Source organism: Ptiloglossa arizonensis, chromosome 3 (genome assembly GCF_051014685.1).
Source record: "Ptiloglossa arizonensis isolate GNS036 chromosome 3, iyPtiAriz1_principal, whole genome shotgun sequence".
In the NCBI taxonomy this organism is placed as follows: Eukaryota; Metazoa; Arthropoda; class Insecta; order Hymenoptera; family Colletidae; genus Ptiloglossa; species Ptiloglossa arizonensis.
The window spans coordinates 1,451,939-1,596,117 of NC_135050.1; the positions used below are offsets into that span (position 1 = coordinate 1,451,939).

The 144,179-nt window shown below is 37.2% G+C and overlaps 5 protein-coding genes across 8 annotated transcripts; 3 read left to right on the forward strand and 2 right to left on the reverse strand.

Annotated features, from left to right (window-relative positions):
* Positions 1 to 329: 329 nt before the first annotated feature.
* On the forward strand, positions 330 to 5,029 carry LOC143144761 (uncharacterized). The gene is made up of 2 exons (XM_076307513.1): positions 330 to 1,606; positions 1,728 to 5,029. Exon 2 carries the CDS (start codon positions 4,328 to 4,330, stop codon positions 4,721 to 4,723), a length of 396 nt encoding a protein of 131 aa, XP_076163628.1. The 5' UTR covers positions 330 to 1,606; positions 1,728 to 4,327; the 3' UTR covers positions 4,724 to 5,029.
* Positions 5,030 to 13,390: 8,361 nt separating this feature from the next.
* LOC143144666 (pre-piRNA 3'-exonuclease trimmer) lies at positions 13,391 to 23,796 on the reverse strand. 2 transcript variants are annotated; one of them, XM_076307308.1, is made up of 12 exons: positions 23,626 to 23,796; positions 23,312 to 23,546; positions 22,896 to 23,174; positions 22,619 to 22,823; positions 22,430 to 22,531; positions 22,251 to 22,358; positions 22,067 to 22,163; positions 21,904 to 22,003; positions 21,747 to 21,830; positions 21,598 to 21,686; positions 18,454 to 18,552; positions 13,391 to 13,621 (listed from the first exon to the last, which is right to left on the reverse strand). In XM_076307308.1, exons 1-12 carry the CDS (start codon positions 23,754 to 23,756, stop codon positions 13,540 to 13,542), a joined length of 1,611 nt encoding a protein of 536 aa, XP_076163423.1. In that variant the 5' UTR covers positions 23,757 to 23,796; the 3' UTR covers positions 13,391 to 13,539. The 2 variants fall into 2 exon arrangements, with proteins under 2 accessions (XP_076163423.1, XP_076163424.1); XM_076307309.1 differs by lacking the exons at positions 13,391 to 13,621; positions 18,454 to 18,552 and having other exon boundaries at positions 21,598 to 21,702.
* A 1,019-nt stretch (positions 23,797 to 24,815) lies between these two features.
* LOC143144386 (uncharacterized) lies at positions 24,816 to 59,429 on the forward strand. Of its 2 annotated transcripts, none has more exons than XM_076306734.1 (9): positions 24,816 to 24,936; positions 41,672 to 41,771; positions 42,782 to 42,902; positions 47,518 to 47,728; positions 50,000 to 50,395; positions 52,586 to 52,954; positions 56,367 to 56,642; positions 58,634 to 58,849; positions 59,010 to 59,429. In XM_076306734.1, the coding sequence occupies exons 1-9, from the start codon at positions 24,861 to 24,863 to the stop codon at positions 59,159 to 59,161; spliced, it is 1,917 nt and encodes a 638-aa protein (XP_076162849.1). In that variant the 5' UTR covers positions 24,816 to 24,860; the 3' UTR covers positions 59,162 to 59,429. The 2 variants fall into 2 exon arrangements, with proteins under 2 accessions (XP_076162849.1, XP_076162848.1); XM_076306733.1 differs by lacking the exon at positions 24,816 to 24,936 and adding an exon at positions 40,655 to 40,781.
* LOC143144387 (histone-lysine N-methyltransferase SETMAR-like) lies at positions 53,550 to 54,059 on the reverse strand. Its single transcript, XM_076306735.1, is given in 3 exon segments — positions 53,550 to 53,586; positions 53,588 to 53,883; positions 53,967 to 54,059. Coding segments are annotated over 3 exon segments (426 nt in total).
* A 6,829-nt stretch (positions 59,430 to 66,258) lies between the features above and the next one.
* LOC143144480 (sodium- and chloride-dependent GABA transporter 1) lies at positions 66,259 to 91,757 on the forward strand. 2 transcript variants are annotated; one of them, XM_076306924.1, is made up of 11 exons: positions 66,259 to 66,623; positions 74,442 to 74,747; positions 76,845 to 76,979; positions 77,484 to 77,633; positions 77,728 to 77,848; positions 79,807 to 80,178; positions 83,349 to 83,565; positions 84,651 to 84,803; positions 85,342 to 85,545; positions 86,335 to 86,505; positions 87,428 to 91,757. In XM_076306924.1, the coding sequence occupies exons 2-11, from the start codon at positions 74,447 to 74,449 to the stop codon at positions 87,563 to 87,565; spliced, it is 1,962 nt and encodes a 653-aa protein (XP_076163039.1). In that variant the 5' UTR covers positions 66,259 to 66,623; positions 74,442 to 74,446; the 3' UTR covers positions 87,566 to 91,757. The 2 variants fall into 2 exon arrangements, with proteins under 2 accessions (XP_076163039.1, XP_076163040.1); XM_076306925.1 differs by lacking the exon at positions 66,259 to 66,623 and adding an exon at positions 66,897 to 67,125.
* The last annotated feature ends 52,422 nt before the right edge of the window (positions 91,758 to 144,179 follow it).

Below are 144,179 nucleotides of genomic sequence, written 5' to 3' on the forward strand. Positions count from 1 at the left end.
ATTCGTCGCCTCGCGTGGCATTTAATTCGAGCATCGAACGCGTTGAAAATAGTCGAAATCGATTTAGATACCGCGGCAGGTTATCGAGTCGTGGAATCAATTCTCGGGGATCTTTTTTTTTTGGAAAAGGATCCGTGCCAGAAACTTAATTTTGCGATACCACGATTTTCGCTGCGATCACCAGCGGGGAACTTCGCGAACGATCGGTGCCAAGTGGCTTACACCGCCGTACGGTTGTTTTAATTCGATCCCCGACAACACGTGGAAGGGTTATAAATAAAAGGCACCCGCGATTGTTTATACGTCGCTATCGACCGACGACGACGAGATCGAGAAAGTGGTCGTGGACGTTTCGATTCGACTCGGTCCAGAAACGTCGATAGTTGGACAGAACCATTGGTTCATCGGGGTAGCATCGATGGGATCGCACGAGGGTTGCAACGAGGGAGGAAGTGCGGTCGACTTTCAAGGAAAATCCAATATAAATAACACTCAAATTTTTTATATATATATATACATATCCTTTTTCAAAGCGGGATACTTTGAAGGACATCGGTTTCCGCGCTGAAGAGATCGAACGCGAATTCAGTATTCCGTGACTGGAAATGAGAAAAGGGTTTTGTAAAAATAAGGAATAAAGAGAGAGAGACGTGTATATTATTTGAGAATTTGAGGCGATAATTCTTCCGATGCTCAAAAGCTCGAAACGAAAGAACGAAAAAGAAAGAAACGACATAAAACGCGAATTCAATATTCCCGATAATGGGAAACGAGTTTTGTAAAAATAAGGAATAAGTACCAAAAAAGAGATACAAGTATAGTATTTGAGAATTTGAAACGATAATTCTTCCGATGATTGCATACTGAAGATTCATCGATTCTTAATTCTTGACAATTCGATCAGTTTCAAGATCACAGACGTAAAAGCTCGAAACGAAAGAACGAAAAAGAAAGAAACGACATAAAACGCGAATTCAATATTCCCGATAATGGGAAACGAGTTTTGTAAAAATAAGGAATAAGTACCAAAAAAGAGATACAAGTATAGTATTTGAGAATTTGAAACGATAATTCTTCCGATGATTGCATACTGAAGATTCATCGATTCTTAATTCTTGACAGTTCGATCAGTTTCAAGATCACAGACGTAAAAGCTCGAAACGAAAGAGCGAAAAAGAAGAAAACGAGTGGAATTTTTCCTCGAGTTTGGTGGATTCCATGTGGCTCCTGTTACACGCGACATAGAAAAAGTAAAACGGAAAAAGGAAGGAAGAAACAGACGAAGCCAACGTAACCGCAGTTGGCGAGAATTCAGCAATTACGTTTATAGAAATGCATAATGCAAGCACCCAGAGACGTTGAACAAGATAATTGAAGGAAAATCACCGCCTTTCTGTATCTTATAATATGAAAAAAAAAAAACAAAAAAAACAAAGGAAACAAGAACGAATATTCGCAGCTTCTTCTTCTACGTTGTCTTCTGCTACGAAGACGAAGTCTAATCTATCCAAGATGGTTGCCAAGAAACTTCTCCAGAGTGTACGACAGATCGTTCCGAACCAAAAATGTTACACACGCGAAGGGTTTATTTCGATCTGTTACCCAGGTATGCCAAAAATAGAATACCTTGCGTACCGACAATAAAACAACAGTTTCTCGTTTCAATTTTTTATTGCGCCATTTGCTTTCAAAATTTAACGCTATCGTTCGAATCGGTGTTCTTCCAGGAAATGTAATCCGCGCGGGAGAAATTATGAAACGTCGAAACATTCGGTCGAGTAATACCGAGAAACTGAAATTATTCTCCGTAGTATAACAGAAGAAATTGTCAGAAGGAAACGTAACAGGATGATCGACCGATCGAGAGCGACTTGTAACGAAAGAAAGGCAAACGAGAAGAAAAATGTACAGTTGCTGCGACGAGTTTCAATTTAGGAGGAGTTCTGAGAACCGAAACAATATAAAACGCGTACACCCGAGAAACTAACATAAATCGAGGTTATTTCTTGGCCGAGAGGCCGAAGCGAATTATTACATATAAAATTGGTAATTTTCCATCTACGAGCGTAATTCCGTTTCTTGTTACGACGAACGTTACGTTTCGTAGCGGATCGGCTAGAAATTTTATACTTCTGGTATCACCGCTGATACGTAATCGCGGTTGGCTGTGTTGGTCTCACTTGAAAACTGATAGAGAGTAAAATAAAAGTAGATCGATGCGTAAAGCTAGATCGAACCAGCTCGTAAGAAATTTACGTTTTCGTCGATATCTATACGCGAATGAAATGTAATCGACCGTTCAATGTCACCGAAGGGTTCACCATCGTCGTTCTTGATTATTTCAACGATCCATTTTTCGCTTCATTGCACAAATCTGTCACATTTTGTCTCTCTCGCGGCAAGAGAAGGCATCTTGCCGCGTAAGAGTGGGGGATCTCGCGTGATTCATAGCCGAGAGAGTGACCTTGAGCGGCTAATTGATTTTCTGTCCGACTATAGCACGTCCACTCGCACTCGACATCGAGACTAATCGACGTTTATCTCGATAGCGGATGGAAATAGACCCGTAATGTACTCGATCCTTTCGATTCGGAATAACCAGCCGAACACGCTGGAAAAAATTTCTTTTCCGTACAGAGATACTCTACATATATGTGTATATAAAAAAGGAAAAGGGTCACGGCGAGGCCTACGGTTGCCCATCATTACACGTGTTTACAGCTCGATGAAAGCACCGAGGAAGTTTATTTTTACAACGCGGAGTACGTCTGTAATCAAACACGTGGCAAATTGAAAAAGGTCCGTCGGCCCTTATCGGATTTATCCGAGTGTAGTCGAGGCAAATATACGATCTTGCAAAAACTGCAGAATTTGAACTCGACAACTCGCAGAGACGATCATTCGGGGACAAAATTAAAATTATACAGAGAAGACGTCGCGTAAGAAATAAAAATATGATTATTCGAATTATTGATTTACGTGGACGATAATGGTATTCTATGTTTGCGTAATTTTATTTACGATGTTTCGTTTATTTGATGTTAATTTTACGATCAATTTTGAAATATTCCTTCGTAGAATATCTCACGAAGACAAAACGCGTGTAAATGTCGTCCGATGAGGTCGAAATGCAGGGTAATCGAGAGTTTACCTTATTTCACACGCTCAATTTTTGTTAAACATTTTTATATCATTCCTCGTAGAACTATTCGCGAGGAGAAATTCACAATCTTTCGAAGCGCAATATTTCGTCTTTCAGTTATGATAATAAAAACATCACCGTCAAAGAAGAAGTCACCAAAATCTATTTATATGAATTTACGTTCGCGCAAGTAATATCGATAAATCGAATTTTCACCAGTTTTGGGAATTCAAAATGACTTTCGATAATAACCCAAAAAGATCACCCTCGAAAAAGAATCCGCTAAAATCAATTTATACGAGTTACAATTCGCACATGTAACACCGATAGATCGAATTTTGACTAGTTTTGGAAACTCGAACAAATTTTCGATAATAACCCAAGAAAAGTCGCAGTCAAGAAAGAATCCGCAGAAATCGATTTACACGAGATTGCATTGGCACATGTAATATCGTTAAATTAAATTTTCATCGGTTTTAGAAAATCGACAAGACTTTCGATAATAACCCAAGAAAAGTCGCAGTCAAGAAAGAATCCGCAGAAATCGATTTACACGAGATTGCATTGGCACATGTAATATCGTTAAATTAAATTTTGCCCAGTTTTAGAAAATCGACAAAACTTTCGATAATAACCTAAAAAGATCACCCTCAAAAAAGAATCCGCTAAAATCAATTTACACGAGTTTACGTTCGCACATGTAACATCGATAGATCGAATTTTGACTAGTTTTGGAAACTCGAACAAATTTTCGATAATAACCCAAGAAAAGTCGCAGTCAAGAAAGAATCCGCAGAAATCGATTTACAACGAGACTGCATTGGCACATGTAATATCGTTAAATTAAATTTTGCCCAGTTTTAGAAAATCGACAAGACTTTCGATAATACCCCAAAAAGATCACCCTCAAAAAAGAATCCGTTAAAATCAATTTATACGAGTTTACGTTCGCACATGTAACATCGATAGATCGAATTTTGACTAGTTTTGGAAACTCGAACAAATTTTCGTTAATAACCCAAAAAGATCACACTTTCGATAATAACCCTCGAAAAAGAATTCACTAAAATCAATTTATACGAATATACGTTTTGTTTTCGGAAGATCGATGAAATCGATCGGTCGAATTTTGAGCAGATTTCGGGAACTCTGTTCCACTGTGGAAACGGGAACGATCGCGGCGAGATGTGGAGCAAAATTCGTTGGCAAGTGTTCACGATAGGCCGTAAGCTCGCGGTGACGGTCCGTGCTTGCGCGACGCGCGAGCAAACGACAGGTATTGTCCGCGGTCCTAAATTATTCAACGTTCCCTGCTACCGGGGAGAAACTTTGGCAGGTTTCGAGCAACGCGACGTCGAGGAAACGCAGAAAACTCTCATCTATCATGTCGAAACGCGTAACGCGAAAATAGTCGCAAGGATACACCGAGGTCGGACTTGGCGAGTGTGGACGTGGACGACGTCAAGGGTGCGCGGATTATCGGGACGCGTGCGGGCTATGAAAGCTCGCCACCATAATCGACGATATACACTCCGTGCCATCAAACGCGGCCATAACTCGAATAGGAGCGTTATCGACTAGCTGGATTCCGCGTCTCGTAATCAATTTAAATAACATCGCCAATTTTACGAATACGTAACTTTATTTTTCTCGAAATCAAGGATTTCGGAATTTCTTTAGCCGAACGATTCATTCTGAACATTAGATACGATCGATTTCTTCGATCGTGGAATGTTTTCGATCTCAATTTTTCTTCTTATATTTAACAATAATTGTAAACCGATAATGGAACAAATAATTGGAAAGAGATACAAACAATTGGAAACAAATAGTTTTCTCCTACGTAAAAGAAAAAGATAGGTTGTTAATTTAATTTTCCTCCGCTCTTCGTACCTAAAAATGATCGAAAACCGATAATAGAATAATACATAAACGGATAGAATATATGAAACTGTTCTTAATAATTTTTCAAACTTTTGAAAACCTTCCGAATGCATTTGAATACGAGAATACAAATTAGTGATTACTATAATTTGTAGGGTGTGGACTGTTGGTTCTTATCGAATAGGCGAAGATAGCAATGTTACGGTTGATAGGTTTGTTACGCCAAGTTTTTCTATCTGCACGCGTACTTCAAAGTCGTCATTCTCGAAGACGAGGCTTTATTTCGGAACAAACTGTTACAGTCCTTTCGACTTATTTCGAGCCGTAGAACCACTCCCTTTCCGGTTGTACCGTGTTCCAGACCCACTCTGTATACCAGATTGTAACGTACAAAGTGTCCATTCGAAGATACCAGGTTATACTGTACAGTACAGTACTGTTCGGTAAGTTTCAACGAATGTCAAAACTTATCGAACAACCTATTAGTATCGTTCGGAGTTGGGCGTCGTTCGAGTAAGTTTTCGTTACGTATTCAAAAAATTTCTCATCGCGCGAAAAATCGAATCGCTTCTATCTTTCGAGAACTATGTAAACGATCGATGTTTTCGCTACACGTCTTCGACTCGCTCGAAGCGTCGTAAGAGCCCACTTATACGATCGTAAGAACGTACTGGTTACATTTATAAAAAGATTTTCATCGTTTCCGAGTCTCCGAAGTCACGGCCGGTAGAAAATTGAAAAACTTGGATATTTTTCGGCGCGTTACTTTCATTGGACGAATATCTCGCCCCGATCGAACTCGGTCGCAATTCGAGGTACTACGGTCGTGTAAAAATACATCCGCGCTTAACGGTTATTTATGCGGAATTATTATTCTTAAGAAACCAAAAAGAAAAAAAAAAAAAAAAAAGAAACCGAAATTCCTCAAAGCGAAACGTGGCCCGTTTGAGCAAGACGAATGTGCTCGGAAGTATTTATAATTTCGTGTTGTAAAACTTTGGATTATTTCTGTATGCTTTCCCGATCGTACAATACGTAATATCCACCATTTTGAGGCGCACGGTACACCCCGTGGTACAGATATTCCCAATATCTTGGACGAGCTTGCACGTGATACGTATAAAACGTATACATAAACACGGGCACATTTGTATAAAATGTGTACATAAACACGGCGCGTTCGTACGTCACGCGCACGCAATACACGTTTAATCTATACACGTACACACGTATGCGTTCACGACCGACAGACTTACCTACAATATCTCGATTCGATAGGAAAATCGAATTTCCGTGATCTCCGATTCGTTGGTATTTAGAGGTGGCTGTGACGACCGTAACGTCACATCGGCAGTCACTGACGTCGCGTTTTTCTTTCCGAAGAAATTGTGACGTCACGATACATCCTTGAAACAGACTCTATTATGGCCGGTCAAGCCTACGCTCTAGGCCAGGGGCTAGGCTAGGCTATTTCCGCGATTCAGCTTATGGACAAAAATAGTCCTAGAGAGCTTTCGAATGAGAAGTCGCTGGGACCTCTTGTGCCCCGCTACCAGAGAAAGATGATTCCCATACTTCCGCTGTTAGTGGCAGCTCTTTAAATTTATTGCGCTGTCCTTATTCTTTTACGTAACTCCTAGGACAGGGGTGTACAAAATTCGGTTTAGTGGACCGATCGGGCCCTTTCGTTCCAATTATCATCGTATCGGGCCCACGAGGCAAACTTGCAAACAAGTTGGATAATCTTCGCGAAGAATCTTGTTAACCGAACGTTGGTACGAACGTTGTTAATTGAATGGTGCAATATCTTTTAAAAATGACACTCAGCTTTGGTACAGATAATTTTGTTCTTTGTTTTCACTCGTGGAAGACGAAGGAAGAATGTATATCTTTTGGTCGTACTTGTAGTTAATCGAGGTTTGTGTGATCCATTTGGACAAATCGAACACTGAAATAATAATAATTAAATAAAGTGAGAGAATATCGCCTAGTCTTGAAAGATTCTTATCGTCGAAACTGAAACATTCTACGATGATCCGATACTTGTTTAAACTTCACGGATGAAACGTGACAATTCTTTCGTAACTGGAACGTTGTTACACAGCGGCTTCTGTTTCAAATATTTCGGACAATGCGTTTTATTTTTCACTCGCGAATACGAATAATTGACAAAACTAGAAAAGAGACGTGAGATGAAATTCCGAAAACTATTACGCAACTTGCTACAACTTCATCGAGGCTAAATATATAAACAGTTTGCGTTTAAAATCCAAAGTCGATCTTTCTGTACTTCTTGACCTTTGAATATAAGTATAATTTTTTGTTTTTAAATAAATTCTATAGTTCGAAAGATATTACTTTATTCCCGTTTAAATTGCACGAAAGGGAAAGAAAAAATAATATATTTCGAATTATGAACGAACACAGTATCTTTGCAAGTTATTAGTTTACCTTAACGTTCGAAATATATTACTTTATTTTTGTCTTTGTCCTAAAATTGGCAAAAACGTATTTGTTAATATTCTTCCTCGACAGAAATTTAACCGAACGTAACTATATAAATCGCGTAATTAAGAATGTTAATATTTATTGCCATTTTTTCATCTTTTAATAACTTCAAGCATCAGTTGATCCATGCTTCGTCCACTTATGATTGAATTTTGTAAATTTTGTACACAAAGCGTTTTCTCGTTTATTGAATAAAAACAAAATGTTCAGTTTCTTCGGACCAACGATAAGTTGTGCACCACTGCTCTATAGACAGTTCTTCGCGATACTCTACCAATCTCTATCTGTGGTTTCCCGAAACAACGTAAAAGTACTGGGAGCGATTACAAAGAATGCTTCCAAGTGAAATCCTCCCCTTTTCGTATCGTTATCGCAATGACTTGGTCGCTGACAATTTTTTCAACATCTTTGAGCAGCGAAACGACCTCTCTGAAACATTTCAAACGGTCCAAAAAATCAGAAATACTAATTTTACGTGCAGAAGCATTTTCACCAACCGTGCACAATATACATCTTCGTTACAAGAACACTCGGTATGTGAACCATCTAGATATTATGCGAGTATTCCATTATGTGAAAATTCTATTATACGAACAGTATATTTGGTATTAAAATATTGTATAAAAAACATACAAAGTCTTTATTTTTGTTGTAATCTATTTACAATGATTCGGTACAAAGATGAGATTGTATGTCTAAATCGTAATCGATAAATATTAACAATGTAACCATTTAAAATATTACCAATATTTTAAATAATAACCAACAAGTGTTTTCTATGTGTTTTACACGAAGTTATTTACAAACAAATTGTATCCATTTTATAGTAGTCTCTCGATTATCGGATCGAATGGGAGGAAAAATCAGATTGGGTAATCGAGATCGAAAAATCGGTGATCACGAATATTTATCGAGTTGAATTATGTGTCTCAACGTGAATAGAAAAATGACGACGATATAATTCATCAAAGCGTTCGGACGTATGAAATTATCTACAAAGAAATTCTATTAATTTCATTTCACTTCGTCTCAAGCATTGATCAAACTCGACACCACCGACCATTCTGTAACCTCCTACGTAAAAATTCTCTAATACGTTGTAACGATAAAATTTCCACCGTTACTTTCCAATGATTAAACTACCCCCGCAACTATTTACACACCCTCGAGAACTATAATTCCTCGACTTTCCTGCTGCTCGTTTCGCGCCGGTAATACCGAGTACTTCCACCGCAAAAAGAATTCGAAGAGGCAATGTCGAAACGCTGGTTTAATTATCCTTGCGTGGCAAGGCGGGGACGCGGGCCGTTTACTATTATTTCAGTAATTGGTACAAGCAATTAATCTCGGTGCACCCACGTAGTCGCGTTACTCTCTGTCAGTGGGTAGCAAGCGCAGGTTTCTCCTCGTTGAAAACAGCTATTTCCACTGTCGGCGACGCGCGACAGGTGCTGGCCCATGCCAGCGGGCTAGACCCCGCCGCGGGATACTACAATTCTCGGGCACGGATTTCGAAACTCACGCGAAAACCCCGAGGTATTTTCAATCGTCTTGTTTGCTGGCAGTCGGCATCGGTTGCCCCTCGTGCGATTCTTCGTCCTGGCCGGACCGATAGGTGAAGGCGACCGAATAGTTGTTTCTCGGCATATTTTTGGCGGGGCACGCGAGACACGAGTCTTGAGGCATGCGCGAGGTGCTCGATGAGCGATCGATTCGCTCGCGGGTTGATCGATTCGGTCATTGTTCGGTTTCGCGCTACGCGAAATATTATTAGAAACAACGATCTCGAGAATCCTGACCATCCTCGATGGATCGAAAATTCTGACGAGCACCTCGAGCTGCCTAGACTCTAACCGATCTTCCGCCTCGAACACGGCTACCGATATACTCGGTGTTTTGCCTACGGAATGCAACGTATGCAACGACACAATAATGCACGGTACCGTTCGGTGCGTTCTTAATATACGTAGAAAATAGTTTCCGATCACCGCGTTGCCAAGAACCATCTACAGTGGCTCGGTTATAAAGATACAAAGTTAACAATAAACCGCCAATTGCGCTATCCGTTGGTGAGAGTGCTCCGCGATCGATTCATTCTGTGTATTCTGTGACTCGTCCATAACCGATGCATGTCGGTTCGCTGATACCAAATTTATGGCTGCCTGGATATTTTTAGCGGATAAATGAAATTAAAATTTTTTAGACGATCGAGGAATGCTCGACAATTCTTAAATCGTTCGAACAGCGATGGATCTCGACTCGTGGGGGATTCAGACTGATCAATTAGAGAAGTTCTCTTTTGTTTAAACGATTTACCAAAGACGAATGTTATCGGTAGGGAAACTTGTGTGTTCGTCCTTCTGTTATTCGATTCTCTGCGCATTAGAGAAAAGTAGCAAATAGAATTAAGTTTTACGTAAAATTAAGGAAGAAATAAATTGTTACTTAGACGACTCTCGTCATTTTTGCAAAACGAGCTTGATTTTTTGTCCGTAATTCTAAATACATCGTATACGTTAGGGAACTCTACGATTCGAGTTATCAGTGTTCCGGATAATATCGCGCGTTTGAAAATTTTGACTCATCGAGTCGTAAGAAATAATACAAATTTCTGCAATACCATGTTGGGTTATTTGGATCCCGAAAACTCTACGGAGCCAGGTTTTGACGTACTTTCTACGACTGAATCATTTCCCTCTTAAAAAGCGCGCCAATTGCTCGATTCAAATTATACTCCAACGAAGCCAGGTCTAGACTATACACTGGCCAAATTATAGATTTAATTGTACAGATAGTTTTTTCTTGCAATTTTTACATTTCGTTTTAAAAACGAATAGAACCAACGATGATAATGCGAAATATATTTTCGTGATCGACGCGAAGAGAAAAATTTCGTCGAACGATTTGAAAAACAAGACGATTGAAGTTGGTGTATATTTTGGGGGGGTACGTTAATAAATCGGATCATTTTGCTTTTCGTAGCCTCGAAGTAAAAATTGAACGATTCTCGATGGCCCGATTCTTAAGGAAATTCCACCCGCGTCCGTGTTGCTTCAATTTCTCGCAAAATCCGTTTAAGCTTACCGGATTCCAACGATCGGCCAGCCATTTGCTACAAAGGGCGACCGCTTAAATGAAACGAACTTGAAACCGACTCGTAATCCTATCGTATCTCATCCAATTTCTCTACCTCGTGCATCCTTGCTTCCGACGCGACCGAAAACAAATTGGACATGTAGTAACGAGCCAATTATTATTTAGCGCGTAACGTTTTCATCCGACAGTCTCTGATCATCTTCGAACGTACCAAAAAGAAACAATTTAAAAATGACAAACGCGAAAACGCACGAACGTACGAAGAAGTATTCGTTCCAAGATAAAAACAAAACGAGGAACGCTTACAAAATAAAATAACTCCTCGCGTGTTCTTTATGGGAAGACCCTCCGGAACATAAATGAGTCACAATTCTCTGACCTTATTTTTTAACTATCTATTTTGCTTGTTCTCTTTCGCGCGAGTCGTGAGCTACGATGATCGTAGAAAGAAGTTTAATTTAAAATAAAAATGTTCTCGATATTGCATTTTGGGTCGTTATCGGTACAATTAAAAAATTCGATCGACAAAATAGGAAAGGATGCTTTATTTAACACACGGGGACAATGAAACGTGTTAAAACATTCAAAATTAAGAACTTTTTTTCGTTTACTTAACACGGGACAATGGAACGTGTTGAAAAAAAAAAACAAAATTATGAACCTTTCAAGTATTTAACACAGGGCCAATGGAACGTGTTAAAAAATTCCAAATTAAGAACCTTTTTTCATTTATTTAACACGAGGACAACGGAACGTGTTAAAAGATTCAAAATTAAGAATCTTTTTTCATTTATTTAACACGAGGACAACGGAACGTGTTAAAAGATTCAAAATTAAGAATCTTTTTTCATTTATTTCACACGAGGACAACGGAACGTGTTAAAAGATTCAAAATTAAGAATCTTTTTTCATTTATTTAACACGAGGACAACGGAACGTGTTAAAAGATTGCAAATGAAGAATCTTTTTTCATTTATTTTCATAAATCAAACGTTTAGTTCTTCTCTTCCGATTTAGATTATCCATTTTTGGTAGAGGTGATAGAAGACCGTCGGTGGTCGAACAGAAATAATAAACGACTCGTCGCCGACTATAACCGACGATATACGTTCGTACAGGCGTATTTCCCGATAAATTCGACGAATCGTCGCCGACATGTAACCGTTGATAGCCGATGGCCGTTATAAAGTTATCCGTGGCTTCGGGAACCGTGCGATATAGACGGCGAGTGGTAAATCAGAAAATAGTCAATTTGGTTAACCCAGTTCCATAGACCTCGTTCTCGGCGCTCGCGACCTTTACATCTGTTGGTTGGACTAACCGAGATAGAGAGGGATCCACCTCAAAAGCTCCTCCACCTGCCATCGGACACCAGTGTGACCAGGCTGACCGTCCGGCAGAACGCCCACACGAATTGCTACTGCGTTATTTCGAGTGTTTTAGCCTTGGGTGGCGGCCAGAGAAAACTTTTGAAATATCGGGGAACGCCTGGGCTCTTTCTCGGCCATCGGGACTTCACGATGAGTACAGAGTAGCACCAAGTGTCCACGAGTAGGGTGCAGTTCGCGACGGAAACAAATTCTCGCGAGCTATATACCGTCCTGTCTATCGAGAAGACGTTCCAAATAATCTCACGCCTTGTTCGTCGATCGTCGTCGTAGAATTTCTTCCTGTTATTCGGTTCCGTGATTTCCGAGTGCTTCGGTCGCGTTAAGCGAACAACCAGGCTTTCTTTCCCCCCTTAGTACGAGATGAAAATTGTTTCCAGATGTATATCACCAGCGATGTATTCGGTGTCTCTGGCACAGATTTTGCAACTCCGGGCTCTATACTTAAATCCTTTATTTCAGTTCCATCGCCCGTGGACATTGTTACGGGTGTGCCTCTAACTTATCGTAAATCAGCAGTCATTGAATTAACGTTCGCGCGGAGGGTATATACCGCGGATCGTCGGTAACGGTGGCTGCCAAGACCGTCGCAAAAGTTATGTGTACCGTCACGTGTCACCAGCACGTTCCCGTTTACAAAGATGACTAGCGTACTAGTCGGTATACGTCCCTCCCTCTCGTGAAAATCGCGTTCTACGGTTCGCCGAGGACGCACGGAACGCAGCGACACGGTCCGGTGGAACCTGCGGGTTCATTCGCGAGACAATGTATCTATCCTCTCGGGCGACGTTCCGACGATACGACGAGAAAGTGTCCGAGGAATTCTCGACGCCGGTGACGTCACGGACGTCTCGTGTTATTTGGCACGGACCAACCGTGACGCGACCGACGAAAGGCGGAACCTCGTCGTCGTCGTCGAGGAAAAACGAAAAAGAAAAAAAAAAAAAAAAGAAAAGAAAACAGAAAAAAGAAGAAAAAGAAAACTATGATCGATGGACGTGCGCGACGATCGACGTGTCTTGCGGCCAGGCAGGGATAATTGGATTTTTCAAAGAGTACGGGACTTTGGCAACGCGAAACACTTCCTCGACGAAACGAGCTCTCTGGCTCCCGACTTCATCGACAACGCTCGGGCCTCGGACCAGTGAAATAATAATAACAGCTCGCGCGAAGAGATCCCACTCGTGAATTTCTCGATCGAAAATTTAAATAGATCTCGCGCGGCCGGCATTCGAGAAAGAACGCGCGCAAACACTGCCCGCGAGAGGTGTGCCCCGCGGCGCGCGTGGAAATTGACACAAAGCTTGTTTTCCTTAGTCAACTTTTTCATTCGTTTTTATAATCCCACCGCTCGTTCTTATCAATACTTTATAACAATTCGCTAGGGGGTGTCTAGGCGTCGATACGTTAAACATCGCTTCCAACAGTGGCCATTTCCTCGCTCTCTGTCTTTCGGGCACGTATAATCGATATTAGAAACATCCGACACGACGTGTGATAGGGAATCCAACGGCGAATCCTTCAGAGGGTCGATGTGGACCGACTTTTCGAATATGCTTGCACCATCCAGACGAACATCCCACCGGACAAGGCGAAACCGACCCTAGAATTAGAAACAGTTAGTCCAGAGAGACACCGTCATTTTGCGAATTTAAAGAAGTTTGGAATATCTTTGAACCGTTCACGAACCGTACGAACCAGTTCGACCGACTTAAGGGGTTGTTCTGATAATTCGATTTTGAAGGAATTGATTCTTTTTTGAAATATTTTCTCAAAGTATTTTCTACGTAAGAAAAATTTTAAACGCGTTTCTCTCGAAAATTGATTTCTTTTTTTAATATTTTCTCAAAGTATTTTCTGCGTAAGAAAAACTTTAAACGCGTTTCTCTCGAAAATTGATTTTTTAGACCGGTTTACAATATACCTCGCGTTCTAATCGATCGATTTATTTCGAATTTGAAGAGAATCTTCAGTAGATGTTTTTTCAGCTTACGAAACACGGATTTGAAAATTTGAAATTTTCTATTTTTTTTTCTGGCACGCTAAAGGTGGAAAGGACACGAAAAAAATCGATATTCGAACATCAAGAGTACCCGTTTCTTTTTTTAATTTTTGACATTTGTTTTTTTCTCCACGACAGTAGCCACTTTCGTACCGATCGAGATGCTGTTTGGTTTGTTCGTTTCGCTTAAACAAACCGGTAGAAATCACGTCAGTCGTTCCGATCAGTTTTTCGATACACGTTTCACCTAAAATTATACAACTCCTGCAACTTTTATTATTCACGTTTATAAGAAATCCTGAATCTAGCGCAAACATGGACAAACGTGTTGCAAAAACTCCGTACGGAAAAGTTTCACGATTTCTTTGGAAAAATATCAAGAAGAAATCCATGTTTTTCGGCTAGATTACCAAAGTGCCCCCCCTTAATTGCTACGCGATCTTGTGCAAGTTACTTGGAACGATTGTTGCTGTTGCAATTCGGGATGACCCCAGTTGGTAAACTAGCGACGTTTAAACGATTAGCTATGGATACCTTCGTACAAACGTGTGTGTAGGAATTTGGCTGCAGATATAAGAGAATACATTATTCGATACATTATTTCTCGTTACATTTTATATATATATATATATATATATATATATATATATATATATATATATATATATATATATAATTATAGACGCAAAAAATATTTACGACTATTAGCAACCTTGTTTTGTCGGAGGTTATTTGACAATTTCGTATTCTTGAAGAATACAATAACTTTCTTACTGTTTTTTGGTACGATTTCACGTTTCGAATACCCAAACAATAAACGTTGCATAGAAACTAACTCAACTGTTCGAAAATCAGTTCCAATATTTATCTAAATTCTACAGCTTTATCTCTCTCGCTTCTTCTCGCAAATGTTCGAACACGCGTTCTCTGTCAGAGAGAGTTGATACGATATAAGAATTGGCGTCATATCCACCATGATTTACGATTAGGAATGTGGCCTTGACCGGCTAAAGTTTAATGCGACTATAGCGAAGCGAAGCCTTCTCGACATAGTAAGTGGATTTTCTTGAAATACTTGTCAATAAATGTTCACCTAAACGGTATCACCCGGATAATCGAATGAATATGATCACCGATAAGTGAATTGGAGTCACCTCTACTGCTGTTATCTGTCTCACTCGCTTTTGGTGTACTCTCAATTTTCAGGTCATTATAAGATAAAATTAAGCGTTATTGCCGTCACTATTATTTTGCATTTTATATCGTATATAGATACTTCGTCTGTTTTTAAAACAATATTTTGTCCCAAGTTAATAAATATGTATCTATTTCAATCCAAGATAAACGAAGAAGATTCCTGATGGAAAAAATCATTCATTATCACTGTATCACTGTGGTATTATGATATTTCTACTAAACATACATAAAAGTAAAAGTTTTACATTTCCTCGTGCTGGCTTTAAATTGATTAAATTTTAAGATGGAAATTTTGTACTTATTTACGCAAATATATTCAAATTTCTTTCAATATACGAAATATAGAAATTTCTTTTTTTTTTTAAACAAAATATCTTCTATCAATTATTATTTAGTACTAAGAGAAAACATGATGCAGCGCAAAAAGGTCGTTTGTTGAAGTTTCAAAGACTGTTAGGTCCTCTTGGACTTAAATATTACATTTTTAGGACGAATAACAAAAATTTGAAACATAATAAGGTATATTCAAACAAGGAACGAAACTTGCGTTACAATTTCAAACACGCGAAGAAGTGTAAATCTGCCTAAATTTGACAGAAGATTATTTACACCCTGTACAAGAAGAAAAATAATTGTTTAAGTACCTTTTTCATCATTTTTGTACCTTTTGAAAAGACTTCATAAAATAGATTTTTGCGTTTCCTTGTATTTTCACAAAGCATGTAACTTTGGGAATATTTGTGTGTAAAAACGATTTCCTGAACATTGTAAAATTAACAAAGTTACAAACGTTTAAAAAGAGTTATATTTAAAGTACCAATTGACCGATTTACTTCAAATTTAGAGAATCATCAGCAGATGTCCCTGTATCGAAAAAACCACGGCTTTAAAATTTTAATACCTTTCCCTATTTTTTTTTCACCACACTGAAGGCAAAAAGACGCGAAAAAGTCGATATTTAAACTTCAGAAACTCCCATTTTTTAATTATTCATTACCATAACCACTTTCGTACTAATCAAGATTAGTTGTTTCATTTCATTTCGTCTAAGATTATACAACTTGTATAATTTTTATTATTTTCATTTACAAAGAATCGTGAATGTAACGCAAACAATAAGTAACAATAAAGACGTGTCTTATAGTTTCTTTGGAAAAAAAACCCAGAAAGCAGTTGATGTTTTTCGGTCAGATTACCAAAATATACCCCCTTAAGTGTTGTTTTCCACAGGACGAAAGGATAATAGGGATAATTTACGTAATAAGGGTTTCCTAAGGTATATCTCTTTCGCGAGACGTACGAGTTTGAAGCGAAGGGAAAGTTGAGAACGCAACAAATTTTTCCCACTTCTGATGCTCTAACCGAGTAACTATAATGGCCTCGACATCGAAGAGAAGCGATCGAAATCGGAGCATATTTAACGTATTACCTTAGTATTGGGTAACGCGATAGGTGCAACGTATTACGCTGCCTTCGCAACAATTGGCACTGCAATCGGTACTTACGCATCTACGGCAATCTTAGTGCTAATTAGAGATTTTGCGGGCACAGCTTTCCGACCCGTTAAGAAGGACCATTAATTTGTTTGACGTAACGCGGATAGCCTCGTTCACAAACACGGATCGAATTGGACCTTGCGTATCGGGCAGCCCGTTAAAATCACGATTACGTCACAACGGGTACACAATGTTACCGAATTAGTGCATACGAGCAGGCTCTGAAAATGGCCCACAATGGTGGCCCAGTTATAGCGAACGTCGCAGCTCTGATCGTGAAATATTTCATCTTCTTTCGTTTCATTCTCCATAGCGGAGTAATTATTATTGCAGCGGAATAATTTTAGGATTTTGTGATAATACAGTGAATTATGCGACGATAAATGTCGCGAGCTGTTGAATCACATCGAGGGCCATTTATATTCACGCGCGGGGCGCGCTCTGATTTGCAAGTATTTGTTATTTCAAAAGAGAACACGGAACTACATTTACGGAAGTTTTCATTCTTGTATCGTGTTTTTATTACTCGCGATGTTCGTTTGTTTGGAAAAATCTACATATTTTTTTAGTGCTGGGATACTGTAATTATCGATATCACGGAACTCGGATTTCTGCTGGAAAGGACAGCCACGGAAAGGACTTTGGAAGATGTTCATCTGGTAGGAAAATATGGCACGCTGCACATACGTAGGTATAGTGGAACAAAAGTTTAATGAAACGACATAGCTAAGACACTTATAACGATCAATGTCGCAAAGTGTCAGAAACGGAGCACACGTTTGTGCTGGAAAAGACAGCCACGGAGAGAACTGGAGGATGTTCACTTGTTTGGAAAAAATGGCACGCCTACTTACGTAGGTGTAGCGGAACAAAAGTCAACCTTTTCGTTGGATGAAACGACATAGCTATGACACTTATGTCACAAAGTGTCAGAAACTGAACACATACTTCTGCTGGAAAAGAATTTTGGTAAAGTACTACCGGTATAAAGAAGAAGTCGAGTATGTGTTTGCATTAATGATCTCGTGGGACCTTGAACAACTCGTACATCATTAAACTTTCTTTTTTGCACGAGATAATTTAACAAGATATAGAAAGTTAACGAGATACAGTATATCATTTGAAGAAGTTAACTTGACCTTGAAATAATTGCGAGAAGTAAAAATAATAAAAAAATTTGTATTCCATCGGATCCTACGCGAAGAATAAAACTATCTCGTTAGCATTATCTCATAAAATCAGTAGTTGAGGCGTTACTTCAAATGGCACTCATTTTGCGATATTCTGTGAAAATACAGTAGCGTTTCTTTAACAATTAAATAAACTCAACAGTTACTCGGTTAGTCCGCTTTATCCTTTCGCTGCTAGCAGAATTTATCCTGTTCGATGTTCAATATTTTATTCAATTGAAGTTCGGTATAAAACATTAATGGTACGTGTTTATTTTTTTCGAAATCGAAACTAGGACAAAATGACAAGTTTGGAAATTAACTTTACGAGTTATTTTGGATCAATTGCGCTAGAAAAATAATATTAATAGCGGAAAGATTAACAAGATCTCAGTCACTTAGCTTTGATTCAAAAAACGCACTTTAAACACACACACACACACACACACATTTAGCTGCCACTGTGAAAATTACAATCGTCCAAAGAATGAAAAATATTTATTACGAGTTGCGTGTCTCGGTGTTTCTATAATATCTAAATAACTAAAAGTGTAAATTTTCGTGTACGTACCATAAAGCGATCCTGGAAGGAGTAGCATGCTTTATAACGTTGTACCGTACCACATTCATTTCTTCGTTGTTCTTGAAATGTTCTAATATGTCCAGCGCACTGTAACAGAATTTTTCATACGGCTACAATTATAACACGTGGGTAAAAATAATTTCGTATCGATCACGCGAAGCAACGCGATGGCTTGCACCGTTGTTCGAGATGAATCGCGACGCAGGACACAGGATTAATAAAACGAATAAACATAATCAACAAAGTCGTATCCGTTTCTTCGTCGTCTCTTCTGATCAATGAGTCGTGGAATTCGATTAAAGGGTGAACCAACCGTTAAAGATACCCGATAAGTCGATCGTTCAAATGCATCCCGATTGGTGAATTCAATTTGCAATAATTCGATGTCGGTAGGCGCGTGCTAATACAAAAGTTCGTTGGTTAGAAACGATACAGGCTTTGGAACAATGCCAGTGCCGAAGAAAATCTGACGCTTATAATATATGAACGTCGGTAGGCCGCGTGAGTGAATTGTGCAGGATGGTGAACGTAAAAGAAAATGCACCGGGCTCGTGAAAATGCATACTTGATAGCGGAGCATCGGATAATTCATTTTGATCTAATTCGGGAATGATGAAGTCACCTGATTTGCGTACCCCCGATACGCGCGACGAGCTTTATGGACTGAATGTTTCCCTTTGTGTTCCTAACAGAAATTATTCTTGCAATTTGGAACAGCATTCTCGTGCATTCCGAAAGGTTCTACGGAACATAGCCGATCGTCCTACTCTCAACAGGAGGAAGAGAAATAACTTTAAAGTTTCGAGCAGATCTCTCGATTATTTCTCGATTATCGACATCGAAATTTTTACTATCGTTAAATATTTAATCTTGTACGTCGAGAAGTAATTTCGAAGGCTACAAATGTTCAAAATGATAATATTGGATAGATCAAAATTGTGACGTAAATGAAATATTCGATTGACAATTACCACGAAGTGGTGAAAATTGGGCTCGATGAACAAATAATACATCGTTGGAGATATTCCGTTTGTTTGTACGATACGTCGAATTTTTGTTACGGACTGTAGCAATACCAAGTATACTCAAATTGATGTATCGACAATTTCTTAGGTGGGATATCGTTGTTAAGTAGTTAATGGAATAATAAACGCCGAGACAATGAAATTTACGATGAAATGTAAACAGTGGGATGTAACAATTTTCTAGTTCCGATAGTTGTTACGTAAGTGGTCATTGTTTCGACAGTTCGTTGAATGAAAAGTAAACCGATTTTAATGGATTCGCTTGAATTCGATATGTAACTGACAGTGGTTTGTGATTCCAAGCTGTCGAAATTAAGAAAACGCGACTGATTGTTCATGCGAGTTGCTCAAAGAAATAAACTGCATGTGAGAGTTGTTGCGACTCGACACAATGATTCGAGGAGACGATTGTAAAACAGATTTATTATTCTTGTAACGGTAACTTTATATCACGAACCACGTCCTGCGTATTTTCAGGATCCTAAGGACATTATCAACCCACCAATATTTTTATTCGTGTATAAATAATTACTTCTTCCGTACTGGTTCGTTCAGTAGTTGATTTAACAATTCAAAGATAGGATTTATCTGTAAAAGAATCATTTCTTACACGCCCGCTGAAATAGTTCACCTTCATAGGGTTAACAAAAAGCAATTTTGTTTATACGAGTAGTATAGATTGTATACTTTGACTCGTTATCTACCAACTAGGGAAACAGATATAAAATGAATCAATTGTTTTCTTCTATGAAATAGTAAACGCGATTTTGAATTTAATAACTCGAGGAAATAACATTTTTAATGAATATAGTAGATAAGAAGGACAGCACATATTGATATAATTATATTATTATTGTGATATATTTAAATGCATACAAAAGAATATAACATTCGGTTTTGCAGGTATTTATATTTCACTTTCTTTCCTGTCCACTTTATTCTTTAAGAATTGTATTCGATTCAGTATTTATAATGTATATAAATATACAAATACGTGTTTATTCGTAAATTTTGTGTATAAAGTGTTCAATAAATGCTAAATGTTTATGTAAGAACTTCAATGGTCTAAATAACCTTCAAGGGATCTTAGGTTGTTCACCTTTCCCACTGATATTTATAGTTTTCCTGGTGATGCTCTACTGACAACATGTATAATTATAATTAACTGGTTTCTTGATAAGATTATATGGAACTCGTTACATTGGAAAAAGTACATTATATCCCATTTTACTCGCACGTGTTGTCAATTTCGAGATCAATACCGTTACTTTTTGCGTTAAATATTTGAAGTAAACCACAGTATATATATAAATATATAAATAGGACGGGTACGTATTTATATAAATATATAAATAACATATAATTCTTCCGAACAATATCTTTTCGAAATATCAAGGGAGGGCCAACTAGAGCAAATTTTGGCAAAACGAAAATGCAGTTACGTCGTATAAAATCACGTGCACCGATATTACACTTTGTAAGTGCAACGACGAGTATACGCGGTTGCCCTTGGATATGATCCAAAATAGTTCCGCCACCTTACTTCGAAGCAGCTTCATACTAAAATACCAACTGCGTACTTAATACCTAATTATATTTGCCCGATGCGTGAAGTAAAGTATAACGGGTAAATAAAACGATTACTAGACGTATCTTTCCGTGTGCATTCGATGTCCGTCGAAAATTTCAATATGTTCCGAATCGTGTAACAGATTCACGATACCTGCTTTTTCCCTTTAATCTCTCCATTGTTTTGTTAACCCGGATACTGTGGTGTGCAAAACGTGAAATATGAGTTTCTGTGAGCATGTTTCATGTCAGCTTGACAGGCTGCAGTGGGGTTATTTGTGCTCGACGACAACCGCGTTTAAATTTGTTTCCCTCTAAACGAGATATCTGCTTGAAAGGATTTACGCACACACTAATATTTGCTAACTACACATTGGGAAATATATACAATATTGCATTATGCGTGGCTCTAATGTGTGCTGATAAATCGGTGCAATTTTATACAGGTTTAAAAGTAATGTGAGCGATCGCTTGAAAAATGTTTGAATTTCTAGCTATGGTAGAAAGTAAATTTAATGGAATTTAAAATTTCACTGACCTCTTGTGGTTTGCGACAGCTATTAAGACGCGTTTTTGGGCGAGAGGCATTACATCGATAGGTCCAAATGACGATAACTGGTCAACTATCTAAACAAAGGAATTTCTAATTAAAAAAATAATACTACAAATAGTTTTAAGATTACGTACCTCTTTTACATTTATGTTTGACGATTTTAACTTCACGTGAAGCCATTCCGGTCTTGTTGATAATGGATCATTTCCATCAAGTTTCTTAGACATTTATAATTTATTAAATTTTTGAGTTCATGTATTTTACTGTTTCTAACAAATACACTTTTCTTACCGAATACACTTCACTGCTCCGTGTTATATTTATGCAATTTACACTATGTTTTACACCACTCATTAATTCGGTATGAGTGATTGATCTTTGGTTTAAACCTCTAAAATTTATAAAATTAATGCACATTTGAAAAATAAAAGTACAAATATATAATCAGACATACTCTCCATATTTATTTAGACAGAGTAAGAATCCCAATTTTATAAAAATATATCCAGCAAAATATGAATCCCATCCTGCATTGTGATAAGATTTTGTATCTGGAATCAAATTATAATATCAAATAGAAATGTTCACATATAAATATAGCCATGTTTCTTTGAATAAGGAAATTAATAAATTATTACCCAAAGATTTGCCACTTAACTTGATACGTGGCGAATTGTAGGCTACATTTATTTTACGATTTTCAAAATATTCATATATACAACCCAGTGAATTTATTTTCCAATTTCCTTAAAAAAGAAAATAGTTCTGTTAGTTTCGATATCATTTTTTTATTTTCGAACTTTTAGATTTTCCTTACCTTCGTTGCTAAGTTGCTTCTTTACTTCAAAACTCAAGAATTTTGTGTCATATATTTCTGGAAACAACGCGTGGATATTGCTTTTGAATTGATTATAGTCACCTAGAATACGTATAAGCTTTGATTGTCAAGTTTCTGGAAATTGTTTCAAACTATTGAACTTTTGCATTAGAATGCATTTATAATTACTTGGCAATGGTCTATAGAACTGTTGATGCATGAACATTAAGTCTAGAAGTACATTGTGTCCTAATATTGGTTTTTTTAACGAAGTTAAAAGTTTAAATACTTTAGAAAATCCTATACAATTTTCTAATAATTCTGTTTCTATACTAACGTCCTCGTCTTTTTCTAAAAGGTTCCGCATGTCAGGCGATACTCTTATAACTGATACCTGGAAGAAAGAAACAATTTCAAACACCAGGCCATTTAAAATGTAGCATCGATAATAAATAATACTTTTTACATGTTTATAGCTCGCCGATGTCCAAATATTTCTGAAACTGTCTCTCAATTCTTTCTGTACCATATATTGTAAAATGGGGGAAGATATGTGCAACGTCAATGAAATTTGATGCGGACATCCACTGATCCATTGTTGAACTTTCTTCTTACATTCCCTAAAAATTTCTTCTTCTTTGTACGATAAATGTTCTATATTACGAATTATATTACCACCTTCTAATTGTTTTCTCAATAATGCTTCATCTATTTCATCAAGGTATGGTATTCCATTGCACACAAACTAAAATGTATATCATATTATTCATGCAAACTTAACATCCATATTGCGAATGAACATTTCAATATATGCACATTTATTTTCATATTTCTGTTCATTTATAAATGTATTTAACTTATATTAATATTTCTGTCACATACTGTATTAAAGTTAAAATTATGCGCAGAGAGAAATTCTAAGGCAGTCATCTGCCACGAGAATTGCCTGTTTTTAAATGGTATAGATCTTGGAATCAAATGAAAATTATAACATTTTGCAGAGTAACAATTTTCATCAGAAACATGTTGAAACGTTGTAATTCCACATTGGATTATTATAAATGGTTGAATATTTTTCTTTATATTTACATATCGAACATCAATCGAGTCAAAAAGACTGAAACAAAGTATATAGTAAACACGATAATAATTGTAATCAAGATTTAAATCACTTTTAAATGGAAAGTAAATCTAACCTATTGTTGAAGTGTTCGCTTGTCTGTAGTCCTGTAAATTCTGCATCAATAGAGATAAAAGATGCAGCTTTTATAGATTCCTCTATCATTGGATACTTTGTTTTGAAATTATTTGTACCAATTTCATTCATGATTATTCTTTTAAATTATATATTGTGTGTGTAACGTCTCTTAAACCACGTACGTAGTAGCTTATACACTTGAAAAGCGATCGCAGCACCACCATGTTTTGCTACCAAAAATGAAAGTTTGAATCTAGTACATTTCTCTAATTAAAGTTTAGATCGTGAATAAAATATTAATCTTCTTTCTTTTTTGGTGATTGATGTATACTAAACGGTACATTTATACCATCGAGCACACTATTCTTAATGGTATCCGAAGTATATACATATACTAAACACTCTTGACCGTAAAAAAGTCATTTGTGTCACGTAAGTCTACAATTTTTTATAAAAAATTGTTGTATAAAGTCATCAAATATATAAGTTAGTACGTAATTTGTAAAATAAAATATTAAGCTACATAATTGAACAAATACTAGTAGAAGAATGTAAGTTCGTTTTTCGACGTTTCAATCCTTTCTGAAATTGCTCATTGGGAAACTTTTTCGTTAATTATACTTTTACCTTACGATGGAAATTCACGAGATAAATGTTTATTACATACTTTAACCACGTATTAAGTTCTTAAACATTGTAGCACCTCTTCGAATTACAAATGCAATTAACGAACAAGTTTCTCAACAATGATTCCCGACGAGATTAGAAAAATTAAAATAGTTCTTTAAAGTGTCCTAGGAGATTATTTAATTTAATATTCCAAGGGAACGTGTCAATGACTTAAATTCTTAACAAATATATTTATCCAAATATTAGTCAACCACGCTGTTGAAATTTTATTATCGATGTATCGGGATATTCGAATACAGTCCCGTAAAATATTAATTGTTAGAATTTCTAAATCTGTTTCTTCGCGAGATTTAAAATACAAGTGGAAACAAAAACGGTACGAGTCACGGGTAGAAGGCGCGCGAACGTTTCCGCAGTTGAAAGATCTTTCTTTTTAATCGGGAAACAACTCTCTCCCTGGCAATGAACTTGCTGCTATCGTGTTAGTGTAGCCGCGGCCACGAAACCGGCCAGTTCGGGCTCCTGATCGTTTCGTTCCAGCAACATACGCCGAATAACGTCGCTGGAGCAAGTCGAATATATCGCCCTCGAATATTTTCAGCAATGTTCTTCAAATGCGCGATCTTCGTCGGCCTGAGTTCCGTCGTCGCGACGATTATCTATCTAACGCCCGTACCAGGTCAGTTTTGTTTTTTTAACGTCGATGCATCGCGTTCCTCGAATGCAAATACCGTGTATCGCGGTCAGGTGGTTCGATTAAAATGTTTGAATTGCAGATTCGAGTAACGAAAACACCGATAAATGAATTTCTCAAGTATAAGGATTTGAATACAGTCTAGAGAATAACACAAGGAATGAATATTAATCAAATAAACATAACACGATGTTAAGGAATTTTTATTAACTATTTTTTCTCAATAATTAGTTTTTCATGGTTGAAACTAATTTTATGGTATTTCTTTAATATTTGGTTCGTACGTTATTGTGATTTTAATTGTGATTTTAATGCGTACAGAATACGATACGAGGAATTTTGTTTTTTGGATATGTATTTTTTCTCATATTACGATTAATTAAATCTAGCACCACTATGGTTTCTTAATGCTTGGTTCGTACATTAAAATAATTATATAGAATTTAAATAATTTAAATGTAAATCGAAGAAGAAATGGTATTTTCTTAATATTTGTTTATTTGTTTATATAATACTACTTGAAGCGTGTTTATCGTTGAATATGTAACGCGTGTAATTTAATTTACGTTGTTCTTCAAGCATTTTAATCGATCGTTTGGTGCGAATATTGAAACATTTGATTTGTATTGAAGTAAAGTTAGCAAATTTCACTTCGTCGTTCGATCAATTTGCAAACAATTATTCCGAACGGTGTACACTTTTCAAAGTAGATATTTTAAATATTATCCATCGTTAAGAAACAAATAACGATGTAAAAATTACTGATCGTTAAAGTAAAGGGTCCAGTGGCGTTCAAAATCTCAGAACTTGACAAATTTTTGGAACGATATGTTGACGTTTACTTAATTAATTACTCATAGAATTACAGTTTTGAAAAACATTTTTAATTTATACTTATTTTCCACTAAAACTCACTCGCTGTTTCAAGATTTCAAGCTTTTGGTAAAAAATTATCGTTAAAAAGCTGTGCGTGTCGAGGTGATTCTAAAATTTTTGGATTTTGAGGAAATTAATCTATATTCGACATCGATTGGCACGAGAATTCGAGATGCCACCAATTCGATAACAACGTATGAAAAATGGTTTACAAGTAGGCAAAAGAAATTCCAAATAACTTGTATTGCAAATAATTCATCGATGCGAAGAAAATTCTTTCATTCTCTACAATACTCCATCCCTCCTAAGAAGTATCACGAGTGTATACGCAGCGTTAAAATCCATTGGGGTCGTAATATTTTACAATACACTTACAATATATTTATCCATCGATTATTACTGAAAATGATCGGTTTTGGAAATATTTCGACGATGGTCGAATCGATCGATTTTCTAAAACTTCTCAAGTGTATTTTCGAACGTTCACTGGAATCATTCCACTCCTACGACATGACAAATCCTGGAACACTTTAGTTTTAGGTCAATCTGTAGAGAATTTGGGATAGAATATTGCAAAGATTCCGCCTTGAACTTGTCGAGGTGAACGACCTCGAATCAAGATTTCCCGTGGGGCTATCACAGTACGACGGTATTCATCCGCGAGGAGCGTTATTATCATCGAAGATGCGACAACCGTTATGAATACGAGATACGATTCACCTTGGACCGTTTTATACGCTGGAACATTCTGACACCGTGATTAGATACGTGCTCCCATTTCCTGTCCTCGCGTTCAAGGAAATTTAGATTTAATTCATGCAAAAAGTAATTCACTTGTCGGAAACTCGGATCCATTTTCGCACCGTATCGCGTACAATGTCACGTTCACGGTGAACTTGACGGCTCCGTTTAACGTGCCACGACATCGAATGGTGTCCCATAAATCAAAGTGGCACGCTCCTCGAATCGTCTCGCGGAGGTTTCGAGCGAGACAAAGACGAAACAAATGACTCGGTCACGGATCTACGATGATCCATTAGCAGGCTTGACAAGCTCGCTACACGCGTGGACACTTAACCGGGTAGGAAAGTCACGCGTGAAAGCGCGGTGCACCGTGTCCTGCGCGCGCAGAAACAAACGAGAGACTCGTCGCTTTCTTTCGCGTTTAACACCGGCTCGTTTCCGCGGTGAATTCCCAAACTCGAGTTTATGCCCTATTAATTCGTATTTACGAACTTAAAACGTCTTCCAGCCGATTGCTTTATTCCCCGCTCTGTGAAATTACGATTCCGTAATGACTCGCTTTCTCCGTCGGTAACGATATCGAGCATCTTTGAAAATTGACGCGAGTTGCAAACGTGTTTGACTGGATCCCCGAGCAGGTCTTTCGATCGCTTCCTTGCTAACCTGAGCAGTCAGTGTTGCGTAATAGGTCTCCCCATTCACGAAAATTGAACGATATATCATTCGCGAAGGGAACGATTTCACGAAGTATGGCACAATTTTTTTTGGATAATTACGAGAGAGAATAAAAGTCGATTTCGTCGAAAGCAGTCCCTGGCGAAAGTGATTCGTGACGGATTGCGCAATCCGGTGAGAAGGAAAGTATCTTTGTATCTTTCCCATTGTGGATGGTTTTCCGTGCAAAAAGAGCGTTTACGAGCAATTACAAGGTGTTACGTTCGTCCAAAGTACCGGAACCTTTTCAGCTCGAGATGAAGTGTTTTGTTCGCTGCATCAGAGTAGCAAAAAGCATTCCACGGGTGCACCGACTTTGATCAAACTCAAAGATTTCTCTGCGCTGTAGCAAATTAGACGGCGCGGCTCGATTTTCGTTCGATAGGTGAATCGAAAATATTCGAATAATTTCAAATTCGAATACTCGATAGGTATTCGTGGGCTTCGAATATCATTATTCGAACATTCGAGCATTCGAGTTTCGTTATTTGGGTATTTAGAATGCGCATAGTATTATTCGAATGGTTGAGTATTCAAGTGTATAGAGTATTTTATTTTTCGAATATCATTATTTAAATGTCGAACGAAAACAAAGTTTAGAAAAGAACGATGAACTTAAAGTGTTTAACTTTCACTTATTTATCTTTGATTATACTTCTATATTTGATTGTACGATTGGTACTGTAAAAGTTTCTAGGAATAGTTTTATATTTTTACTTATTTGTAACATTGTTTTCTCTTGAATAGCGTGTGTATTGTTAGCCGAATTATAAAATTGTCTAATACCCACGAGCAAGAGAGAGATAACATTCGTAGTCTCTATTCGCGTAATTGTTTGTTACATTGAGCAAGAGTCGTGCTATTAAAATACTACAAATATCCGGATACTTGATCGGCGTACACCATATTCGAATTTAAATAGTTAAAAATGTTCGAATATTCGAATACGGAAGAATTCAACTAGTGGTACCATGTTACAATACTCAAGTATTCGAATAATATTCACCGAATATTTCAATTGCTAAAAATGTTCGAATATTCGAATACAAAAGAATTGGACAAGTAGTCTCTAGTCGAAATTCGTCTATAGTCAGTAAACAATTATTAAGCGGAACAACGAGTTATTTTCGAAGCGAAGAGTCGTACAGATCCGAGTTTCTAAAATTCGCGCTAAAATTAATACGAATTCGAATATTACAAAGTATCCGAATATTTGATCCAAGTATACTTAAAAAGTATACTTATTTGGTAATTATTATTACAATAAATTAGAATTGTTCGCCCATCAAGAACAATGTATCGATCTTAAATTTGACTGCGTGCAACGGTTGAATGCACAAATTCGATAAAAGTGAACGTCGCAAGTTTTATCTCGTGAAAAGGGAGCCGCGATTGAGAAAAGTTTAAGAAGCGCTCGTATGGATGAAAGGTATTTAAAAAAAAACAAAAAAAAAAAAGAACAAGCCCGTTTGGATGTAAGTGAAAGCGACTGCATATTTAACGCGGACACGTGTTCGATGCACTGCACGCATGAATGCGTCGCTTTTGGATTTTTTTTATTGCGACTGAAACGGCCTCTTTTCGTCAGGAGCTCATTAAAGAAACGTTAAGTAGCGGATTGAAATTTAATTCGCGCAAACAACGACGTCCAACGTTTCTCGTTTCATCGATCGGCTTTCTAACGTTTGGAAATGAGACACTTCGCTACCGACAGGGAAATCGCTGGTCTATCGTTTACTCAATTTCCGTGTTGATTCACTTTATTCTGTAAATTTTCCGAGTCGACCGATGGTAGCGATCGATCACCACTGGCGGAATGCCATAAGAGATCGGTGTATGTATTTTCAAGTCCTAAAAATTAGATAACATTCGAAATTTTTTTTTTCGAAGAATCTATCGGAAACTTAAAGATTCGTACATGTATTTATTTACGTCTCGTCAGGCTATACGAGTTGTCTCGAGCATAAATAATCGATTTAATCGAAGAAATTCACGTTGGCGTAAGGTGCGTAAACAGAAAGTTAGGTCCAAGTTTGATCTAACGATAACTCTCGTTCATCGTAAAGAAAAAAACTCGAAGAATTTTTATTTATTTTATTCTACGCGAATATCGCTTTTGTTCGAATCGAAACAATTGCACCGTTATAAAGAATAAATTGAACGAATAAATTGTTTGCACATATTTTATTATAATTGGAAAAAAGAAAAAAAAAAAACGAGATATCGAGTAGAAGAGTAGCGCGTGATACCATAGTGAGCGAAGAAAATTGAAAATTCATAAAATTGCGCCATTTCGAAACGAATGAAACGAAAACAGCGAACAAAATATATTATTTTTATTCATGAGAGAAAATTTATTGTAGATATTTTTACAATCCTACCGTTACGGATGGGTGGACGGGATTTACTAATGTTTTAAACATCGCTTTCGCAATCTTGAGAAATGTATTTTCCAGATAAACGGATTGAAATTTTTGATCGGTATCGGTGTACTGTCTGACCGCGGTTATGCTGTAAAATGCTATTTCTTTTCGAATTCTCGTAAGGTTGTCAATTTCTCCACTCTTACGGAGCTATTCTTAAGCCAGCAAACAATAAGAAGACGTGAGAAAAAATTGATTTTCCCGTCGCGTGAAAGGGGAAACCCTATCTTAACGCTAGACGGACTGAACCGTAAGCCGTCACTTCAACATTAGAACTACCAACGGTGAACGTATTATTATTCGTATCGGACCATGTACGTAAGTATCTTCGATGTTAGATGGAAAAAGGACAAATTAATTTACCAGCATTACCACTTGTCTATTTCGCTAATTGTTCACCAATGTTGTAAGCAAAGACACCGTTGATGATCGAGTAATTTTCAAAAGAAGTTTGGAACCAGTCGAATTGACTCCTTTGGTAGTTTCAGTGTTAAAGATCGATGACGGAGAGGAGTTGCTTCTGGAGTACATTTATGTTATCCGTAGTAATTTTTGTCAAACGAAGAAAACTTTCGAATCGACATAACGATCAGTTTCTATTTGATAAAATTCCACGGATGCCCTAGTTTCGTGTCCAGGTTACCCCCCGTGTGAGAAATCAGCGCATTAGCCTATCGATAGAAAGCGAGATCGTATATTTGTTCTGGAACCGCGGATCGGAGGAGTGTACGTACACGGTTGATCGTCAACCGTGACCGGAAATTGGCAATTATCAATTACAGGATCGTAAACTGGTTAAATATGCGCGGTGAGTAGAAAGTGACGTTTGATCTGTGACAAATGCAACGTCCGTCGAGAAATGGCACCCGTTTTCCAGCCGACGAGCGACACGAACGGGTAAACCACGTGGTGAAAGTGAAATCTTTTGGACCGTGTATCGTCCGCAAAGGTTAAAGATAAAGTACCGAAATGGAAAGAGAAAGGTGGACCCGGACGAAATGGTACAGAGAGAGACCGCCGAGAGCCAGGAGATGAAAGTACGCGCGCGGGTCTCGCGCAAGACGTAACGAAGTTGGAGTTGAGACACACAGGGGCGTGGAGGTTCTCTACGAAGCCCCCTGGGCAACTTTCACTCGTCGTTTCGACGCCTCTGACACATATTCGCAGCGACGTTTAACCGTGTGCTCGCGCGAACAGATGGTGCTAGTGTCGCGGGCGAGTGTCATCGGAATCGGTCGCCGCCCGTGGACACTTCCTCCAAAGAAGTAAATGAAACGCGCGTAAAATGCCACTAAGAGAAAGGGAGAGAGGGCGAGAAAGAAAGAGAGAGAGAGAGAAAGAGAGAGAGAGAGAGAGAGAGAGAGAGAGAGAAAGTACAACCTTCGGTTTTGGCAACGAATTTTGGACCAAAACCCAACGCCAGTCGTTGACGGGAACCGCGACAGTGTCCTTGTCTTTAATCGTTCCGGATGCACGTGCCGTGATACGTGCAGTGACATTGTGACAGACGTGTCGCTTCGTTCGGCGATCGCTCCGCCAGGTCGTCACTCTCGCGTCTGAGATATCGCTTCTTTGTTTGTTTCGGCCGTAACGTTGCGTTGGTGCGGGTTGATCTGTCCTCCAGTTGGTCGGTGATTATCAACATTAGATAATTTCCACGCGTGTTCGCTGTTTATTGGTTCTTATGTTCATTTCGAGAGCTTTTCGATGTGTACGCTTTTTATCGGTTGTTCGATCGAGGGAACTTCAGAGTTTAGTGGGACGATGATAGTAGTTTTGGATACCTATGCGTTGAGAGTTTCTTGGGAGGGCGAAAATAGTGTTTCTTTCGTACTTACACGTTGAGAGTTTCTTAGTAGGACGATGATACTATTTTTTAGATACCTATGCGTTGAGAGTTTCTTGATAGGACGATGATACCATTTTTTAGTTACCTATGCGTTGAGAGTTTCTGAGCAGGACGATGATAGTGCTTTTTTCATACCTATGTAGCAACATTTTCTTGGGAGGGCAAAAATAGTGTTCCTTTCGTACTTATACGTTGAGAGTTTCTTGATAGAACAATGACAATGTTTCTTTTTTATATCTACACATTTTTCATACTACATTTTTCAGTCAGAATGATGTTTTTTTCATACCAACACTTTGACTCTCGGCAACAAGCTTTTTCTGCAATAGCTATAACCATTTTGGTCGTTCGAAAAAGTATTTTTTATCGTTGACGAGGTACTCGACCTATTCTGAAAATTTCGTATAATCTCCTGCAGTTGTTCCGTGATCTTTTTAAGACGCATGCTCAAGAGTTCAGTAATCGGTTCTTGGAGCCTTGTTGCAGTCATGGTGTATTGAAACCACCATCCGAGACTGATTGTGTTAATGTATTTGCTGATCCCGTTTCCTCGAGATTTAACTCGCTAACTTGCACGAAACGAGTGTTACGCAAGTTTCGGACGAAGTAGCTCACGCGAATTGAATATTTTGAACTTGAGAATTAGTGTGTCAGCAATGATTGCTAATTAGAATGTAACTGATTGTTATGTAGGATGAATATATAAGGTAATTTGAAAGACTCATCGAAGAATACGTGCAGGATAAACAGTACTCGTAAGAGTAGATAAAAATGGTCGAATTTATATAAGTCCACGAATTAACGCTATTGTTTTAGCGACACAAGCGAATTGCTACCGTAAAGTTTCGTTATATAGCGAGATAAAATACATTACACAGAGCAAATGTTAAAGGTAGTGGCTTTGGTACTCTAATGTCAGAGATATAAATATGTTGGAGGAGTCCTAGACTCTTCTGGAATTCTCGATAAGAGTTTTGAAAGCATAATCGTGTCAACGTAACATATAGTAATTACTTCTATATGTTATTACCTTTTTTATTTTTGAAATTGAATTTTATTCTCTTTTATTACAATTTTACGTCAGTTTGTACAATTATTGGTTTATTTTAGACGAGAAAAATTGGTCAGATTATATTTATAGGGGAATATATATATTTATATTCGAGAAAGAATAAATTAATAATTCACATTCATTTTTCGCCTAGAATAAATGAATAATTATGGAAGTAGAATTGATTATAGATGTAACGTAATATACCTTTCTCGTTTAGACTAAATCAATAATTATAAGTTAATGTAAACGTTAATTTCATAATAATCAGTTGCTGTAAAATTATAATAGAGAAGAATAAAATTCAATTTCAAAAATTAAAAAAAGAGTAAAACTTTCCAAGTTATTTTAACTTCTTGTAGATGTTGTAATCGGTCAATCGATTCGTGCGTACTTATGTTACTGTTTGATATTTGGACGATACTAATTTTGTCAGATCGTGTCAGGGAAGAGTCTATAGCAAAAGCACGTTAATAATTGACAGAAACGGTATGTTCTCTAATTTGTCTCGCGAGCGGAGAAAATGTTTATCAATTTCATCTGGGAGATCATTCTTTGTTTTTCTTATGCGTCTGCCATTACTCCGAGTGAGTATGCAGAATGTTTTAAAAGGGAAACAATTTTGGAACAAAAATAAAGTCTAAAATACAGTTTCTCAGTATTTTGGTTCAAAGTCAGGACAAACTTAAAGTTATATTTAAACTGGTAAAATATTGAAAGTAATGACAAAAGACTCGTCAATTACTAAAAGCGAATAGTATCTTTTCATCGGGTCCCATATATTTTTAAACATACGTACAAATTCGTGGACTGGCCCGATGTTTCGATAATATTAATTTCCTTGTTTACTTTACGTTAAGAGTAAATAAAACAGAGTTTCGAAATTTCTGGAAAATAATTTAAAATATTTTTCGATTATGATCAAAAGTCTGGTAACAAAATTCGTTCTAAGTTTCAGTTTTCTCGTTCAGACGGAAACCATTATTATCTTGTTACACACGAGCATTAATTATTCATCGAAATGTAATGTTCATTGTGCTTGAATTCCTTTCCCTTTTTCATTATACGATAAGAAATGAACAATTAAAAATTCAATGGATAATAAAAGAGTAATTAACGATAAGTTTTTTTCGTTTCGGTATAATGCTTCAGACTGATGGGAATTTGGTGTAAATGTACCATAAAAGTAAACCATAGGGGTTGATGAAACATACTGAAATGAACGAAATAGTTCGTTTGGCTCGTAAATAGTTCTTTGTACGACTATGTATCTCGTAAAATGTTCGATATCTCAAGAATTTCGAACGCGTATTCTGCGGTGGTAGTCTACTTTTAAACGACCATTATTTTCAAAATTTTCATTATTTATGAATAGTTAAGACTAGTTTCATATTTTTCATTATTTTCAAAATATATGCAGTCGTAGAAAGAACTATTGACTGACAGAATGGAAGGTTGAACACCTCTGGAACTATTTCTGGCGATATACTCGTTAAACACCTTTTCGTTTTTCTCAATGAATTCCATGGCTCGCTAAAATTTTTATCCATGATTCGTCACACCCTGTATACTCATAAATTCTTCGATTCTTTTTTATCACCCTATCCAGTGTACCGAATTTACGACATTTTTTATTTCTCGTGAAATGAGAATTGAAATTCAATATCTTGCTCTTGCGACGAAATTGTCTCTTGAAGACTATTTGTTCATTTTGAATCAATGTTGGTTCGATTATATACACAACGCTTAAAAGTTATTATAAATTATGAACATTAATTTATCAAATGTTCCATCTCTCTTTGGTTTAGCGCTAAATTCTCGAATGTTTCTCTCGATTACTCCAATTGTTTCGAAAAGTTCTTCGTTTCGATGATCCGAAAGCATTTCAACACCTTCCGAACTATCGTCGTCGTTGTTAAACTCTCCAAGAAGGACTACTAACTATACCCGCTAAAACCTCATTAATTTCCAAGTCGTTTAAATACGTATTCAGCGTGCAACTTCAATCGAACGATAAAAGAAAATACGGGAGTAATATTTCCCAATGCGTGTCGACTCTTATCGAAATTGGATATCGTCAATCGGTGTTCTGTGTCGTAAATTTTACACGCGATATTTCTCTATCTTTACCCTATTTACCCAGAGAATCGGTAGCACGCGAGAAATCATTACAATGTCGTTTACAGAGTCGTGACGGTGGGGTTAATCGACGTTGGAAAAAATCAATTGCTGGAAACGCGAAGAAAAAAAATTCGAGACAGGTTTCCGTTCGTTTCGTCGTGACCGAAACGTGTCTATGAAAAATGGAAAACGTCGTTGTGACCGCTTATGGCCGATCAGGCGTCATTACGAGGTCACGCGTGTGACGCGAGAAAAGCGTGCAAAGGAGAAAGGGAAAGGGAGAGAGTATACATTCGGTTCTGGGCAACGAAATTCGGACGCGTGTTCCCTGGCTCAGTTGTTCACGAGAAAGCGCAACGGTGTTTACGAGTTTCGTGTGCTGGGTTCAGGTTGGGGTAATCGCGATGCAGTAACGCAAGAGGTCCCTCATCATCGTCGTTTCGTTACGCTACCCGTCCCTTGAAATATTACCGCGTTTCTTTCGCAAGGAGACACAGTGTAGCGTTCATTTCTCACACGGGCGCTCGCACAGTGATAGTGCTCGATAAGTCGATAATCTATGGATAAATATACGATCAATAGTTTAGAAGACATTTAACGTAAAATTACGAGGCCCTCTATCATCGGTAATGTAAGAACCAGTGGCAGATGGACCCCATTTTTCCACGTTAAAATTGTTATCCAAGTGTCAGATATGGTGAACATTGATCAAGCGACGTTCCCGCTAGGAATGAAAAAAAGAAATATGTTCTTTCATAAATATAAATATAAAATTCAAATGTAGTTTACTTTTAAATGTATAATTTAAATCCAGTTTACACTTTCTCTTAAGTACACCTTGTACATACCGATCGAATATAATTTATATTCTTAAAGAATTCATTGCTCGAAATTTCAGTGCAAAACCTTATCAGATAGGTGTAATTAAAAAATTATTCGCGACCCAAAAGTGAAATAAAAGAAAAGTATTACAGTTTCGATGGAACTTTTTAGTGTTTCGGTTCTCGGGTTTAATTCATCTTCGAGATACGGTAGTAAAAAATAAACAATCGTAATTGAATCGCGAGTATAAATCGAAAACGATTGTTCACAAAAACGAACAAGAGTAATAGGTAATCTGAGTAATCCAGATTGAATATACGCATAACGAAGCGTATTGGTTCCGAAAGAAGAAAATAAACCTCGTAAATAATTTACACGAAAATTATATACGTATGTAAACATCGTGGTTGGTGAATTACCATCACATTATTATTTCGTTTGTTATACTTCTATTACACACGAATACAGAGCAAAGTTAAAGGAAGAAGACTTAAAAAATTACCTGTCCGTCTTCTTCCTTGGTTATAAATATTTCAATTTAGATATTCTCGCAAAGAATCATTATTATCTCGCTTCTATTTACGCAAACAATTCGATTCTTACTACTCTTCTCCAATGATAGGTACCGTTTTTGGATCAGTTATTTCCTAAGAAACATTAAAAAGCTTCGTTGAGACGTTTGTCCTTCCTTAACGTTAAAAATCGGTTAAATTATCAATCGTCCGTGTCTGACACAACATTAACTTCCACGTTTCGAGCATTGTCACTGTGCTAAGCCCGTGAAAAAGTGAGCGATACGCTCTGGTATGTCGTCGCGTTGGAAACCACTTCTCGGTGTCCTTAGAGAATCCTCGTAGTTAACAATAGCTCCTCGGTGCAGTCTCGATGTCAATTAGATCGTTTGTGGCCAATTACTTTAATCACCGCGGTGTTTTTTCGCCAGGAAGAAACGTGAATCGAGATGTCACGTTCGTCCAAGCATCGATGAGATTTTCACCGATTACTATGATCCGGTTTCACGGTTCTGGCCGCGAGTATGCGCGACCATCATCGATATTAGTTTTCTCACGAATTAAGGTGTCGTCACGACTCTCGAACATTGTCAATGATCGCTTCGCGGTGCACGAGATTAATTAAAATCTAAAATTGGACGGAATGTCTAAAGATTTCCATCATGGCGGACGTGGTTCAGTGTTAGCCACGCGGTCCGATCACGTCACCGGACAGGGTGCATTATACGAGGATTACCGCAAGATTTTACGTAATGATAATGACCCTGTTTAATTGGGAGCTGAAACGCGAGACCAAGTGACCTTTACGAATCTCCCGGAGACACGATTTAACGTTGTTCTCCTTTGTTCGTTGTAGAAAAGAGCATCGAAGAGAACTGATTCTCTTGGGCGATCGCGATCATTGCACGAAAGAGAAACAATTTCGTTTCTCCGGTCCCTATCGTATTTATCTCATTCGCTCGGAATAAATGTGTAATCGTATATTCGTTCACGAATAGAAAAAGGAACGTTTCGAGTCGTCGACACCCGCGAACGACGATGGACAAAGCAACGAAATCGAAACCAGAGGGGAAAACGCGACGAGAAACGCGAACAGCGTTCTTCTATTTGCGAAACACACTGATCCCGTGACCTAGAAATTATGAACAGAGATTGATGATGCGAAAGCGTGACAAACGCGCCTTTATGTCGAAATGAAATCCTTCTGCGTGTGGTGCAAGGTTTACTTTCGAGGAATTATCGAGCCAGACTTGTCCGAGAACTGGTTAATGTAATTCGGAAAAAGGACGAGTACGAATAAATGCAGCTCCGGTCGGTAATCGTGTTAGAGATCATTTTTTTTTTTTTTTTTAGTTTTTACGATACCATCGAATGATTTACTATCTCGCGTGACTGCTCTCGCGAGTTTACGTGGAACGAGTGTCGTTTCTGCGGGTAAACAAGCGCTAGGGGATCAAATTAGAACGTTTTTAACGATGAAACGTTATCGCGAATCAGTCACTCAATCTGAACGTAATTGTTTTCGCGAATTTGTCATTTCTTAAATGACGGTATTCATTCGTAACGAGACATATTCGTTCGTAGATCAAACGACAATGTCACGTTCAATTCTCGATTCGTCGGGATTTTACAGCGTGTACAATTCTATCAAGTATTTTAAACGAATATCTGAAAAACGATTATGTACCGCGTAGGTGGATGTTTACAGAGTATTTTTTATTTCTTATTACGGTTTCCATTAACCAGACAGCTTTGCGTCTATACTCGGAAACAATGTTTGCGAAACAACATGGATGATAAAATAAATTTAAACGATATAAAAGATATAGCATGAAAAAGGAGTATTCATTTGTATTGTATAAAGTATAATATAAGGGTTTGTAGCTAATTTCGAGTTAAAGAATGTCAGAATGTTGGTATAATTCTTATTTAGAGTAAATATTGCGTTGTAATAATGAAATACGTGCAAGTACGATAAAACTTTACGTAACTGTTATGTTTCGTCTTATTCACATTTTGCGTAGATTATTTTACGACTATCGTGAAAATAATCATTATCGATCAATTAATCATTACTGAGATTAATCATTAACTACAAGTAAGAATTTAACGACAAATTACTTTAGCTTTTATTAGCTTCTTTCTATCGATTTATCGATTCAATCGTAACAAAAAGTGTAATTATTTCGTGATCAATGATGAACAAGTTAACTCCTTCGTTTTCACTGTATTGTTTTTAACACGCACTAGTTTTAGATAATTTATATTATTATTATTACAATATCCATATTTGTGGATTATTCTTTAAGGGGGTATTTTTAGAAATTCGAAAAAATTTGATGTCCAGAAAAATTGATAAAAGGATTTCCGAAAGGAGTTCTTCGAGTTTGTAAAATTAACATAATTGTAGACATTTAAAAAGAACGCGATTAAACGTATTTTTGTCGAATCTGCATTTTTCAAACTGGTTAAAAGTACACTTCGAGTTCTAATTGATCGATTTACTTCAAATTTGGAGAGAATCTCCAGCAGATATCTCTTTATCGCATGAACCAGGTATTACAAAATTTAATGTTCTTTTATATTTTATTTTTAGTACACTAAAGACGGTAAAGACCATAGCCACTTTCGTACTGATCAAGATGTTGTTCAGTTTTTTCATACCGCCTAAGTAGAACGACAGGAATCACGTTAGTTATTTGAACCAGTTTTTCAAAACACGTTTCACTTAAGATTATGCAACTCCTGCCGATTTGTATCACTTTCGTTTACAAAAAATCGTGAATCTAGTGGAAACACGAATAAACACATGGTATGAAATACCGTGACTCAAAGTCTTATAGTTTCTTCGAGAAAAAATCAGGAAGCGGTCGATGTTTTTCGACTAGATTACTGAAATACCGCCTTAAGGTTGGTATCGAACCAATCTAAATCGCATTCTCCTTTTAGCAGTCCCGTTGTACCTTTATGACGAAACGTGCATAAAAAAGAAGAGATAATATTCACAGCACTTAGACAGAAAGTGTTTAATCAAATCCAACGGTTACATTCGCTCTGATTATCCGTGCTATTCGTTATTCGTCATTTCGAATTACTTCGTAGTCATGATCATTAATCACTGACTTCGTCACAGGGTAATCAAGAGCGTGTCATTAATCGAATTAAATTTTGCTCTATCCTAGTATAATTGTTCGGATTGAATTATTCCATTATTACTACTATACAATTAAATTATTACTCCGAAGACGATAGATAGAATTCGCAAAAAGGGAGGGGAGATATATTCGAGAAAATTATAAACTTTGTTATCGTAAAATACATGGTCGTGGTATTAGAAAAAATTGGTGTTACCGGTCTAATAGTTGTTTCATGGTTATGCATTACTTGATCGTAATAGGAACGTTGATACTAATGTTACATCACAAGTGTTGCAATTTTCCATTGAACGGTGAAAGACACTCGAAGATTCGTTCAAAAATTTTCGAAACTTTTTCTTTGCTCGGAAAATAATTGTTCCGGGATTACTGTGTACGTTAGATACTCCTTGACGAAGAGTAAGAGATCGAAGTTAAACAGCTGCGACTTTCATCTTCAGCGTAAAGATTCCTTTCGCTTTTTTTTTTTCCGGGACCAACTTTCTCCAGTGTCGACAACGTTGGAATTTATCGATTCTCAGTCATCTTTGGGTCGTTGCTTGAATTTCGTTCTCATTGACCTACGTTACCTCGAGATATCGACTCCGGGTTTCCGTGGACTCGATTTTTTGCGTACTCGTACCATTCACTCGACATAAATATGTAATTGTATTCACGAAACAAATCTGTAATCGTCAGTCTTCCAAGCGTCTCGTTCACGGGATAAATGTGTAATCGTGTCTCGAAACACACGGGTAATGGTGTTTCGTTCACTGAACACATATATAATCGTGTTTCATTCACGAAAGAAATATGTAACGGTGTTTCGTTCACGAAAAAAATTACAATTGTATTCCATTTACGAAACAAATATGCAATGGTGTTTCGTTCTCTAAACGCATATGTAATGGTGTTTTTTTTTACGAAAAAACGTGTAATGGTGTTTCGTTCACTGAACACATATATAATCGTGTTTCATTCACTAAAGAAATATGTAATGGTGTTTCGTTCACTAAACACGCATGTAATCGTGTTTCATTCATGAAAGATACATGCAATGATGTTTCGTTCACGAAAGAAATATGTAATGGTGTTTCGTTCACGAAAACAAAATCTACAATTGTGTTTCATTCACGAAACAAATGTGTAATTTTGTTTCGTTCGTAAAACAAATGTGTAATTCTGTTTCGTTTACGAAACAGATACGCAACTTTGTTTCGTTTACGAAAGAAATCTGTAATCGTGTTTCGTTCGCGAGAAAAATTCGTAATTGTGTTTCGTTCAGGAAACAAACATGTAATCGTGTGTCGTTCACGAAATAGGGGCAGCTCGTAGATAATTCTCGGAGGTCTGGGCAACTGAGAACGTTGCTTTCGTGAGATACTCCGAGGACCGCTGCTAGGAATCACCTAAGAATGCTGTCACCTTCTGTTATCGTTGCATAACAAACCGGGTAGGCGATGCAGTCTTCTAAACGTGCGAATTGCGCGATGACGCCAGCTACCTATGGTCTACGATTTCTCGTAGTCGTCTTTATGATCGCGGCTGCTGCGACTTTTTTGCATGTTAACAATTACAGGCCCAGTAAGTTCATAACGCGACTTTAACGACTACAGACGTTCAATCGAGTCGTGATTGCCGATATGTCAGTTCTGGCACCGATGGAAGCGAGAGAAAAACCAGTCGAAAGGCGAACGTCGTCTCCGCCGATAATTAAAATCTCAAACGATGTCCTCGAGGTTCTTTCTACTCGGACGTGTACTCGAGAGCTCGTTACAACCGCTAATTAAAAGATTTAAAATATTACACGCGTCGCACATTTTTAGATTAAAATGGATTAATGGACACGTGCAACCGTGGTGTTTATTACAGACGCTAATTAGACGATTTCAAAGTATCACGGGTGTGTTTTGTGGATTGGTGTCATTTATCGTTACCTCTCGTACGAGTGCAATTTTCACGACGTTTACACGCGTAAAATTTATATATCGCGACACCGTTCGCGGGTTAACAGAGAAATTTAGAAAACACGGCAGAAAGTTTAATTTAACGTCATCACGGTTACGAGCGAAAATTACATTTACTTGTCGTATTCTGACAGCGCCTGTATGTTATCCTTTCGTTTCTTTTCACGCAAAGTTGAAATTTCTAAGAAAATCTTTCGTCGTATATAGATTTCACACGTTTCACCTGTAACCGTATAACGTTAAATTAACGTTTTCGAAGAGGATTTTTCGCTTCGACTTTCTGTTTCTTGTCGCTCGCTCGAACCGAATGTAACATTCTGGCAAGCACGACTACGTTATACACGGCGCGAACAATGTAACGATAATTGTTATAAGAAATAAAAGTGTCAACGACGCGAGAATCTCTTTGAATTGTATTCTTGTTTACAGATAATCGATTCTTTTTTAGTATTCGATCTGACCGGTGTCGTTCGTTTTATTTATTTTTTTCCGTTCTGCTTCTTTTAGAACAAATATTCCTCTCCTGTGACCGACCATGCCATCATCTGGACTGGCCCATGATTTGTCGAGTGAAACTCACCCTCGAAGTCTTCCAATCTCTTAGCAAGTGAGACAAATACGATTACTTTTTCGGTGTCAGTTTGTACTTATAGTAGAACTTTACGAAATTTACCGATCTTATTGGAATTTATGTACGCGCGCGAATGGAAATAGAGATTAACTTAAGATTTATTACGTTTCCACGGATTTAAGTTCTACGATCTAATGCTGTAGAATTTTTTTAACCAGAACAAAGTGGTTGAATATCGAATTAATAATTTTAGAGAAAAATTACCAGAGGTGTACACTACCGTTCATAAAAGGATATTTTTCTAAATGAAATATTAAAGTCAATTTTTAAGATAAATAACGTAACATTTTCTTCCAACGTTAGATATAAAATTTTTTAAAATACTTAACTTTAACTTTCTATGCCATTCGTCGGTGTATCTACCTGTAACATAATTATCGTTATATGCCACATAATTTAAATACGAATATATTAAAAGCTAGAAGGTATTTTGTTGTAGCTACTTCCTTGCATGAAATCATTAAAGATCGTATCGAGAGTTCCATAATTTTTCTCTAACATTTTTTGTGCAATTTCAACGAACTTTCCATTTCTATCGATTTTTATCACGATTTTGTTAATCACCTCGAACTGCCAATGTAAAAGTTACTTTGTAACGTATCGGTACTTTCACATCGTGAGTATTGATATTTATTTGCTAACAGCAGTTGCCATAAAGTAACATACTTTGCGCGATGCTTTCTTTTCTGCGCGTAAACGGCCAATTTCGCAATAAATGGTAACAAAAATGATGTAACCAAAAAAAGAGTTTCCCTTTCAGTGATTTGTAAGACGAAACCGTTCTGTTGCATCAATCGTGTAACTGTGCCAGTATTCAATCATTTCTATCAGAATCATCAGTCGACCGCCAGTTGCAACAACCGTTATGCAATTTCTCACCGAGTTGAAACGCGGAAGACTCTCAAGCGAGCCTCATTCTATCCTAACGAATGTTTACACTTCGAGTCGTAATCTCTGCAATTTGATGCGTGTTTTCTTTTATCTAGATCGTGTGGTGATTGTCTAAAGAACGAGACGGCGTGTCTGTCTAATCATTGTGTGTCAGCGGATGGACAGAAACGCGGTATCCTGACAGCTAATCGGCAATTACCTGGCCCCACTATACAGGTAACACGAAGTTGCAAGATTGTAAAGAAATTTTATAGATTAAGACTACCGGAATTTATGGCGAAGACTGAACATATAAATATTATTATATTAATTTACAAAGTACATTTCGTATATGTTTTTCATGTATTTTCATAAATATTTATCATTCTTTCGCTACTGTTTGCTACTCTTGGTGCATATAATACAGAAAACGTTAAATTTGTTCAAGAAGTTATCTTCTTTTGGTTTAAATACTCGTCAGGAGTTTAATAATTCCTCGGAGTGAGAGAAGATAGACGACTGGGACATCAAAAGAGACATAATTCTCTCGAAAATTTGGATATGGACAATTGTGGACCGAATTGAAGTACAACACAACTACTTCCAGGTCTATGAGATTCGATAAATTTGACTTTGGACTCATGGAACTGGATACAGATGGTTCGGAAGTATACGGATTTAAAACAGATAACTTTAATAGAGATGACTGTGGATCTGTCAATATAAAAGATCTCAAGTGTGAAGCAACTTGGTGTGGATGACTCAGGAGTTACAAGAATCCTGCTGGTTTAAAGTCTATGGAGTTTTGGGGCATCTAGGGGTTTCAAGAGATTCTATTGTTTTAGGAGAACCAAGAGTTCCAGAAGATTTTGAAATCTTAGAATAGCCGGAAGTTCAAAGACATCCTGGAGGTTTAGGAGAATCTGGAATTCTATGAGCTTCTGAAATTTAATGAGAGTTTGAAGTTCAAGGAGATCTTGAAGTTTCAGGAGGTTCTGGAACTTTAAGAGAGTCTTAAATTCAAGAAGATTCTGGAGTTTCAGGAGATTCTGAAATTTCTAGGGAGCCTATAGTTCAAGGAGATGTTAGAGTTTCAGGAGAGCCGGAAGTTCAAGAATACTTTGGAGTTTTAGGAAATTCTGAAATTTCAGGGGAACTTAATGTTGAAGGAGATCCTGGAGTTTCAGGCAAGCTTGAAGTTTGAGAACGTTCTGGAATCTTAGAAGAGCCAAGGTTCAAGGAAATTCTGGAGTTTCGGGAGAACTTGGAGTTCGAAGAGATCCTGGAGTTTCAGAACACTTGGAGATTTTAGAAGATCCCGATGTTTCAGGAGAATATGAAGTTTGAGGAATTTCTGGAATTTCGAAAAAATCTGGAGTTCAAGGAGAGCTTGAAGTTGAAAGAGATTCGGGAGTTTTAGAATACTTAGGGATTTTAGAAAATCCCTACGTTTCAAAAGAACCTGAAGTTCAAGAATATTCTGGAGCTTTAAGAGATTCTGAAATTTGATGGGAGCCTAAAGTTCAAGGAGATCCTGGAATTTCAGGCAAGCTTGAAGTTTGAGAAGGTTTTGGAATCTTAAGAGAGCCTGAAGTTCAAAAAGATCTTGGAGTTTCAGGAGAGCTTCAAGTTGGAGAAGATCCTGGAGTTTTAGAAGGTTTGGATGTTTTAGGTATCCTGAAGTCTGTTTACAGAAGGAATTCCAGAACACTTTTGTATTTTTAAAGTTTCGAAACTCTCTGGTCTATTGAGATCCTCGAGATCTTATCGAATCTCAGGTTGTTTGTACAGGATACATAGGACATTTCGAGTTTTACGAATGTAAAAGCTGTTTACGTTGGGTCTATTTGGCTCGAAATCATCTGTATAGTTTCCTAAAAATCTTGAATCGTCAGTATTGTCTCCTATTAATTCAACGGCAATTGCATTGTATCCCTTGAGCCTGAAAACTTCCTCATCTAACTCTACAAGTTTCGAATCGTTAAATATCGGGTCCCGATAATTTCAAATGGTTTCACATCTGGTCCTTTGTATCCAGAATCGTCTCTTAAAGTTTCAATACTGCCAAGTCGTTTTGCATTGAATCTTTGGACTCAAAGTTGTCCAGGTAGGGTTCTAATAATCTCGAGTTGTTTTATATTGGGTTCTTAATATCCAGTATTGTCTGTAACTATGGTATCTTTTGTATCCAGAATCGTTTGTATTGGGTCCCAATAATTCTACCTAGTTCGTACTGTGTTTCTTGTATCCAGAGTCAACTGTGTCAGGTGTTGAGAATTCCAAATCGCTTTTTATCAAATCCTTTACATCCAAAATCGTCCACTACAGATTCCAAGAGTTCGACGTCCTTTGTATTGCATCTTAAAAATCGAAAATTATCTATAATCTATATCGAGATCTGCCAATGGATCATCTTAATCAGGCTGCACGAGACGGATACAAGTTCAGAATAAAATTCGCTGTTCCTAAATTTGTAATCAAAGCTCAGAAATTGGGACTCTATTGGAGAAAAGTGTATTTCAGGTTCTGTTGGAAGCGACTGGCATCCTAACGGGAAATTGAATTTATCGTTCGTGAAGTGAATTAAAAACGAAGTAAATGAAATTGAATTTCGCAAGGTGTGAATACGGCTACTATTTACGCTATATCAATCTTTGCTTTCACGTAGAATGGAACAGCATGAAATTACGTGAAAGCAAAAGTAAAACGGCGCCTTGGGTTACACTTCGATTGCGTTGAAACCAGACTAACGTTCGTATCGTGTTTTTGCTATTATATAAAGTCTTTATAATGGCCGATGTATCCAATTTTTCAGAACATTTTAAACCTCGAAGCTGTAAGGTGATCAATCTACGTCAGAGGTAACACGTCATTAAATGCATAATAATCCTCGTATTTATGTCGTTTATAAATGTACGACGGGTTATTTTAAGATAGACGGAGTTCACTAATAGTGGCGGAGAACCTTGAACTCTCTTCGAAAATATACTTTCATCGAAAGAGCCATATAAATAGCTATTACTCTCTCAACTAGAAAGTAACGCTTTATCGCAGAAGAAAGACTGGCACATCGAGTGATTCGTTGAAACGATGGAAGAATCGTATACGTTAACTGCAGAGCCACTTGCCGAGCAGACATAATTTCCCCAGATGGAAAACACGATACGAGCTTATGTACAATCTACTCCGAAATTGAATATTCTAAAACTTGACGCGCGTCGCGTTGCATTGTGCAATGCCTCAAATCGATGGTAATTTAAGCACTATTACGATGAACCTGCAATTAGCAAGGAAAGGAGAAATTATAAAATACGCAGCGTATATTGTAGTCCAATTGATAATCGAGTATTATTCTTTTTTTTTTCAAACTGTAAATAGGTGATAATTTTAATTGTTTGTGTATTGAAAAAATTACAAAATATTTTAAACGATAATTTTTCGTCCACATTTATACGTCATTGAAGAAAATGTAGAAAGTTTTACATAAGAAAAATTGAATATTTAAAAAAGTTACGAACCGGAACATAAATCGTACGTTGCACCGTGACTCCTTTGATGACGTCCATTTTGTTGGCCAGAATTAAATCACTAAAAACGGTTTTTAATCCACAAGGTTGTCCATGTTCAATATTTTAAAAAGTCATTTTCTGAGATACCATTTCTACAGTAATACTTGGGAAACCTTGTTACTCAATCTAATTAGAAATACTGGGGCCATATAAAAATTCTTCGTTTAGAGTCAGAATCGCATAAATACGCGTATACAAACATTAAATACTATTTATACGCTAAGACTAGAAATATAAAAACGAATAAATTTAATTCGGTGTAATTTCTTTCGTATTTCGAATTTTGTTATAATATTTAACACACATATTCAAGACGTCGTATATTTGTAGAAAATGTAAACAAAAGAAAAAAAATTAAAATTTGTCTGGTATCTGCTATAAAGATAGCTCCATGGGTTAAAAATCATTTTGAATGATTCATTACCATTTGACAAGTTGTGTGTAATGATGATAGGACATTATGATTCAAGGTATAACTTTTTAAATATTCGTATTGTTATTATGTAAAAATTTGTACATTTTTTCAATTATGTACAAACAAACATGCAAATAAAATTATGGATTAATATACTTCTTAATTTCTTGAAAAAAAAAAAAAATTGAATTATTAGATATTTTTGGTCCAAAAAGAACGAATACCTCCTTAAGGGGGGAGACTCAACTTCTCTGGAAATATGAGAGAAATTCCAGAACCGCATATATTATCATTAATTTTGTATTCTTTAACACTGGAACTACCAAAGAGGTCAATTTGACTGGTTTGAAACTTCTTTTTAAAATTACTCAATTTTACTTCTATAGTACTTCAATAGTACTTCTATTACGAAAAAATTCCTTTTGATTTTTTATTCACGATCAACGTAAAAAAATGCCAGACTGCACATCGTCGAGGAAAGGTCCATGGAGGATAACATTTGTCATTTCCCAAAAAAATAATTTACATCTTAAAATGTTAATGAATATATATATATATATATATATATATATATATATATATATATATATATATATATAGAAAGTGACGAAAAATTTCATCGAGGTTTTACGTTATAAAAAAAATGGTCGAAAAACACTTTTATTTTAACGTTGTACTCGAGTCTATCCCCTTAAAGACCGAATAACAGTGTATACTCGCGTTTGCAAACACGTAAGCACTTTTCCGTTTCGACTTGGTGACATTTAGATAACGTAACTTCGGGCAATGTTCCTAAACAGAATACCGTAATGTGTGCACTGTGTTCAAAATGTTTTGAGATCTTGGTACAGGCTTTTTCACTTTTCAGGTTTGCGAAAATGACATCTTGGTGGTGGACGTGATCAATCGGCTTCCTGGTAAAGCAGCTGCGGTGCATTGGCGTGGTCAAACTCAGATTGAATCACCGTACATGGACGGTGCACCTTTGGTTACACAGTGCCCTATACCGAGCTACACCACTTTTCAGTATAAATTCCGTGCATCAGCGGCTGGAACTCACCTTTGGCATGCCCACGCTGGTAATTAATCCACCATAAACTCCATTTATACATGATTCGATATTTCTGCATCGAAGTTGTATTTTTTAGCCGAGAAACTGTATAGTCCTCAATTTGACCCAAAATCGAACTTGGACGTTGAATAATTTTTTGGCACGATACTCGAAGTATGCATCGGGCAAGAAAAATTCCATTTGGTGTTTTGGTGACAATTCGACCTATATAAAAGTGTTGCTTGCTTTTTGGAAGACTGAAAATTAAACTCTAGTCGGTTGTGTTACTTATCTTATGTACCAAAACATTTCTATTAGCCGTTTATAGTTTAAGTGTAGAATAGACTTTATTGGGAGATAATTTAAAGATACAACGGTATCGTCGACCGGTTCAATAAACGCAAAACATCGCACAGACGTTATGTACAATTTCGAAAGCGCGATAAACAGTTACACAAGAATAAAATCTTTGTTCTTTATCCGGGTTGGAAGAATTAGATAAGGCTGAAAGAGTTCTAGAGAGTTCTAGAGCACTAACGGTGCTCTTAATTTCCAGTATAAAAGTGGAGTAAGAAAACTATAATATAAACGAATTTTTTATTGTTTATACTGGGTGTTCTTGGTTTTTTTTTCCTGGCAAAAGAGTATTATATAAATTTTGGCAATAAACGCTTTGTTGCAACAGCGTGTTTTCCATTACAGTACACCGAAGGTCGACTTTGTTCATCTGGTCTGCGAAATTATACGTTTTTCATCGTCTGAGAACAATTCTGTGTCACTGATAATTAGTATAATTAAAAATGATTACTTACACTAATATTTAATTTTTCATTTCAAAATGTTCTTATGCTCTGATACAAGCTTAACATCAATGAACTGTGGAATTTCAATATTTGTGCATAACTTCGTAACAGAGCATTTATTGCTAAACTTTGTACATTTTTTCTTACCTTTGTCTGTGAATGAAATCCTCGCAGTTTGTTGGGAAAAATCCGGGACATCCTGTATAAGCATAGTAGGTAAATCTTGCGTAATTACTTGTTTCTTAGTTGTAATATATCGCTCATTGCGAATGGAGATTACATTTATTTAAACGTTAGAATATTCTTCCAATGCGAGATAATTCGACACGAACAATAGCAATTATCGTGTAGCAATTATTCGAACAATGCACGAGGGTTAATCGTGATATTCGCATTAATCTTTCTCATCAATCTTTCGCGTAATTTATTATTATCAAAACCAGTAACTCGAGAAAACACGACTCGTTAGCTATGAAACAAAGCACGAAGCGTTTAAGAGTTACACTGTTTAAAAAGCAAGTAAATCATCAGAAGATATATCTGTGGGTTGTTGATCGAAACACAGCTATATTTTTCTAACGCGTTATTTGGATTATGAATCATTACTTACCTGAAACGAAGAAACATATTGTTAACAAGGTAATGTGATAGTCACGCATGCTTCGAATTACCAAGACAACGCGGTAATCAAAAGTGTTTTAAACCTAAACGTTTCGTGCAACGCTTGTGAACAGCAAATTAATCTCCAACTTAAATAAGAAAGGAAATCATTTGCTCTTTCTCGAGCGTTGTCCAAACAATGAAGAACTTACTTCCTCGCGCAATGATTTTTATTCTTCTTTCGAACGCCCACTTTCCATTATATATTGGCGGATGTTCTGTGCCAGATCGTCAACCTAGATTGATCGAACAAAGGATCGCGACGAACTAGAATTTCATTTCTTTTCTCTCGCATAATTCTTTTTTTTTTTTACCAATAAATTATAGCAGGCGTGAAATTAACACGTTGAAAGTAAACTCGTATGTCACGATCAGCGTGTTAATTTTACGTCAGCTGGGATTTGTCGGTTAAAAAAAATTATAGGAGCGAAATGAAACGGAGCTCAAGTCGCGGTACTCTGTTCGATCAATTTCTAGAGTTAACACTAGAATTACCAAAATGGTTGATTTGACTTGTTTCGAACTTCTTTTTAAAATCTTCAGCTCAGAAAAACGAACACCCCCTCGAGTTTGCTAAATTTTCAAAGGCTGATGTCATTAAATATTTCGCAGTTTGTTCAAAAGAAAAAAATTATAATTATTTATTATCTATTTTTGAATCAGAAGAAAGCGAATGTTTCCTGTAGTTTGCTAGCTTTTGAAGAACTGACGTCATCAAATATCGTATACTCTCCTCGAAACAAAAAATTGCAATTATTGTCTCCGTTAGGTTTAAAAGAACCTATCGGTATATACCTAACCTAAGATATATCTCCTGAAGTTTGTTAACTTTTTAGGGGCTGACGTGACGAATGGGATCTTCGGTGCGTTAATCGTGAAGCAAGCTGACATAAGGGATCCGCATCGCGCTCTTTATGACATAGAAGACACGAGCCACGTGATTCTGGTGACCCAGTGGCAGCACACGACTGATTTCGCATTTGCTCAAGGACACACCAAGCCAGGGATTCTCCTGGTGAACGGAAGAGGACGTCAACCGAACGGGCCAAACGTTCCTTTCACAAGGTTCAATGTTGTTCCAGGCCGTCGTCACAGGTTCCGCCTTGCGAATGCTGGCGGTGCTGGATCCTGTCCAATAACTATTTCCGTCGATGCTCATCCCCTTTTGCTGATTGCCCTGGATGGGCATTCGGTGGACCCACGACAAGTCACATCGATTACTCTGGCCAGAGGTACGTGTAACAAGCTCGACGGTAAAGCCAATTTCTGTAATTATGCGCGTTACCAACATCCTGACCGTATTCGATACCCTGAAAGTGTGGTAGTGAGGAAGATTATCGAACATCCTCAACTCAGGACTAAGGGTCGCTCGATGCTCGTTTTAATGTTACAAGCGCGTTTAAAAGTGAACAAATATAATAGTTGATTACAATTTATTTTGAAGTTGGAATCGTTTAATCATTTTTATCTTGGATGCAAGTCCAACCCAGTAATAATACTTTTTTGTCCAAAACACTCGTGCATATTTTGCTTTGTGTATACTCCAAGGTTATTGAAATCGGTGAAATAGTTTAATGTGGAAAATTACGAATAGAAGTAATTATTGTTGTTTCGTATTTTTACGTACCCTACGGGCTCTCGATTGTTGATCTTGGATGCATAGACAAGAGTCGTGGTCATTTTCTAGACTTTTTCATCCGTAAATTTTGCGACTTTAGAAATAAGAAATACCTCCATAAATTAGAAATCGCTCAATAAAAAGTCCATTCGTTATACGTGTAGATTGTAGATGATATTAAGATATCATCGTCATTAATTTTCATCGATCTTTCGTTTATTTCATTATTTTACAACGTGAAACCATCGTTTCGAAGTTCCTCGGATCGAATCAAGATGGTTCGTTCTTCGCGTTGAATATCGTGCATACATTATAAGTTTCTTTCGTTATTCACTGCGCGAATTTTTTACGAAGAGAACCAAAATGTCGCTAAGCGACGAAAATTCTTTATTGCGTGTACGTGTCCGTGTAAGTTCTTCAAACTCGAGTTAAATACTTTATATTGCGTGTGAAGCACATATGCTTTCGTTTGCTCGTAGAAATCGGTACTAATGCTGCATGATAATATTCCTTGAAAGACGAATAAACTAGTTTGTTGATATGCCTTCAAACCGTAAAGAAGGGTTTATTTATAAAGCGATCATTGCGTGTAAAATGAACGATCAAAAATATGGAGTCACGATTACCAGAAAATACCTGTGTTGTTTGGAGTGTGCTTCGATATTACTGAAAATGTGCAGAATTTAATCCACGGATATATTACGTTACCTTTCGACAAAAAATTATTAATTATAATTGTCTCTTTCCATGACCTTTCTTTGGATGCACCTTATATTGCCTCTACAACTTCTTTCCACCGTTTTTATAGTAACCTAAAACGTATCTTATAGTAACTCCAGATCCTATAGTATTCTAAACATTCAATCTTGTATCGACTTCTCCTAATTATGTTCTTATCGAATTCTCGACCAATTAGAAGCTAAAAGAATTTAACTCGCAGAAGATATCAAATCTAAAAAGATCGTTCTGGTTAGATTCTCACCAAACTACCTAATTGTATCACCTTCGTCACTTACCGTAATAGATCTTCAGAATTCGTTTCTGATATTTGCTCGACGATCATCTTTGCGTTAAATTTGTTATTTTACTGTGTAGAGATCGCGAGTTACCAGGTCCTTAGAAATTGAACAACAGAGAGATAAGACGATTAAAGACTTGCTCCATCCAATCTAAGAATCCCCAAATTTAAACTATAATCGGTCACATTGTTTATGGGTAGAATCTCCTCATCCTCGGGAAATACGCACCAAGTATTTATAAAATTAAAGGTAACTTTAATATATATTTGAACGAAAATATAGCACACTCCGAAGGAAGATGTTAAAAAATGATGAAAATTTGGGTAGTAGTTAAAATATTAATAAGACATTGTCACAAGTTCAAAGAATTGCAAACCTATAATTATTTACTGCAAATACCATGAGAAAATTATTGAAAAAGCAAAAGGGAACGACAAGTGCACGTCAACAGTTTATTTCGTTTGTAGGGCGAGCGAAGAAGAAAATTTGGGTAGTACCTAAAATATAATATTAATAAGAGATTGTCACAAGTTTCAAAGAATTGCAAATCTATAATTATTTATTGCAAATACCATGAGAAAATTATTGAAAAAGCAAAAGGGAACGATAAGTGCACGACAACAGCTTATTTGGTTTGTAGGGCGAGCGAAGAAGAAAAGTTACTTGATCGTAATGCTCGTTCCGGACAATAATTTTTATTACGTCACGGAACACTGTTAAAGGCTCGAAGAAGTACGACATTTCGCCGAGATTGAATTTTAAAACGTTGACTTCTTTCATTCCAGGTGAAAGAGCAGATTTTATTCTCAAAGCGAATAAACCGGTCGCCTCGTACTGGATGAACGTACACACGTCGAAGGAATGTGGAACGAGTCCCATAAATGGTGCCGCGATCTTAAAGTACAAGGGAAGTTCTATGCAAGAACCGTCGTCCACGGTCGATGCTGTTGATCAAACGGAAACCGAAGAGACGATGAAGAATCGTCTCGCCATGACAACCAATCCGGCGGAGAAGTGCAGCAATTCGGACAATTTATGCGTCACGGAACTACGCGCGTTGCGTAACATACCTAGCCCTCTTTCAGAGCCAACGATGGACGTCACGATACGTTTACCTATAAATTACAAGCGTCTGGAAGCGAACGACATTTCAGGTGCGTCATCGATAAATTAATTTTCCAGCTATTGGAGTGCGGAGTTCGGTACTGAAGTCATTGTGATTCATACTTATACTTCGCTAATATCGGCCAAGTAAAAAGTTCTGAGCGTGTTTCCTCTTTACTTCGACGATGAAATTAACAAAGTTAGAATTTTCAAATTTAGACCAAATATGCGCTGTTTTGTTCGATAACTTTTGTCCATTTTGAAGACAATTTCATAATTTCGCGATTGAAGAAGTCCTCGTCTCTATTGGTAAAAAACTTGACCAGCTCATTTTCACAAGCTTATACAGCGGGTGCCAGTTTTTTACCATGAAGAAAATTTTGCAAATGCTTGAAGAGCTTGAAAATATGATAATCGTTTGGTGTAAGGTCTGGGCTGTACAGCGGGTGCGATATAACCTCCCATCCAAGTTCGCGGAGCTTCTGGCACGTCGTTAAAGATCTGTGCGGTCTGGCGTTGTCTTCATGGAGCACAGTACCATTCCTATTGGCCAATTCTGGACGCTTCTCGTCGATCGCCTGCTTCAATCTGGTCAAGTGTTGACAGTATAGGTGCGAATTGAGTGATTGGCCCGATGGGAGTAGCTCATAGTGAAGGAATCCCTTCCAATCCCACCAAACACAGTAAAATTTTCTTGGTCGTTAATCCGGGCTTTGACGATCGTTTGGGCCGGCTCACCGCGCTTGGACCACGATCTGTTTCGCCTGTTGTTCTCGTATGTGACCCATTTTTCATCCCCAGTCATCATCCGTTTAAAAAATGGATCGATTTCGTTACGCTTCGGCAAAGAATCGCAAGCATCGATTCGCTCCAAAAGGTTCTTTTGCGTCGATTCGTGTGGCACCCGTACATCGAGCTTCTTCTTGAGACTAGCCTTATGCAAATGGTTCCAAACGGTTTTCTGGTTAATCTTCAGTTCCTGGTCAATGGAATAAGTGCTCGCGTGTCAGTCTGGCTCGACGATTTCCATGATTTTATCAACATTTTCGACGATTGGCCTACCAGAGCTTGTCTCATCTTCGACGTCCATATTACCAGAACGGAAGCGTTGGAACCACCGCTTTGCTGTTGCATTCGATACTGCATTGGATCCATAAACAGCACAAATTTTTTTCGCCGCCTGCTCCGCTTTTTCCCCTTGGTCGTAGCGGTACTGAAGAATGTACCGAATTATCTCGTTTTTTACCTCCATTTTGGAACGCTCTAACACGCAACTGGATTCACTAAACACAAAACTGTCAGAGAACTTTTTTTAAAGCGTTGTATCGCCTTTAAGTTGCAGTATAGAATTACAAGATGCAACGTATACATCGTGAGATATGGCTCGCTAAAGTCATCTATCGAAAAACGCTCAGAACTTTTTACTTCGCTCATTATTAATTCACAGTCGCTCGAGCTTCTGATCGATATAATATTAACACGGTGATGGTTGCTCGAGTACGAGCTCCTGACCAATATTTTACTAACACAATGATACTCGAGTCCGAGTTTCTCATCAATATTGTACTAACACGTTGACGGTTGCTGAAATCCGAGCTTTACACTAATATTGTACTAACATGGTGACAGTTGCTCGAGTTCGACCTCCTCACGAATATTATACTAGCACATTGACACTCGAGTCCGAGGTCCTTACCAATATTACACTAACACAATAACGCTCGAGTCCAAATTACACATAGTCGAAATTATATTTACAAAAGAATCATGAATCATAAAAAAGTGATATTTAATTCTAGTTGTTCATATTACTAGTACAAGTATAACGTATAATTGTTTCATTTCGAGTCGAATGCTCGTCACATAGATATCTTCTTCTAATCGCATATCTACGACTATCTGTTATTCCTGCCGATGCGAAAACAGCATCTGACGTTATTTTTTATCGTATTGGAAATGTTAAACGTCCGTTGATAACGAAGTCCACAATGCAGAAAATATGAGAGTCGTTAATTGCTTCGAAATAGCGTAATTGGACACGAGCGTCACGGAACAAGAGAAACTTGCCTTAATTAGCCGTCGACGTTTTGATCACCGTGTGGTCCGCTTTGGAACGATCCTTGCCATAATATATTCAGTACGCAATCGGGTGAAAATGGAAATTGATTTTATTTTTTGGCGAAGCGATGGAAAATTAGAACCGTATTTCTAAATTTTAAGAACAGTTCTAAAATTGGAAATAAATCGATCGACAAGAAAAACGTGGATCGATATTTCGACGATTGTCAATTTTCGTGTATCCTTTTCGTAATGTACAAATAAATATTATCTTCGTTTAATCTGCAGTCCAGATTTTTATCGGATCGCGTATCGTGTATTGTTGTAAATCGTTCTGAAGACAACCATGCTCCAAGTGGTTCGAAACTAGATGATTAGTTAAGCACGTTCACTTGTTTCGTTTCTTTCGTGTCTAGCAAATTATAATGTTTCGAACAACTTACCGTGTGATATAATTATAAGGCACAAGTGAAATACAACTCTTATGCTTTTAATTACTGTTTGAAACATTGCGTCTTCGGTCTCTTTGAATTCCGCATCTACTTATAGTGTTCAATTTCCGTGTCTAGTCTTGTTCGTCTCGTTCCACTTTCTCTGGCGCGCTCACTTTTCTGCCATATTTGTCGAAGCTGTAATTGCCAGCAATAGGGAAATATTAAAATTCTTTAACGATACATAAAAAGTATGTCAAATCATTCTTAATATTGGTGTAATCGTTAATGATATTGAAACGAGATTGTAACATCGTTGAAAAGTATACACAGGGTGTTTCAAAATATGTAGCCACGATTTCAGAAGCAAATTCAGCACACCAATACAAGAAAAGAAAATTTTTTATAAATATATTTTTGATATAATCTCGTTTCCTCGTTATTTTGCATTCGAATCGAAAATGTCCACTTCGAACAACTTCTGTGAAAATAATCGAATAACAGTGTAATACAAAACAATTATAATACAAAAACTGTTGTAATTTGAAGACAAGGTCATATCGAATACATGTTTAAATGAACTTTTTAAGTTCGTTTAAATTTATTTTAGCGCGTTGAATTCGTCTCTAAAGTTATGTTTACGTATTTTGTAACATCCTGTACATAATAGCTAGCGATTTACCAGAGAAACGAATATGAGATTTTTACATGAATGTTGACTAAAGGGCTGTTAATTTGTAATTGACAGTATTTATGATCAATTGGAAATATATATGTTGAAATGAACTTTTTCCTAATTTTTCACATATTTTGTAACACCCTGTACATAGTAACTAGCGATCGACCAAAGAAACGAATAAGAGATTTTTAAATGAAATTTGATGAAGGAGTTATTTGATTGGCAGTGTTGACAGTATTTACGATCGATTGGAAATATATATTTTTAACAAGATATTTTTGACTTTTAATTTAGGTAACAATGGAGTAGAAACGAGAATACTGAACGTGAACAATGCCACGTTCACCTATCCTTCGTCACCTTTATTGAGTCAAGGTGCTGATGTATCCGAAGAAAATTTGTGCTCTTCTTCCGACGACAAGGATCTTCGTAACGAGAACAACGAAACTGCGTCGTTAACGTCGCGACGGTGCCGTCATAGTGCTGTTACCATAGCCGACACATGCGAATGCGTCCATGTAAGGTATATACCACTTGGAGCGACTGTGGAGATTATTCTTCTAGATCAAGGTAATGAATTTAATTCTAGTAATGGGTACAAAATGTTCAAAAGTTTTAACGATGGACTTAGTAGGATAATATATTTTTAGTAATCTTTACGTCGATCGACTCTGAAAAAAACGAACAGTTTAGGCAATTTCTACGCATAATACATTAGCAATAATATAACTGAATACGATAATAATGAACGAGCAGTAATTGTAAAACTGTACGTAGATTCAAATTTATGTTTCGAAGTATTTATTATGAAGATTAGCGTAAAAAAAAAAAAAAATGAAATATAGAGTAACACAGAGAAACAAAGATAAGTAAGAAAACATTAATTATCTATTAAAAAATAATTCATGTGGTGAGTTCGAATACATAGTTCGAAAATAAATTTACAGAAATCTTGAAAAGTTATAGATTCGAGCAGGTGGAACGAAAGTATAACAGTTTATGTTATTTTTCCCTGTTATAACCATTAATTAAGGTTAAATTAACGAGTAAATTAACGTATTAAATTAACTATGCTAAAACATTACACGGTAATCATTCTGAACAGGACTAAATTTGAGCAATGATGAATCAATTGCAGTCTTCAATTGCAAATATCTCAAAAATTATTGAATAGTGGCTCATATAAATATATACCTTCAACAACAGAAGAGCAAAATCTATCATCCTGCAAAATTTGAACTAAATCGGTGAACCCAAGCGCTTTCCTTGTTAGATGTTCCATTTAAGTAAATCACCCTGTATATATAATACTTATCTAGGTATCGATGATTCATCCTACTATTATAGAAATGGTTTTCATATTTTCCATCTAAAAGGTATACTCTCAGTTTCTAAAATCGTGGTACTATCACTCAGCATTTCTATCACCTTATATTCGTACAAGAATAATTAAATTTACAAAGTCGAACACTAGTCGACTCGATTGTTGAGCAAACTATGTATACCCGTGTGAAAAAGCCATCTGGAATCAGGTTTGCGCATCATCGTCACGTGTTGCCTTCGAGATATCTCGTGTGTATCGCGTTTCAACGGCCTGGTTTGCGATGAAACGAAACAAGAAATTCGATTCCCAATTAGCATTGCGGTAAACACGCGAGAACGGTTTGCGACAATTGTTTGCAGTCCACCAACGGTTGACGAAGGGAACGTTCGCGATTCGTGACCGATGATTCGTCCCTGTTGTTTACTCACGTGTACGTGGACGATTTCCAGTCGCGAAATTGACTAATTAGCGGACTCACCGAGTGTTGCATCATCTTTGCGCAATGTTTTCGAAAAGTCTGACGAAACAGGCGGCAAACTCGCTGCAGTTTAGCCTTGAGTCGAGAACCTTGATCTATATTTCCGTTACACGCGGAGGCTGAGAATATTGATCGTGACTTTGTTCCATGTCCGAGAATTGCTTCTCCGAGAGCACATTTTACCTCTTTGCTTAATACGATCGTCGAATACCTATCGCTGGAATATTCCTTTCAAATTCCACGACAAACGTTACCAAACCTTCTTCGAATTTCGAGCTCCCGGAAAATGAAACGCAAAGCGGATCTGGCTACGTGGAAACATCTGGCGCGTTAAATTCCGTTTCGATTCGTACGTTGGCGAGAGACTTCGTTAAACGAACCCTCGTTGTACTAAGCGTGAGTCTTTCTAATCCAGAGAGATTTTTCCATTATTCAATTATACCGTTGGTATAGGTTTCGTTAAAAATGAAGAGAAGTGGAACAGAACGATAGAATCTTCGCGTAAAACATTTGCGCGGGATCAAGTTACGGATCTGTTTGAATCGGGGCGTGGTCTCATCCGTGGTTGTTCTCAAGCTGCCAGTGTCTGACGAGTGAAATCGATCCGGGGAACGAGTCGTTGAACCTCAAACGCGTTCAAACACAATCAAACGCAGCCAAACACGCTCAAACGCGTTCAAACATGTTCAAAACTCATCGAAACGAAACGAAAACGATTTTCTGTCGTGTCTCATTGGCGAAACGTGTCCCGTTCTCCAGGTGGCCTCGACGATCTGGTTTACCATTTGCACGGGTACAGCTTCTACGTGGTAGGGGCGAGGAAATTTGGACGGAGCGTGTCTCTGCAAGAACTGAGAAGCCTGGACGATAAGGGACAACTGTTCGATCGGAATCTCGATTGCACAGTAGTCAAGGATACCGTCGTTGTGCCAAAATTCGGCGCCGTCGCTTTGAGATTTAAGGCTGATAATCCGGGTAAGAATGTCTACCCTTGTTTGAAGGAAACGATCGCTTCGTAGAAACCATCGGTTTCGATCTCGAATCGCGTTTCGAGCCAGCAATGCTGCTCGTTACTTTTCGACTACAATCACGGTCGATTAATTTTACGTAACGAGCGCTTCGTTAAATTATACAGGTTATTGGATGCTGCGAGACGAGCACGCCGCTGATTGGACTCGTGGTTTGGACGTAATACTCCAGGTTGGAGAAACGGACGAAATGGCTTCAGCCCCGGAGGACTTCCCTAAGTGCGGATCCTTCGTTGGACCCGATTACTTCCTTATATAGACTGCTAATTACTTAAGATTCACGTGTAAATAGTTGTAAATAGATATTTAGAGACTGAACGTGTATATCCATTGGCAAGCATTTCATTTCTTTTTCTTTTCAATATATACTGCATATTTCGTATTTCTTCGCTCTCCATTTGTCAGAGTTCTCATCAATCGTCCAAGGTATCCCCACATTTCAGAGTTGCTTCGAGAATAATCGAACGGGGAAATGTACAAGCCTTGGCAATGCTTTGTATTCTATTTTCAATCAATAAATATTGTCAAGATTATTCGTCGTTTATTGAGGTACGATCGATTCTCAAAGTGCAGCAGGAAATTTCTGAAATTTTTCTTCCATTGTTTTATGTATCGTAAATATATCATTTATTGCATGTATGTACCGTTCTTTTATTGGTCCTTTTACAAGTATTTTGTATAGCGTTCTTTATATTCTTTTTCGTTAAGAGAATGTATTTTGTTTTTGTATGGGTAAATTAATGTATACAATTTTGATAGAAGCAAAATTTTAAATCGCGTTAGTCGAACTTCACGATTAATGTGGGACGAATCGTGGACAAATTATCATTGCCTCTCATAAAGGGAAAACCGGTTCAACGATTCTGGCGAACAGCTACCTGCAGATCAAGACAGGTCATACCATCGGTAACATTTAAAGGGGGGCACCACACTGACGAGTCAAAAAAAATTGAATCTTTTTTTTCTTATTTTTTTTTCAAGTTTGAAGCGTACAGAATGTTATGTCAAAAAGATATTTCGAAATTCAAACATTTAGCGAAGTTGCAGCGATAAATATATTTGTTTCACGTGTTTCTCAAAATTATATTTTTCAACCTGGTCGACACGAAATTTTCTATACATCCAATTATTTTAAATTTTATAAAGATATTCTGCATAGAGTGTTCTACAATGTAGCGTACGATTTTTTAAATATGTTAATTATTTAATTTTTTATAAACATTTAAAATCATGTTTTGGATAAAACAGGGTAAAGTAAACAACAATGTTTTCTTCTTCAAACTTCGACCATTTCTACAATTATTAAAATTAAGATATTTTTCTCAAGAAATTGCCTAGCATAGAGTTACCGCCTTAAGAATTGACTTACGTTGTCTCGTAAAATTCTTTCAGCGAAGGGAATTGCCAACCATAAACCTGTGTACGCCATCGCGTTTACTTATACAGTCGTAAATACAATATAGTATTACGAAATGTTCAATCTATTTCTTTCTTTTCGTGGTTGAATTTGTCTTGAAATACGTTTTCATACGATATAAAAAAAATGTGCAGTACCCTATTTAAAACAGTAGTGTGAAAAGTAGAAATATTCGATAATTTGTCTATGTAGATGTTACAGTATTACCAGCGAGAGTAATGCTTTTTAAAAGTTTACAAGTATTACAATTCGTGTTTTGTACAATTATCTCGCTTTCCAGAAGCTTTTTGGCGATGGAAATTATAAGTATCTTGTTCCGAAGAAATATTCTCCCTTTCCAAAAATAATTGCGAAAGAAACCTTTTTGTACGTAAGAAGTAAATCCAATGACAACTGTCTACATACCACGTGTACACGTGTCGACTCTTCTAATGAGCGAAAGCATTCTAACGAAGAGTGTCACCGTTAGTGAATACCGTTACGACATTCAATCTGAAAGTGTCTCTCGGATCCTCTTTGAATATTTCCAAAGGAAAACAAAAAAAACAAAGCAATGTTGGGTAGCGTGGTTCATTTCGGGTACAACGTCACGTTTTCAACTATAACCACCGTTGCGCTAAATTCGACGCCGGTGTGAAGAAATTTCCCAGGAGCAGGCTGATGTTCAGCCTCCACAGTGATGACCTGCTTGACCGCTCTCTACTCCCAGTCACTGACCCTGCTCTCCGTCCCGCACGAAATAATCCTTCTCCAGCACAAAGTTTTCCGCGAGTATGCCAAGATCGCCGTCGGTCCGGACTTCGTACACACCCTGCCATCCTTTTTGATCCTGGCGGCGATGACGATCGTCCTGTTCAGAAATCCACCATCGATCAATAGCGTCGCGCAAATGGTGACCTCAACGACTCTGTACAAGGCTCTCCAGGTATCACGATAAAAAATACCCGATGTCGGTTTCGAAGTAACCGTCTGGTACGTTCGTGCTTGAAGGTTATGGTCAGCTGGATGGTTGTTATCACGGGCATATGGGTTTGGCTGATCCTTCAGAGGTTGCTCTATTGCTGCGTCTGGGCGTACTGGAGTTACGTGAGTAGAAATCTTCACGAGCGTTTCATAATCCGTCCGCTCGAGAGATTTTCAAAGGGGATTACGCAATTGGGGATCGCTAGCAACACTGAGACGCGTTTCGAGAAGAAAGATTTGTCTTGTACCAAATGCTCGGCTCGCGATCGGACGAAAGATAAGGGAGTGTAGCGTCGGTGTACGTTATCAGCCGAATGGTTGGGGTTATGCGCAAGGAAGATTATCTAGGACAATTGTTCAGCTTAGAGTTTTGCGATTGTAGGTTTTCGCGACACGTGTACATATTTATCGTGTTCGTTAGGTGGACCAGTAATTTTGGATCAAAGATTTTGAGTTGGAATAATTGTTATCTTTCACAGGAATCCGAGTATCGAGATATTTCCTACCAATGGTGGCAAAGAGTCTGGTCCTCTTATTATCCCCCGCCATTGAAACCGCCAGTGATGTCGGCTGGTTTTATCAGTTGGATCTTATCCATGTCGTTCGCAACTATGACCCTAGATTGCGCAGTTTCTACGGATCGAGTACGGAGTTTTATCGCATATGCTTTAAGTGGACTGGGATACGCGTCTGCTATAGCGATGTGTTACGCAAAGTCATATTTGGAGAGGTTATTATAACAAATAATTAATAGTACGCGACACGTCGATAGAACGTTGCTCAGACTAGTCGTTTCGGTGGCGTTCGATAATTGAATCGATATAATTTTCACCACTGTTGTTCCATTTAGTTTTTGGTGTATTCTCCTTGGGCGGTAGTGTTTATCGTAAAAAACGTAAACTAATTGGTAATTGAACGGGATCTTCCTCCATTAAAAATCATTTAGTAAGGCAATATCGAAAACATTGTTCAATTTAGAATTCTACGGTTATTGTTGCAACAAACCGCAATAATGGAAATGTCCTTGAAGAACATCGTGACAAAAAGAAATAAAAAGTAAAGTATTGCCTTGCTAACTTATCTTAATTATCTTATTCTTGGAACAGTAAGTCTATCGGAAATTCGTTACTCTCCTCAACAACTGCCTGAGTTCTGCTCCGATTCGAGATTACTAACGAGACAAATCAAAAATATAAAAAATATCGAATCAACAAGACCCAACACTCCCTTTTTCTTGTCGCGACACACGACGATGGAAACGTTCTCGAAGAACATCGTGACGAAAAGAGATTAAAAGTAGAGTATTATCTCGCTAAATGATCGAGTCCTTCCCTCGGTAACTGAATCTACGTCATCATCGCTACCGTTATTACGTCTCATTTCCAACGTATCCTCCTTGAGCGTTACTGTTTATCGTACATAAGAGAAACCCGATTCTTAGAAAAAGATTGTCACCCTTCCTCGTTAATCGAACGTAACCTAGTTCGATTCAAGATCACTTGGCTAGAGGCAGCACCAAGAATATCGAGAAACTGACACTCTCGTCTTTCCATTTAGAATCCTACGGTTCTTGTTGCAACACACGTTGTTGGAAACGTCCTCGAAGAACATCGCGCCGGCGGAGGAAAGCGAGGGGAGCTCGATCTGCGACGAGTGTCGTTCCGAGGTCTCCAGCGAGATGAACAATCGTTCCCGGCGGGAAGTACACCCGATCTCGTACGGGACGAACTGGACCCCGAAACCGAGCTTCTCCGGATACAAGGATCCTCAGAGGAAGATGTCGATGAAGTCGTTGCACGCAGTTGCCGACAACGATGACTCCGATAAGCTGTCACCGAGGCATCTGAGACACAGACGTGGCTGTCACACGGTGATACCGAGCAACTTCAGTGACAAATCGAGCGGATGCTGAGGTGATCGACACCCACGGCGAACAGAGTGTGCTGACCGACGTCAACCACGGTCCCGAGATTTTTGGCTCGACGATTTTCTGGGTCGCCGATGGACAGATGGAGGGGGTTTGGGGGATCGCCGAACTGGATTTTATTTTAATCGCGGCGCGCTCGTGATTAATAAGCGAACCGCGCGTCTACGTGTTCATCGGGGAATATTTATGGCGGTATTGCGTGTGAAACGCGCACCGACGGAGTCACCACGGAGTTTGAATCGTCTCGATGGAAGAAATGTCCCGTGGGCGGTATCAGGCCAGCTTGAAATTTACATTCGCGTATACGTGAATCGCTCTATACCGAGTGACCTATTTTAGTTTATAAATAGATTTGTAAATCCCCGGAAGGTGTGTTGCGTTGAAAAATTTGAACGTATATGGGGCTCGGAAGAGTTCGACGGACTCGGAATTTCACGGAGGCAGTCGGTAGTGGTATCAAGGACATTCGAGAGACATTTAGGTCTTTTTAAATGGGGCGCACAGTCGGTCGCAAAAGTGTACGTACACCCTGTGAGTTGCAGTATTATCGACGGTTGGAGAGTTGGACAAAATTGTTCGTACGATCAATGTCGGGAATGTTTCGAGGGAAATAATAATTATCGACCCTTTCTGGACGCATTGCACGCCCCGTGTGCGGAAATCTGGTCGTGCCGTTTATCAAACGTGTTCATTGAACGCCTATAGGCGTTTCACGCGCAGACTGTTAACATCGATGAACCAGTCGTGGAAATATACGATAAAGAGTGTTAAACTTGCATTTTTTTTTCGTATTTTGTATATTAATATTTTGTCGATTCAACAGTGTGGGTTCTTGGCTTTTCCTATCGTATTAGACGAATGTACGTAAACTCGTGGAACCGACTGTACATTTGCTTGTTTCGTACAGACAGAATGAGCATATTGGGGCAGGTTTAACTATACCGTACCTTCTACGACTTTACCGAAGAATTTCGAAGTAAAAGATATTTAGTTTTTTCAGCCAGCCTTTATGTTCGAGGGTCGAGGAGCACACATTTCGCGAGCTCGTGCTCTTTGTTTCTCGAATGCAGCGACAGATGCGTTATATTTCTAACTTTCCAAGAAAGTTGCAGCGTAAATTGTTAGTTTCGTACGCGAGATTATACGTGCAGAAAATTGTAGAGATTATTGTACTGTCGATATTTGCGCGATCATAAATACTTAGATAAGATTTTTATTAATGCAATTTTTATACAAGCCAAATACAAACGATTTAGACAATTTTCTTACCAGTTGCTTCTCATTTTCGAAGACTCGTCTGCAAAACTGTATTCCTATAAATTTATATTAACCACTCAAATTTGTCTAATTTTACAATAAATATTAAATTGTTCCATTCTGTTAGCATATAGGAAATTTTCGGCATCGAATCGAGCCGTCCACGATTTGCTATTCACTTTGTATTAGGTGCATATTTCGGAAGTTATAACGAGCGATCTACGTAATACCAAATTACCAACCATAATTTATTGCTCTTTGCTCGAAGCGTGTGTTCACAATAGAGATCGCTTTAAAAGGTTTACTCGAGTTTCGAAAGAGCGTTATTTGCCAAATTTTATTTTGCGACACATTTTTCTCCAATGCGTAGATTTGTATCTAATCGATTAAAGGGGAGGGGGTGGTTTTGCAGAATGCTTTATAATACTTATATTGTGGTTTAACAACTTCGATACAAATTTCTTAGTTTCGGAGTATCGGTAAACAAAAAAATAAAAAGACAGGTAAAACAAAACCATACAAGTTGACAGTTAAAAATTATATCCAAGAGATCGATGTGTAAGCAGTGGGTTAAGTGGGACGAGACGGGGTGTGAGTCTTTTGATATACTTTAAACAAAATAAGACTGTGGAACGATAACAAAAATCGTTATATTCTTAAAAAATGTACAGGATGTTGTATAATTTGTGAGGCAGTCTTCAGTAATTTGATTGTACACTCAAAAACAATGAAAAGTGTTCGTACGAACGTGTGCCTTAATTTTCCTATTTGTTTGTGGAATATATTCATATTTGCGTTATATTTACCCACGTAATATCCGATTATCTATATAGATGTTCAAAATGACCTCGTTGCATTTCCAGGCAGGCTTTTAAATATCTTATCATTGATCTGGTTACCCTCTCGATGCTTCTTGGTATTTCCTGAATTTGTTGGAAACCTTGTTCTACTTTCATTCGTATCAACATTTCCAATAGGCGTTACGCAACAGATTAGCAAGATACGTTTAATTCCCGCAATGTTTAATTTCTTTATTCTCATAAACGAAGATAGAATGTACGATTGTATAAACTTTTTTCTTTGTTTTCGGATGCACAATCGACTTTTGAAATACCTTGTATAATTCAACAATTAATATCTAAAACATTGTTCACGCTACAAAGTTACTTTACAACGTGCTCTCATGGAATCATCCCGACACTACATATCGCCTACAAATGAGAGAACATCTAATAATTCAACAATTAATATCTAAAACATTGTTCACGCTACAAAGTTACTTTGCAGCGTGCTCTCGTGGAATTATCTCAGTACCACGTGACTCCTACAGATTCGAGAACACTTGGAATAATTCGACAATTAATACCCAAAACATTGTTCACGCCACAAAGCTTGTTTGCAGCGTGCTCTCGTGGAATTACCTCAGCATCACGTATCAAGGTCCACCACTACAACGTTCTCCACCGACGAGACCTAGAGTCGTTCTCCCCGACTCATTCGTTTTCAATTAAAAACGATCGGAGATCGGAAACAGAAGCGTGGCCCTTCATACGTGCGCACTCACGCGTAATCTCTGGGTGGCTAAACGTCGCTGCGCAGAAACTGTGCGATTTTTAAGGCACTACGTTCTCGTCACCCTCTTTGATTATTTACCAAGCGAGAGAGAGTGTTCCGAGGCTTCTCCAACCCCCCGGAGAGTTCGGCTGGACCCCCGGTGGAAGGGGTACTCGGTGTCGCGCATGCGTTCGAAAGGGGTAACACTCCCCATTTTCCAACGGAGCATTATTCTGTAACTACATCCCTTGTGGAGTAGGTCGACGCGAGATAGACTCTCGACGAATCGACAACTGGACTCTCTCTTGTCGGAACTACCGAGTGCGTCGTTCGTTTTGATAGTGACCGGATCTGCGACATCGTCCTCGATCGTTTCGATTACGCGACACGAGAGAGAGAGAGAGAGAGAGGTCGTCGATCCTCGACGCTACGGGCGTGAACAGATTGTTTTCTTCCAACGCGAGCATCGACCTCCTGGCGTCAACCGCTCGGTCACGAAGGATGTAAAAAATCCTATTCGGCTCCGATCGCTCGAGAGAGGAACACGACCAACGGATAGAGATCCACTGTACCGATTCGGAAGATCTTTGCATCTTCTATTGGGTAAGATAGGCTCTGCCACGATTCCACGAACTCTTCATCCGCGACGTTATAGACACGCACGAGCGTTTCGTCACCGTGAATCCATTCAGTTGTCGTTCGGTGGATGTTTGTAGAGTTCGATCGCCCCGATGTCGACGATCGGTGCTTTACTGCGTGGTTTTCGCGATTAAATACCCGTCCACGTGCATGTCGTAACATGACAGAAAGCTTGTTATTGATTTTACGTTCAGCATCCGTAGCGCGCGCACCAGTGTTTGTATACAAGTAGAAAAGCTCGCGCGCGCTCCATCGTGTGTACACGCGTCTGATATCAAAGAGAGAGGGAGACAGAGAGAGAGAGAGAGAGAAAGGTTCACACAGACGGATACACGATTGACACACACGTGCATCCGAAACGGTGACACGTGCTCCCACTCTTCTTCTCCTTTCCGTTGTTGCATCAGCTTGAGCAATAATAAGGGAAGCGAGCCACGCGCGTTACGCGGGAAGGAACACTTACGAGGTAGGGGACACTCTTTTCGTTGAGCGAGAGCCGCTTTACGCTCTCTGAAGATTGGATTAAAAATACGAACCCCCGATCCGTGAAATTATCGCGGATGTTGCCGAGAGATGCTCCGAGTGGCTCTAGAAGGAACCGTTACGGTTAATTAGTGTATGCAAATGTGGAGTGGTATTTTTTTTTTGTTTATTTGGTGTCTCTTTTGAGGGCTTTTAAAGATTTTCCTTCGAGTCTCGCGTCTCCGCGTTGGGTGACTCATTGTTGGATGTCACTGCGTGACTCATAAGGAAATCCACGAAATTGTCCATATTGATTTTTTTTTCTTACCATTTTGCAAACGTAGCTGAAAATAAGCAACGCGAATTTTTTTCGTGTATATAATTGTATACATATAAATTTACATATTATATCCACTGTAATGTAAGTATAATTTACGATCCATTTTGTGGATGCGAATGTAACATTTTGGTTATTTAATTGACGAGTAATAGGGAACATTTTTGTAATAATTTTGTAATTTATTTTTTGGTAACCATGCCTATGGTTATATAGAACGTTCACTATACGTTGAAGCGTTTTTCTCGCATATGATGGATTTTAGAAAATAATGCAAGAGGAAAGAGTTTCACTGTCTTTTTACACGCGATACAAATATTGGGAGAAATTTTTTAAATTTGTAAATTTTTAAAATTGACTTTTTTTCAAATTGATACGTATAATTTTTGGTATATTTTACGATAGCTGCTGCCCAGACAAATTCAACGATCTATTATAGGATGAGCTTTGACGTACAATGGAGGCAGGAATTAAGAGAATATTATTTCAGGAGTTCGTGACGCATTTATTTAATGTTTTGTCAATCTTTTCACATTATATAAGCTTAAAGTGTGCTATAATATTTTTATACTTTTGTAATTATAAATTTCGTATTTTCTTTTAGTGTTGACAGCGATATCGCTGCGCACGCTTCTATTGTTTCTCTTTTCGAGTTGTTGATATCTCTGCGCAATTTAACGTAAACAGGTTGAAGGTGACCTCGCGAGGAGAAATCTACGGGTGTTTATTCGACGATTAAGATCGAATAAACGATCCTCATTTCACAAGTCTGCAATTAATTTATCCGTCGCAATATTTTCTACGTTTTTGATCTTGCCACAATATTACTAAACATTTTATGGTCAATGTTATAAATTAACAAAATTTGTCCCGATTATTGTATTGCGTATAAAAAATGGTGAAATGTTTTTCCTTTTCATTTTGTATATTTACGAGAAAAACGTTAGAAACTAATAGCGCGAACACCCTGTATACATAAACATTAAACAAAGAAGTGACGAATCTTACAGAATTATCTGCAACGACCAAAAAGCTACTGTTTCTTTTTTCATCCGAATATCTAGAATAATATTGTTACCCGGTGCTCGAGTATGCTCGAGTAATTTTCATACTCGAGTATGCTCGAGCGCAGTTGTTGAAGGGTCAAGGAGTGGAATTATCTTGTGTAAAGTTTCTTCTCGACTATTTTAAAAACTGTTGGATACAACGATGGAGACAAATTTTTTACGATTTTTTACTACGAATTCGCGACGAAGATAGCTCATTGTCTCGTATTTAGAAAAATGTTGAAAATCAAGAACTGAAAAACACTTTTTGTTCTTCCAGTTCTTCAAAACAAGGTTTTCTTACTTTTTTATCGACACTGGAACTACCAAAAGGGTCAATTTTACCTGTTTCGAACTTCTTCTTAAAATTACTTAATTATTAACGGCGTATTTGCCTTTAATATTCATGGACAATTATAGACAAAATAGACAACTAATGGTACTTGTGAATTAATTTGCCCTTTCCCCATTTACACGACATTTATGTTATTCGAGAAAAATAGTGTCAATAAAACCACGCAAAATTGGTTCACGAAATTGTATTGCATACGCAATCATTTTCAAAATAAAATGGAAGAAACGATGCTTTGATTGATAGTTTCACTTCCAAAGCTGGAGTTTCCACTGTTGGAAATGACACGTGTCCTTAATTTCGAGCTGCTTTGCGAATTTGCAGAGTTTCGTTTAAATCAACATCTGGTGTTTCATGGATGTTCCTTATTACTGCACTAATGTATTACACTGTATTTAAGTTTGTAACGAGATAAATTAATGGGATTGAATGAAAAAGGAACACAACGCAGAGTAATATATCCGAGTTTGCATCAACCCTGCATAGGTAACGTATAATTTGTTTCCGCTGTGATAACATTGAGTCTAAGACCCCCAACAATATACCATATCGATGTTAACCGTTCTCAAAAGTTAATGCACAGTTGATTCCGTCCAATATGTACTTTCCTTAAGTTCGTGCAAGTGATTTCTATATTAAAATTTTCTGATTTCAAGAAATAAAATAATCTATATTAAAATATTCTATATCAAAATTATTCATGTATATATTATATTTCTATATTAAAATTTTACATTTAAATAGCACGAGATTTAACGTTACTACTGCAGGGTTTCGCGTAGTCGGTATCGAAATGTAATTTTCTTGTTTAGAAAACTTGTTTCTCGGTGTTGGAGAACGATCGAGTTAACGAAAACTAATTCTAAAAATCAATCGGATTTAATTTACTTGAAAAAAAGGGAAGAATATTTAGAAAAGTAGAGCGAATTTTAGAAAGTGAGTATCATTGAACAAACGTAAAAACGATTTAAGTATTTAGCAAGTTTAAAAAATTGAGCGAGCAATCGTTCATTTGTTCATGTTGTGAAATTTGGGGTACGAGTTGACGAGGGTCGCGTAAACAATAGTTCTCTTGACCCTAATGGTTACTTTGGGTCTTTCTCGATTTATTCTTATAATATATTGTTCTCCTTAAAACTATTATTATATCGAATCCTTTGGTGTTTCTTTAGTTTTCTAATTGTGTCATAAAGTTAAGAACACGAGTTCTGTACATTTGGGACATTTCTTAACAAAAAACTTTAATCGAGTGTAATGTCAAACCGAGGAGCATGGTTAATTCACTCGATAAGGAAGTTCGTGACTTTATATACAGAGTGATCTACGCACTTTACATACGAGTGATTCACGCAGAGAGTGAATCTACGCACTAAAATAAGTAAAAGAATCTTATGAACGTATCTCCTGTATACCTTACTTTTCGAACTTTTGATGATTAATATTTTTATTTTGGAGTGATTTAAAATCTATCGTGTATTCAACGGACATCAACAATATACTGTGATGAGTTGAGAAGTTGACCTATGAAAGAAATTGAGAATCGTATAGAATCAAACATTTTAATCGGTCTTCGAAGGCCTGCAACTAACAATGAGGAAAGATTGCTCGATGTTGTCCACATTCTTTTCTAACATGGTACTACATTCTTCTTCGTTCAAGAGCCATCTTTCCACTTCTCAAGGATACAAAATGGATTTGAAGCTATTCGTGGAACTTTGAACATTTCCTTCGATCATTCATAAGTCGAAAACTAGGATGTATAAGACATACACATACATTCACAAGATATTTTTTAATCATCTTGGTTCATAGATTCACCCTCTGATAGTACGAATATGAATTTCTGTATTACTTTCTATACGAGTAAGGTGTTTATAAATTTACTTCTTTTCCACCTTTAATCTTTGCATACCAATTTTATTTTTCGAGTTTATTTCTTATTTTGAAGGAAACTTGAATTTCTAATCAAATTGATTTCCGTTGTCCTAAAATAGACATAAAATAACTTAAAAACTTACCAGTAATTAAAACGAATATAGAGAACGAATATTGACAAGTGGATCTCGCTAAAAAGGTGGATTCAACATAGATAAACTATTAAAAGTTGCATCGGAAGTATGCTTCAATGATACATGCCGGCTGGATAAGACTTTGCCAATAGTTATGGTACACCCTGTGTAATAAACCGTTCTAAGTAGCTTAGAGAATTAAGGCTAGACGACTATTCCTGTTACGCGCCTGATACAGTCGATACGTGTCTTTGGTAAATAATGAAACTGAACGAACAAAGTAGAAACTAAACGATTTCCAATGGAACTTAAAGCGGAACGGTTGAAAATGCGAAACGAACGATACGTTTACACGTATCGACCTCTTTTAATAGTTTATCTATGTTGAATCCACCTTTTTAGCGAGATCCACTTGTCAATATTCATTCTCTATATTCGTTTTAATCACGGTAAGTATTTAAGTCATTTTATGTCTATTACAGGACAACGGAAATCAAATTGATTAGAAACTCAAGTTTCCTCCAAAATAAGAAATAAACTCGAAAAATAAAATTGGTGTGCAAAGATTAAACGTGGAAAAGAAGTAAATTTTTAAACACTTTACTCGTTGTGCGAAAGAAGTTCTATTCAATTTAAAGACGTTTTATTTGTAAAACTCTTCGTTATTTCTCATTGGTAAATTTAGTTACCCGGTTAGGTCCGAGGTAAATTGAAAACAAAAGAAACAAACTCGAAAACTAAAACCGATTTGTAAAGATTAAATTCAGAAAAGTATTAAATTCATAAGTACTTTACTCGTGGGGTGTGAAAGAAGTTCCATTGAATTTAAAGACGGTTTATTTGTAAGTCCCTTATATTATTTCGCATTGGTAAATTTAAAGACCCGGTTAGGTCCGAGGTAAGTCGAGTAAACCAAGATCTTGAATAATTAAACGTGTTTCGCTGGAACGAGGTTCGTGTCTCGAACAGAGGAAATTAAACGAATTTATATTCTTATAAGAACCGAGAAAAATAGTATCGTTTCGCGGATAAATTTGCTTATTTAATCCCATAATGCTCGCAAATTTGTTCCACGGCTTCGTAAGTATTTACAAGCTCTCTTTTTTCGGGAGCTCAGCGCGATTGAAGTCTGGGATTTGAACGAAGCGTGATTTAACGAGAATGGAGGTCACGGTGAAACGTGTGACAGTAACGTGGAAGCAAATTGTACAATTTATTGAAAAAGTAATCTATGAACGTGGTGAATCGTTGTATTATATGATAAAATCGCGTGTCGCGCGTGATCCGGTTATCAGTACTCAAATGTATAATTCGCGGACGACGCGCTTCCATCCGTTGCGACGAAGGTCAACGGAAAGTTTTTAATCAATATTCTTATATTATATGTTGGGGCACACTCTGACGAGCGATTCTTCGATTCGGCGATCGTTTAATTATATTCAAAAGAATTGAAGTAGGTCAAATGTCCCAATTACCGCAATTTTATCGCGTAACATTGTTTAATTATTTTCGAAGTCATTTCACCTTCAAAATTATTCCAGATTGGAGCATAATATTGTTTAATATCTCTTTTATTTGTAAACATTTTTTAATACGGATACGATGAAACGATTACTCATTATTCGAAAATATACAACGAAGTTTCGTGTCCTTACTACTGTCACTCGAAAAGTTATCATTTCCATTGCACTCGAATGGAAATAATTCTTACGTATTAGCAATCTAGTTTGCGTAACAAATATAAGACGCACATTATTTCGTTATTAAATGGAACAATTTAAATGACAGTTATAAATACACTGACAGTTATTGGGCCATCTATTCTATTCGATACAACGAAAGTAAATTTATGACACTGTGCGGGACACGAATCCGTTATTAAAATATATGGATTAACAATTTTACGAAAATATCTTGTCGATTCTTCTTCGTGCCCAATTATTCGTGGACAAATATATTTTCTTCTCATTTTCGTAAGAGTTTAACCTAAATATTTAATAAGTGTCACTGATGCCATTTATTTGCACGAAACGGTGTAGTAAGTGCTGTAGGAAAGTACCTTAATAATAAACAAACACCGAAGAAGCAATATTCAAGTTATAGTTTGCTTGAATTTTGTTCCTTCTGAACTTTGATTCTTCGGAATTTATGAACCTGTGGTACAAGTTCGTGAAATGTAATTACGTATTAATGAATAAAGTCCTGTAAACTGTAAATAAAATTCGTTAAACGAGACAACAGTTCCATTTGTTCGAAATAATGTTTTTACTCGCGAAACACATTAGCTGAACACCCACGTATAGGAATCGAATAGGGGATGGTGCAATAATACCAACGTATTTCAGTATGTCATCGGTGCGCCAACATAATCTATACAACCGTCTGGATTCTAAAATAAAAAGCTAAGGAAATTCGTAAAAGTAAAATTGTGTTTATCTTCTTTGAACTATTTTGCATAATTCTTAGAAAATAGCGCGATAAAATGTGTGTTTCGAGACATTTGATTGTTTATTCGTGCAATTGTAGACATTGAATTCTACTTGTAACGACAGGGAATAAAAATGCCTATTAACTACAATTCCTAGGAAACGAGATTACGACTTAACAATTATTTTTATTCACTCGTTGAAGTATCAAAATCGATTTTAACGAACCGCGTAACGAAGTTGGCTAAACGTCATTGAAAATTTAACGATTCGCACGCATTTTGCGTTATTTGTATGCTAACGAAGTGGCCAAGGTATAATGTTCGTATATTTGCATTCGAAATTGAGAAATTCAGAGGTACGATGAAAATAAATTTTAGAATCGATGGTACGGAAAAATTCAATCTCGGTGTTTCGAGAAAGCAGCATGATAAATCGATCGGGTGAACAGGACGTGGATGAAATGACTTCGTATATTTCGTGGACGTTGAAAAGTGTTGAAAAGTTCGAGAAGACATTCGGTTTAATTAAGAATTATACACGCGAATAATGAATAAATAGGGGTTGGTATGTTTAAAACTTAAAGGAACGACGAAAATAAATTTTGGTCTCGAAAGTATGAAAAATCCAATCTTGGTGTTTCGAGAAAGCAGCGTGATAAATAAATGGAGGAAATACAATGTGAATAGAACGAGTTTGATTCTTTCGTGGACGTTGAAGAAACTGTTGCAAAGTTTGAAAATTGGAAAACGAATATCGCGAGGGTAATTTGCGATAGAAACTGAATCGTTTCTAATTGTCATTCGTTAATAGTAACATGTACATATAACGAAATCCTCTGGCTTCTCGATTGTTCTACTCGTTACGGGACATTCGGTTTAATTAAGAATTACATACGCAGACAATGGTTAAGTAGGGGTTGGTATATTGCGCAACGGTTGTTACATGTTCCTGGTATATCGCGTGTCTGCTCTCAACGACTCATTGTTCCGCACGAGCGAGACAATCTTACATAACCGACTCTGTATCTTGATTATAATCGATTATGTTCAACGAGGACCGTATACCAAACGTCTAAGGTCACATAGAAGTTCCTGCACGCCCAAATCGCGGATATTTTCAACGGTGAGTCGTTCTCTCGTGATTTCAGGAGACATGGCCGAGAAGATGTATTATTGGGCCGAGGAGAAGGATCGGGTAGACTCGGACCAAGCCTTCATAGAGTTCAAGGTCAAGTCGGTCGCGCCTGACAAGAAACGAGAATCGTCTCGTCCAGTGCCCAAAATGACGGTCTCGTCGCCCCAGGACAAGTCAACGGAAATCGGAAGTCGGGTAGAGGACACGGAGCGTGGCGGCTGGGACAACAAACTCGACTTCCTGTTCTCCTGTATCAGCGTTTCCGTTGGACTGGGCAATGTTTGGCGTTTTCCGTATTTGTGTTACAAAAATGGCGGCGGTAAGTTCTTCCATCGAACTATCGAAATATTTACCTCGTAGTCATTTTTGCGCGTTCCTCGGGTCTTTTATGACCCGTCACTTTCTCACAATAAATTGTTCTTTCATCGTCGAAGTTATTACAATAGATAGGATCTAATCGTTCCGAATTGTTTTTGGCTTTTTCGTTGCGTTGTAACGTTACACACTCGAGTTCGATAAATTTCAGTCAAATTTTCATTCAAAGACAATACGAGTTTATCATCGAACGAAATCGGGCTTTAAGGTTAGGGGTTGAGTTCGTTTTTGTGACTTTTAGACGATAATATTAAACTACGAGTTTCATCAAACTTGTATCGAGTAATGTTACACTCGTATCAGAGCAAAGAGTGTATTTGAGGATCGAGACTCAAAATTTGGAAAAAATTTGTTTTCGAGATTTTTACATAGCAGCTACAAGCTTTGATTTATCGAAAAATTCGAAAAATTGATGAAATGACAGCCGAATTTCGAACGCCATGCACGTAAATTGATAGTGGTTACTTCATTTTTTTCTTTTCGTTATATCTGCCAGACGTGTTCTTTTAACGGTAACTTGTGTAGATAAATGTATCGAAACATTCTATAGCTTCGTTGAATTTTGTTGTCAAAATCAAAATTTTATCGAACGGTTTTTAAAAAAAATATATCTATGTTTAAATTCGATTCCGATTTTCTCGAAAATACGTTTTCAAGAATTGTAAACAAAAATGATCAAAAACTGTTTGAACGATTTTCTTCAACATTGTTACACGTATATAGTACTTAGAAATATTAACATGTAAGATGCATCGAAAGTAGAATTTCGAAAAAATTGCAATAAAGGAAGAAAAAATATATCGGAATTGGAAATAATGAAAATAGTGTCACTTTTTCTTACTAAAATGGAAACAAAATTTCTTCTCACATTCTACTTCCCACACGCAGTATGTATACCGATTTCTAAATTATAAATTTGTCGACAAATATTTTATTAGGTTTTCCATAAGTACAAGAATCACATACTTTTTACTAAACGTAATTCTCGTGATTATCAATATATCTTAATAAAATTTTGACGAAACGTTCACCGAACAACGAGCAACAGACTGTATCAATTTCAGACTATTACACTTATCTTTTTCCTAGCAATCCAAGATTAAGAAAAAGTAGATTTTTAAATTTTGAGACTCGACTACCCTCTTAACAGATTACATCGTTCGAAGATAAACCTAACTTCTTCAAAGATACTTCAAAGCCTGTATGGCTAGTGTTTAAGTAATTTCAGATACTGTAACATGCAAGTAACTATAAAAATTGCGAATAAATTTCATTATTAAATTTTTCAATTTTGTAATGCGGTAACATCGTCGCAAAATTGATTGACGTCACAGGTCGATATCAGTTTGAATTTTTGTTTACTTCGAAGCAAATAATTCGTTTCTAAAGGAGCCAATCTTTCTATTATAAATATCTTTATTATCGATTTTAAATATCTTATTATGTATTTATTATAAACACTTTTATTATCGATTTTAAATATCTTTTTTATGTATTCATTATAAATATCTTTATTATGTACCCATTATATACATCTTTGCTACGTATGTATTATAAATACATATCTGAATATAGTTTACGTTGCATCGCAGGAGACAAACCTTGATCAACAATTTATTGTCAAATACGAACGCTCGGATTTTGTTGCATAAGACCGTTAATAATTACCTTCTCGTCTTCCAATAATACGATTGAAATGCATTTATCGTTCGTCCTTCTCCAATTGGCGAAATGGTATAGGTCTCGTCGAGTTAAGCTCGCAGTTTGTAGACAATTATACGAAAATGGAGCGGCGCGTAATTAAACGTATCGGGGGTCACGTTGTGTTCATGACAACGTTTCTAATAATCAATGACAATTAATTTTTGACGATGAATACAACGAGATACGTCAATAATCATGCATTCGGACTGTGCCATGCTTCGTGCCGACTAATTAAAACTGTTTGCACGGTGCATACGTGATTAGAATACGTTCGGTTCTATAGACGAAAGCTCCTCTAGGATAAGATCACGATGAAACAAAATTCAATCGATCACAGGTGCCTTCCTTATTACTTATGGCATCGCTATGGTGTTCTGTGGGATCCCTATATTCTTCCAAGAAGTAGCTATTGGCCAATATCTCGGCTCCGGAGGGATGACCCTCGTGGGACAACTGTGTCCTTTATTACAAGGTACGTTGTGCAGCTGTTTTCAATTTGAACCGTTTTTACACTGGAATATTCTAACGTGATATTTCCTTCTGTTCGCGAATATAAAGGCTGATTACCAATAAATAATTTTGTGCTCTCCAATATAATGTAAGAGAAGGCCAAATTGAGCAAAGTGAATCGACTGTATTTAAAAAATTATTTTTTAAATCAAGAGTTAGCCTTTTGGTATCCTTGAAGCAGTTCAAATTATACTACATTCGATAAGGAACGGTAGAAAGCTCATAGTGAAATTAAAAATTATTATATACGGTGGAAGGTCTATTTTTTGACTTCGAAATTTTGGATTTAACAAGACGATATTTCACTGCCTATCTCTTATCTATTACTTTAAATTAGTAATGTGAAGTATGAGATTATTTTAAACTGGTAACACCTACAAATTGTTACGATTCATTCTAGTAATATAGAACGCAATCAATATACGATCTACACTTTTAATGTTTCAATTTTTCCAATGCTTTTCAGGGGTTGGATACGCTACTATGACGATTGTATTCTTCCTAGACGTCTATTATTGTGTCATTATTGCTTGGACACTCTTCTATCTTGTTAGCACCTTCGCGAATATGCTGGTGCCGATATCGAATGTTCCAGGTGTTCCTTGGAATGGTTGTGGTGAGTAAAACAATTGGACGTTACAGATTATTTCGAATTTTCTATTCAGTATTTAACTACTCTGTTGTTAATGGACATTATTGTAACTTTACAGGCAATTGCTGGAACACCCCTTACTGCTACGACGCTTCAGAAAGTCTTCAGGGCCAAAATCGTTCGAATGCAACGAATAATACCATGCTCCATTATACTACACCCGTGGAAGAATATTGGGAGTAAGTAAAAGTTTTATAACGGTAAATCTTTGAAAAATTCATGTTACACGATACAGGCGAAAGGGGAGTGAATCATTCTTGTAAAAATTAATCGAAAATGTGCAATACATTTCTTTTATACAATACTCCATTCTGGAGAAAATCAATCTTATAACTTGGATGCGAGTGCAATTAAGTAGAACGTGTCTAATGTGTCTGGCCATTACTAAATCATTCTACTTGCAAACGCTGGCGGTGGTATGGCATTATCTGTTTATCATCGATTTTACTATCTTCCTAATGAGTCGGAAACGATGAAAATAAATAACAGCATACCACGATCAACATTCGCAAGCGATAACACAAATAAAAATAAAGAATAATACACAGAAGCGTTTGCTAAGTCGTACTCATAAGGAGCGATCGGTAATTCATGCGCGCCGATTTTTATAAAACTTTGCACAATTATTCATTGAACCATTCGTCGTTTTTCCGTACAGCAGAAAATAAATATGAAAATAAATTTGAATTTTTGGAAAAAGATGTTAAACGGGAATTTAGTTTTAATATTAATGTTCGAGTTTACGCAATAATAGCGAGAAATAAAATTAGGGCGGAAATTTTTAACAATTATAGTATACTTTGTTACACGTTGTTGGATTTAGAATAAGAAAAATATCTTTATTCATCCGAAAATAAATTCAAATTTCTGGAAAAAGAGAAGCGAAGGAATTTAATTTTCATAAAAGAAATATCTTTCGAAACCATTTTTTCTTGCGAAGTGTGGCGGCACTACTCGCGCTTGCCACCAGACTGTATAACATTTATTTAAATCTTTTTTCGGTATTTTTAGTTCTAAGTGTATGCGCATAGATGGGACGACGCTAAAAACAGATGTTGTTAGGACTGGGTTAGGTAGTACAAAAGTTATACCATCCATATTTGACAAAATTCTTAGATTGGTGCAATGAACAATTGCGCAAAATTTTATAAAAGAGAGAATATTTCGTAAACTAAAGACTACCGCTGATTGTTCTTGAAGAAAAATTATTCAAAATGGTGCCCTTGACAACATATGTGAAGATCGAGGTCATTGAAGTACTCTTCCCTGAACTAAATAATTAATTAAAAAGTTATTCAATATGGTGTCCTTGACAACATGTGTGAAGGTCAAGGTCACCGGAACATTCTTCGCCAAACTAAATAATTTCTAATACTTTTATATAAGAAGGAACGAGAAAAATTAATTTACATAAAATATATAATAAATATAATAATATACCGAGTGTCTCAGCCAAAGGAGACCACCTAAATATCTACTTTATTTGTAATGGTAAAAAAAAAATGTTTATAGCCTAATGTAACTGGTATCGAAGGTGTAACACTGTAGAAGAAAAATTTATTTTGTAGGGTTATTTTTTCAGTCTTTCCAAGGTCATCGTTATTTTTGATCTGGGAAACATATATTTTTTTTTATTCTATGTTATAATGGCTTGAAAAATACGTTCGAATATGCTTCAATCATAACCTTCAGGTGACCTTGATACGTTTAAATATGCTTCAATCATGATCTTCAGATGACCTTGAGTACCAAAAATGTGATTAAATTGTAGAATAATATCAGGATTATATTTAAACTTACTATTTATGTTATAAAGTGATCTCCTTTAGCTGAGGCACTCGGTATATATATAGATATATTTTATGTAAATTAATTTTTCTCATCGTTTCTCCTATACAAATATTAGAAATTATTTACTCTAGCGAAAAATGTTCCAATGACCTCTAGCTGAGACACCCAGTATATATATATTTTCCCTAAATTAATTGTTCTCGTCATTACTCCTACACAAGTATTAGAAATTATTTAGTTTAGCGAAGAATATTCCGATAACCTCTCTTTTAGCTGAGACACTCGATATATACATTTCCGTAAAAGAAATCATTCTAAATGTATTCACGGGAACTCGTGATTTCAGACGACGTGTTCTTGGAATCACCTCCGGTATCGAAACCATCGGTGGGATCCAATGGGAGCTGTTGAGTTGCCTGATTGCCGGCTGGCTGTTGGTTTACTTGATCATCCGGCGTGGTCTACATCAGAGCGGTAAGATCATCTGGTTTTCAGCCTTGTTCCCCTACGTGGTGCTTTTCATTCTTCTGGGAAGAGCGGTGACATTGGATGGCGCCTCCACCGGTTTACTTTACTACATCACTCCAAGATGGGAGGAGTTGCTCACCCCAGGACCATGGATAGACGGTACCACGCAAATTTTCTTCGCGTACAGTATCGGTACCGGGGCTCTGCCTGCATTGGGGTCGTACAACAAGTTTCACCACAATTGCTACAAGTAAGTAATTCCACGTTTCTTCGAAACTTTCGTTCCTTCTTATACATTCGTTCGCTTTAACCTCTTCGGGGACACTGGCACACGTAACACTGTCCTCCACAAAAAACGAGCCCTCCCTTATCAGACTTGGAAAATGTAAATTAATACTCCTTCTGCGTTGGTTAGGTCTCGTTGGTGGACTTTCGGTAAAACATTTCGAATTTATAAAATGCGTTAAATAAAATGCGTCGTTGTGTATCAAGGGTATGAGGTATTCAAGAATCCTTCGAATCTTGAAAGTTTGCAATGTTCAGGTACTCGAAACTGAAGTCGAGTGGGATCGAGATCTTGAAACTTTGTAATGGTATAAATATGATACTTCTTCATGATTTTTAAATTGGGTTTAAAGCTTCCAGATTCGAACAGGTTGCATTGTCTTCTGTGTTATAAAGAAATGTAAAGATTCAGAATCGGTGAAATTTATCACGGAAACGTGTAGTAAAAGATTATTTTATAGTAATATTGTACGAGAACAAAATTAGTAACAGAAAAAGTGGAGTAATTATGAGTTCTACGTTTGAATTCGGAATAAAAAAATTTTCACAATTTCTACCACGAGTTATTACTCTTGTGAAGTTTTACGTTCAATTATAATACAGAAAACGATAATCCGTCGGAATCTGAAACTTGAAGTCAAAAACCAATTTAGAAAATTATGTAAGAGTACATTTATGCCGTTGAAAAGTTTCTAGATCTGCGACACTGTTCGATCCGACTTCAACACAATTGAAAATGTGCAAATCGTTCCATATCTTACTGAAAGTGCACGCATCAGTGATGGTTCTTGTATTACTCCGAGAGAACGACGGAAACTGCATTATTCGAACTACGATCAACTCGATATTCACAGATAGAGAAAGCGATACTTCGATTAGAAACGACGAGTAGAAACTACCACGAATAAATTATTGTTGTCCGTAGAAGAGCCTCGATTAACTCGTAAAACTATAACATCCAAGAAACGTACAATTGAAATTTTCTTTTTGTATTTCTATTATACTTTCTAATTTGTTTACGAGGTATTTTGCTTAATAAAATCACGTAAACGGCATCTTCAATGGGACAGCACCTATAGGGAACTAGCCAATTTCGATTGTAGATTTTAATGATACAATATACCGTGAGAATGATACGGTACTATAATCGCTGGGCGGATCGGCTACCTGAAACGGGATATAGCACGATCTTTAACAGTTTGTCAAGATGTTAATTACGATAAACCAGGCCAGAAATCACATACTTTATAAAGGAAACTCGAAAAGTTGAATTATATATTTTCAATTGTTATTTTACAAAGTTTGTAAAATAAAAATTTGTTTACAATTTGCATGTTACTGTACAACCTAAAAAAAAATGTATTCTAAGAAAAAGAGGAACTCGATACGGTTAAGAATTTCGAAGAAAGATATTTATTTATGCAGCCCATTTTTGCGAAAATAGACAAAGATCGCATCCTTTAAAAGTAAACAATTTTTAGTTTCGTTCCATTATTTGTAGTATTTTTGAACGTAGTTCTAATTTTAAATTTACCAAGTGTCTGGTGACTTATGGATGGGAGTGTACGTGTGCTTTTAGTTTTTAAGCGATTTCATACCATTAAATATTAAATTTTGTTTTTTTAAATTTATATCTATTTGTTACGTATGAAAAGTGCTGCGATATTCAAATAAATTTTGATTCCGGTACAAAATTTTGTTTTAAATTTCCTAGAAATGGGATACTGACTTTTACCGATTATTAAAAATATATGTAATAGGTTAAACATTGTATCATGGAAACAATGGATAAAATTGTGAATAAATATACATAATTAAATTTTTCAGTTACATAGTAGGATAATATTGTCGGACAATTGATAAATGTCTTGGGGCGATTGCAATTTAAATTTTACTTTATTTCGAGCAAGTTAATTAATCCCTGAAAAGGTTAATTACGATTTTCCCCGTCAACGGCGTTCGAATTAACGTCATTGTCTTTATACGATAGGATTGCGATTCACTTATCGAAGAAAATATCTTTTGCTCAACACGTAACAGCGGAAGGTTAAATCTGCGTAACACTCTCGAATAAATTCACGATCGGATTTTAATTATTCGAGTCACGTACGATTAGAGTTGTTCGAGTATTCGGAGACATATTCCATTTGAAGCGACACCGAAAGAAATAAGTTGTTATCCGAATAACAAATTATCTTGAAAATCATTTTGGTTCGATATCTTTGAAAAAATTGAAAAATTGTTTACTCACTTAAATTCATGTGCTAAAACTACACAATTTAATACAAACATTCTGTCTAAATAAATGTCTTGGAATAGATTTCGATATACAGGACAGAATTGAACCCCAAGTTTAAGGGTTGTTTGCAATCCTTCGACATGAAACTTTTCTCAGTAAAAAACTCGTTAGTAACTGACATTCTACGTACAATTTTACCAATAGTCTTTTAATCGAAGTATTAACTGTTTCGAAGTTATAAATTGAAATCTCTAAAATTCTTAAGTACAATTAAGAGACGAGAAGATCGTATAGAATTTTATAAAAGAAGTAACTACGAATATAAAAATATTTTAAAAAATCTCCAATTGTTCCAAATTTCCAATTGTTTAATTATTCTATGAGATACTAAACAATTTCGGTGTTCCGCGCCATGAAATTTAATATGATAAACTTGAAATATTCAATCGAATAATTTCTCTTTTATAATTGAAGAAAGGATTACTAAAAATTTCCAATTATTTAATTATTCTATAAGATACTAAACAATTTCGGTGTTCCGCGCCATGAAATTTAATATCATAAACTTGAAATATTCAATCGAATAATTTTTCTTCTATAATCGAAGAAATGATTACTAAAAATAAATGTTTAGAGTAAATTACCTTACAGATAACCAGCCTAATATCAGTGGAAAGATATTATTAGCACATCATTTTGTCGTTATTCAAGGTTTCCAACAATATTAATAGTTCCTCGCTAGAGTGACCGACTACTTGTAATGTTTCCTTGTAAGAGACGTATACGCAGTGCTAGTAAATACCTAAATGTTTCGAATACTCGGACAGCTCTGCACGCGACGCGGTCGATGCGACATGTACGCCGTAGTCTTTGAAAATGTGAGTTTTGTCTTCCAGAGATGCACTAATCACTTGTATAGTCAACACCCTAACTTGCCTTCTGGCTGGTTGCGTGACATTCTCTATACTGGGTCACATCGCTTTGGAGCAAGGTAACGATGTATCCGAGGTGGTCAAGAGCGGGCCAGGACTCGTGTTTCTCACTTATCCCGAGGTCGTCATGAAGCTACCAGGTGCCCCGATGTGGGCCATTATCTTCTTCGTAATGCTGCTTGTAAGGAACAATTAACTCGAGCTGAAGGAGGGTACTGCCCGCTTCTTCTGTGATCAATGTCTGTTTACGAGTACCGATCAAATTCTATGTATTATTTAGTCAGTCGAATTTTAACAACATTGGTATTGGTGTTCTGCGCTTTACGCGCCACTCTGTTTTATCGGCTGCGAGTAAATCGTCATCGAGGAGTTACAATCGCAGAAACAATTGTTTCAATATTATGAGCTCTCAAATATTGTTTCAACGTTACGAATTTTTATAATTGTTTCAAATATTCTCGTAATCGACCTATCGGAGGATATTTCATCGATCTGTGTTACAGCAACAACTGGTTCTAAGAATTGAATGTGTCCAAATTGAAAAGAAAATGTACGAAAAAGATAAAAATCGATGGAAGGAAATCATCGAAGCTTAAAATCGATCGCAGGCGATGGAACAGAACGGAATTCAAGGGACAACAGACAATAAAATTACACAAATGCATGGTTACTGATTTCGTTGTATAATTAACGTCTACGGTATTAATAATATACGCGTCCATGTTTTTCTGTCGGTTTTCGTAATTTTGGGGAGTGTATTTTATTAAAATACACAGGGTGGACCGATCAACTTGATCAACTGTTTTTTATGTAACTAGTAGACGAACGAATATGTTTTCTTTTTTTATTACGAATGGTACGATTTCGAACGACCTTCGAGATGGTGTTTGATATTTCCTACATTTTTTTTCTGTGTAAGTTTTCAAGGTCACCTAAAACTTTTTCATATCAGTAACCTTGTAATTTTTTTTATATAAAGATGACTTTGAAAATTTACATAGAAAAAAAGAGTCGAATGTTTCCACCTTGAAGGTTCTTAAAACTCGTAACATTCGTGATGGAAAAAATTTTGATTTGTCTACCAGTTACGCAAAGAATCGATTCTGTTGTATTGTGTGGTCCACTTTGCACGTTATACTGCAATTCGTAATACGAGAACTGTTACAATTTACATAATGCAACCGACGATACAATCGACGATCGTGCGAAAGTATTTTCACCGACGTTTCCAGAAATGAAAACCAATACTTTTCCCAATTGCAACAGATACTCGGGATCGACAGTGAATTCTGCATCGTGGAGTCCTTCATCACGGGTGTAGTCGACAATTGGTCAGATCTTCTTCGTCCTCATAGAAAGAAGTTCACCATTGCCATTTGTCTTTTTATGTTCGTTCTGGGAATCCCCATGGTGACCAACGTTAGTATACAAATTTATATCCTTTAGTATACAAATTTGTTATTAGTTACGCAGGGAATCTAAAATCGAAGATACCTTTTCTGGATATCCTGGTAGCAGTATTGATTTTACAATTCGCGGTATAGAGTCTTTAACAATCCCTGAACCGAGCGTGGGTCTGTTTTGACCCACGCTTCTCGTCTCGTGGCGCGTAGTTTAAGCCGGGAACTGCTCACTTCAGAACTGATAATGTGACTGGTAGAAAAAAAAGTAGAATCGGCTCTATATTGGCCCAGAAATGATTAAAAGAGTGTTAAAAGAGTAGATGATCGAATCAAGTAACATTAATTATATTTTATGTAGTGAAATTGTAGTAAACTTGTAGTAAAATGAGTAGTAAAATTGTTACGAGTTTTCTGTCCCTTGTGCGAAACTGTCGTGGAAAAATACAAGAATTACAAAAATGAAACAAAAAATTGATTATTTCAATATACAAAACGTCTTGTTGTCATTGACAGACGATACTCGTTGTAATTGAAATTTTCCATTGATCTTCCAGGGTGGAGTGTACATATTCCAGCTAGTGGATTTCTATTCAGCGAGCGGTATGTCGATTTTGTGGGTTTGTTTCTTCCAAACGATCGCGATATCGTGGATTTTCGGGACTCAGAAGTTTTGCGATTGCATCCACCAAATGATGGGTATACGATTGAATAAATTTTGGTACATATGCTGGATGGTGTTCGCGCCTATGATCATGGTCGTGAGTATCGAGCTTGAATCGAAAATTAAATTGAAACGTTTCGTGCGACTCGGTTTAAAAGTTTCGAGCGACTTTTGGCAGAGAGTGACGCGATCGATCACTTCTGACAGGATCGTAATTTCCTACGCAAGAGCACGTCTAATTGCATCGATTTGTCTACGTTCTCGTACCATGTCGCGTATTTACTCGGCGTATGATCGATGTTCTTCACTTTACGTAATGGTCTCTGCTTCGAAAATTGTAAACGAACTTTGAACAGATCTATTTCTAAACGAAAACAAATTTTAAAATGATATCGAGTATTCTTTTGGACGTTCTGCTTTTAAGTTATTAAAAATTGCATTTTCCGAGTTTTCGAGTCATCCACGGAAAGATTTAATTTAGTATTGTGTTCTTAATTGGATCTTTTTTGATTATCATTTTTAGAACAGATACATGTTTCATAAGAATAGTCGTGAAGAGTAGAATAATTTGACTGCAAGTTATATATGTATATTATTCGATGTAAAACAGTCACGTTTACTTATGATTAGGTAGTTAAGTTAAAGTAGTTGTTTTAATTTGTAAATTATCAATTTTAATGAAAAGTTATTCTATTATTAAATAGAGTGTAGTAAGTAGTTTTGTAAATGTCGAAAGAAATTGAAATTGAAATTCATGCTTGTTATTCGAGCAACAATGGAACATTTTGAATCGAGTGCTATCGCACGAAACATTCGTTACATAAATATTTGGCTACTTATAGATCCGATTCGCGAGTATACTAATTTTTATAACTTTCCTTTCTAGTTCATCTTCGTATTTCAATGTGTCCAGTATAAGCCCTTAAAATATGGAAATGATTACGAGTATCCAACATGGGCTGAAATTGTGGGTGTTTGTCTCAGTTTGTCATCTATGGTCTGGATACCAGGTTATGCTATCTACTACTTGATTGTGACTCCAGGATCTATTAAAGAGGTATAATGTTTGTAGATTGTAAAAAGAATTCATCCATCTTTAGCTCTGTGTGATCATTCGTAAAAATTTTTAAAAATGAGAGCGGTGTACTAACTTACATCAAAACAGAAATAATCGAAAATGTTAATATTAATTTGGTTTGCAATAATACTATTAAATATTCATGATTTACTCTAAAGATACAATATTATTGTCAATAAAATTGGCATTTAATCTACTAATAGAAATACAATTATTAAAATTGATACATTACCTAATAATAATAAAATTTTCAGTTTAATACAAAACATAAATGTTTAATATATTCGTCCATTAAAGCATTTAATAGTTTTACTATGATGCGCTAATATCAACATTTTCTAACAATACCTTGGCTCTTCTTAAAGAACAAATACATTAATATCTACAGTAACGTAGTAGCGATAGCACAGACTCAACACAATGTAAGCTTAATAATTTTTGATATTTAAAGCATTAAGTTTACATACCTTGGAATTGAAATTACTGTCATTTGTGTCTACAATTCTATTCGCAACTTTTTAAGAATATCTACAAATAAAATTTAGAAATAAAATACAGTCTTAATTCTAGGAATAAAATCAGTTTTAAGATTCAGAAACGTGTGTACTGTTTAAAGAATGATTAAAAATAATACTTAAATTTTTGCAGCAATCGACCTTGCTCAGTGACCAAAGAATGGGGCAAATTTGTAACTTTTGAAATTTTTCAAATTCCGAACTAATTTTAACCTTTCTGAATTTGTGAATCTTTCAAAGTTTGAATCGAGTTTTCAATTCTCAATTCTGTCTCGAATTACATCGCTTTTATTTTTAGGAGTTTCTATCTTTCAGCATCGTGTATCATACACATAATTTTCATAGATTATTTTCAAATACAAAAACAATTTTCCCATCGTTTCCAGAACATCCAGAAAGGCTTGAAACCGAACATAAAGTCGCATACAAAGTTACCAAAGGGTGAGAAGTCCGCGGTGATACCGATGTCGGAGAGCAGCGCAGGTTTAATCACCAAGAACAACAGTTTCCTGAGTCAAACATGATCGTTGTAAATGACTTTTTTTTTTAAATTCCTAACTGGGTTGTAATTATCGTAAGTGTAGTACTTTTAACGGGATTTAAGACGCGAGGCGGTAACCGTTTTGTCATCGACCAAAGAAATCGTTGTACCATACCGTCGGTGTTTGTTTATTGCTTCTTTTTGTTTATAGAAAAGAAATGAGAAGGAAAAGAAGAGGTATGTGTATGCGTTAAAGCAGGATACACTCGCTGAGATTCTAGTCGACTATTTTGACATTACTGTAACTAAAATAGTACGTATAGGGGGAAGTTGTCGAATTCAGATCACTTCGACTACAGACCACATACATTTTCAATGGTATGTGAAATATCGATAATTTTCATAATTTTCAAGGAGTGGTAAAAAGGGAAATAGATTGTCGTTATGTCTTCGAGTAACGTAACTGCATTTTTCAAATAATATTGCACGATATTTGACAAAACTATAAACTGAAAATATGTAATCGGTTGGATCCAGTGGTATTCTAGTTTAAATTATTCGGTAAATTAGATCCACGATTAAATTTTCTTGAAAAGGACGATGAGAAAGAAATAAAATGTAGAATAATTTAAATAATATTAAACACAACACTTAGCATTTCTTGGCTTTCCTTGAGATTCCTTCAGTTGCAAATTTGTATGAAATATTTGAGGTAACTGACCGAGTCCTGATAGAAGAAAAATAACATTTCGATTATTTTGTGCTTAAAACATTTTGTTTTATCGAAGCGTGGAAACAATTTGTACAGGCATTATTTTTGTTTTTATATTTATATTACCGGTGTCTGCGATAAGCCGTTTCAAATGCAGGTAAATTTTATCAAATGATTGAAAATAGATGGTCTTTAATTTTTACATAAAAATAGCATCCGGTAGCAGAGCAACAAGTCTTTCTAGAATGTAACGATTGTGAGATGTAACAATTTATTAACCGCAGCAGAATGCCTGTGTACATTTCGCTTTGTTGTTAAATATTTTACCGTAATACTTTAACTAATATTTTAATCAACACAACGCTATCGCAGACTCTTAGCCGTGAATAATTATCGTCAAAAAGGAATTCAACAGTTTCATTACCTACTTGTCCGTATTGTGGATAAAATGAAACAAATTATTTCTAAATTTTAAATAACAACACTGGTCCAATTGAGACAACTTCCCCCTATTCAGGGTCTAGTAGATCGTTAAGCAAAACGCGAATGTTTGTTCCGTGAGAAAAGTAAAGAAACTCGCCTTCAGGATTTCACATTCCCGATTACTTTTGTCAATTGTACAGTTAACGTTGCGTATTGATACATTAAATCGTAAACGATCATCGTGTTCCTCCGAAACTAATATTTCGATCATCTCTATTGCGTGAGAATGTTGACGACTCCACGTTCGTTAACATATAGTAAGAGGAAACAGTTCATTTGAAGTAAATTTAAATTTCAAACGCAACATTACGATTCAATAGGTTTACGACTTTTAATGGAAATAAGACGGTCTAATTGGACAAACACGAACACGGTTTCTTGCAGAATTTTTTACATAGTATTTACGTTTCGCAAGGTGGTGAAGCTTTCACGTATATGAAATTATTTATGCCCGAAATAAATAACGAGCATACGTGAAACTGAACAGTTGTAGAACACTGTGAAGAAATGGCAGCATGCCTTCATCCAAAGTTCCTTACGCAAATTCAGCTTTAATGTAAAAGAAATGTTATCGTACTCGATGATTCTTAACTGTGCTAAATTATTCGTTAAAGCGGATCGTTGCTTGCAGAAAAAGTGGTGCACTCCAAGAGAAATTTTATCACACGTAACAAATGTTGTACTGAATTTTTTATTGTAAAAGCAGGGCCTTGGTTTCAGAGAAAGTGGTGCACTCCATTGTCCCTACAGATTCAATATTAATTATTCTTTCGCTCGCGCGGAAATATTTTACGTAAATTCGTCGCGATTGTAAATATTATGTATTCTCGTATTAAACCAGATATTTATTCCGCACATTTGGTGTGCTTATCTACGACGAGTTATCCTGTATTATAATATATTAGATGTTACGTCAGAAACTGCAAATCATCGGTTTCGTGCGTCCACACTTCCGTTCTTGGTGAGAAAGTAATTTGTAATATTTTTCTTCTTGCAATTACATACAGCGTGTTTCAGTAACACGTGTCTATACTTCAGCTGATGAATTTACACGCTAAGACGAGTGAAAAATATTCTATCAACGTATGTTCTATGTACCTTAGCTTTCGACTTATGGATGATCGAAAAAATGTTCAAAGTGTTCACATTGTTCTCCAAAATTTTTATTTCAAGATCGTTTGAAATCTTTCATGCATTCAATGCACAATGTACCGTGCGAAGCTGAGAAGTTGACCTTTGGAAGAAATTGATCTTTTAATCAGCCTTCAAAGGCCTGTAGCTGACAATAAACGGTATTCTGGTAATTCAACTTCAAAAAATTGATTTTTTTCTTAACACTTTGAACATTTTCTTGCACCACCATCGAAAACTAGAATATACAGGACGTACATTTTTTATTCGTCTCAGTGTAGATTCGCCTGTAGAAGCATGGACACATATTTCTGAATCATCCTGTATATTTAAAATAGTATCGACTACCGATGGCTCTTAGCGACCTGTCTCAACCTTCTTAGAGTTTACTTAATAAGGTTTTGTATTCTCAAAAATACTAAAGTTTACTTAATAAGGTTTTGTATCCTCGACAAAAGAAATTACCGACAGTTATTGTCTTTTGTATTTTATTTAGTCACGTGTTTCGCGAGAATTCATAAATTTCATTTCACGTGCGCCGATTCCCGATAATTGATCAAGTCTGCTACTATTAACCGCGTATTACTATATTATTTTCCACGGAAATTTTGTTCAACGAAACTTCAAAAAATTCGACTCGCGCAAATCATTCGAACGCATTTTACGCAAAATACGTAAACTATTCTTTTAAAAATACGTAATACGTGGGCCGCACAAGTTGACCAAGTAAAATTTTCAACACGATGCTTATCGCGAAACGAAAAACATTACAAACAACACGTAGCAGACATTTTCTATCGGCAAGCAGCGCGTTCGGTTACAAAATCAAAATTTGCAACGAGAATTTCGTTGCGACTGGTCCTAATCAAAACCTAACGCCATAGAAATATATACAGACGATAAGATTTTCACCGAATTTTTGTACGCGATCTGTTCGAGAGAAATAAAACCATAATCTAAGACGTCGATGTCGGAAACGAAAACGAAGAAAATGGCGGAGGAGCGCCTCGAAAAACACCTGCACTTATACTGCACTTACGCCTGATTGCGTTAGACACGGAATCATGTTGCACAAGGAAAGAGAATTGTAGATTTATTCTAGTCGAAGGTACTAATTTCGCTTTTCGTTGCACGACCCGCCTAAGGGTTACTTATGGCTTCGCACGAGGTTACAGGCTCATCGACGATTCGTATATCCCCAATTGGCGCGAATTTCGAAATAACGTGAGATTGTAACTAATTAATATAATGAAAGAAAAAAAAAAATATGGATAATTTTATGGGAAGGATACCGTTACTAAACATTACTTCAGTATTTATATTGTTCGAGACGTCTCTATTAATATTTTGTACGATTAGGGTACGAACAGCAAAATGGATACTGCTCGAAAGAGAAATGTGGCATTATTCGATACGAGTTAATTTTAAACGAGATAATATTAATAATTATTGACGGCACGTGGCGAAAAATTGATTGGAAAAAGAAAGAGAATCGACGCTTCGAAAGGTCGGTGTTTCGATTCGTTCGATTTTCGATTATATTTCGATCGCGAGGAAGAGCAATAAAAATAGAACGTAACGTGTAATTTTGAGAATGAAATAGAGTAACAGGCCTAATATTTTCGAACGTTTTGCACTGTAATTTAATTTTCTAGGCTACACGCGACCACTATGTACCGTTTAGCGAGTTTCGAATGGTTGTTGATGTTGTACGATATTAAGAAGCGTCTGAAAGCTTTATACTGATGATTGTTTATATTTTATTATAGCATTGTTACGGCGCTAGTACTTCCAGTAGAGAGCTAAGTGACACGAGTGACGCGAATTTATGCCGCGAATACAATTGTGCGTAAAACAATTCTGTTCTATTTCGAAATAGAGTCGGTTATTAATATTTAATAATCGAATTCTAATTTTGTGCAGTTTTCTAAATTTGTGCAAAATTATCCGTAACTCAAGGTACAATTGATAACGAGGTTTTGCGTGAAAAAGTTAACCGATAATGCCAGTCTACAATTTTCGAAAACGAGATATTGTTTTCGAGAAAACCGGGTTTGAACATTTATGGATTGCCCGTGTATCTGAATGCACTTTGACGAACGTATTCGTTTATGGTTCGTTATTTTTGTTTACATTCCCAGGTATGGCTGCATTCCTTTGTATTTCATGTTTGTCGCATATATAATAATCGAATAACGTTCGATGAATTAAAAAAGAACGTACCAATTATGTTTCAGTCGTTTGTTCGGTTTTGACGGATTTCGAGTTTGTATTACCTTTTGTGTACAACTTTTACCGTGACTTAACGACCGTTAAATTTTCTCCGACGTTTATTTATTAATTTAAAATAATATTATTCCAAATATTAAAATTCAATTACCATCTCAATAATCGAGATCCGATTTGAAATGGATTCGATCGAAAACGAAGCCTCGTATTCAAAATTGCACAGAATGTACAATGCACTTCAAAATTTTCACCAGAAATTACGTTCCATCGAAGTAGATGAAAGTATATCGACAAACATAGATCCGAAAATCTGTCTACATTAGTGTCTATTATTGAAATTTTTGTCTGTCCGTAATTAGCGCATTGTACTTTAGAAATTTGAACAAAAGGACCGATCGATGATCGAATAGAAAAATTCAACTATGTAAAAAGAATCGACGAAGGAACCGAGCACGAAAGATTGTGCAACAACGCTCGTTGTAATTATATTTCCGTTCTGGTGCGTCTAATTTTCTTCGTCGTACGGATTAACGAACAGTTTACCGCGACACAGAGCGTAATTACGTTGCATTGATCAATGTATTTCTCGTTAACCATTTACTCAGATAAGCTGCGTGCGATTCGTGACAAGTATTCTCGTGTGTTTATCGACAGGCGACAGGTACTCTTGCGCACCTGTCGCATAGGTGACCGCACACAGGTGAAACAAGCAAAATTGTACGCGTCGATCGGTCGTTTCACGTTCCACCGTGTTTCGGTATAGTTTCGCGCATAAAATATGTAATCAGTGTCATATACGATAAGCTTGTACGAAGAACGATCAGGTGCGAACATTTCGAAGCGCTAACAAGCCGTTTGTAGTCTCGTTCCAATCGAGTTAATTACCTCTGCGCATTAGTCGACTAAACGAGCGTAGAATTAGGTATGCAAACGGTTGGAAATCGAGACGATCGAACGCGAAGAGAAGCAACGGAAACGAGCGAAAGTTTAAGGAAGAACGACAAAAGCCATTCCACAGCTTCGTCGAGCGACGAAAATGTCGATTTTTCGAAATTGTCGATTTTTTAAATTTTCACCAAGGTAAGACTCCCACGATGTTCCAACGTGCTCGGTGTTGCAATTACCGAGGCGATTTGTTAACATTCCGTCGCTATCTCTCGAGAACTCTTCAGCGATCGTAATTATTTAGAATATCGATCGCAATCTTTCGTATTACGTCCCATTAAACGTACGAGTGATTTCGATTTGTATCGAGAATTTTCCTTCCACATTTACTCGCGCGTTCAAGTAGCCCGATATTTGCGTGTACGAAACAATGGGATTACATCCGACGCGGTATTGTTTTTTTTTTTATGCGAATTGAACACGAAATCACAGGAATCGTTCGCTTTATTCGTCGACGCGAGGAACTTCGCTTCGACTAATTTTGAATTGCGCGGTTGTCACGTGGCTTTCCCCCCTACTTTTGCGGAACGAAATATTTCCGCGTAGGAACGTTCCCCGATTTTTAATTTCTCCTTTAATCGATTTAGGAATTCTCTCGTACGGTTTCGCGATCGAATCACGAAGAAACGAATTGTTGGGATTACGAGTCATTCCGTGATCACGAGGACATTCGTGGCGTGTGAAATCACTAGATTTCGCGACACCTTGAACCGACACGGAAATATTTACGCGTCGTTGGAAAATCGATCGAGCCGAGCATCGAAATTTGTCTGCACGATAGAGCACGATAAACGAGCGAAAATGTTTCATAGGGATATTTTCGATGTGAATTTTAGCCAGACGAAATCGATCGTTACTTCGATATACACGCGTAATGATTTTACCGATGTTTACAATGTATTTGTTTATTTTCACCGTACACGATGTCATTTGCACGTTTCGATTAAACTGTGGAAGTAAATGTATATCAATAAATCCATTAATACAGACACGGTATTCCCCCATCTCGTTGCAAAACCCTAGACAATTGTTTCTCCCTGAAACTTTGGATCTGGTAATAACCAATGAACTGTACCAACGTAAATACGCCACGCCCTTTTCGAAGCTGTACGATAGGTCGATTCTTCGATGCTTCGATCCCGCTATTTTTCAACGATTGTTTTTTTTTTATTCGTATCTTTTGTAGTATTCTACGTATCTCGAACATTAAAATTCAATGGACCGTGGACCGAGGAGATTGCGAGATCTAATCCGTATTTTTGCAAGAAACTTAATCGCTCGGGAATTCAAATTAAACGACGGAGATTAATAACCGGGTTCCATCGCTTCGGATTAATTTTCTCAACGATGTCAAAGGTGAAGGAGAGAAGACTTTGACCGTAAGGGTGAATTCCCTTTCCTTGAAAATGCAAAGATCATGTTTTGAAAGCTATTACTCGAGGGTACGAGACGCGGAAATTAAGAAGTTAACTTTGCAACAGTATTACGAGGAGAGATGAATTTGTTTTCCCTGGTTGAAGTGTTACACGCAGACCGAATCATAATGGTCGGAAGTTAACATTCGTGCGGTAGGGTAATATTCTTCCCTTTTGTTGAAACGAAAATTAACTCTCGGCAACCATGATTCTTCTTCTGTCTAGTACGTACGATCGATTAGCCCTCAAATGCGTAGTTTTTTTTTACGAAAGTTGCAGATAAATTTACAAACAATTATTTATCTGTAATATGTAAATACTAATTGAGAAATCAATTAAAATTGATGAAAATATTTCGTAGAGATGCAATGGTATGTGACAAAAATACGTTGCCATTACCTAATAACATCTATGTAAACGAAATATAAACGTGTTGCAGTTCTGCAACTACTGAATATGCATTTGTAGGTTAGATTTAGAATATCTTTTACACTGAATATATTAAGAGGAATTTCACTTTTATTCTTTCTCAATTTTTGCAACCGTACAGTTTCGAGTTTTCTCACAACGAGGTAGATCGATAAAATATTTAATATTTGATATGTTTGTTGTTTCAAAATACACGAAAAATATTTCTTTTTCTAGACGAGGAGGATCAAAGTTACTACGAAACGAGCTTCGTAATATCCCGAATTACCAGAATTCGAGCTTCTCATTCGTCGATATCTTTTGTTTGCACAACTGTCGCAGTCAAGGTCCAGAGTCCTTCATCTTGTACAATTCTGCCTCTGTTTTTCAATACGTTTTCCAAACAAGGTGCTCCGATGCACAAAGCTACCGTATCGGTGTCCTTTACCCTTTGTTCAGCTTTTAAACATTCTATTATTTCGTTGTTCCCAACTATCGTCTTTGTTCTCGTCCTTTTCTTTTCTAGGTTACGTTACCACCTTTTCGCAACTTCTCTCTCTGTACAATCATATCTTGGTCCTTAAACTTTCAGCTCTTCCTCGTTCCAAGGGAAGCAAAATCACCCAGGGAAAATTGTAATTGCAACGTTCCTATGTAGGTGAAAAATGAAAGTTTAAGAATTTAATGCTTGTACCTCGAAAGCTTCGTTAGAATTATTTTTAAACGAGAAATTTTAACGCGAAACGGGTTAGAACGTAGCGAAGAATTAAAAATAATTGTATCGAACGATTAGTCCGATTTTGATTAAAATAATATTACACGGATGAAGGGAATGCAGATCGATTTCTGAAGTAGTTCGTGGTCGTTAATTTTAGAAAAAATTATTTTGAAGGAAATAAGGTGGCGAGAGTTTCTGGTGTAAGTAGTGACGTTTTTATCGCTACTTTCGGGGAGCAAAGTTAACATGAATTTTAGATAATATGGAGTAATAGTACGCCTAGTAGGAAGCACAGGAGCTCGGTTAAGGAACACGCTGCTTTTTCATGCGAATATTTGCAAACCTGAATGCGTTATTCCACGCTTGGGAAAGTGTTCAAGAAACGTTTCGCTCGTTTAAAAAGAAATGATGAAAATACAAAATAACGTTCCAATAAATAAAATATCGTACATCGTGTTTGAAATTTTTTCACTTATTGTTAGCGAACGATGCCCCGTGCAAACTACATCGTTTTGATTAAAATTTAAACTCCGTGTAATTAAAATTTTTGACAAATCCGGCGATAACACGAATTGCGTTTCATATCACGTACGCTTGAAATTCATTTTATTTCGGAAACCGACACAGAGTATTCGCTGCCAACGTGCACCTTGCAACATTTTATTCTCTCTATTCTCTGTAAAAGATTGAAACCATTTTTTGTGAAAACGATTGTATGCGTACCGAAAAATATTCGACAAAAAATAAAAGAACGCTAATTGGACACCAGCCGCGAAACGAGTGTGTGCTCTTCTTTGGTAGATTAATTATACGTTTCGAGGATGATTCATTAGCATTTTGTCATTTTCGTGGATCGCGTATCTTTGACGCGACACGGATTCACATTAAACGCGATCCATCGGAAGATGAACGAAGTTTAATAGCCGAATGTTGTCCACGGTGGAAAACTCGATTAGAAATTACGTTTGACAAACGTTTGAAACGATGGTGGGAAAGCTGTTGCCCCAGTTGTATTTCGATCAATTAATCTATACTTGGTAGACCACTTAGTTTACTGTCTCGTGCAATTGCATTGTTCCGTTTGCGGCGCGCACGAGGACAAAACTTTCAAGGGAAACCGAAGCGTTCGATCGAAAAAGAAACGATTCACGATTATGGCTTTCATCGAAATCGATAAAATCGTATCGATGACATCGTTTAACGCAAACATCTCGATTGTGTGAAATTTAATAGTAACGATATAAAGTAAGTTTCAAAATAACGTGAACCAAAAAATATCTTCAATTATTGTCTAATTAAATAATTGAACATCTGGCTTTGTGATTGAATTGAGGCACAATAGTTTTTCTTTCTTAAAACGTGTACTCTGGGAATCGGTAACTGATTCGAAAGAGGAAGAATTATAAAAATGATCTTGCAATATTATTTCGTCTCACAATTCGATTCGCATAGCTCGTAATTATTTACGAATCTGATAGCAATTGACAATCAGTGCTATTATTTCATTATTCGATTAATTCTGCTTCAATGTGAATGTAATGTAATTCGTAATTACGGAATTATAATTTATCCATGAACGTTCGATTACTAGTTTCAGGGATAGCAGATATGCGAGAAAAACAGGATTACAAATTGTTTTTAGGTTGGTCGTTAACTATTTTTTTCGATTTGCTACGATCGCGTTAGACATTTGCAGTGGCAATGCTATGGACGACCATTCACCATCAATTTGCTGTACTCGTAACTTTTGTACAACTGTTAATCGAGTTTTATCTAGTTTTCGAACAGCGTGGAAATAATAGGGTTATTTGTTGGTCCGAGGGTAATTTTATCTTCGAAGGTGGACGCAGTTTTTTGGTCGAGCGAATTCGAAATTTATGCAATTCTGCAGCCAATTTCTTCTCTTCTCTAAACAATACGAAGCAAAGTAACAGAAATTGTAATTAAAAAATGTTTGTGTAACTTAATTAGGACTAACTTCCTGTTGGAAGTATGTTCACAAATTTTAATGAAACGAAACACATTTTTTATTTGTTTTTTGGTACCGTTATTAAAAATTTGCACATTCCCTGTTTAAATAATTATTTCACAATATTTACACGCACGAGTAAGGTACATGTAAGATTAAGTGGACTTCTTGTTCAATGTAAAGAAATCAATTCAAATACTTTAGTAAAAAGTAAATTACTTTTACCTAGAATTTAATTAAACTTGACATGGAAGTTGACATTAAATTGTAAAAAGTTTTACACGTATGTCAGATTGTGCACAATAAAAAGTGCAAACCTACATGTACAAGGTAAATCATCTAAAACGTGACGAATTTTTTCTTAAAAAACACTATAGGAGCTAATTATTTAGGATGCAAAAGATACGTGGGATTGAAAGAATGCAATCTGTATTTTAAATGAAATGACGTATTAATTTTTTGTTATTTCAATAACTCGTAACATTTACTTCAAACATTTTTTTTGTTTTGCCTACTTGACAAATTACAGCGAGAAATATTCTACATAATTAAACTTGCAGTCGGTACGGTAAGATACTAGGAGGAACGTATTCTGCGTTGAAAATTATTTTAATACAAGTGCAAATATGTATCTTCTCTTATGAATTAAAATTACTATTATTATTATTATTATTATCCATTATTACTGTAAATAATGGATACTGCAATGAAAGAGTTCTGAAACATTTTCGCTGTAATTCTTTGACCAGAAGAAATGGAAAGAAATATTTCAAGTAAATATTATTAAGTTTAATAATAAAATAATAAAAAATTAACACTCATTTCACTAAAAGAAATAGCGGTGGTATCCTCTTAATCCCTCGAAGACGCAAACCTCGTGTCTTTTGCGTTTCAAATGATTAGCCCTAATTAAATAAATGGTAAGTTATTTAAGAAAAGAACACGTCGATATCTGCGATAGTATCGAAGAAAAAAGTTGATCACTCTTTAAATTATTCACCCCGTATACTCTCGGAGTCTCTCGAACGAACAGACGAGCTAGCGTGTCGTAAAAGTGGCGATGCATTTAGAACAATTGCAGTTGGACAAGTGACTTTGATCGTGCAACGTTTCCTGCGCGAATTGCAAACGAATCTATAAGTCTCGGTTACCGGTTTCCATATTTTTCTAATTAGCCACTAGGTTTCGGAAGACTCGGGTGTGAACTTTCATCCATTATAATTGGATTCCAAGACTCGGAGGACTTGACGGTTAACTTTCGCGAAGTTATCATCGTGGTTACTCTGTTCCGAATCTAAGCAGCCATTAATATCAACTTTTACGCCGCGCCACGATTTTCGTTTCAGAGTTTCATGCTCCGGAGACTCGTGACGTCAATTTTTATGATGCATTGTCGATACCAGACTCTAGGTTTCGAGGGACACCAGTGTTCCGTCTACATTCGCGTTTTCGCCCTTGGGATTTGAAGTGACAACTTTCGCGATACAAGCATCGATTCCCCTGAATTCCAAACTGGAAAGACCTTGTCAACTTTTACGATGCCATTACATCGATGTCTCTCGGGCACGAGCACCTGGAATAATCATTTGCACTGCTGACGTTATTTAAACACTCGTATCACCACAACGGCTCGAAATTGGCGCGCTATTTAAAATTAACACGAATTCAATCACGTGTTTGTTCGAATTTATAGATTCTCTTAAACGCGACGATGAAATTATTTTCGATCTCTGGGAATATTCTACTTCGAACAACTTTTGTTTTCAAGGATGAACAAACTTTTGCAAAACACACGGTTCCTAATCGAAAGTTGCGAATATATTGCTACACGTGTGACTTAGGGCAGTTATTAAATTTCACGTATATGTAATAAAAATTGTGGAGCAGTTAAAAGAATTTCGTCTCGAAAAATGAAATATATTTAAATCCCTGCTAATCTTGATTCTTTTGCTATTAATTATTTTGACGATATTTCCCGATAATATTACTCCATTTTTGTTAATATAGAATCGATGGATTTCTCACAATTTTAGCAAATTGAAATAATTGTGTATGAGAATACACCAGTCGAGGTACTTAAATCAGAGAACTGATCATTTTGGTTCCAGATAATTGAGATTGACAACGCACTTACAATTACTAGGTAAGAAAAATAGTTGAAAATTCATACTATATACCAAACACTGGAGCTTTGTTAAACGTAGCAAAGGTTCTACGGTAGTATATGTCACTGGTCTTAAGTTACGTAAGTTTTGACAGCTAAATGTAGCTTTAGAAGAAAGTTGTCACGAACACTATAATTATCGCGGTTATTAACTCTTACGCTCCCTCTTCTCGTTATTTTACATTATCGTTCTACGCTAAACAATCTCATTCACTCTTATTCGAGATTTCAAGCAACGAGGGAAAAAATAGAAAATATTAAAATTTCTACTATTCTTGGCATCCTCGCGGTTAATTATTGCTATAGTATCTTTTGTAATATTACCTTAATCTTGTCAAAATACAATTGTTGGACTTGTTATAATTTTAACAAATTGAAATAACCACTGTCGCGCCTTGGACGACGTGAGTTGTCGATGATTGTAGGTTCTCGTCGTCCGCGCTTCTCGACAGCTCGTTAGAGGTCTCGAGATGGTTGGTGATTAAAAATGCACTATTGTCGATGTGGTTCAACAATAATATATTTTGTACAATGATGGTGAAGATTGTTGTTCGAACTTGCTGGCACAGTTGTATTTCAAGTTTCGACTTGTGTAGGCGAAGTGTAAGAATGTTTCAAGTGTGACTTCTGGCAAATATGTAAGTCAGTGACTCCGTGTGTAATTTGTAAGTGATAGACTTGTGGCAAACTTGTAAGTCTTGCAAGTGGTGGTGACTCGTGGCAAACTTGTAGGAGTCTTGTCACTTGTAACAGTGTGACGTGTAGTGACGTAGTGTAATGACGTGATCTAAAGACCAGTGTTTAATGACTGGTGTAAAAGACCGATCTAAAGACCAGTGTAAAGGCGATCTAAAGACATTTTTCGCGTCTCTACCCTTCGCTATATACACTCGGCTCAGGATCTGATTGGTCGAGGAAATTTGGAGGTGGGCAGCGGAGTTGCAGGAGAGGGATCCCAGGAGTGGGAATGTTAGTTTAAAACGTGGGTTCTTGGAAGTCAAAGTTACTAAAAATCATAAAACGGCGAAAGTCGCCTTAATTACTTGCAGCTGCTTAGCAGCCTTCCAAGAATCCATGGCAGGGTAGTTAGTTCACGGGGGGTAGCACGTGTGCCGATGACCTGCTCGGCGCTCGTACTAATCCCGCCATAAAACGTAGGGCTCGACGGACTGCGCCGATTTTTGCGTGCCGCAACATACCGCCCCCCTTGAGCGGTTACGGTCAACAGATCCGGAGGTGTACAGGTGTAGAGGTTTGATTTCTTTGTCCTATGACTGTATACATTTCTTAGAATACCGGGCGCGGAGCTTACATAATACATAATGATACATATGTACATATAACCTTAATCTAAGGGCAACGGAGAAGTCTCTGGACGCTGCGTTTGTATTCGTTGAGAGTATTTGCGGTGATAACGCGTGTAACGCTATCATCCCCTGGATGAAGAGCGACGATCCTGCCCAGGGCCCAGTGAAGCGGGGGGACGTTGTCTCCGTTGGTCGATGATCAGCGTGCCCTCCTGGACTTCCTGTGGTACTTGGGTGTGCCGCGTTCTACGAACTGTCAGTTCGTGCATGCAGTCCTTGTGCCGTCGTCAACCTGTTGGCTGGAACTTCGGCTCCGCTAGACTCATGGACACTTGTGATCAAGTCCGATCCGAGATGGCCACGTGCAAGGGCCGTGAGGTGGTTAGGGTCGGGGGACAAGGGAGCGAGTGGACGGGAGTTTAAAATGGCTTCGACTTCGGCAAGATACGTTATCATGGCTGTAACTTGTTAATAACGTCCTGCCGTAAGCGCGAATTAAATTTCGTGTTAACGCCGTGACGACCGCCCCCCGTAATCCCCCGAAGTTAGCTGCGCGCTTGGAAGACAGACTGATGTCTTCAGCGTATCGCAGCCATTGAGGACCGCGAATATGAGTTAACGGGGTTGAACTTGCGAGGTTCTACCCCCCGTGATAGGCAGTCGGCTGGGTTGTTTAGGGTTGGCACGTGGCGTCATTGTGCTTCGTGCACTGACCTTACGTCGCTTACCTGGTTCGCGACGAAAGCCTTCAACGCGCGCGGCGGAGTCCTCATCCATGATAGGACGATCATTGCGTCGTTTCCGAATATCTTTCGCGCCGGCGGCGATTTGATTGACTTTATTTTGGCGTTGAAGGGTTTGATTAGCAGAACTGCCGCGCACGGTTCTGTTTTGACTAGCGTTTTCGCCGACCACGAGCCACCCTAACAAGGTTTTCCTGAGCATGACGGTGGGCTCAGCTAGCCTAATTTGCCCTACGCTCAAAAGGTTCCAGAAAAGTTGCGCCCCTAATAAACCGTCGATTTCCGACGGCTTGTGGAACTCCGGGTCGGCCAACGGTATATTGTTAGGCAGCTGCAACTTGTCGCGATCAATTTGGACGTCTGGAAGAGGCGCGGCGATTTCCTCGGCTATTAGAAACGTCACCTCGCTGGCGAAGCTGGTGACGCGCGACTGTATGCGAGCCTTTGCGTAATGCGTAATCTCTGATTTCATCCGGTTCATTCCGGTTACCGGAATTTGCGTTTCGTTGAGTTGTAAATTCAAACGTTTCGCGAACCGATGGGTGAGAAAGTGTGATTGAGCGCACGAGTCCACCATTATTCGGCACGGTCGCGATTCCCCATTCTTATTAACGACATTGATGATCGCGGTGGACAGTATGGCTCGGCTGTCCGTGTTGCTGCTCAAGCAAGTAACGTGCACGCGACTGCCTGAGGGGCGTAAGTCCTCCGGCGCGTCCGTGTGCAACAACGTGTGATGCTTTTCGTTGCACACCTGGCAATTGCGCACAGTGCACGCGGTTGCAACGTGTCCTTGCTTTAAGCAGTTCAGGCACAGCCGCGCCTCCGCTACCACCTTCGCGCGTTGAGCTACGGTAGCTTTCTTAAATTCGTCGCACGCGTAAATGGAATGGGGTGCCCGGCACATGGGGCAGGAAATCTGTACCGTTGTATGGACTCGCGTCTCATGAGCCCTGAGTTGCATGGGTCGCGCGGGTCGCGGCGTGGGAAGAATATGCGGAGCGCGGTCGTGAACATCTGCGCGGTGCGCGGCGGATGCGGTGTTCGACGGCTCCAAATCGTGACAGCGATCGCGAAGAAATTTGCACAATTCGTCCAAGCTCGGGAACGTGTTTTCGCGAGTGTGCTCCCGCCACTTTAAGTTTGTCTCCTGGTCGAGTCGCGAGAGGCATAAAAAGATCAGAAGAGTATCAGCTGATGGCTGTTGAATTGTTTTCAAGGCGCGATAATGGGATTCTAGCGTCGTCAAAAACGGTCGCAGGTTGCTGTGCGTAACCTTGGCCATACTTGGCAGCTCGAACAGGGCGCGCACGTGGTTGTTCACGATTACCGCAGGCCTATTGTAGTGTTCCTCTAAGAGATTCCACGCCGTAATGTAATTCGCGGCCGAAATCTCCAACGATTCGATCAAACTGGACGCTTCACCGCACAAACACGATCGCAGATACATCAGCTTGCGGCAATCGCTCAAACGCACGCTGTCGTGCACCGCGGACTTGAATTGGTCGGCGAAACCTGGCCATTCCTCGTACCGTCCGCTGAATTGCGGCAGGTTGAGCTTAGGCAGATTTATATCGCCTTCAAGGACCTCTGCGCTGGTGGGTGTCGTATTCGCGAAGCGTTCGCGTTGCGGTTGTTGCGCGATAACGGTTTGCACGGATTTTAGTAGCCTGCGCGCGACGGCGAGGCACGAGAAATACGAATTTTTAATGTCGATTCGCTCCCTACGTGAGTCTCCCGTTTCGTCTGTTGAGTCGAGATCGGTTTGGGACTTCCCGAATGACGCGAATTCGTTTGTCAAATCGGCCAAGCGCATTTCAATTTCGTCTTCTTGGACGGTGGGGTCGCAGCCGTCAAGAAATTGGCTAAAGGCGGCTACCTCATCTTTGAAGGCAGCGCGTTGTGAGTTTAAGACACGAAGACGCGATTCTACGGACGGAGCCATAATAACGTATTTACGTCGAAAAAGAGGAAAACGGGGGAGGACGGAATGGAACTTGATCGAAGTGCCTGAGTGTACGTTACCGTTCCGCCGTCTTCGATGTTGGCCTCTGGACTTCTGCAACCTCTGGGTCGTTGCTTATCCAGTGAGCTGCTTGGTACCGCTGTGCGGCTGCTGTTGCGTCCGTTCAGCTCCTTGGTATCCTGTTGTCGCAGCTCAGCTCCTTCAGCTCAGCTCCTTGGTTTCGAAGTTACTGGACTCGATGGCTGTCGGTGTGACGACGTCGAGTGGCAGGAATGATGGCTCTCGTCCGTTGTTCCGTGGTGTAGGTTGGATTCAGGATGGAAATGTTTTTCCAACGCTGGATCCGTGGTAGGACCAAAATGTCCGTGTTGTAGTTTGGATTCAGGATGGAATGTTTTCCAACGCTGTATCCGTGGTAGGACCAAAATGTCCGTGTTGTAGTTTGGATTCAGGATGGAATGTTTTCCAACGCTGGATCCGGCTCGAAGGACCAAAATGTCGCGCCTTGGACGACGTGAGTTGTCGATGATTGTAGGTTCTCGTCGTCCGCGCTTCTCGACAGCTCGTTAGAGGTCTCGAGATGGTTGGTGATTAAAAATGCACTATTGTCGATGTGGTTCAACAATAATATATTTTGTACAATGATGGTGAAGATTGTTGTTCGAACTTGCTGGCACAGTTGTATTTCAAGTTTCGACTTGTGTAGGCGAAGTGTAAGAATGTTTCAAGTGTGACTTCTGGCAAATATGTAAGTCAGTGACTCCGTGTGTAATTTGTAAGTGATAGACTTGTGGCAAACTTGTAAGTCTTGCAAGTGGTGGTGACTCGTGGCAAACTTGTAGGAGTCTTGTCACTTGTAACAGTGTGACGTGTAGTGACGTAGTGTAATGACGTGATCTAAAGACCAGTGTTTAATGACTGGTGTAAAAGACCGATCTAAAGACCAGTGTAAAGGCGATCTAAAGACATTTTTCGCGTCTCTACCCTTCGCTATATACACTCGGCTCAGGATCTGATTGGTCGAGGAAATTTGGAGGTGGGCAGCGGAGTTGCAGGAGAGGGATCCCAGGAGTGGGAATGTTAGTTTAAAACGTGGGTTCTTGGAAGTCAAAGTTACTAAAAATCATAAAACGGCGAAAGTCGCCTTAATTACTTGCAGCTGCTTAGCAGCCTTCCAAGAATCCATGGCAGGGTAGTTAGTTCACGGGGGGTAGCACGTGTGCCGATGACCTGCTCGGCGCTCGTACTAATCCCGCCATAAAACGTAGGGCTCGACGGACTGCGCCGATTTTTGCGTGCCGCAACAACCACTTATGAAAATCTTTATGGCCAACTCTACGAGACGCACCGTTAAGATGTTTAATGCGCTATTGATACATAATTAAAAGAAAAAATAGTATATACCTGCCACGAAATATCGTCAACATTTTTATACCAAATGTATTATGCATTTCGATAAAATGTTCTGGTAAGTACGAATAAAAATCTGGAACACCTAAATTCATTATGCACTTCTTTTAGCGCTGTATTGTATTGGATATTGATCGATCCCATTTAAATATGGCTTTTAGCTCCTTCGAAATTAAAAGAAAGCCGAGTATTGAATAATGAAAAATAATTTTCACGTATTTTGAGTCCTTCGAATCGACTTTCAAATTAGAGTAATAATTGTTGGATATTTAAAACATTTTCCTTAAAATCGCATATTCGGAACCTATTCGGTTGATATATTCGAAATGGCTGTGTTAGAATTCCAAATGTAATTTTCATATCTTTATGTTATATTTTTTCTAATTAATTACAATATGTATTTATTTTTATATATACGGTATTATCTACCGATACTACAATCAAAACAGGTAATCGAACATGAATATTTAAAAAAACCACTCGTCAAAGCGTCAAGCATGATTTTCCTAATTTGAAGTATATATATATATATATATCTCCATTGCTATTTCTTCCATATACTCCCATACAAATTTTCAATTTGAAGTGACTAAATATATCTCCATTCCTATTTCTTCAATATACTAGGTTGTTCAACGAGTTTTGTTGTTTTTTCCATTGTAAAACAAATACTATGACCCTTCAACTTTGAACAACTGTAAATATACGAACCAGTCGACAGATCTGCATGAAACTTCGCGCATACAGTAGTACCATCTTTAGAAAAATAAAACAACCAACCTAATAGCTCCATTTCTCATCGAACGACAAAACTTACTTAACAACCTATTACTCCAATATAAATTTTCCTAATTTGAAGTGACTGAATATATCTCCGACGCTGTTCGTTCCATATATTCCAATAATATAAAATACTTGTCACGACTATCCCTGTATTGAAAATTGAAACGTTACGCGACAAAACGGATAACACAAATCGACTCTTACTCGACCTTCTTTCTGCATTTCCCGACGACGGGGAACTAGCCAGATCGTGGCAAGTTCTGTTACTCGTCGGTAAGGGAGTCGAGCCAGTATTAAGCAAGTTATTAAACTTGAATTAAATTAATCAGTCGCGTAATCTCGGCCAGCGTGCCCGGCACGCTAATCCCTCTGCAAAATTCAATGCACCGACGCATTAATTCAGCGAAAGTAGCCTCCACGGACCGTCACGAAAGCGAGAGTGCTCCGACTCCCTCTCCGAATTACCATTCGCCTCGAGGAGCATGGTTCATCCGTGCATCGTCCGAATTAAAACACGGAGCGGAAACCGCGGCTCCGTTACGAGGAGTAGACCCGGGTAAGAGGAACGAGAGGAGTCACGCGATGCGGTAACGCGAATCGATCATTCCCCTTTGCGCGAAAGAGAAACTGCGAATCACCTGTGGATACGCCGTGTATCAACATCAACCTCCAAGAGTGTACGCAACTCTCTCGCGTAGCCGAGGAACCGAACGCGCTCGTTCCTCGCTTCCGTTTCGGTGAAAGACGAGCATGAATCATGGATACACCCTCGAGTGCCGCGACTGTGCTTCGAAAGACTCGATCCTCATTCTCGTAAATTGACAGTAACGTCGAGGGGCGCTGTGCAAAGAAACGAGGATAAAGGGGAGCGAGCTGCAACGAGAGTCTAAACACCGGCTGTAACTATCCGTAACCCAACAATCCTATCGCGAATAAGAATCGCGAATAAGAATCGCGGGTCTTGTCAAGAGGTGCGCGTGTAACACGAGATTTTCTTCTCGTGGGTGTACACACGTAGGTGTACACACAGTATGCCCCAGAAGTATGTGCATAATTGTCTCATCTGGGCCTAGAAGTCCCAGAAGTGCCTGACCCCTACCTAACAAAGAAAATATAAAAAATTTGGGAAAAATAGTTTTATTTCTCTACACAGTCTCCTTCTAGATCGATACACTTTTTCCAAGGATGTTCAATAGCTTCGATATTTTGTTTATAGCGAGAACCATCGAGCTCTGCGAAATAACTATCAACTGCAGACTCCACCTTTTCGTTGTTGGTAAATCTTTAACCACCGAGCCATTTTTTCAAGTTTGGAAACAGAAAATAATCCGATCACTTTCTCTCTTCACTTCCGAGTATGAAAGTATCTTTCAGAAAATTCAATCCAGACACGAGAAAATAGAAGCATTTCCCTTTTAAACGAGCCTAGATACACTGCATCATTTTTGCTAATTTCCTTCACAAAGTTACAGTAGTTAAACTATCGACCATTTTTCCACTCAAAATGATCGATACTTTAATTTTGCTATATATAAGACACGAAAAATGAATATTCACCCCTGAATATGATGTATTTCGTACGAAACGTTTATATAATCGAATCGATGGCTAACGAGATATACTTCAGATAGCAGTTCTCATTGTCTCATCCTGTATACGTAGATTTGTATTTCACGTATAGAACTCATGGGTCTGGAAGCTACCGCTTATCACCGCACTGATCCGGAGATTACGAACTGAAATATTTACCCCTTGGCAGTCAACCTCTGTCAAGGGTTCTGACTCGAAATAACCAGTCCTCTCATCGTACTCGAATCATCGAGACCGAGTTTGGAGGACCCTTACTCTACTCTCCAGCAGTTGTAAGGGAGTTTACTCATGGATCATTTTTGCTGCTGCAGTTCAACACAATTCCATCAGGGACAAGATCCGGGAACAGATACGGAAGAAACAAGTGCACAAGATCTATAACGTAGATGTATAATGCGAGCCACTTTACTCAAGATTTTTATGTGGTTTTTACCTAAGAACGAGGATGAACATTGAAGCGACAACCAAACCCAATTCCTTGAATCATTCCTCTGGAAGTGGAGGATGGAAGTGGCATCTAGAGGTGCTTATGAATCATTTTTGCTACTTCGACACAATTTCATCAGATACAAAACCCAGCCTATACACACATAAGAAAGAAATTGATTAAAAGACAATTTTCTAATTGTATCGCCAACTTCCACCAATTTCAAAATTGTTAGGATCCGAGGAGTCATCGGAAAATGGAAGACCTTACGCAAGATTATCCCGAGCAATCTTTTGAGAGATCGACGATAACATTTCCGTCGAAAGCGTACAGAAAATGACCTCCTTTGGAGTGTCACGAGGAAATTTCTTAGATAACGTGTTAAATAAGGAGATGGTCCCGTTGCGTAGTCATGATCGTCGTAATATAAGTGAAAGTAGAGGATTCGTAGAAGAACTGTAATTTTTTTATACGATCTATCGACTGGTGATAGTCTAGAATGTCACTGCATTGCGTTTAAACTAGTAACACAAGTTTAGCAAGTTGTTCAACGTAGCTGTAGCACGTTTTTGTAATAGCAAAGAAATATCGAAGATATACTTAACAACGTGAGGACAGAGTTCAGAGATTCGGCGCAGATGTTACTAATTGATCGACTTTGTTCATCAAGATGATGATGAACATAGAATGGTATCAAAGGCTTCTATGGAATTTAGAGTTTGATTAGCTAGAGTAGGGTCATCGCTGAGGTCACAGGAGCGTATCAGGAACTGCAGCAGTCCAAAAATAGCAGACTGCTGGTTTGTAGGTATATCGAGAGATTTGGTAGTCGGTGAGGAACTACACAGATGGTATATTCTGAATTTGTGGCTAAGGGATCGGTTGGATGGCCATCTGATGGCGAGTACGAGAAGTAACGCCACATTACGATACAACAAGTGTCTCCGTGTACATATCTACTAGGTGGATAATTAACTTAAAGTGGAGGCCAACGTGTTGCACCAGCAGTTTGTCCACAGGATTTTTTAATTGCCTTTTGCCGGTCTTCTTTGCCCTCTGAACGCTCTCTACGACTGCATTCATGATAATCGCGAGGCGAGAACAGGAAAGTTAATTTCCTTTGGCTCACAAGTCTCATCAGCGATGTTCTCGAGCTTTTGCGGTCAGCGTCCGGCGTGCCGGTAATCAAACACGACCTCTGCATTTTCAGAAAGCTGCCCACCACGGAGCAGAAAGCTTCCGTGAACCTTTGGCAACGTGACGCTAGTTTAGGGTGCGATCCTGAACTTTCCCAAGTCGCCATGACAACGCCCCTTGCACACGTTTCTGTTTCAAATAATGTAGTTCGCTACCCGAAGAATGCAGTTAAGGTCTTGGGTCTCCCTAAAAATAAAGAAAACACTATCCCCCACCCCTGCACGTGCGTATGTGTCCGTGTTTACTTGGGATTCGAAGCAGCAGCACGAAGGGTAGCGCGAATCCTAGAAGAACCCTCTTCGATTAATCGCAGTTAGCGATAGTGGAACCTCTGAGAGTAGAGATGAGACTCTGTGTAGATAGACGAAACGAAACACTCGCTTGAGCGTCATGATGTAACAATAAGTACGCAGGGAATATCCACCTTTCGGAAATTAGAATTTTTGTGCGCAATTACTCGGTACAGCGCATTGTTCCTTTCAAAAACGAGGCTAGAGTTATCTTTGTCGATGTAGAGGAAACATCGAATAAACACCAACTAAATTTAATAGTATATCTGAAAAATAATACGTGCCTTGAACCGCTAAGCTGGGTTGTACACACATGGTTTGATCTTGCGATTCCTCTCCGATGGAAAAAATGACATTAGTTTACTTTGATAATAACACAACGCATTAACCTTAATTTCGTTGTTATTACTCTTTTTTTTTTGTAAACAAGCACTTTTCTAACCACTTAATTCTTCTAATAGGAAAAATAATTTTCCGTTTTTCATTAATCTCAATTTCGTTGTTGTTATCCTCTTTTTTTTAAATAAGCACTTTTCTAACCACCTTAATTTTTCTAATAGTTAAGTTTCCAATTCATAAGATTAATTCTTCCATTCGTAAGGAACATGTGAATTTTTCGCGCACGTTATCGTGGAACAATTAATTTCGTATTTGACGATAACCCGTTGAATGGGTTATCTTTGTTTTAACCAAACTGAATGTTTCTAATCGGTCAAATAGAAACTGCCATTCTCGTCAAATTCATCACTTTATCAATTGAATTCGGCTTCGGCAATGTACTCGCGTCTGCATACATTGCAGAAAGTTTCATTTCAGACACTATACACATTATTTAATATTATTATTATTGTTAAACGTTTTTATTACCATAACTTATTTTCCGTACGTGTTGATAAATACAAGAATATTATATAAAAGTAAACTATATCTAGAATACGTAAATAAGTAAAAGACGAAGTGCAGTTAGAAATGCTGTTACGAAACCTAACCTCAATTATAAAACTTCGTTCTGACATTCAAACAAGTCAGTCGATTGCATCTCCAAGACGAAACGATTAATTACATTTGATACGCATAATCTACATCGTATGTCGTTAAAACAAGTATTCCATTCATGACACAATCTATGGAAAGAAAATGATCGTTAATGCGAATATGCATATTTTTGGAGAAACTTTTCACTTAGAAATAAAATAAATTCAACGGTTTAAGAATCGATACATCAATTGATAACACGTTTCTTTATATTCGTAATATAATATTATTCTTTACTATAGAAAATTAATCCAATAATTCATAACTAAACGAGCACGGTTTATTTTATTTATGAAACGATTCGATCATTTCATTGCTTTGGGCGATTTTCTGTAAGAAATTGATCGCAAATTGTTCGTAATGTCGGCGAGGAAAATGATTTTGAAGGGAATCCGCATCGGGTGTCAAAACTTAAATCGTAGACCATAGCTCTCTATCGATGCGTACAAGCACGGGTAAAAGAGCCTTAAAGTTGCTTACCGAGTTAGAAGTCCGAGATTAGTTAGAAAGTTAGTCTAGAAAAGTTAGTCGAGTTCGAGTCGACCTACGATTTACAGTCTACCGTTACAACCGAATTTCCAGGTTAGTGCAGAAAATCGATCAAATGGCGTCCATGAATAATTGTGATCGTCTTTTACTGGTTAAGTTTAATCCTTCGACGCTTACGTGTTAAGCTCACGGAGATAAACATAACCTGCAAATTCATGGCTGAGATTTCATGCCTCATGAGTAAACACGATTAGTCGGTTTGAAGTGGACAATTTATTCGACGATACCTTCTAAAACGTGTATGAATTAACGCTGATAAATTCGACAGCTTTACCTGTCGCCTCTAGTCGCCATGTTCAATTTTCAACGGAACAAGGTAAATACTCTACAAGCGAATCACGCCTCTCGAGGTCATTCTTCTCTTTCATTATTTCTTTCGTACGATCTACAATTACTATTGTTATATGTGTTGACGATTTATTATGTTATTTGTTAATCTTCCACCGGGTATGACGATGAATGGAGACGAGCAACCGACGACGAGATAATTAACCAAATGTTTGTCAGTTGCTATCGAGGTGTCAAAGGGATACGATATCTATTCTATAATCGACACAAGGTGTGTAATTAAAAGGAGATGGGGTTTCGTAAAAGGTCTTTATTCAATTTCAACTCACTTGGACAAAATTCCAACTAATCTCCAAACGCGTTTCGCCTAATTTTCAGCAACAAGTGCTCCAGTCGTGCACTTCTCTCGTACTCTATATTCGATCCTCGGTTCGATTCACACTTTCAGCAACAGCAGCAACATTTTTACTGAAATCAGCGGTACGAAGACGCGATGACTTTTTCAGATTTCCAACTGAACCAGTTTCAACAAATCTAGCGACCAAATTTGCACAGTGCTTTTTGCAGGCACATGATTTCGAGGGAAACGATTACGAAGTTCCCGAATCGTTAGCGTTAAAGATTTCGATTTTTCGTAATACGCTTGAATAATTTGCACGTATTCTTTCACCGTGTACTTTTCCATGATTAATTTCCCATCTGTCTAGATGACATACGTCAAGTTTCAGGTTAGTCGCTTCGACGTTTTAAAAATAGCGCGAAATTCAAATCGACCGATGATGATTGGGACACCCTGTACCAGGTTGTTTAATAAGTTTTGTCGTTTTTCCATTGTAAAAAAATACTATGACACTTCAACTTTGAATAACTGTAAATATACGAACGAGTCGACAGATCTACACGAAACTTCACACATGTTCATGAAACAGTAGTACCATCTTCAGAAAAATAAAACAACGAACCTAATAGCTCCATTCTTATCGAACGACAAAACTTATTGAGCGATTACTATTACTTTTGGGAGTGACTGAATGTAATTCGAATTCTCGAGTAACAGGTACAACCAAGGTCCGAAAGGGTTCCAGTTAAGGTATTCTCGTTTCTTCGATATTCGTTCTAATTCATACGTCCAACTGTACATCGTAGATCGTAAGTTCGAACGAACGTTCAAGCTCGTGTTTACTAGTAAAACTTACCTCTTAGTTTCAAAGTGTAGAATACCTTTTCCAACTTTCGTGGCACGAATGGTTTTCGATTTCACCGTCCGAAGAAAATTTACGACCATGTCGAGGGCTGAAACGGGTCTTAAAGGATCACAAGACTCAGGGGTTGGACATTAAGCAACAACTAATGACTCGATGTCACGTAACTCCTGGATATCAGGTGACGGTCGAAAAAGTAAACATATTGAACGATGAAGAATAACCTTAACCTGACGTGATTAATTCGAATATAACGTGAACATCAATCATTAAGGATTTGGTTGCGGAATGGAAAAGACAAAAATTCCATTTCGTTGGAAAACTTCGAAGGTTAACATTCGCATAACTCGAAACTGTTGCGTATCAAAGGTAGGTCTCGTACTTTTATGACTGCAATTTATAACTGCACCTTCTTGCGGTTTGCACCCCTGAAACTTTTGTATTCCTACATCTGTACAACTTTTGTATTCCCTGATCTAAGGTGTCTCGCGATGAATGGTCGAGAAGAAAGCGATTCTACCTACGAAAACGAATAAAAAATTGTGGAATAATATTTTTTTTTACGAATCTTTGTCACCAAGGAAATCGATTTTCAAGACACGCAAAGTAAGTGCACGCTCAACTTCGCAGACCTCGCTTCAATCGTGTTTATAAACAAAATGTACCGAGTTAATTACAGGAAAATAATATTTCTGGTTAATTATATTACTTCCAAACATTACGTATAAATAAACATGGCCACATTAGTGCTAGGTAAAATTTATAAGAAAACATTTCGAATACTATTTTAAGTGATCGTTACTCTAGAGTTTGAATAAAACAGTAGCTTGAGTAAGAAATTAAGTTCGATAAGTAAAATACTTTCAAACCGATAATCTAGGCCTTATAAATAATCTTGTCATTATAAATAGTATTTTAATATTTTGTCGACAATGAAACTAGATCAAGGAGAGAGTTAACATTAAAATACAAGAATCCATAATATTTTCGAATGAAATTTATCTTTTTTTTTTAAAGATAATGCTATTCTCATTTAGGCTATTTCGTGAAAAAGCTAAACAGTCCTTCAAAGCAAATAACAGAATCTGCGTATTATACTTTAAAAATAATTGAAAAATAAGACCCCAACGGATTTCGAGATCAATTTTCACAAAAACGTAGTTTCTAGACCTCAACGGGTTTCGAGATCAATTTTCACAAAAACCTGGTTCGAGAAACTGTTATTACACATTATCGATTCCTTTTAGAAAGTAGAAGAATTGCATTCCGCTCGATCGTGACGTTCGTTACGAGACACGAACGACCCAGCGACCCAAATAAGATCGAAAATCCGAGCGTATATCGTAGAACGGTGCAAACACTCTCTTTGTAAACAATAATTGTTGCACAGAACCTCCTCTCGAACGTATCGTCCTGTATTTGCAGCGGAAGGGGTTGCTGAATGTTTGAAAAGCCCCGCGGGACCCACTCGTTTCCCACCCGAACTGTGTTGCACGGTTTCAGAACAAATGCGGTCCCGGCGCAACGAGAACGTAAAATATTGGCGAAATTTAAGAAGTGCATAACTAAAACCCTTTTCGCCGTGGAACTTCGGCGCGTCATAATCTTCGAGATTCATGCCGGCTGCTACACGCTCGAGAAACTCGAAGCGTTGTAAAGTGGTAGGATCTAAAGCTCGGTGGACATTGATTTATCCAAAGGGCCAGGTTTCGTGTATCGTTTGCGTTCCATCAGTTTCCTGGAAGAATGGATCCATCGAAGAAACTTGCACGCCTCGGGATCGTCGACCGAATGTTTCGCCATCAAATAAAATTACAACCGATACCGAGACCACTTCCGGCTATTGTACGGAACGTATCCAACGGCGCGAAACTTTTTAAATCAAGAAATGAATTCTGGATGAACGATGACCGACTCGGTTTGTTTCATTTACGAGACTTCGAGTTTAATCGGCGAGTTCCGATGGAATTGAATTGAACGCGTGCTCGATAGTTGCCGCGTTGCTTCTTACGTCTCAGAGTTTGCAACGATGATGACTATACTTTTTTCAATCATTTGTCTTGTTTCAAATTCTCCACACTCCGACTTCTGACACCAATTGTAATCGTACGATAAGCGTCATGTTCTCAATGTTCGAGTTCGATTTAGTCAATTGAGAATTTTGAGAAGTTTATGGTAGACTAACGAAAAGCTAAAACTAATCATTCGACATCGTACTCAGGAACTGAACACTTCGAGGACCAATTTGCAAAGAATTTTTACAAAACATCTTCATTTGCACGCTTATAAGATTCAATTGTGCCAAAAATTTGATTGATATTTGGTAAGATGGTGCTCCTTGCCAGACAGCGAACGAAACAATGATACTTTGCAAACAAAATTTCCGCAACGCGTAATTTCTCGAAGAGGGAATGTCAGTTGGCCATCAAGATCATGCGATTTCACACCTTTGGACTTTTTTTCTTTGGCTTCGCGTCAAAAGTTTATGCTTACAATCCAGAGACAATCCCAGAGTCGAAAGACAACATTGAACGTGTTATTGGTGAAATTGATCCGAGTTTGTGCGAAAACGTGACAAATTTTGGAAAAAGATTAGTGGTTTGTAAGAAAAGCCGAGGCAGCCATTTGGAAGATATCTTGTTCAATTGTTAACTCCCAAATTTGTACTTTTAAATAGGAAAGAAGTATCAAGATTACTTAAACGGTTTGAGTTTTATTAAAAATACGAAAGTAACTGATACGCAGTTTGATAAATTATGGCTTCTATCGGACAATTATTCGAGTACTCAAATATCAATACTTCAATTATATAGTAATAAAATACACGATATCGTATCGTTCAGCCGAGCAAACTTCAAATTCGATTTTTTTCGAAAAGAAAATCTCGAATAAAAATATGGTAACTTTTCCTTATTCTTTTACGCAGAATTATCTGCTGTCCACCATGATTTACCACTCTGTATATTTGAAACACAATATCTCTGTGCGCCTGAAAACTACCAATCAACCTCGTCGTGTTCAATTTCAACTCTTGATCGAGTTTGCGCCGCAACGGTACGATCTTCGAATATCCAAATGTCTCGATCGAGATGCGAAACCGCGTTATGAGCGCGAGTCTATGGCTGCAGACGTTCCACCACGGTTATAGGACCAAGAATCTTCGCGCAGTTCGAGAATAAAAACCTTCCTGCAATTATAGAGGCGGAGTCGTTCCGTAAGTAGAACACGATTGCTAGAAACGGGCCTGGTACAAATCTTCTCTAATCCCCTCGCGTTGGACTCATCGAGGTTTCCTATTCCTGAGATTCTTCCAGTTTCATTAAGAACGCTTGTGCAGACATAATTACGCCGTTGGCGCGATAAACACGTTCGTCGCTACGCGCTCGCCGCCTTTTTATTTCTTTCTTGCAATCGCAGTTTCCGGCGATGGTGCCTCGAGAGTGCTTTAAGGTGTTCGAATATCTCCCTTCCCTCGAAACGGCGCGATATTCTCCAAAGATTATGAAAATGTTGTTCCAACGACCGACGAGAATGTCTTACGTTCTTTCGATTCTTCTCGCGTCTCGTTCTACCAATATTTACGTAGTTCTTCGATGTTTGAATTCTCTCTCGCGGTTAGGTACGTGTAATTAATTTTAGTGCTTCGAGGTGTTCGAATATCTCTCTTCCCTGGAAACAGCGCGATGTTGCGTCGATCTATGCTGACCGAGGATATATTTATTGTACTAATTATTAACGACACGAAATTGTTACCAGATGATAAACAACATGTAACTACGGAGCCGAAATAAACACGGTCGACCTTTCGTGTGCTGTGATAGAAAACGTCTTGTTAAATACTAGATTGTTCAATAAGTTTTGTCGTTCGATAAAGCTTATTGAACAGAATAGTACTAGGTTGCTCAATAAGTTTTGTCGTTCGATAAAACTTACTGAACGATATATTACTAGGTTGCTCGATAAGTTTTGCTCATAACTACAAAATTTGCTCATATATCTGCATCGAAGGGTTCATTGCTAAACTTTATATAACATTTTCTTCTTATATTTATCCATAGAAAAATCCTCTATTGTTCATCGAGTGTAACGAACTTGCAATGATTTCTGTTAAGTCAAGTAACTAACAAAACGCCGCTACATTGAACAATTTTAGTTTTTCTTAAACTATCGATCACTCCTAATCATTCTTTTGGAAGAATTGATAATTTTGTCGATAACTCTCGCGAATTTTAGAAAGTTGTATTCTTCAAACGAAATGAAAGGAAGAAGAGAGTCATCAGCTTGGTTCGAAAATATTCTACTGTTTCCAGAAATCAGATCATTCGCAATCAGAGAATGGAGAAAAACACGCGACACTGTTCGTCATTCGCATCAGGTTGAATCATTGCTAGATTTTTCAAGAAGTTTTGTCGTTTTTTCCATTATAAAAAAATACTATAACCCTTTAACTTTGAACAACTGTAAATATACAAACGAGTCGACAAATCTACACAAAGCTTCACACATGTTCATCAAACAGTATTACCATCTTTCGAAAAATAAAAATGGAACGACAAAACTTATCGAGCAACTAGAACTACCAAAGGGGTCCATTTGACTCGTTTCAAACTTCTTTTTAAAAAGTACTTAATTATTAAGAGTGTCTTTGCCTACAATATATTAAAATAGACAACTAATGGTTGTATTTGTAAATCAATTTGTCCTTTCCCCATCCAACTTCGAAGATACATAAATATTATATATATGTGGTCTGATACAAATAGTAATACATCCACCATTGGTAGTTTTAGTATTAAAAATGTTTTGCCTTTAAAACACTCCTAAAGTATTTCTTTAGAAAAAAAACCTACGATGGCATTAAGAAAAAAGCTTATTTGCATTTTTCGATTAATAATTGTACTTAAAAGAAATAGGAGATTATAGAAATATAGACATTGTTATTCCATTAACCTTTCTCTTTTAACGTTTTCTTTCAATCGTCAGCTGTGTAAAAGTTACACTAGGTTGTTCAATAAGTTTTGTGATTTTTTCAATTGTAAAAGAATACTATGACACTTCAACTTTGAACAACTGTAAATATACGAACGAGTTGATAGATACATGTGAAATGAAACTTCACACATGTTCATCAAACAGTAGTACCATCTTTCGAAAAATAAAACGACGAACCTAATAAACCTCCATTTTTTATCGAACGACGAAACTTATCGAGCAACCTATTATATTACCGGATACGCGAGATCTCCGTGTATTACAATAAACCAGATATTACAATTTCAACTTCTACGACAGTTTCAACTGTTGCAAGAACGTCTTACGTTCGTTCGATTCTTCTCGCGTCTCGTACCACGATTTACGAAGCTTCTCGATGTTTGGATTTTCTCTCGCGGTTAGGTACGTGTAATTAGTTTTTCGGGTGCCCTTTTGAGCGTTTGAAAACCCGCACTTCCGTGGTGAAAAAAAAAGGGTCGCGCGACTCTTGAAAACGAGCGGTTCTTTCATTCGTTACGTTCCGATGGCATAAGACTCTCGAAAATCTGTGACGTTGCTTTAGCGAGCAGTGAAAGCTCTAGAAACTTTACCGCTTCTGCTCGTACAGCTCTCGAGAAAGAAACGCTTTGCTCGATTACGCGATTAAGTTGCAATTTCGGTTTCATCCGCGGCCGTGTTTCAGCCACCGCTGTATTTTAAACTAAAAACTCGTTGCTCCTCGAAAGCGTCGAATAGCGTTTACAGCGTTTATTGTGAAAACGTGCGTTTAAAAAACGTATGTAAACCCGCGTATCGTGCAATCTCTCGATCGAAAATGTTTAAAAATATCATTCGGACGATTCAACGCGACTTCTTGCTTTATAACATGTTCGAGTATGACGGAATTTCTTCTAAGATAAACTATGTTGTTCAAATATTTGTACGTGTAAAAGTTTTTATGGATAAATATTCGCATCGGCACATTGTTATTTGAAACAATAAGCATTTTATTGAAAGTCTTTGCGTGCATAGCAACGTGGTGTCGTCCGTTGTTATTTACAATAAAAATTATCTGAATCGTGGAAACGATTTTGTTGACAATTAATATTGAGAATGAATAGAGATAGATATTATTTGCGTGTTTAGAATAGTGTACGAGTTCCATAGAGAAACTAATATTAAAAATACTGTGAAAAATATTTGTAATATGTTTCGTGAGTCCGGTGTGTCGGTTCCAACACGTGAAAGATGATTTTTTAAATTAAAACTCGATGATTTTTACCTGAAATGTCGAATTAACAAAATATTGATATGTTAATTTCTTAAAATTTACGTCGTACGTCAATATAACCTCACTTCGTGAAATTTCTGACTTCTTGCGTCTTTATTTCTATTATATTAGATTTTATTATATATTTTATCTCGAGTGTTTAGTGAACTTTATTCGCTAAGAATGTTTAATATTTTTTCTATATTTATAGAATATTGTAAAAGTATAAAACGATCAATGTATCCTAGTTTTTAACCAAATCGAACTACGAAATCGACTGAGATATTTACCGAGGTCTCATAGCGAAGATTTATACAAAATATAATAAAAAAACCGTAAACTGAACTTATCGGTATTTAGATTGCAAAGTACGATTTTGGAACAGTGCTTCAGAGTCTTTCGTATGATTCAAAATTTCTAATATTATTCATATTATTCTTAATATTTGTCTTCGATAAAATTAACTGTAAATTATTTTGCGGTGTCTCGTTAACATATTCCTAAAATTTGAAAGAAATTGATCAAATAGATTTTATTTCACGTAAATGTAAAGAAATTTAACTAAATTTCTCCAAATTTATCACCATCTATGGCGTCAACAAATTCATGCAAAACTATCGGTTTGAGGAGTTAAACATTGATAGATCGACCGATATCGACTTTAAATAATAAATTTATCGAGCAATTTTAAACAAATTGATTATTAAAATAACACATTTTTCCATTTATACGAAGAGTCATAAATATTTAGTTGCAAGTACTCAATACGAGTAACGTGGAGGATCTTTAACTGATTAAATAGAGAATCGAACAAGTATTGAAGACATAGAGGTTTACAAATCACGAGATTGCTCGATTTCCTTGAATAACACTTACTCGTAAATGCTTGCATAAAACTGCCCCAAAAAAGTGCCAGTAGCAACACACGTTTTAATTGACACACAAGCTTCTGACAGTTGACCAATAAAATGCTGAACTATGTATGTTCAACGAAAGTGATGGTCACTGGCGCACATAGTGCGGACCACTTTCACTGGAAATTCATTGTAAAATATTTCATTGTTCCGGTGTCGCCGGTAGCCTGTTGCCTGTTGCTGGCTAGACATATAGTGGCAAGCTTGCATAAGGAATCTGTCCCAAACGTGATGTAGTACTCGAAGAAAATATTAAACGGTGCTAAGAACCTCGTGTAGGAAAAATTAATAAAAGTTGTTAAATTTTTCATCAGATTTTTTGGCAAGTATTATGTATAAATTTATCATTTATAAGTCCTCCATAATTGATCGTGCAAAATGTTTCAATTCATTTGATAAAACCACTGGAGAACTTACTCTATCTGGTTGTAGCGATCAATAAAAAGCAGTAAAAATGCAATTACAAAATTATTCCTCGACGATGTTTAAATTTCGTTCATGTTTCGTTAATGCTTGTAATCGAGCTATTTATATTCCTCGCCGTATTCTCTAAACGAACGTATAATTTGTTGCAATAAAAATACATATTCTCTGTATTTTTAAAAGTCGTATAAAACACTGTGCCCGATGCAGACATGTTTAATAATAACGATCACCGGACATGTGTATTTACAGAGTGAAAAAGGAAACAAAATTTCAACATCAATAACATTCTTTTATGTCACGTTTTCGACTTGTTACGCTTTAAACACCTTGGACAAGAATACTATTTATCGTAAATAAAATTTCAGACACGTGGACAATGATCGAGTATAAAGTACATATTTTGTAGACAATTTGAACGATAATTTCCAAATCGATGTTAAAACATCAGCCACGTTTACTATCCAAATATCATTTCAAAGTATTCGAAAACTTCATAATTTGTTTCATTTTATCACCTAAAAGAATCTAATCTCCTCTTTAAACCCTAATTGACCTTTCTTGTTCGATTAATACGATGGGTGACGAAGCAAAAGCAAAACGAACAATCCGCACCGATAAAAAATATCGTTCTCCGTCTAACTGGATAAAGTATCTTCCAGATTCTAACTTTGACAACGTATGGCTGATCGGTTGAATCACTGTCTCACGAACCTTGCGTTCGAGCCGTTCATAAATCGGCATTAACGCGTTCCTTAAAATATTTAGTATCTCGTTACCGTCCTATTTCGCGCACGTTTATCTCGCCGCAAATAACACTTTGGCGATCATTCTCGCCACCTTCGTCATAACACCACCGCCACCTATCGTGATGTATCCTCGTAGAATATTTATCGTTCGGTTTATTTACCTCGTCGTCGCGGCTTCTGCATAATTCATTAGACCCGCAATTATTTCTGTTCGCCGGGGCACAATTTCCCGACCAACCGACGTTGGCGTTATAAGCTTGTTAAAACGGTTACGGAATCTAATCGAATCGCTTCGTCGGGAAAACTGCCACACTGACAAGGGAGAAGCACTCAACCCGTTCTTCTCCGATTTTAACCTACTTTTAAAGGTTGGTAGTCTACAGGCTACCGTTGTTATGTGTAAAATAATTATTAGATGCAACGACTCGGGAATTTTTGCAGGCACGTAGTCTCGTAAGCGAAATTATTCGAACGGTTTTGTAACATTTAACGAGCGAAGTAACGTTGCTCGATAAGTTTTATCGTTCTGTAAGAAATGGAGTTGTTAGATTCGTCGTTTTATTTTTGATCCGTCGACTCGTTCGTATATTTACAGTTGTTCAAAGTTGAAGTGTCCTGGTATTTTTTTTACAATTGGAAAAACAACAAAACTTGTCGAACAACTTAGCACGTGTGTCAAATGGTAACGTTCGAAACAATTTTTGTACATATAGAGCAAGGGGTAAGTTCCAAGATTATATCGGTTACATCGATAAATAATTCAACGATATACAGGGTCCATCGTCTAAATTGACACAGCGAAGTATCTCGTAGATAATTAATTAAAAAAATAGGTGGAACGCGTATTTTATGATTTGTAACGGGAACTCAAATATTGTTGGATTTTTTAATTCGTGGACGTTTGCAAGGTGATTTTGAGGTGAATTTTTTTAATTATAGACACATATTTTCTAATTCGTAATTTTATTCGATGAAAAAGCATTTACAACTTTTTTTTAAGTTATTTAGAGAAACATTTACAAAATTGTTACAGTGTTACATTAATTTTTGCATTTGTTACACTAATATAGTACTATATTAATGACAATGAAATGTAATTTTTTGGTACACAAACGTCATAAAAAATGCTCAAAATGGTGACATTTTTAATTTCCAAACACTTATTAATGCGTTTAATAAACGATCGATGTGTAATAAAATTTCTCTCCTGATATTTTGATAAGCATGTGGGTGTGAAATTACATGTATGTTGAAAACAAATTACACAATTGTAATCGAAAAATTTACAACCAACGACGATGCCTGATACAATAGTGGATTAATAATGGTATTGGCTCTTGTGGCAGCTAGTAGATAAAATGAACCATTTAAAAATTCTATAGAAAAATTTGAAAGACAGTATCAAAATTTGATTTACCGAGTAATTATTGCTTCCAGTGGTGCAACTACTCGACTTATACTGCTAAAGTTATCAAAGGATGAATATTATATAATGTCTCGCGTACATTGGCGTATCTACTATAGAGACACAGTTATGTCGAAGGAAACGTTGAAACAAAATATTATTAAAATCTGCAATCTGTTGACGTAACTGTGACGTCAAAGTTAATACAACCGAAAATCGTTTTAGAGCTGTAATAGTAACAAAATACGCATGAATTTCGTACAGAAACTTTGAAATTTTTAATTAACGATCGCTTTGATTAAAATTAAATGTATAGTTCGAATACTTTGTGACTCACCAATGGTGTATATAATCAAAATGTTATGAATATTTGTGGCTTGTACCTTCGAATTCCTTCCTAATTTTACCGGTATAATTTTCAAACTTACTCGTCGTTGCATGTACCATATTTTTTTTAGACGCTTTAATTTAACATACGAAGTCACTCGTTAAAAGTTGCAAATGTAAACGTCCATATGCATTCGTGCACGAGTGGAAGTAATTAAAGTTGCATACCTTGCAATATGCAGAGTACATATTATGACGTAAAATCCACTTCAGCGGAGATTTGAGGCACAAAAGTAATGAAAAATGTTTACATAAACATATGCTCTATTTGAACATATATAGAATAACTGTATTGACGATCTGATGGAACGATATTATTCCTCGTTAAGGTATTCATTATTTCAAAAGTTATTTAAAAAGTTCTGAGCGTTTTTTCTCTTTACTTCGACGATGAAATTAATAAAGTTAGAATTTTCGGATTAAGATCAAATATGCGCTATTTTGTTCGAGAACTTTTGTCCATTTTGATGGCGATTTCATAATTCCGCGATTGAAGAAGTTCTCGTCCCTATTGGTAAAAAAACTTGACCAGCTCATTTTCACAAGCTTTTACAGCGGGTGCCAGTTTTTTACCATGAAGAAAATTTTGCAAATGCTTGAAGAGCTTGAAAAGATGATAATCGCTTGGTGCAAGGTCTGGGCTATACAGCGGGTGCGATATAACCTCCCATCCAAATTTGCGGAGCTTCTGGCACGTCGTTAAAGATGTGCGAGGCCTGGCGTTGTCTTCATGGAACACAATACTCTCTCTATTGTCCAATTCTGAACGCTTCTCGTCAATCGCCTGCTTCAATCTGGTCAAGTGTTGACAGTATAGGTGCGAATTGAGTGATTGGCCCGATGGGAGCAGCTCATAGTGGAGAATTCCCTTCCAATCCCACCAAACACAGTAAAATTTTCTTGGTCGTTAATCCGGGCTTTGACGATCGCTTGGGCCGGCTCACCGCGCTTGGACCACGATCTGTTTCGCCTATTGTTCTCGTATATGACTCATTTTTCATCCCCAGTCATCATCCGTTTAAAAAATGGATCGATTTCGTTACGCTTCGGTAAAGAATCGCAAACATCGATTCGCTCCAAAAGGTTCTTTTGCGCCAATTCGTGTGGCACCCATACATCGAGCTTCTTCTTCAGACTAGCCTTATGCAAATGGTTCCAAACGGTTTTCTGGTTAATCTTCAGTTCCTGGTCAATGGAATAAGTGCTCGTGTGCCGGTCTGGCTCGACGATTTCCATGAATTTATCAACATTTTCGACGATTGGCCTACCAGAGCGTGTCTCATCTTCGACGTCCATATTACCAGAACGGAAGCGTTGGAACCACAGCTTTGCTGTTGCATTCGATACTGCATTGGGTCCATAAACAGCACAAATTTTTTTCGCCGCCTGCTTCGCTTTTTCTCCTTGGTCGTAGTGGTACTGAAGAATGTATCGAATTTTCTCGTTTTTTACCTCCATTTTGGAACGCTCTAACACGCAACTGGATTCACTAAACACAAAACTGTCAGAGAACTTTTTTTTAAAGCATTCTATCGCCTTTAGGTCGCAGTATGAAACGACAAGATGCAACGTATACATCATGAGATATGGCTCACTAAAGTTATCTAACGAAAAACGCTTAAAACTTTTTACTTCTCCCATTATCTTTAATATAAGGATTTATTGAGTCTAAGAACGTGAGTTACTTATCTTAAGTTGTATATAGGGTGTTGAAATATTTCTCCGACAAATCATGAGGACTTAATCTACACGAAGCAAAGGTAGACAAAAAATGTTATATAACGTCATGTTTAGCAATAAGCGCTTCCTTACAAAGATGTAAACAAATATTTTATCGTCTGTGTAGTTATATGTTTTTTATCATTTTCTAATATTCTTAGAAAATTCGTTAATATTATATTTTCTAATATTTATTCTAATATTCTTACTAGCAGTTAATCTTCGACTATCGGGTAAACTAGCATCTTGAGTCGAAAGGCCAAAAATATTTTCCAAGGACGAATACACTGATATTCATTTTATGTGACGGAAACGCTCGATCTGCTGAACGAGAATATATTTATTATACTAACTATTAACGACGCGAAATTGTTACCAGATGATAAAAAACATGTAACTACGGAGACCAAATAAACACAGTCGACCTTTCGTGTGCTGTGATAGAAAATGTGGTGTTACAAATATATATCGTAAATACAAAATTTGTTCATATATTTGCATCGAAGGGTTCATTGCTAAACTTTATATAACATTTTCTTCTTATATTTATCCATAGAAAAATCCTCTATTGTTCATCGAGTGTAACGAACTTGCAATGATTTCTGTTAAGTCAAGTAACTAACAAAACGCCGCTACATTGAACAATTTTAGTTTTTCTTAAACTATCGATCACTCCTAGTCATTCTTTTGGAAGAATTAATAATTTTGTCTATAACTCTCGCGAATTTTAGAAAATTGTATTCTTCAAACGAAATGAAAGGAAGAAGAGAGTCGTCAGCTTGGTTCGAAAATATTCTAATGTTTCCAAAAATACCAATGCTTTAAAGAAAATATACGAATTTTCCAAAATGGAAATCGCGCACCATGACATTAATAACATTGATTTGATGCAATATTGTCGGAATACTACTCGATGAAAATTCTTTTAAATAACATATCAAACATTACTGTCATTGGAAAACGTTTTCGCATTACTATTTATATTTCAATGTTTTCAAAAATACCTATGCTTTAAAATTTAATTAATCTTTTCAGAAGTATGAATCTTCCAAAATGGAAATTGCACGTCGTGATACTAATAGCACTGATTTGATGCAATATTGTCAGAATGCTACTCGATGTAAATTCTTTCGAATAATATATCAGACATAACTGTCATTGGAAGATGTTTTCGCATTACTATTTATATTTCAATGTTTTCAAAAATACCTATGCTTTGAAATTTAATTAATCTTTTCAGAAGTATGATTCTTTCAAAATGGAAATTGCACGTCGTGATATTAATAGCACTGATTTGATACAATATTGTCAGAATGCTACTCGATGAAAATTCTTTTAAATAACATATCAAACATTACTGTCATTGGAAGATGTTTTCGCATTACTATTTATATTTCAATGTTTTCAAAAATACCTATGCTTTGAAATTTAATTAATCTTTTCAGAAGTATGATTCTTTCAAAATGGAAATTGCACGTCGTGATATTAATAGCACTGATTTGATACAATATTGTCAGAATGCTACTCGATGAAAATTCTTTTAAATAACATATCAAACATTACTGTCATTGGAAGATGTTTTCGCATTAGTATTTGAGGTTACGTTTCGAGAGTGTTTTTAATGGTGCATAAGGCAAAGATCGATAGAACAGTTCGCAGCAACGAAAGACAGGCTGACGGCACTAATGCGACCGACTATGTAGAAGGCGTTCGAACCCGTTTCACCTGGAAAGAAAAGCAACCGTCAGGTATGCCAAGCCAGGTCAAAGAAAAACATTGGAAGGCCTCTCGCAATTACGGCCGACTTTTATCCGGTTCGTAATGAAAACAGCAAAAACCATGGAACGAAGAATGGGAAAATTTCTTGGAAAATGTTTGCGAGTTGTTTGAATGTTTGAGAAAAGAACAAAGGTAGAAAAAGTTCGATAAAATGAAAACTTGCCTTCTTTTCCCGTTGATCGGAGATTGAATGGCGAATGAATGTTTCGAAAACACGCATCCGTGAGGTAAAAATGTTTCTTTCTTTTAACGTCGAATTTTATTCGATTTTTACTACTTAGTCATGAATCAATAATAACCATCCCTTGGCCTATACCATACTTTTAGATACGACGTGCTTTTCAGATGAAAAGCAATTCTACAACTCGGTGGAAACTCGATAATTGAAAAACAGTTTGACACTTAATAGCCGTAGCAAGTTTTTCAATCAATGAACTTTTCCAACTTCTCACCCCTACATAATTTTAACGCGTTTTTACTTTAATGATCTCAACGTGCAAGACAACGCGCGTAATATTGAACACGCTCTCAAGAGATACTCGTTTTTTTCTTGGATTCAAAGAATCGATTTTTTGTTTACGTTTTCCATAAGTGCATTGTACCTGAAATATACGTATTAAATATTATGTCGAAATTTGATATACGAACGAAATTCCAGCTGAAAGTGTGCTTTGAAGCACATGTGTGTAAAATTTCTGTACTCATTTTTTAGGTTATTTTCTTTTTACACTCGTAGCAAAAATAGTATTTTATATTTGTATGCTTGTATTTGTGTGTTTCTATTGATCGAGTAACAAAGTTTTGTAAGTATTATCGTAGAAACTATACGACAAACTTTCAACGCATTTTTCACGAAACTATATTTTTGAGAATGGCTTCTACGATATCTGATCAAGTAATCGATCAATTTATGCGAAATTATACACGTATACATGCCTTCAGAAAACATACCGTTAAAGTAGGTATCAGAATTATAACCATTTCTGCTATATTTTCTTTACAATAACAGATGAGATTTAAAATATGTCTTGAAAAATCGTGAACTTGTCATGTTATTTACCGCCATTTTTTGCATTTCATTTACATATGTCGAACAATTCTACTACCTGATACAAAGACAACTTTATGGATTAAAAATAATTTTGAATTATTTATTTCCATCGTAACACGAGATAGTTGACTACTGTTACAACGTGAAACATCAAACAGGGGTATATTCCTTCGAGTCCTTCGATAATTGTTCAACAGTGTTAGATTGGTATTCGATAAATGTGCCAAGATTTCTGATGGCAAGTGTAATTCGATACCAACACATTACATCACGCGTGGCACTATTTTCCACACTCAATAGTCACCTACTTATTTCACGATATAAGTTTCAGACTCACTTTCGGTAAGTGTCCTAATACTTCCGAACAGGTGTATAATTCGTCACTCGTGAATTATTCCACGTCTGGTAATATAGACCAGAAACTGCACGTGGAATATTCCGTATCTCGATGCAAATGGGCTGAAAAAACGAAGATCCTCGTACAAAAGTTCACCAGTATCGTATTATCTGTCCGATTAAAAAGGGAAGTTAATGAGAAAATGGTGGCAAACATTCTACCGTAGACTCTTGTTCGAGTTTTATTGGAGCCTGCTTTAACTTCATCGGCCGGAAACTTTTCTTTTATTGCGTTAAAACTTCCAGACGTGGGATACGTGTAGCTCGAGTATATTATCGTATAATGTCCGCTAAGGAGAGAAAAGAATCGTCCATCGTGTCCTCGAATTTCGCCATTTCTTCGCAATAACTTCGCTTTCGAATGATTTTCTTCGATCGAACGTTGCTGACACGCGACTCCTCGAGAGCTCGATACTTCGAGATATTTTCCAAGCGACATTTTATTTTTTTTCGTCGGCGTACGCGAAGTCCATCATCATCACCGGACGAAAAATTATGCGAAAACTTCGCATACCTAAAAATGCCCCGATGCTTTGGAAAGTTTCGACCGTTAAGAGGCTTCATGTGTGTTCCCGCGGTATTGGCTTGTTATTAGACGTTTCGCAGTACCTGTTATGGCTTTCATGAAGTTTTCATGGTTTCGCAGAAGTACGTTTCCCGTTAAGGGTCGGCTTAAGGGTCTGTATTACGATTCATAACGACATTATGCAAAGTTCGTTGGTCGGACCGTGGATATTGAATATTGAAAAGTGTACACGCACGTGTGCGTTAACCTAATTTGTTCACGGGTGATTATACAGCATAGTTGTGTTTACGTTATGAAATTAAATAAAAGCGTACTTTTCTTTTCTCGAATCACAAATTCTCCTTTGAGGGTTCGGATGACAGATGACTAAGGAAACATAAACGTTGTGCTTTTAATTTTGACGCGACTCATTTTTGTATAAATTGTAATTATGCAGAGTTTACGTAGATAGAAATGAGCTTAAACGGATTTATATTATTTGTAACTATTACAAATGAATTTTTTCAGCTACGAATTAATTTCAAGACATTAACAATTATTACAGACGTTAAATTAAACTCGCTTTTTCAGTCGTTATTTAAAGATATACGTTTCATTCCATCAAGATATCTTTTTCATTCCATTATTTTGATTTTCATTCCATGATCTTCGTGTGACTTTGAATACGAAAAATTCAGAAATGTTTGAGAGTAGACGCGATTAATAGAATAACTACGACAGAGAAACAAACGAATAAAAATTTACTTTTTAGCATTACTTTTCAGGAGACTCGCCTTGTATTTTAAAACCGATGATTCGAACTGTCGCACAAAACATGCAAAAAGCAACTGAAAAGTGTGCTTTTCCATATTACAAATAATTAACGATTCATTATTGGTTTTAAACGAGCTGTTTTTCTTGACATTTCGGCTCATACGTTGAGAATACAAAATTAAAATTATAAACATCCAAGAGGAATAGTGAGATCAACGATGATAACATTAAGTGGGAAAGAAATTAAAAAATACAACAACGATGAAGATAGGTAAGCTTCTTTAAACTGATAATTAATCGCTCGAGCAAAACAATGTTGGTAAATGTGCTACCAGATCCGTGATCTTAAAATTAATACTATTTTATCAGTGGTAAGTTTTTCTCGTGTGCTAAAATATTTTTTAGCTTTAATTGCGTACAGTTTTCTACATTTATATTCATATCTTTAGTTAACTCGTACCTGAAGAGGGCTTCGACGTCGTTCTACTAAATTCAATATATGTTTTCGCGAGTCTCGTTTTCTCTAAAATATCCGAAAACACTGAACCGAGATCCCTTTTTTCAATTCGATATACGATAGTTCTTTCCTCGTAACAGTGAATTCAAAATTTCAGTGTGATACTTTCACACATAACTCCACAGCGCTTTCAACCAGCGTCGCGTGTCAAAATTTGAATTTCGCATAAACTCCGAAATGCACCGAAGTTGCAGTCGAAACGCATACATTAGTCGTATTTGCGAGAAGCTGAGCGCAGACAGGCACCGACCGTCCAACCGGAAGCTGGCAAATATAAATATTTATGATGATCGTTTGTCACGCCGTGTCTCTAGGTATGCAAAATATTGTATCATTTTACGCGTAATTGTACATGGTGTTTCAAATTCGAATTCTTTGGAGTGTCGTCATTTTACACGATATTTCTAGAGGTTACCAGAGAAGTGTTTCTAATTTTTTCATCTATAGGGTGGTTCGTAATTCACGGTAAGAAAATAGTTGGGAAGATTCGTTTTTCTTCCTCAGCATCGACATTTTGGTCATTAACTATAATATTTATAGATCGATTGTTTTACATTTTGTAGCAGTGGTGTGTTTCTTGCACGGTTCTCAAATGTCTTTTATCAGGTTTTATATTGTATCTGTATCATGGTCAAGTTTCTTACATTCGTATAGTAATGTCTCACTAGTAGATTCAAAGACAGTATCATCGCTTAAACATCCCAGGGATCATCTTGTGTATGTATAAAGAGTGAGTTGGAAATTATAATACACCAGTAGAAGATAATTCTACGTGAAAAAGTGAAAAAAAATTTAATATAATATTTTTCCATCCGGTGCTTCGTTTTAGAGAAAATTTCGTGCAAAAACTCGCGCATCTAATGATTGACATTAAAGATTGTAATTCAGACCACTGTTGTGGTTGTTTTTATACACGATACAATGTCAAGGCTTCTTTATTCTATAATAGTCTAATTCTATAATAGAATTCACAACGCTAATCATTAGTTACATACACTGCTGCTCAAAAGTTTGGACACATCGTGTCTCCAGTTTACAAAGAGATACCATGTTAGAAATCCACGTAATCTGTTATTTAATATTGTATTATATGTTCTTAAATAAAATTGTATGCTTGCTACGACATTCTTTTATTATCAGACTCAAAGGATAATATTTCGTCTTCTGCTTTTAAGATTTAATCATTACTCTCTTACGCTCTTAATGTACTTTGTGTTTCCTAATATTAATTATAGTCTCGTGTTTAAATTTTAAATATAATTGAAGCATTTGGCACGCGTTTTTGAATATACATGTAAGTCGTCAGGCACAACTAGCCTTGACATTGTATCGTGTAGAAAATTGGCCATAGCATCGGTCTGTATTGAAATCCATAATGGCAATTAGTAATTACGTGCACGCGACCGATCTTTAAAATATTTTTCTCGAAAACGATATCTGCGACGCAGTTACGTTGTTGTTGATTTTCGTCTTACTTCGAGCCACAAAATATCCCTGATCTCGTTTGTACCATCAATTACGAACCACCCTGTATTCTTCTTTAATTGCTCTAAACTTCTAGGTTCCTTGGCGCAGACCTTGCTCTGTAATCCTTAACTGGTACCGTGTCATTTTGACCACGTACCTGGTATCGTGGGATTATCCGTGACATACTTCTTTTTACTGTTCTTCAAAAATATTTTTTATAAGGTAACAACCCTTCTTTCACCGTTTCTTTTAATTTTAATACTCATATCGTAGAAGGATCTGTACGATAACAAAAGTCATAAAGAGTCTAAAATAACTGGAATCCTTTTTCGAGATTGACTAATGTTAATATTATAACTAATGTTATATTTTCTTCCGTGTCGAAATTGTCAAAAAAAAAGAAACGCGTTTCAAAGACTGCGAAAAGAAGTAGGTACAATCGAAATCGTGTTTTTTGAAACTACGTATTTCAAGGAATAATTGTAGTTGAAAAAAAAAAGCTGAAACCGTTCAGGTCAAATAACCACTTTTGAAATTTCAGCGGTAAGAAATCCGCGAAGAAAGAAATCGAGAACCGTCGGGTCGGTATCACCATTTTGTACATTAAACGGTCTGGAAACGCGTCTTTTTCGGAACTTGTATCGTATCGCGTGCTGTACGAGCCGTAAATAAATAAATCTTCCACGTTTCTGCTTCGCAACTGTAAAATAACAAACGACCGCCTAGCACTGTACAAAAATGGCAGCCGATCAAAGTACGAGTCTGATTGCAGAAACACTTTGTACGTCACAGGAGCGTATTTATCACTAGACTGCCAAAAAGTTCAAAGAGTCTTTTTTAAAATTATTCAATTATTAACGGTGTCTCGCTTGAAATATTTGGCAACCGTAGTTATAAAAAACTAATTATATCCATAAATTAATTTGTTCCTTCGAACAGAAAAATTCGAAAGATAATTTCGAACATACGTATATAGTCTGGTACAAATAGGAATACGTTTATAGTTGGTAGTTTTAATATTAAAAGAATTGAAAGAAATTCCTAGGAAGTTTCTCATTGGATAGGGGATATACTTGTGTTTTATAAGTTAAAGTGATTTAAGTTAAGTTATGATAAGTGATTATAAGTCTACCGTGATTTCTGTACCGATTGGTTCTAACAATAAACGATTGATTAAACGATCGATGTAACGTTACCAATATCGTTACCAGTTAGTATTTCAATGACTGCCTAAGAGAAAAAGCAAATAGTGAAAAACACGAATGAGATTTTAGAAATAAATCTTACCTCATCGTACTTAAATATTCTCTGAGTTACGTTTATTAACAGTGTTACATTAAATTGAATAATTCTAGCAATAAGATTACAAAACCAAATGTTACTCTACTATAATCAAACCTTCTCAGAATCGTGTATATCAATAATTCTGTCAAGCACAGAGATAAATCGTACTTAAATCTTCTCTGAGTTATGTTTATCAACAATTTTACATTCAGATTTAATAACTTATTAATCTATGGCCGAATCTCTCGTGCTTTACGCTACAGGCAACAAACGTTCTTTTCACTCAATTATTTTTATCTCCCGTTTAGTCGATTTCTTTTTCGCGATTAGTTATCCATAAAGGCGTAATAAAGATGTTTCGCCATTATTACGAATTTCGCGCGCGTTCAGTTACTCTTTAATTCGCCGATCGTCGATTCCGCGCGCAACGACCCGAAAAGAAAATCTACGACCCCGATCGTCGCGGGGAGGGGGTTAGGGGACTTGGCAGGTTTTTCATGCGCGAATTTCTGTCGTTACACGGACTCGGGTTCACCGCGGATTTATGCATATTTCGCGTATAAATCTGAGATCACTCCGGACTATTCGTGTCGCACGCAAAGAAAAAGCTCGTACTGGTTGTGCATCGCTGTACCCTATCGAGCGTTCGAGTTCCGTGCGTGTCGGTCTTTATCCAACTTTTATCCGAGCTGGAAAACCACGTCTTATTGCACCGCTATAATTTTCGATAGTAATTGGTGAGCAGGTTCGCGAGCGAAAGGTTTCCACGGATTCGTGAGACAATCTCGTTCTGGTTCCTTCGGTTAGTTGAACCGTATCCAGCCGATGAGATTCTTTCCATTCTCGTCTCGGTGAACAAAGCCACGAGTAAACTTCAACTTTAACTTCAATATTTAATTCCGCGAAAAGTTTCGAATTCGTTACATTTTTCATACGCTGAAACGGAATCGTTCGTGGAATATTCTTCGCTTGGAATCGTGGACCGTCGCGATAAAATGTGTAACGATCAACAGTGGTAACCGACGCGGAGGTAAATATTATCTCTTCACCTGCATCTTTCCCTTATTACAGCGTCGAGCATCGCGAGAGCGAGTATCCAGTCAACGGGGAATCCATTTTTTTTTTATCCGAAATTCTCGGACGCTGTTCCCTCTTGGTATTCGTTTTAAAAGTTTCGACTGTTTTGTGTTTCGTCTTTCCAGAATCAGTTAATGGTATTCGATGGACATCGAGTTTTGTTTAAAATTTGTAACATTTTTTAAATACGATACACTTTGTTAGAATTATTTAAAAAAGGTAAAGATTAAATAGACTTTGTTATAGGATCGAGAAATCGAGAAGTTCCAAAGAGAGAGAAATTATAAAATGGCCGCCTGGAGCAATGAGGATTGGTATCGGAAATCGTAATTCGTATATACTATGCGCGTAGTTTGACTTTTGATATGTTTTTCAATAATGTTAAACAATTTTTATTAATAAGTAATATATCACGTGATAAAGTACGTTATTATTATATGTTTTCATAGATTACTTTTTTATATCTCTGATACCGATGAAAAGTATCTAAGGGTTTTAAGGTTTAGTATTACTAAATATGTATAATAATTTGCACTTTGTTTTACAACATATGCATAAAATATTCTTTTGCTTGTGAACCTTCCTTCTTGTTTAATAAAGAGCTATCGAAAACTATCGATAAATTATAGAACTGTAGACAAAAAATACTAACTTTTGGAACTTCGATTGTGCATAACTTTAAGCCTTTTTCATATCGTCGAACTTCAACAATTTTATTTCACATTGTTAAATTCCAAAAAAATTATTTCAGGTAATTTCATTTTATTACAATTTGTTTGCTTATAGTTGTAGGTTAATAAAAGAATATTTTCTTAATACATTAATAAGTTTTAATATTGCTCGTCCAGATGTTTATCATCGAACCTTAGAGATGCTACGCTACGATGATACAATTACGTCGATAATATTAAACAAATTTCATCGTTGAATTTACATAATGGATTTATTTACGTTCATTTATTTACGAGAGGAATACGATTAACCTTTCCTCTGCCCCTCGTTTCCTATTTTTGCCTGTCAATCGTTTCCTTTCTTTGTGAAACACAATGGCGTACAATGTATAATTTACAATGGTTTTTTTTACTAATAGTAAGTACGTGCAATATTACCCAGTATATAGCAAAAACTTAAACAAAGACACAGGAATCGGAAAAACTGACAAAAATGTATATGAACGTAACATTTTACATTTTACATTTCATATTTATATTTTATAGATTTTAGGCAATATTTTAGAGTTTCATGTTCGATATATTTACGTTATAATCCTGCCTATGCATTTGATATCCAAGTAGATGGAAAACAAATCGAAGAAATTTCCACTCCGTTTTTTCGATTAATTAGTGTATTTCGATTGATATGGAGTTCATAACTCGCATATTCCAAATACGAAATTACAATGGCGTACAGGGCGTACACAAAAGACAATGCCGTACAATTTATAATTGACGATGTTAAAATTTATATTTCAGTTTTCAAGTTTTCCTTTACCTTCTTAATTAATTTCGTTAATACATTTTGTCGTCGCCGGCTTACTTTCTTTGATAACGAACGAAACGTGTTTGTAATTGACATCGAATTTCGTGGAACAAGAAAATCATAGTCTCCGATATCAATTTAATCTCGTTGAAAGCTCGCGTATTATATTAAAAATATGTAAACGCTGAACAGGAACGAACGTTATCCTCGTTGCGCCCGAAGCAATATTTGTCGAGGATCGACGAGTAGATGAATAAATGAGACAAACGTGAACGGATCACACGGGGGACGATACAGCAATTTACGAAAAGTAGGCTTCGCTGGCTAATCCGAACGAACTATTTTTCATTCGGTGCATAGAACTTTTGCATAATCTTCTTGGAAAGTAAGCAGATAAGATACTGCTGCGGATAAGGCGATAAAGATTACTCATACCTTTCAGAGTAAGATCCTCTTGGGCTGCATTAACGATGGCTACTAAAAGTGCCCTCCCTTTTCTACCGAAATAAGTAACCCCGATACGAGACAGAATTTAAAGCGAACTTGTCGAGAGGCAGTAATTCGTAAGTAATTAGAAAGATATTATACCGTCAACTCCAAGGAGTTAACGTTCTTTCTTTTCTTTTCCTTTATAAAGCACACTGTGCAAATGTACATACAAATAAAGGAAGATTTTTTCAATTCAAGTACTTTCCATCGTACGAGGACCCAGGAGGATTTAAAGGATTAATCTTATTCGAAGATACAAAAAATTGATTTTACCCTTTTACATTCTCTCGAAGTTCTGAATCTTACAAACTGTTATACCGTGGGCGTTACGTTGAAATTCGAGCGATTGGCAATGTTCAAGTATTCGATCCTAGTTCTCTAACTTTGATGTGCTTTAAAATTTTTAGGAAAAGAATTAAAAGAAATGTTGAAGAAATTTTAACGTTATCTAAAAACAATTATTAAATTAAAAAATTTAACGTTATTCACATGGGATCCGTTTCAAAGACAAGCGAAAACTATCACTAAGTAATCAATGTCGAGAAATAACCCGAATTTACTCTAGACCTGAAAATTTTAAAACACGATTGTGGTCGTCTTGAGGAGTCTAACCGATCACGACGGATACGAGAACTGTGAAATACTCGAGGATTCTAGGAGGTTGTGACCAACCACGAAGGTCTCGATTGACCCCAAGGGGACTGGGAGTCTGGCGGGTACCGAAGTCCTTGAACCCGCGTCTATTCTATCTCGTTGGTCTGGAGTCGTCCATGTCGGGTTACATCGGTCCAGATTGGATCATCGTGGTGGCAGTGCTAGCCTCATATCGCGAGCTAGAGTTAAGCCTTGCCATGGGAGTTGCAGTGTGATTACGTCAACTCGCGCGCTGTTGCAGGAGAAACAATTGAGGTTTACAAAGGCCTTCCATCAACCAGTGTGGATATACGAAGCGAAAGCTCCGATATCATTACCGATTGTTCGTCCTGGAATGTTCGGATGAGCTAATTGGATGATTCCAATCTCACTACTCTAAGAGCAGGATATAACTGGCATAGGCTCGAAACCCGCGGAACACCTAACAGGCTCAATTACGCACAATGTGTCGGATCGAATCGGTTCAAAGTCATCGCGTGTCGGTTCGTATCGGTCAGAAGTCTTTCGCAAGGTGTCTCAGATTTTTTTAGGTAAATTACGAATGTTGCGTTGCAAATATCGAGGACCAAATTGCCATTGTCCTCCGTAAAGACGAAGAACTTTGTTTCGAAAGTCTGGAAAGCAGCTGCGTGCCGATCATGGCAGATCAGGTCATAAAGCGATCATCTGCGCTGCATCCTTGCACTGCGTCACGCTTAATGTGTTTATAGTTTAAATGTTGCATTCCACCATCACGGGAAAATCATATATTTTCCTGTTGACAAGCTCTATTGCAAATATCCAATCTCGACACCCCAACAACGACCGATTTAGCCAATCACGAGTAAGCACTGACGCGATCGAACTTTCATCGACGAAACAGACACGAAACTAATCAGTCACGACAAAATCACCAAATCATCAAGAAAACTTTCCTTCTTGTACCGTTCAAGTGCATCACAGTTTTTTACGTTAAACATTTTGGTCGTGATCAGCTCGTTCTTTCAACTTGATGTTAACTCGAAGTGCAGTCACCGAGCGATGCATCGCTCAACAACGAGAATTAGATTTACAGGCACGAATAAGAAAGGAATTGTATACAAAGTTTAACTGTAAACGCTTCGTTACGGTGTTATAAACAAACGAAGGTCGTTTGTGTTTATTCAGTTTGCGTAGTTGGATGTCTTTTGTCTACTGGTAACAATTTCTTTTTCTAAGAAAGTTTACAGTTAGTAGAATAAAAGATCGATATATAAAACATACACAACATGAATATCGGTGTATTGGTTTGTTGGAAAATATTTTTCGTTTGGTATTTTATTGCACGATCTTAGTTTACTCGATACTCGTGGATTAGTTACTGGTAAGAGTGTCATTAGGTTATTGGAAAAGTTGATATAAATTCAATACCCTTAATCGGTTACTTGCGAGGTTACACTTTTCTTTAAAGTACGACGGAACTTTTCCATCAACAAAATAGAACAAGTAAGAATATTCAAGAACGATGAAGGAAATGTAACCGTTTGCTGCGCGCTGCAATGAAAAATGCGGTGTTATATATTCCGTACGTTCAATATTTGTTTATAACTCTGTAACAAAGCGTTTACTGCCAAACTTTATATAAGGTGTTCCAAACCATGTAAGCATAACTTCAGAGATGAGTTCAACGATGGAAAATGCGTTGTTATATATTTCGTACGTCCAATATTTATAACTCTGTAATAAAGCGTTCATTGTCAAACTTTATACAGGACGTTCTAAAACATTACTTCAAAGGCGAGTTCAGCACGCTAAAATAAGAAACAAAATTTATACGAACATATATCTTATATAACCTTGTTTCCCCAGTTACAACCGTTTTTATCATCCTATTCGCTACGTATTACTCACTACAAATGTTTAAAGTGTCTTCCGTACACCTTGGGAACGCATTAATAGATAAGTATTGACATTAAGCCTGGCATTGTGTTTTATACAAAAACAATCGAAGTAGCCATCTATAGTGAAATCCATAACATAAGTTATCAGGTTGCACGTGTATTAGATTGATATTCAAATGCATTTTTCTCGAAAACGAAATCTCTCACTCACAATCAGTTTCGTTACGTTTCATTTTCGTTTTATTTCGAGCCACAAAATCATTCTGTCCCAATTTTTACCATGAATTTCGGGACACCCTGGATATTGCATATACATTGATGACACTAACAATCGAATGGTTTTGATTGTTGATGTCCTAGCTATAGAATTAACAATCTACTAGTCATAATTGTTGATGTCCTAGCTGTAGAATTAACAATCAACTAGTCATGATTCTTGATATCCTAGCCGTAGAATTAACAATCAATTAGTCATGATTCTTGATGTCCTAGCTGTAGAATTAACAATCAACTAGTCATGATTGTTGGTGTCCTAGCTGTACTACTAAGAATCAACTAGTCATGATTCTTGATGTCCTAGCTGTAGAATTAACAATCAACTAGTTATGATTCTTGATGTCCTAGCTATAGAATTAACAATCAACTAGTCATGATTCTTGATGTCCTAGCTGTAGAATTAACAATAAACTAGTCATGATTGTTTGTGTCCTAGCTGTAGAATTAATAATCAACTAGTCATGATTCCTGATGTCCTAGCTGTAGAATTAACATTTAACTAGTCATGATTCTTGATGTCCTAGTTGTAGAATTAACATTTAACTAGTCATGATTCTTGATGTCCTAGCTGTAGAATTAATAATCAACTAGTCACGATTCTTGATGTCCTAGCTGTAGAATTAACAATCAACTAGTCATGATTCTTGATGTCCTAGCTGTACTACTAACAATCAACTAGTTATGATTCTGAATGTCCTAGCCACGCGTCGTGTTGCTGCACGGTGTCTTTCGTATCATCCACCCTTTATCAAATTACTCGACACACACACATACCTCCGCAATCTTTGGCTCCTTGCTCGTTTGATTATTGCAATGCTCGGTTCACGGTCCCGGTCTTGCTTCTCGATTGTATTGTCGAAGCGCGATTCGATACGAAGTTTACAGAGGTTTCTCTCGGACAAGTGTCTCCTAACATTTGACGACGAGAGTAACACCGAAGATCGCCCCTGAGAAAACTCGGTCCAGGTGTTTCGGTCGTGACGGTATTCGGGATTTCGAATATTTTGGAAAGTTCGATTCGATAACGTGGAACTATATCGTGGAACGCCTTCGTAACGCGAACAATACTAGATCGCTACGTCCACGATGATTCCTCCGATCGGTTTCCACGGGGAAAATTAATATTTTTACGAATTACGTACAGAACGTCGGATACAAATAGCCGAACACTGGTAATAAACACACAGCGTGACAATGGAGCTGTCTCGGCTTAAAAGCATCGAGATCCAGGTGGGATTCTTACGTCTAGAAGATCTGACTGGAGCAGCGCGAATGCAAATTAATCCGAACGCGAAGAAACGCGTCCAGTGGAGAGTGCTCGTCCCGTCTTGATTAATAATTTCTCTACTCCGCGCCGGAAATAAACGCGAACGGTGCACGACAGTTAAAATACGCGGTGTTCGCGAGCTCTTTCGCTCCGCGATTCAATTCAAACCACGTGAACGGGAACAACGGGACAATGAGGTGAGCGTGAGACAAAAACCCGCCCCCTTCTGTCCGATATCGTTACTTTTTCGTTACACTCGTCGACCAGGGGGCCCATATTATTTCCCGATCGCGGGACAGAGTCTTCAGTGCCTTTTGTCCCAGGACTCTGCGATCATAGCATCGATAGCGACGCGACGTCACTCGTAAATCTCGCCACGCAATGCATACAAATGGGTAACGACACCGGGTCGTTTTTCTTGTATTCTTCCACCTTCCGCTCATTTTTTTTTTTTTTTTCCTACCACCAGAAGAATTCACGAATCGCTAGACGCGAATAGACACGGCTGGTAACCCGGACGAAGCCGAATCGCACGGACACGCGGATAAAGAGGAGAGAACGTCTTCTCGGCAGCTCGCCCGACGCGGCTAGGAACCCGAAGACAATATAACACAAAAGTCTCGCTTGGCTAGTCACTTACGCTTCCTCTTCCTCGAGTTTTACCCGAGAAACTCGCCACCTATTTTCCCTCTTTTCATCCCCCACCCCACCGCGCTTTTCTGCATCCCTACCGGCCTCACCGTTCTTCCGTTCTTCTTCGTCACGCCAGCTGGGTTACACACCACGGAAAAGTATTACGTGCATCCTGTTCGTGATGAAAGGGTCTCGGTTTCCTTTCTCAGGGGGCGGTTGCCCCTTCTCGATTGTTCCGCTGGAATCTCACCGAGATCTCGCGGCGATCAACGATCCCGTCTACCACCCGCGAATCTCTGTTTGCGTCGATTCGATCGACTTTACACTGCCCCACCGATCGTTCTTTCTCGTGATTCCGGATTTCTTTCGGCGATATACTTTTTTTCACTCTTCTCTCTTCTTCTCCGTATAATTACACATTTTTACTACGCACGGTACCTTCTTCTTTATTCATTTATTTAGCGTCGCATCAACCTCGAAAGTCGTTAACGTCCGCTTTTATATCGCGGTTCAATATACGAGGGGGGAGTCCCAGAAGTATCTGATCTAACAAAGAAAACACAACAAATTTGGCAACAAGTTCGAATACTACTCGCCGTTGATTCATTGTTTTCCCTTTCCGAAGATAATCAATGAACATTATCCCACGTGTATTCTAAAATAGTGATACCATGACTGACACCACGATACAACCTTTCTACAACGTTTCACGACTCTTTGCTCGATACTTCTCGGTTCAACACTTCTTCATTCAACGCTGTTCGGTTCAGCACCTGCTAACCTTTACTTTCTCTTAAAATAACGTTTTCCTAAACCTGCGCTATGCTAAAATTACGATTCTACATATATTATTCCACGAAGGTTTTAATACATTGCACATCTTATTATTTATACTTAACATTGTATATTTTAGGATCGAATATTTGATCTTAGTGTACAGGATCCTGGTGTAAATAATTTGAGTTAGAATTTTTATTCGATAGTTAATCGATAGTTAAGTGTATTAAATTACTTATTATTAATTTATATTTTCTTAGTTATTTTTACTGGATTTAAAAAGTATATTATACTTTTCATATAGTTTCTATCGTTCCAACGTTCTTTGATTTTGAAAAGGATTTTCTCTTTTTGTCTTAAGGTTTTGGAAGTGAAACAATCTTAAAATGTATATTTAAGAGACAGTTTAGTATTACAAATGTTACAGAGTGGTTGTTTTTGTTACTCCCAGGCTTGTTTTTATCGTGCAATAAAGTTATTCTCCTTTTAATCCTGGTACGTTCCTTGGGTCTTTTTCGACCTGAAAAGGAATTATCACCGAAAAAGAACCAAATGAAAAGAAGTCGAGTATAGTGTGTTTTTAAAGTGTGCTTTGTGTCGGACTGTATAATTCCTTAATTCAGTTTGGAGTCTCGTTAGTGAATCGTCGAAAATAAATTAATATACAAACAAGCTCTTTTGTCTAAAAAAATACGATAAAAACTAATTGACTCGTAAAAATACATTTTAAGTGCATTGGTATCAAAGTGTGCTTTATTGTTACGTATTATGAGAATTTTGTGTATTATGTTCTCTTTCCTAAACAGTCTAATGTTCTCTTATGTTCTCTTACCCAACAGTCTCTCGCATCTTCGATGAGATCATTATAAATCGTTCGAAAAAGTCCGTTCCTTCGAAGGATGTTGACGTTCCGGTAACATAGTTAAATTTTGTACGATAAATGATATCCTATGATGCGACTATAGGGTATCCTTAATGGAGTTCCGAGCTTACTGTTGTTACGTATACGGTTGCGCTATGGCATAGGGTCTTCCGCATCGATGGTTGGTGCGTTGTCTTTGCAAACGTGGACACAGAAATAATGTGGCAACGTGGTACGAAATCTAAGGAGGGGGATATTTCCTAAGGGTCTGTATTTTTCTTTTATCGAATGTTGTTTGAATTATGCAGCACTGTCGGAGAAACTACAAAACAAATTACAAAACGAAGAAAAAAGAAATAGTTTCAAAGGTAATGGGGACAGAAACGTCCAAGAAAACAAAATTTATTCAAGTTACTCGTATATCTTCCTCATTCGACAAACTTTTAATAACTACTTTTACGGGAGAGCTTTAGAAATAATTTTTCATTCATTATTTTTCGTTGTTGAACGTATCGGTACACGTAAATTCTGCCGATGATACTCGTATTACAAAAATTGTTTCCGTAAGAGTAAATACGGAGTACCTTCGCTTTCAATACTTTTACGTTTATCGATAATACTATATAATTCAACGTTTATCGTAAAACGTGAAACAAAATTTTTTATCGCCGAGTGTGGACTCTTACGTCGATGGTGCTCGAAATAGAAAAACTGCACGACGAGAATATCAAACGATGTGAACCGAATGCGTACTTTTCACACCGCCAAAATTTTCATGAAATAATTTAGGTACATACGGAATTAAATGGTTTTAATAAAACGAAATAGTAGCAAAGGAAAGAAAATAATTTTGAGTTCAAGATTTACTTAATCCCTCTCATTTAAGGTAAGTGCATCTAATTATGATACTTCACTTCGTTGTTATGGGTATTAATATAATAAGTGTACAAATTATTCCATCCAACGAGAGTTATTTCTTCATCTCTTACCAAAGAAAAAATGTCAAAGGTAAATATTATTTGGATCAAATGGACAAATTCGATGTGCAAAAAGTATTTGATTTCAAAATTAGATTTAAAGATTAGATTTCTCGAGATTCCAAGATCATCGAAGTTTTCTTGAACGGAGTATATTTTTATCATCGTGAGACGATAATCAAGACGAATCCAACCACCTAAATATAATACTATGACCATCGCGTAACCTTGAATATGAAAAGTATATTAAAGCTGGGCAATTGATGCAAATAGTGGAAAGAAATTTTTCTTCGTTAATTCTTCTATCATATTTCCTTCATTATTTGCAATTGGTATGTATACTTAGTTATTTTTTAATATAATCATCATTCTTATTCGAACACTTATCGTAACATAAGACGAGTTTTCTTGTACAGTCGTCATGCACTTCCGTCGTGAGTTAGCATAACCATCATTTTAGGACCGAAAGGGACTCTCATTGGCCGACTTCATACCCTAAGACAATATGCAGATGCATAGTGCACTATACTGCAGAAACTGCATAGAACGGCCGATTGTCTCGGCATGATGCTCCTTTACGATAATGCTCGTTCTCGTCTGACTCTGAAAACCAAAAACCTTTTTCCAACTTTAAATAGGAAGTACTAGATTGTCGTGTTCACGATTCGAACTTAGTTGTACAATGATTATGATCTTTTTTCAAAATCGAAATAATTTCTCACAAAGACGACACTTTATAAGAAACGACGATTTAACCATTCAAAAGTGAGATCTGAGTCCATTCTGACCCAAACCTGAATTATAAATATTAGTTCGCCTTCGAATATGTAAATCTTTATTGAAGTTTAAATTATTATATTTATTAATTTTGTATTCATTTATTTCATTCGCTGTAACACGGGTCAGCGATTATAGCTGTTGTTTCACGGCTGTGACGTAAACATTACATGGGTCAAAATAGACTCGAAGCTCACCAGACAAGGGTTAAAAGACGACGTGGAACGTTGATTACGTGAATTTACGGCGGAAGCGTATTACAACGGTATGTACAAACTTGTTTAATGTTACTATAAGTGTTCAAACAGGGGCGGTGATTATATTGAAAAATAACTATAAATATGTGGTAATGCGCGAGAATGAAAGGGATTGCGTGTTGTCCGGAGAGAATCCGAAGTGTTTGGAATAGACGAGCGAGTGAAATGTGAAAGAAAAGCGATTGAGATAGAGCTATACTGGGAAATTTTGAGTGTACATGACCAGACGCATTGAATGAGAGAGATTAAGAATTAGAATGAAAGGGAATGAATGCGTGTGAGGATATAAGGTGTGAGAGAAAAGCGTTTAGGGCAGTCATTGGCAGTCAAGAGCAGTCATTGGCAGTCAAGAGCAGTTAGCGTAGTCAGCGTAATCAGCGAAGTCAGCGTAGTGACCGTAGTTCACTCATATATTAATTGTGTGATTTGTTAATGTTTTATTCCTACTACTACATAATTCAATACACATATGTCCTAGAACTTTATTTACCCTTATTTTATAACCATCATTACTTAATTAAATAAAATTCCTACATATGTATATATATATATATATATATATATATATATATATATATATATATATATATATAAATAAAGAAAACTTTCTAAAATGTATTTATGTTCTTGTTATTTCAAAACGAGTATTGTTTTTTGCACAACCTTCGTACGTTGACACGTCGACGATTGTGATCGAACAA

Excerpts from the sequence above, each read along its gene's own strand:
- LOC143144761 (XM_076307513.1), top strand. The coding sequence starts at position 4,328 with ATGTGGAGCAAAATTCGTTGGCAAGTGTTCACGATAGGCCGTAAGCTC.
- LOC143144666 (XM_076307308.1), bottom strand. The coding sequence starts at position 23,756 with ATGAATGAAATTGGTACAAATAATTTCAAAACAAAGTATCCAATGATA. Across the intron at positions 21,831-21,903 it reads GGAGCAGTGAAGTGTATTCG|AAACTTGATGGAAATGATCC; the intron begins GTAAGAAAAGTG and ends TAAATGTCTAAG. Across the intron at positions 21,687-21,746 it reads CAAACATAAATGTAAAAGAG|ATAGTTGACCAGTTATCGTC; the intron begins GTACGTAATCTT and ends TCCTTTGTTTAG.
- LOC143144386 (XM_076306733.1), top strand. The coding sequence starts at position 40,658 with ATGCAGTCTTCTAAACGTGCGAATTGCGCGATGACGCCAGCTACCTAT. Across the intron at positions 50,396-52,585 it reads ATCGATTACTCTGGCCAGAG|GTGAAAGAGCAGATTTTATT; the intron begins GTACGTGTAACA and ends CTTTCATTCCAG. Across the intron at positions 56,643-58,633 it reads GATTATTCTTCTAGATCAAG|GTGGCCTCGACGATCTGGTT; the intron begins GTAATGAATTTA and ends CCCGTTCTCCAG.
- LOC143144480 (XM_076306924.1), top strand. The coding sequence starts at position 74,447 with ATGGCCGAGAAGATGTATTATTGGGCCGAGGAGAAGGATCGGGTAGAC. Across the intron at positions 74,748-76,844 it reads GTGTTACAAAAATGGCGGCG|GTGCCTTCCTTATTACTTAT; the intron begins GTAAGTTCTTCC and ends AATCGATCACAG. Across the intron at positions 83,566-84,650 it reads TCTTCTTCGTAATGCTGCTT|ATACTCGGGATCGACAGTGA; the intron begins GTAAGGAACAAT and ends CAATTGCAACAG.